This window comes from Anarhichas minor, unplaced genomic scaffold (assembly GCF_050575085.1).
Source record: "Anarhichas minor isolate MPS153535 unplaced genomic scaffold, ASM5057508v1 ptg000014l, whole genome shotgun sequence".
NCBI lineage: Eukaryota > Metazoa > Chordata > Actinopteri > Perciformes > Anarhichadidae > Anarhichas > Anarhichas minor.
Window position 1 is genome coordinate 7,270,167 of NW_027466460.1, and position 128,510 is coordinate 7,398,676.

The 128,510-nt window shown below is 39.6% G+C and overlaps 13 protein-coding genes and 1 non-coding gene across 17 annotated transcripts; 9 read left to right on the plus strand and 5 right to left on the minus strand.

Annotated features, from left to right (window-relative positions):
• The first annotated feature begins 6,504 nt into the window (after positions 1-6,504).
• Positions 6,505-10,122, plus strand: LOC142949991 (keratin, type I cytoskeletal 42-like). Its single transcript, XM_076091896.1, has 7 exons — positions 6,505-6,900; positions 7,221-7,303; positions 7,572-7,728; positions 8,386-8,568; positions 8,684-8,809; positions 9,109-9,314; positions 9,996-10,122. Exons 1-7 carry the CDS (start codon positions 6,505-6,507, stop codon positions 10,120-10,122), a joined length of 1,278 nt encoding a protein of 425 aa, XP_075948011.1.
• A 9,250-nt stretch (positions 10,123-19,372) lies between these two features.
• Positions 19,373-19,454, plus strand: trnas-cga (transfer RNA serine (anticodon CGA)). The gene has a single exon. It is a non-coding gene; the product is annotated as a tRNA-Ser (tRNA).
• A 1,513-nt stretch (positions 19,455-20,967) lies between these two features.
• On the plus strand, positions 20,968-24,119 carry LOC142950088 (perilipin-2-like). The gene is made up of 6 exons (XM_076091988.1): positions 20,968-21,038; positions 21,459-21,685; positions 22,354-22,436; positions 22,556-22,805; positions 22,902-23,038; positions 23,769-24,119. The coding sequence occupies exons 1-6, from the start codon at positions 20,968-20,970 to the stop codon at positions 24,099-24,101; spliced, it is 1,101 nt and encodes a 366-aa protein (XP_075948103.1). The 3' UTR covers positions 24,102-24,119.
• A 1,473-nt stretch (positions 24,120-25,592) lies between these two features.
• On the minus strand, positions 25,593-29,190 carry rps6 (ribosomal protein S6). The gene is made up of 6 exons (XM_076091264.1): positions 29,044-29,190; positions 28,291-28,422; positions 27,638-27,848; positions 27,024-27,170; positions 26,022-26,179; positions 25,593-25,729 (listed from the first exon to the last, which is right to left on the minus strand). The coding sequence occupies exons 1-6, from the start codon at positions 29,047-29,049 to the stop codon at positions 25,634-25,636; spliced, it is 750 nt and encodes a 249-aa protein (XP_075947379.1). The 5' UTR covers positions 29,050-29,190; the 3' UTR covers positions 25,593-25,633.
• Positions 29,191-29,984: 794 nt separating this feature from the next.
• acer2 (alkaline ceramidase 2) lies at positions 29,985-41,774 on the plus strand. 2 transcript variants are annotated; one of them, XM_076091259.1, is made up of 7 exons: positions 29,985-30,381; positions 30,759-30,873; positions 33,570-33,711; positions 34,203-34,340; positions 37,819-37,902; positions 38,839-38,976; positions 39,360-41,774. In XM_076091259.1, the coding sequence occupies exons 1-7, from the start codon at positions 30,268-30,270 to the stop codon at positions 39,544-39,546; spliced, it is 918 nt and encodes a 305-aa protein (XP_075947374.1). In that variant the 5' UTR covers positions 29,985-30,267; the 3' UTR covers positions 39,547-41,774. The 2 variants fall into 2 exon arrangements, with proteins under 2 accessions (XP_075947374.1, XP_075947375.1); XM_076091260.1 differs by lacking the exon at positions 37,819-37,902 and having other exon boundaries at positions 29,988-30,381.
• A 1,061-nt stretch (positions 41,775-42,835) lies between these two features.
• On the plus strand, positions 42,836-57,302 carry LOC142949552 (tetraspanin-5). Of its 3 annotated transcripts, none has more exons than XM_076091263.1 (10): positions 42,836-43,313; positions 45,523-45,573; positions 46,503-46,649; positions 46,756-46,926; positions 47,046-47,171; positions 48,565-48,612; positions 49,268-49,384; positions 49,477-49,538; positions 49,884-49,936; positions 57,216-57,302. In XM_076091263.1, exons 1-9 carry the CDS (start codon positions 43,230-43,232, stop codon positions 49,894-49,896), a joined length of 819 nt encoding a protein of 272 aa, XP_075947378.1. In that variant the 5' UTR covers positions 42,836-43,229; the 3' UTR covers positions 49,897-49,936; positions 57,216-57,302. The 3 variants fall into 3 exon arrangements, with proteins under 3 accessions (XP_075947378.1, XP_075947377.1, XP_075947376.1); XM_076091262.1 differs by lacking the exon at positions 57,216-57,302 and adding an exon at positions 50,043-53,848; XM_076091261.1 differs by lacking the exon at positions 57,216-57,302 and adding an exon at positions 50,056-53,848.
• mttp (microsomal triglyceride transfer protein) lies at positions 54,003-68,820 on the plus strand. Its single transcript, XM_076091265.1, has 18 exons — positions 54,003-55,589; positions 57,216-57,400; positions 57,598-57,741; positions 59,880-59,987; positions 60,083-60,199; positions 60,289-60,428; positions 60,511-60,661; positions 61,893-62,050; positions 62,176-62,344; positions 62,563-62,670; positions 62,789-63,001; positions 63,104-63,315; positions 63,475-63,572; positions 63,830-63,951; positions 64,474-64,701; positions 65,531-65,655; positions 67,634-67,804; positions 67,915-68,820. Exons 1-18 carry the CDS (start codon positions 55,532-55,534, stop codon positions 68,060-68,062), a joined length of 2,655 nt encoding a protein of 884 aa, XP_075947380.1. The 5' UTR covers positions 54,003-55,531; the 3' UTR covers positions 68,063-68,820.
• Positions 68,821-78,878: 10,058 nt separating this feature from the next.
• Positions 78,879-83,162, minus strand: LOC142949368 (uncharacterized protein C4orf54 homolog). The gene has a single exon (XM_076090967.1). The coding sequence runs from the start codon at positions 83,160-83,162 to the stop codon at positions 78,879-78,881; it is 4,284 nt and encodes a 1,427-aa protein (XP_075947082.1).
• Positions 83,163-90,377: 7,215 nt separating this feature from the next.
• On the plus strand, positions 90,378-94,748 carry LOC142949557 (leucine-rich repeat LGI family member 2-like). Its single transcript, XM_076091268.1, has 8 exons — positions 90,378-90,603; positions 90,780-90,851; positions 91,028-91,099; positions 91,409-91,480; positions 91,610-91,681; positions 92,336-92,505; positions 93,302-93,466; positions 93,913-94,748. Exons 1-8 carry the CDS (start codon positions 90,428-90,430, stop codon positions 94,746-94,748), a joined length of 1,635 nt encoding a protein of 544 aa, XP_075947383.1. The 5' UTR covers positions 90,378-90,427.
• A 2,679-nt stretch (positions 94,749-97,427) lies between these two features.
• LOC142949556 (coiled-coil domain-containing protein 149-like) lies at positions 97,428-103,181 on the plus strand. Its single transcript, XM_076091267.1, has 12 exons — positions 97,428-97,604; positions 98,431-98,592; positions 98,740-98,778; positions 99,264-99,371; positions 99,583-99,699; positions 100,228-100,400; positions 100,592-100,664; positions 100,824-100,908; positions 101,064-101,211; positions 101,329-101,405; positions 101,745-101,810; positions 101,903-103,181. The coding sequence occupies exons 1-12, from the start codon at positions 97,554-97,556 to the stop codon at positions 102,436-102,438; spliced, it is 1,635 nt and encodes a 544-aa protein (XP_075947382.1). The 5' UTR covers positions 97,428-97,553; the 3' UTR covers positions 102,439-103,181.
• Positions 103,182-103,452: 271 nt separating this feature from the next.
• LOC142949558 (extracellular superoxide dismutase [Cu-Zn]-like) lies at positions 103,453-105,760 on the minus strand. Its single transcript, XM_076091269.1, has 2 exons — positions 105,625-105,760; positions 103,453-104,983 (listed from the first exon to the last, which is right to left on the minus strand). Exons 1-2 carry the CDS (start codon positions 105,636-105,638, stop codon positions 104,347-104,349), a joined length of 651 nt encoding a protein of 216 aa, XP_075947384.1. The 5' UTR covers positions 105,639-105,760; the 3' UTR covers positions 103,453-104,346.
• Positions 105,761-108,941: 3,181 nt separating this feature from the next.
• On the plus strand, positions 108,942-117,144 carry LOC142949559 (ATP-dependent RNA helicase DHX15-like). Its single transcript, XM_076091270.1, has 14 exons — positions 108,942-109,123; positions 110,043-110,373; positions 110,529-110,722; positions 110,821-110,980; positions 111,770-111,988; positions 112,070-112,237; positions 112,380-112,466; positions 112,670-112,819; positions 112,900-113,008; positions 113,104-113,295; positions 114,319-114,441; positions 115,674-115,864; positions 116,033-116,202; positions 116,687-117,144. The coding sequence occupies exons 1-14, from the start codon at positions 109,059-109,061 to the stop codon at positions 116,802-116,804; spliced, it is 2,277 nt and encodes a 758-aa protein (XP_075947385.1). The 5' UTR covers positions 108,942-109,058; the 3' UTR covers positions 116,805-117,144.
• A 1,064-nt stretch (positions 117,145-118,208) lies between these two features.
• LOC142949992 (solute carrier family 22 member 7-like) lies at positions 118,209-121,507 on the minus strand. The gene is made up of 9 exons (XM_076091897.1): positions 121,127-121,507; positions 120,898-121,001; positions 120,640-120,794; positions 120,314-120,482; positions 119,446-119,569; positions 119,171-119,280; positions 118,820-119,034; positions 118,532-118,640; positions 118,209-118,416 (listed from the first exon to the last, which is right to left on the minus strand). Exons 1-9 carry the CDS (start codon positions 121,505-121,507, stop codon positions 118,209-118,211), a joined length of 1,575 nt encoding a protein of 524 aa, XP_075948012.1.
• A 2,518-nt stretch (positions 121,508-124,025) lies between these two features.
• Positions 124,026-128,020, minus strand: LOC142950090 (solute carrier family 22 member 7-like). Its single transcript, XM_076091990.1, has 10 exons — positions 127,640-128,020; positions 127,236-127,339; positions 126,544-126,698; positions 126,246-126,414; positions 126,035-126,158; positions 125,828-125,937; positions 124,815-125,029; positions 124,618-124,726; positions 124,317-124,523; positions 124,026-124,059 (listed from the first exon to the last, which is right to left on the minus strand). Exons 1-10 carry the CDS (start codon positions 128,018-128,020, stop codon positions 124,026-124,028), a joined length of 1,608 nt encoding a protein of 535 aa, XP_075948105.1.
• Between the last annotated feature and the right edge of the window lie 490 nt (positions 128,021-128,510).

Sequence of the window (128,510 nt, forward strand, 5' to 3'; positions counted from 1 at the left end):
ATATACTGTGACTTTTTACACCATGCTATACTATTACTTTTTTCGACATACTATACTATCTAACCCTAACAAAAGGCAGAGGAGGCATTACCCAAGATTACCTCGAAAGACTGTTTGATGAATATGATTTTAAACATCGTAGGGCAGTGGCCCTGATGCAAAACCACTTTCCAAGGCAATCGTGTAGGATCGAGTGATCCAACGAGTCAAAGGCTGATCTCAAATCCAGAAGAATTGAAAATGAGCTTTCACCGGCATCGGCTGTAAGAGTTGTTTGTTACTTTGATACGAGCAGATTCAGTACTCTGACAGTTGTTTTTTTTTAATTTTATTTTTTAAATCAACTGAATTTGGCCAATATGTCCTTTATAGTGCACAGTGCAAGAGGCTGAAACTTATTGAGCCGAGTAGAGAAGAAGGGTCACAGGTGGCACGACGAATCTGGAGTTTTAATTAATAGATTTTGTATGTGAAGACATGCAGAGAGATCATTGGAGTGGATTCAGTTTGCTGGCTAGGATGAGGGCTGATTACGGATTTGTATTTAGGAAAATCTGGAGTGAATTTCTTCAAATTTCGCATAAATGTCCACTTTGACTCGAATTATTGAACTGATTCGAATTTGGGGGGGGAGCAAGTTAAGTTCACTTTTTGGCTTTCTCAAGAATTCCTATGCTAATTATGACAATTTCACACAAATGTCTAACTGCATAAAATGATGAATGGATGACATTTTGGACAGGCGTGGATGGAAACTGCATGTCGACTGGTTGGCAGAGGCAGTACATCTAGTTAACTTTGTAAAAATGAAAGAAGGTACAACATATTGTGGAAATGGCACTTACTCCGAGGGCTCCATCCCCGTAGCCATGCTGATGTTGTCTCCTGCTGTTGTCACGCTGCACTGACGGCTGGGCTCGCTATAGACACGTGAAAGCGGTGTGCTGAGGACCACCCACTGCACGTGCTTCTCGTGTGTCTCGAGAAACAGCCTGTTCACCTGCTCCAGGAAGCCCTTCAAGCGGGCGTTCAGTCCCCACATAGTGTGACTGGAGTCCTGCAGCAAGTCCATGGAGTCCTTAGAGAGCGCACATCCAAATGTTTACAGACACACACTACCAGGCGCTGACGATTCCATCACATGACACAGCCAATAGTGCCTATGATGGCCTAAACATTTAGACTGACAGACTTCGTTTCTTGCAGAATACATGCACAGTCCTACAAAGTTATAACAGCAAACAGTTCGCCACCCATTTCAGATCACACGCTGCAGAGGCGTTAACCAGGTAAATGTTTACCCAGTGATACTCACTTGTGGCAACGTGGCCTTATATGAATAAGGCACAGTAAGTGTAACGAGGCAGCAAAAGTCCCTCAGTCTGTTCTCCTGGTCACACTGCACCGATCCACCACTCCCTACAGATTAGCCACATTCCTCTAGAGCAGGGGTCTTCAACAGGGGATCCGCAAAATTTTTGGTTGATTAGAAAAAAAAAAAAAAAAAAGAATTCTCTAAACATGAATCTGTCCATTATTTTAATAGTTTAGTATTGTATGAAAGATAACAGGTATCTTTATGCATGGCAGTGGTACTAATAGGCCATCACTAATTTTTCGTTTCCACGTTTAAAATGAAAACATCAATTTGAATAGCTTGTGTGCATGATTATCATGCAATTGACAGACAATGTTGATGTTGGCATTGGTATCAGCTGACAAGGTATGTTTATAAATGGCAGTGGCACGACCACCCTACTCACTGTACCTGTTTAAAATGAAAACATGAATATATGAACCTGTGTATTATTTGAATAGCTTAGTAGTGAATGCACAATAAAGAGGTATGTTTATACATAGCACTAGGCCCATTTAATATAAAACACAATTTTATACAATATATATAGTCGGGGGTCCCTTCTCCATCTCTCTATCAGTTTGGGGGTCCTTGGCCTGAAAAACGTTGAAGACCCCTGCTTTAGAGTGATCTGGTCAACACTTTAACAAGGGGTTACCAATACATGTACTTAATGTGTCCCTGTACACTGCTCTGAAGTCAAGTAATACACACTTTGTGCAGTTACCTCTTGCTCAATAACAGTCTTGGCTGGTTTTAAAATAGCTGAGTTTGTGTCTGTCTGGGTCAAAGGTTTAATCTTCTAAATACTATAATGTGCCCTTCAATATTTCCTTGGATACAATGTTGAAAGACATGCCACAACTACAGCCCTGTGTTTCAGCCATAGACTCTAAGGTTGGGCAAATATTTTCACAGCCCAACAAGTCAAGACCGTGTTCTTGGCTTTTCCCCGATGATAAGCGGCGTCAGCAGAGAGGCTGGTGTTTGTATGTTTAGTAAGATGATTAGGTAAAGTGAGAAGAGACCTTTCTCCATTTGATCTAACCTGACATGACAGGCGTGACAACCAGATTACCTTGTCAGACGATCTGTCACTAACAAGGCATTCTAGGACTGCAGAGGTGGTGTAGGGTGCTACAGAGACCTGATATGCTTTAGCACTGGCTTTCCTTATGACATGATATCTTACCTTACAGCTATAGTTCAATTAGTAAAGGAGTGATTTATTTCATTACAGATTCTTTTTTGAGTGATTTTTTCCGGGGGTCCATTAAACTCATTGAATTCAAATCTTCCCACTTTGTCTGTTTTACTTTCATGTTTCACCTCTAAATCTAACTATAAAACAGTATGAATTAGTATGAATGTGTGTCCAGCGCATATCTCGTTCATCCAACCTACTTCATACTTGGCGGGTGTATTATGGGTACCAAAGGACGTGCAGTGTCGAAATTGGTGCAATTTGAACACATGACATATCCAATATTATTAAACTTTAGCTAAACAAGCCATAAATTCTTCGGGGCTTCAGGGCTCTGCGGAATGAGCCGAGCATGATGTCCACAGTGGGTCTTTACAGGCCGCGGTGCATTGACTGCAGCTCACTTTAAAAACTAAGGTGAAAGACCTCCATCTCACAGATAAACATGGACAAACAAAAAGCTTGGCCTGACACTGTATGTTGAAAAAACTATATATTGGTCTAACCCAGGAGTTGGCAACCTTTTTGATATGAAGTGTCATTTTTAAATGTTTTTGCCATATTTAGTTTAGGTGACATTTCATCTTGAAAAATTACGGTTTGTTTTCAGAGCTTCAAAACGTTGGAAAACACGGATGTTTTATTATGACGACCGATTAGTTGACTAAGAGGGAGCAGCCCTAGTACACAAGGCCAGAGTGTATGAGAAAGGGTAGCTGCTCTTCAAGACATTCAACATAAGTAGTTTGAGCACACAAAAGTGCAACAGCAACAGCAGCCTGAAGCAGCAATAAAGGAACACGTCGTTATTCTGAGCAATTAACTGTGTGATCCCTGATAATTGTGCCAACACCAACAAAGTGATCCAAAGTCATCTTAAAAAGCCCCTTGGCAGCACAGAATCATGTTGTGTAAACAGTGTGGGAGAATATTGTATGATGTATAGCTCACAGGGCTCAATACTTTGTTGAGTAGTCTACTGTTTCAACTATTGATTATATTGCCAATGCATGGCCATGGTCCCCAAACAGGCTGCAAATAAAGCTGATGAGCCTTAAACCTAAGTGCCTAAACATGCATTCTTTCCAATGGCCAGCATGGGGGCAACTTCTCTGGCTGCAAAAAGAAGTACAGTTGTATCGAAGTCTATGAGAAACTACTTCAAACTACTACTTCAAACATTGTAAACATGAGTTTATAGTCTCCATTGCTAGTTTCAAGTCTTCATCAATACAGCATGATGGTTATTTAGTAACGTATGTTGCCATTTGGAGTAAAATAGAGGATAAAGCATGGGATGCTTTAGGGCAGAGGTCTTCAACAGGGGGTCCGCGGCCCCCAGGGGGTCTGCGGAGGTACTGCAGGGGGTCCGCGAAATTTTTGGTTGATTAGAAAGTTTAAAAAAAAAAAAATTCTCTAAACATGAATCTGTCCATTATTTTAATAGTTCAGTATTGTATGAAAGATAACAGGTATCTTTATGCATGGCAGTGGTACTAATAGGCCATCACTCATTTTTCGTTTCCATGTTTAAAATGAAAACATCAATATGAATAGCTTGTGTGCATGATTATCATGCAATTGACAGACAATGTTGATGTTGGCATTGGTATCAGTTGACAATATGTTTATAAATGTCAGTGGCACGGCCACCCTACTCACTGTACCTGTTTAAAATGAAAACATGAATATATGAACCTGTGTATTATTTGAATAGCTTAGTAGTGAATGCACAATAAAGAGGTATGTTTATACATGGCACTAGGCCCATTTAATATAAAACACAATTTTATACAATATATATAGTCGGGGGTCCCTGCTCCATCTCTCTATCAGTTTGGGGGTCCTTGGCCTGAAAAACGTTGAAGACCCCTGCTTTAGGGTGTGGCTACCTTGTGATGGACAGGGTGTTTTCCGTTTATTAGCATCACTCTCATAGGGACACTGCCAGCAATAAAATAAATCTATTCTGCAGCACTTGATAGGCTATAAATAAAGTGCTTTCCTCCTTTATGCAATTATTAGCTACTTTTATTTTATTTTATTTTGATGTCTTATTTAAAGACACCAAAAAGGTACCTCCGTCTATCATTCACAGAGATGAACTGTTGGCCTACATCTTTAAGCTCAATCTTGTCCAGAGCAGCTTGATGCACATGGCAGACAGAGACATTGTTCAGCCGCTGCTGGGACATGGTTGACCTCAGCCAGGTTTTTAACCTTTTTAACGCACTGAAACTCCGCTCAGCTTCAGCTGAGGAAACAGGCACAACCATCAAGATTCGGATCAGCTTCTCCACTTCGTCAAAGAGGCCCCTTACCTCTCTTGGCATTGCCCTCAGAATGTCTACAGCTTCCCCAGTGGTGCTGACTGGACACTTTGATCGGAACATTGGGAGCTGAGTTTTCCTTATTTATTTCCGTTCTTGCAATGTTGTATCATTTAATTTCAATATGCTTGTGCGCGCATGTGCGTTTAACAGCGCTTATTTGTTTGAGCGAGTGCATTTATCTGTTGATGCCTGAGTTTAATAAAGGCAGGCTATTCATAAAAAAACGTACGTAAATGTGTCATTAGTATGAACAATTGAGACATTGACTTCGTCGGGCTCGGACAGAAAAATTTGGCGCGATCCATACTCTACTCCAGGGGTATTCAATTAAAATTCCAAAAGGTCCAGATTGAGACTTGCGCTATTTAGTGCCATATATATATATATATATATATATATATTCAAGAAGTCTAGTAGTAATAACGTCTCTGTGTAGTCAACAACTGTCAAATCAAATAAAGAAAGTACACATCAATTATATTTTAACAATTATTATTCTCACTTTTCAAATTTAACTGGATGGATTATAAATAATACATAGAAATACATAAATAAATGTTCTTCTTATTTCAAGTAAAATAAGAGCTGGATTAGGGAATAACTGATGTAACAGAAAGCTTATAGAAAGATATTATATTTTTCTCATCTTCTAATAAGATACATGTGTGAGCATGATCTTTATCTGTGGTTATTAAACCACTTGTTTCAGCTCTATTCCTCTCTGTTAACATCATTGTTGGGCAGTGAATTAATGCGTTAGGATTGTGATCATATTGGACTCTTAGGTTTATTTTCTGTGTCTTCATTCAGATGTGCGAGGGTACGTTTGTTCAAAAGAGTTGTGCTTTGTCTCGTAGTGTCGCTTCGTTTACCGCTTTTAATAATCGTCACGGTCTCTAAACATATGAGACACACTGGTTATAAACTGTCCGTGTGAATAATTAAGTTATGACAGCGTCTTGTCTCGCAGGCTCGAGGGCGCATTGGAAAACTTGGAAATGTATTTTTCACTCTTCTGGGCGACGAACATAGTATAGATAATAATACGAATGAGTTTGCAAAGATATTGTGCTAAATAATTTTTTCTAACAGGCAATTAAAATTAACAAAATATTGGTGGGGACAATTGTGTCTTTCCCACACTTTGGTCGTGACTAGTCCCTATGGAACCGTGACGATTATGCAAACCTACGCCCTTGCTGCTTACTGCCATCACAGGTGTGACCACACAGGGCGTGGTGGGTTGTCATTCAGAATGCATAACGGCTGTCAGGGCACATAGGTGTGAGGAATTAAACTGTCACCTGTAATTAAACTAGATAAATCAGGCTTTTATGGGCAGTCTATGGCTAATTTACCTCAGCCAAAAAACAAAAACTGACCCCAAACTTAACTTACTAATTGTACTTTTAGCATTTATAGCCTACCCATGCTGAGACCAAACCTACGCCCTTGGTAAGCAGCATCTTTCCTCCTACCTGTTCGGCCGCTCCTACCTCCGGGGAGAAGGCTATAAAAAGCCTCCTCCGGGCCGCCTAAGCTCCATCTCCTCCGCACCACTCTTTGGGTTTGACAGGGTTAACTGAACGGTCAGAAGAACAGAAGTCACCATGTCCACCATGTACAGCTCTGGGTATTCCGGCTTTCCCCTGTCCTCTGCGCCCAGGATGACAGGCTCCCGGCGGGGAACGAGCGTCTACGGTGGTGCAGGTGGCCGCAACGTCCAGGTGTCGTACGCCTCCAACGGCCTTGGCTCTGGCTTTAACATGGCAGGGGCGCTCGGAGGCGGAGATGGTGGCGGGAACAATTTCTCCGTTTCGGGCAGCAACAAAGGGACCATGCAGAATCTCAACGACCGCCTGGCCACCTACCTGGAAAAGGTGCGCTCCCTGGAGTCGGCCAATTCGAAGCTGGAGATTCAAATCCGGGAGTGGACCAATAAGCATAGGCCCACCGCCAGGGACTATAGCAAGTATGTGCCAGTCATCGAAGACCTGCGCAGAAAGGTAAACTTTCCCCTGTAAGCGTTTCCCTACTGCTGTAAAACAGTTAAACAATAACCTAAACATAATTATAATAAGTGATTTTCCCCGTTTCTAAACTTACCTCCAGCCATTGTTGTAAAAGAGATCATTATAAGATGCCATAGATTCAAAGCAATTACAGTGTAATGCAAGTCAGGTGTACAGAAAACCATTTTGCTGATCAAAAAAGAAACCCGCCAGCCGAAATTCTAGATAATAACATGCCCTTTGGTTGTTTTACATAACATGCCCTTTTGGTTGTTTTACATGTGGTTAAGAGACTACTGCTATTTGTTTTTCAGATCAGTGTTGCCATACAGGACACTGCCAGGCTGATGCTGCAGATCGACAATGCCAGACTGGCAACAGAGGATTTCCGAATCAAGTGAGTGAAAAGAAGTAATCGGCACCTAATTAGCCTTATTATGGTTTATAATGGCAGACACCTGGGACTTTACAGTTACAATAGCCTGCAGCATTTTAACTCGACATTGCATTTGTTCAGTAGTTCCAGGCTTTGTTGACGTTTTGTCACGGGGGTTTAACGGTGAGCAGAGTGATTAAACCGGTGTAACTGGTTTTGGTGGAGATCCACCTTGTCTTTTTTGTTGTTAGTAACACCAACACGAATCTCCGTGCCTTTTTCTTGACAGGCTTGAGAATGAGATGGCACTGCGCATGTCGCTGGAGGCGGACATCGCCGGGCTGCGCAAGGTTCTGGATGAACGGACCGCGGCCCGGTCTGACCTGGAGATGCAGGTGGAGGGCCTGAAGGAGGAGCTGGTCTACCTGAAGAAGAATCATGAAGAGGTGAGACTAGTACTGTTAGGAATAGCATCACACCATGTCAGTGAGCCCAAGTGACTTATCGTCTGCAATAGATAACAAAACATGAATCTTTTTCAGAGTAGTTTATATATCAGAAGGAAATATGAGTGATCTCTCAAGGTTTTTGGAAAGTCTTACAGGTACAGTTCCAGCAAATGCAATATTAAAATAGTTTTTCACATTTAGTCAACTATTTGCCAAACGCCTCCCAATGTTATCTTTCACTTGTATAAACAACCGGTAGTGTAAAACTTGTTTGGATTGGCTGCTGTGCCTTCAGGTTGTGTACTGTACTGCAAAGTAAAAAAACAATGACTGATAACAAGACATGTCAGATGTTAGTCTGATTTATAGATGCCAAAAAAAGCTCTTCTAAATGATCATCAACGTGAGAGATACATAAAAACATCAAACAAGGCTTCATATAGAGACATTTTGTATCAGTACGTTAATTAAAGTGAACAAGTTCAGAACGGTGAATTCTAAAATGAAGTGAAAGAGCAGTGCAAGTAAAAATGAGAAACAAAGTCAGTGAACTGACTTAGGAATGTAAATGACAAAATATTTATCCATTTTAAGTTTGCTAACGCTTCATGTGGGTTTTATCTTTGACCTTTGACTCTGTTGTGCCGCCTGTAGGAGATGGCAGACATGCGTGGCCAAGTTAATTCCAGCTCTGTCAACGAGGAGGTGGAGGCCAAGCCTCAGGCGGACGCCAAGCCTCAGAAGGACTTGGCCACCACCATGGAACGGATGAGAGCTAAGTGTGAGGGCTTCTCTGAAAAGAACCGCAGCGAAATGAAGACGTGGTACGAGGTCAAGGTGAGGGGAACGAGACAAATCATGTTCACATCATCTTATCTCGTGCACGAATATACTGTATAGTAGCCTGAATAGCGTTTTTGACAATTTTCATGTCCAATTTCACGTCTTCCAGTTTGACGAAGTGAACAAGCAGGTGGCATCCAGCACAGAGACCCTCCGGACCTCCCAAAGTGAGATCAACGAGCTCAAGAGGACCCTGCAGTCCCTGCAGATTGAGCTGCAGTCCCAGCTCAGCCTGGTAATTCAGATCTCACATGCACACATCATTTTTCACCCCAACACAACATACATCTTTCTAATCTGTTGCGTTGCTCAAGTCTTTCATTTCTGATCTGCGCAACATATCATAGTAACATATCTTACAACATGTTTGACACAACACACTATACATAATCAGTAAGTCTGTAAACTTGTCACTCACCGTTTAAAATGGCTTTCTCACTCTGCTTTTTTTGTTTTGTTTTACATCTGAGTGGAAAGAGTTAAAAAAAACAAGTAATTAGGGCTCAATAAACTGATATCTTTTCTACCGTGCAGAAATCTGCCTTGGAGAGAGATACAGAGTCCCGCTATGGTCTGGAGTTGGGCCAGCTGCAGACCAGGATCAACACCCTAGAGGAAGAGCTGAAAAATATGAGGATGGACATCGAGAGGCAGGCCGCTGACTACAAGGTGCTGTTTGGTATCAAGACCAGGCTGGAGCTGGAGATCGCCGAGTACAGAAGACTGCTGGATGGAGAGGAGTAATGGAATTCTTTATTGAGATGTTTGTCACAAAAAGTCAATCTACTTGAAGTATGATTTCTCTGTAGCTGGACTTGAATAAGACAGGCAGGTACAATGTGTGGGGAAAGTAACTTACATGGATCTGTAGTTCTCATATAGAATGAAATGTTAAATACTTTTATTCGCTTTTGCATTGACTAAGATTGATACCACTCTTTTATGTTTGTATGGTAAATGTGAAGCTACAACCAGGAGCCAACTAGCCTAGCTTAGCATTGACACTGGCTAGCCTGGCTCTGTACAAAGGTGACAATATTCGTCTAACAACACATTTAAAGCTCACTAATGACCTTACTATAAACAAACAAGATTTAATGTTCTAAGTGTATAACATTTCTTTATTCGTATGTTTTAAAAATGACGAGACCTATGTTGTATTTTCGAAAAATATATACCAAGCTAACTGGCTGCCGGCTGTAGCTTCATATTTAGCATATGGATGTGAGGAGGTGTCTGTCTTCTCATCTAACTTACGATTAAAAAGGGAATATGATTAATTCCCAGAATTTTTTTAACAATCATATTATCACATTGTATTAATTGTAAATTATTTTATGTCTTCTAGGAGATCTGTAGTAGTGGAAGTCAAACATAAGTTTACATCAACACTTTATTTTTCGGTCTTTGTTTGTAAAAAGTAAAATATGCTACAGATTTAACTTTGTTTTGATTTGCTCTGCAGCTAAATCAGTCTTTACCCAGAGGACGAAGATTGTGACTGAGGAGATTGTTGATGGAAAAGTGGTGTCCCGCACGGAAGAATAAGTTAGAATAAAAGCTGTTTTCCTGTCTCTGACACCCAGCAAATGTTCCACCCACGTCTACTGAAAAAAATAAATATATAATATTTTTCTCTTTCCAAATATCTGTGCAGAGTTAAGATTTAGATTTATTATCAGAAATATTTATTCTGATGTATTACCATGAAAAAAGATGGCAAAACCAATAAATTGTTTTAAAATATATAAGAAGATTGTATATGTGTTGATTATTAACCTGATTATTAACTGTGCTTTCTTAGTATTATTTCATAACATTTATTAAAATCCCACTGACAACAACTTTACTGACTGTCATCTAACCTGCCTTCTGAAATACCAAATGTAGCTACACATTAGGTGACATTAGGTGACCCCTGAAAGGAAATGCACTTCTGCAAAATGGAAACCATTGCTTCTCTGGCCATTGGATTGAATGGCTACATGGAGAGATAAAAGAAACATAATGTCCTAATTTATATTTTTAATTTTTTTCCTGGAGGACATCTGTGTCAGTGTGAAAGCTTATGGGAAATATTTGTGCATTTTATGTTATGGGGAATATTGTTATCAAATTAAATGTTATCCAAGTACAATTATCATAAAGAAATAAGACCATTTTTCAAGATGATTACCAGTCTCAAGTGATGTGAAGTGTTTCTATAAATAAGGACCACACTTACCATCCAACTTGTATATAACTTGTTGTGAAATACATTTTTTTTCTGCAGAGAATAAACTTCTGCCTTCATGCTCTGTGTAAATATTTATAAAAGCCCGAAGTGAGAGTTACTTCAACCATTAAGATCTGTTTTACTAATTCTTCACCCTTCCAGCCTAAATAATTTGCCCACAGTCCATTACTTGGTCTGGTATGACCAAAAGCTTTTGGTTGCTAAATGTTAGCTAATGTTAGCAAACTTAAGCTAGATGCTAGATGCATGCTAAAGGCCCCACCAACTCTTCTAAATAGGACAAGACACAGCATTTATAGTTGTTAAGCCTCTTTTTGTAGTTGTTTTGTGTATCTTTAGTCATATTGAGTCTCCGTAGTTGCTTTGTGTCTTTTTGTGGTTATGTGTGGCGTTGAGGTTGTGTTGCCCCACTTCAAAGTTGTTGTGAGTCTCTTTCTGATTGTTTTTTGTTTCTTTGCAGCTGGTTTGCGCATCTTTGTAGTTGTTTTGGTCTCTTTGTAGTCTTTTTTTGTCTCTTTGTCAGGGATGTTGGAAGTTGGTTAGAGTTGTGGGTGCTCAGAGAAAGTCTATATAATGACGTCATATTAAATCCTGCGCAACATTCATGTTTTTTGTATTAATTTGAATGGCCAACAACATCTCACCCCAGTTTTAGAATGATTGAGACGAGAGCTATTCAAAGATCTATAGAGCGCTCTATTTCTACTTGAATTCACAAACAAATACATTTTGAAATTTACCACAAACATTATATAAATAGTATCAGTCGATGATTTGTCAAATCTCAACAGGAGGGATGGCTCAATAGAAGCATATTCATAGGAATATTATAGAAAAACTACAGTAAGAAGTGCATCTCTATGATCCTCTCACTCTTCCCTTGACTATGTTGCTACTTGTCACTTTGGTAATGAAAGGTGACACTACTCTATAGATTAAATAAACTGCAAGTATAGAATTTAGAATAAATAGTACATAGTTTTAGAGGCTATTATAGATTCAAGATTAAACTGACAGAAGGGAAGAAATGAGAGAAAAAGGTTATTTCAGATTTAGATTTGTTTAGTAATCGTTTTGCCTTGCAGATACAGCCTTCTGTCAGTAGGAGGTACTGCAGCCCCCTCAGCACTGTTACTTCCAGCTTCCATGCTCTTTGTAATCGTTCCATGTTTCATGTGTGGTAATGTTGAGTATCTACCTGGTTGGTCCATGACTCTCTGAGTGTCATTTTGTAGGTTAAGGCCCCTGGGCCTGAGCCTGATTGGCCCGTTCAGTAACACATCCATGGTAACAGACATCACTGAACCAGTGTGCAGACTTTATGACCTCTCCTGTTTTGCTGATATTGCACTATTTTTAAGCATTTAGCATGATTCCGTAATTTTCACTTGAGACCACAATGGCTACTGTTGAATAAACGTAAAAGTTACACAGTCTGGCTTTCACTGACCATATAGTAGCAAGGGGGAGGTTTGTGTGAGCTCCCTGTACATGCAGTGTTTTAAACTGTCCACTAGGTGTCAGTAAATTATCTTCGATTAAGTCTTGGATACGGAGACGTGCACCTTTTTCTGTGGGAATGTCTTCTTTATACAGTAGCAGTACTTCCCGATCAGAATGCAACGTAACCAATGAAAATATTTCTATCATTACTGAATATTATAGTAGGGATTCGTTCCAATAGTCACTGACAGCAGAGAACCATTTCACATTAGCTTAACTAGGTGACAAATCCAAGACAACCATGCCTTAAAGTGGCAAATGTTGTATTGAATGTTATCACCAACAGCACATTTGAGAAAGTCTCTGGTTGAACCACTGGGTAAATCATTTAAACATTACTTTGACTTGCATTTTTCCAAATTGAAGAATTATGACATAAATGCTCAGAATTAATTTTTTGTACTTCTTCAAAACATAAACATGTATTAAATCCACATAACCTCTCTCTGCAGAGAATGTTGTTAACCTGCAATTTGATCCATTTCCCCAAAAAACTAACTTTGCTCAATACTCCTCGATCAAAAGTTTTAGTCAAAAATGCTTTCCAGATTGGGGTGATCATAATAAATGTAGAGTCTGATAGAAGGCTTCGTGATATCCAGCAGGGAGCTCTCTTGCCAAAAACTAGTCTGCACCAACATCAACAATCCTTACTTCTCTTTTATTTTCTACATTCTTGTTTTGCACAGCGTAAAATAAATTTGTATTTTCTCAGAATCCCCTGAGAGAATGAGACAGCACACAGAAAAAAGGCTGAATGTGGGGAATTTGTGCTGATAGATAAATCTGTCTTTCTTTTTTTTTACTCACGGAGTCATACGGTCACTATTTATTTGCAGCCTTTCAATGTGTTTCGCTGAATGATTTGCCTTTTAAAATGGCTATCATGGGCTTGTCTGACTCAAGTCCATACATTTGTCCTTCCCTGTCTGTCCCTGAGGAGACACATGGATGTGGGGAAAGTTGTTAAACATTTGGTGTAGTTTCATGTAGTTCTACCTCTTCAGGTGCATTAAAATGAGACACCTCTCATGCATTTACCTATGCCATTAATATTTCCTTACATTCATGTTATCTGTTTATTAATAGTAGGTATCATTCAAGCTGAACATATCCTAAGTCCAAAGAAAAGAGACATTAAAGCAGGGACTTTCAGTGCTCCTACAGGCTCCACTCTGGGTTTATTTATAGTCTGATGTCTGCAGCAACGATCTGCTCTGCTGTGGCACGACTGTGTCACGACACGAAATGATGACAAAATTCTGCACCACGGGAAGTTGACATCACCGCGGTACAGTCACCTCCTCGGTGACGTCACGTGACGGAGGCAGTGTGGCAGCAGGCGGGGATGATGCCATCTGCTGGATGGACTCTGCCACTCACCCAGCATTACGTCATCGGGGAGAAGCCGGTGCCAGCTCTGCCATTGGTATAGCCTGAGAGTCTGGATGTGAATGCACAACGAGCCGAGAGGTTGTCTGGCCTATAGTAACTCTGACTGAAGCTGTTGGACAGGAGCCGTTTGATTCAACCTTTTGGAGATTAGCTGACAACAGTATAAACACTTCTCCCCCATACATTTTGTTTGGCTTATCCAATGTGGCAAATAGGAATATAGGCCACAATTGTGGAATTGTAATAAAAAGTAATGAGTTACAAACACTGGTTCCTAACCTTGGCTCCAGAGCCCCTAACCCTAACCACTGTTTGTTTATTAACTGTTTGCCAAGTGAGTTTCCAAACTGAAAATCACTGACAAGTAATTAGTGGACGAAAAATTATTCAGATCCTTCACTGCAGTAAAAGTACTAATACCATACTGATGAAACAATCCACGACGAGTAAAAGTCCTGCATTCAAAACCTTAGTTTAGTATGTTATAATCACTAAGATGTACTTGAAGAAAAAAAAGATTTTGATTTGCCTTCATATCCGTGTGTGTTTTTCACCTGGAATCAAATAAATAATCTAAATTAAGTTGACTGTATTGGCTTTTCTGAATGAATATATACAGTATAAATACATATCTTTGGTGTTTTGGTGAATGTAATGTAGAAGTGCTGGTATCTTTTTAAATTGTGATTTAAACAACACTGAAGCTGATCAATAAAGCAAACAAAGTTACAAATATGTTACAAATTGTATTTTAGGAGCTGGTTAATAAGGTGCTGATTGGCTAATAAACAATAATAACAAACAGGTGACAATCACCCCTAACAGGCATATGAATATTTGTAATAGTAAACATTTTTCCCTGGTAATTAAATAATAAACAGACAGTTGTAAACTACTTTAATATCTTATCTTTCTAAATGTGAATCACTGATATAGCTTGAAGTGGGCCGGTACTTTCCAGAACGCAGTACCACTTGTACATTTTACTCTTTGGCGTAAAGTGACTTTTTACTTGGTCACCGACACTTGTCACTATATGTAGGTGCTCCTTTCTCCCCTCTACATATCAGGTTCTCTGGGTGATTCAAGATCAAACGTTGCAGCAACAGTGTTTTATTGTGAACCTCAACATTATTTTATTATTTAGTTTTCTGAATATTTTAAATTAAAGAATTATGGTACAAACTTCATCAGAATAATTAAATGCTTAGATAAAGGATGTTAATTTTCTTGTTAAGCTTTTAGGGTTTAACTATAGTCGTTTTTTGTCAAAAGCCTACAAATTCACTTGAGTGGACCCCAAAACTCAATATCTCGTACTGTAGGTATCCTATACTATATTATAATACTATGGGCTAGAAATAACACAGGGAGTACTATAGTACTTACTTAGTATACTAAGTATTAACACTATGGGTAAATATTAATAATATCAACACCACCTTTACCCGTAATGTTTGGGAAAAGACTGCCGTTCGTGACAACACGCATAAACAATCTTCAACGGGTTGAGACTTTCTTCCTCCACACATGTTCACGATATCCCATTCAATAAGGAAATGCACGCAATGAAGCGTCCTTATCGGACGATGCTTGTCTCACCTGAGCACCATGAGGTTCTGCACCATTTCCTTGCCCAGATAGTGATCTAGCTAGGTAGATTTGGTCCTCAGTGAAGAACGAGGAGAGGTGAGTGGACAGCTCCTCGGAGCTCTGAAGTCTAAACGATCTCTGGTGATCTCTACGATCACCCTGATCCACCCTCTACACACACACACCCACACACCCACACACGTTACCCTCCCGACAGTGTATGATGACGGGCGCACCAAAGAACAGCAGCAGACACATTGAATACAGTTTAAACAAATGTTTGATTGAGGGTGCATGTTCTCTACGTCAGTGATGGGGCCGCGAACGCCACCTAGAGGGCCGCAAAAAACTTTCAGTTTTGCACCTGTGGGCCGCGAGGGCCGCGGGACCGCATAGGTTATCAATTGAAGACACCAGAGATATTACTGTTCTCCATGAGACGCTCAGTTACAATATAGCTTCCCACCACCTGGTGGCGGTAATGCGTCAGTCAGTTGTTTAACAAGCTACAATAAGCAGAAGAAGACACTCAGCTTGCTGCTAGCCCAGGCATGGGCAAACTACGGCCGTTGGGCTTTTTAATCCGGACCATCAAATATTAGTACAAAATTGTCCAAACTATAATAAAGACTAGAGCTGGGCAGTATACCGATTTTAATTTCCCGTATGATATGAATTCTTCACACACCATTATATCGGTGCATAGCCAAAACAACTGCTGTCTGCTTTCAACAGGCAGCTAAATGTATTCTTTGCTGCTAATGCACAGCGGTCAGCGCTAGTTGTCTTATATATATTGAGAGGGAACCCTAGTCATGGTCATATCTTTATAACACAACAATTAACAACCCACAACTACAATTACTTGTTACTACTACAGTAACAATTACATCAGTGTTACATCATTTAATGAATCATAAACATTACACGATTTAACCACTAGAGGGCAGCAGTGTTAAATCATTTAATGAATCATGAACATTACACGATTTAACCACTAGAGGGCAGCAGTGTTAAATCATTTAATGAATCATGAACATTACACGATTTAACCACTAGAGGGCAGCAGTGTTAAATCATTTAATGAATCATGAACATTACACGATTTAACCACTAGAGGGCAGCAGTGTTAAATCATTTAATGAGTAATAAACATTACACGATTTAACCACTAGAGGGCAGCAGTGTTAAATCATTTAATGAATCATCAACATTACACGATTTAACCACTAGAGGGCAGCAGTGTTAAATCATTTAATGAATCATGAACATTACACGATTTAACCACTAGAGGGCAGCAGTGTTAAATCATTTAATGAGTAATAAACATTACACGATTTAACCACTAGAGGGCAGCAGTGTTAAATAATTTAATGAGTAATAAACATTACACGATTTAACCACTAGAGGGCAGCAGTGTTAAATAATTTAATGAATTATAAACATTACACGATTTAACCACTACACTGTAGTGGTAGAAAAAATGAAGACGACAGTGGGGCCATACCCCCCCCCCCAAAAAAAGTCTAAATGTGTGCGCAAGTACAATCCTGACTTTCTTAACACTTTCAGTGTGTGGAATGTGGGCTAATGCTATCAAACGAAGCACTGAAGCCTTCAAAAATAAAGCGACACCTAGCGACGAAACATCCAACGGTCGTGGGAAAGCCTGTTGGGCTTCTTGTTGTGTATGCAGGTTTACATACACATGATAAATAAATGTATTTGTGATCATCACATTGTATCATCTCATTTATTTGACAAGGGTTTTGCCTGTTCAACTCCGCGAGGACACCGGCGTCCTCGATCCCCTCCCCTTCCGTTCCGTTTCTACGGCTTGCTTGCGCAAACTACGTCACAAAACATGGCCGTGTTTGGTATCCCAGCATGCCCAAAACCCTCATCTTTGCAAAGAAATCATCGATTGCCTTTCATTTCTCATGGATTTTTCACAAAAGGAGCCCAAACACACACTGTCCAAAGTCGCCATAACAGCTGCAAGTCGGATCTTGCAGCATTTCGACGGAAAAAGACACATTACAGACCCAACAATGTGCTAGCAGATGTTACCATGGAGCTAGTAGCTTCAGAAAACGCTAGTACTTAAAGTACAAACCTTATCTTTGTCTTTTGTAAGCCGTCAACCAACGTATAACAAACCTTATCTTTGTCTTTTGTAAGCCGTCAACCAACGTATAACCTTGCGTAACTGAGCTACCCTCATACTCGATCGTGCGCTCAGACCCAGCCATTACGCACATTAAGTCCGCTACTTACATACCACGTCTTTGACCATATAAATATAGTTTTTGCAATTTGCAAAGGCTAACGTCTTTGACCATATAAATATAGTTTTTGCAATTTGCAAAGGCTAAAAATAAAAGGAAAATAATATAATATCAAAATATAAAGGGAGAAACACCTTTAGTGTGTCAGAATATCATTTGGTTACCATGTGTCCATTTGGGTCTCCAAATATCCTTTTAGAGCTCCGCCTGGATCTCTTCATGGGAGAAACACTGTAGAATCGTCATACTTTGTCCAATCGTCTTCAAATTTGAGGCAGTTGTTCACTGATAGTGTAGTTACAGCCCTATACTGTCATTTACCTGTACAGATACAGCCACAGACAGTTATTTATACTGAAAGATACTTTTTTTTTAAACACAAATCTTCAATTTTTACTGACTCCAAAGGCCCACTGCTCTGTTTCTATATGACCTACAGGTCTTCTGACACTTTTGATGCATATAGTCACAGTGGTTCAGAAGCTACAGCCATTTTAATTTGGGTATGTCATTTTAGGCGGTTTTGCTCCAAAATAGGGGTGGAGTTGAACAGGTAACAATGTAGTTATTGAATACAAATCAAACCAAGAGTGAGATCAATTAGTTAAACTAATAGTGTTAATATTTGAATGGGCCCCGGGACACTTTGTACTTGAAAAGTTGGGCCCCGAGGTCAAAAAGGTTAAGAACCCCTGCTCTACGTTACACTCTTCTCTTGCTGTTCTTCTTCTGAGAAACTTTAGTAATGTCCAAACTAAGCAACAATACCACAATAACCATGCGGTCACATTTACCAACGGGTTAGCTTGTTAGGCTAATGCTAATAACGGCCCTATCAACAGTTTTCTACCAAACAACGACTTAAAACATCTTACTAGCCTTAGCTAACAAGCGTAACAGTTTACCTAAACCATGTGTGCCTTTAAAATCGAAATATCACCTTGAATACAGTTTAAACAAATGTTTTATTGAGGGTGCCTGTTCTCTAGTTACACTCTTCTCTTGCTGTTCTTCTGAGAAAATTTACAAGGAAGTGTGAATACCATGCACAGACAACCCCCCTAGTGGTGAGATGGCGACACCTGCTGGCCGTTTTAACTATAACACACATTACAATATAAAATTAGTTAGTCAAAAATCCATTTATCTCACACTCTCCCCCACTTGAACAAATGCCATCTCGACATTTAACTACACTGGTAACCTTTTGTGTTTGTTTTTACCCCTACATACATAGAGTGGTATTACAATGATTGGGCAACATGTTCTTTAACATAAAGGGTATGACATTTTTTCCTTTGGCACCATAACCACCGTGCACTGTGATCATGACTGCCCCTGACTTTGTCACTTCACATACCCATTACCCCCTATTTCACATTACTACCATTCTATTAGTCCTTGTACCTGGGTGGGTTTCTCTCTCTGACAGTCCTCATAGTAGTGTCAGATATCAATCGTGGACACACTGTCTGCATCTAAGCCTCTGTTCCCAGACAGGCAGCAGCAGGAGCAATGCGTAAAGGAGGATTTTATTTGACCCCTTGTGTTCCACTGAGGCCTCCAGATTATTTTATGTTCTCTGCATCAGAATCAGCATCCGTTGTGGATCACTTCTCAAAGGTCTGGAACAAAACGGCCGGCTCACCTCGGTGGTGTGCTCCAGGTATCAGGTGGTGTTTGATTTGTTCATAGCATTCAGGATTAAGAAAACTGCCAGATTGACCTCAGTTTTTTCGGTATTCGCTCAAAGATTTAAATTAATATTGTCAAGCATCAATCAGCTGTGATAGCAGAGTGTTTAAGGCGTTGGATTCGAAATCCAATGGGGTATCCCCGTTGAGGTTCAAATCCTACTCACAGCGTTGGCCTTCGATTAATGAGGCCAATAGTGCCCACTTTAAGTAGATCTCCATACCTGTGGTGGAAACACACGTTGCCATCACCGATAATATAAATAACCAGCTCTCGTGGTGTGATTTATCAAATAAAGGGCGATGACACTTCCAATTAATTAAGTAATCTTAGTCAGTGCAACACCTGTGCAGCTAAATGTGCATTATTTTAAATTCGTCCAAAGATAATTATAATAATATGCTAAAAACTGGATATCGAGTCAAAGCTCCTGAACATCCCTGAAACTGTGCAATGTAACTGTTGTCAACTGTTGTAAACTACATGTCAACAGAGGCAGCTAAGACATACATGCTTTCTATGGTTGTTTCCCATATCACTTACTGTTTAACAACCTGGTCACAGGCTAGCGCCACTACTCTGAAACCACTACAGTCATTGTATAAACGAACATTCAAAATCCTTGATAAAAAATCTGTTCTTTCTCATCATTGCCCTGTACTAAAAAAATATAACTTGTATAGTTGGGAGAACATGATTAAATATGTGAATGTCTGTCTCGTGTACAAGATTATACATGGCTTGACCTCTCCTCCGCTAAAACAATTTGTTATCATAAGAACAACTGGATATTGGCTCACAAGAGGAGCAGCAAGAGGGGGTTGCATTATCCCGCTCAGGAAAAGTGCTTTCAGTCAGTCTGCATTTTCAGTACAAGGTGCACTACAATGGAACTCCATCCCAGTGACCATTAGAGAGCTACAAACATACAGTTCATTTAAATCTCAATTAAAGAAATGGTTAGTTAGTACCCAGCTCTGTCAGCACTAGAATGTAACTGCACCTCTGTCTGTGTTGAACTTCCCTCGATCTGTCTGTCGTCACCTGTCTGTCTTTCTTGAAATTGCCGGTCGACCCTCATCTACCTGCATGCATGTCTTTTATTGTTGTTTAGCTGTGTCTGACTGATTTATGTATTTCACATACTCTGCATGCTTTTATGTTTTGTGCCTCTGACATGGATGTTTTTTAGTGTCTAAACAACTACAGCATAATATTGTCTTTAGTCCATGTTTCTATTTTAACATTGTCATCCCTCATTTTATTTGCGTTGTGTGTGTTGACTTTGAGAGCCTCTGTGTTGCATGTCTTGTTTGTACTTGACAATGCATAAGAGTTTTATTCTCACTTTTTTCATTGTTTGTGCATGCATTGTAAAGTGTCAATATTGTATAACCTTTTAACTTTAATCTTATCTTCTGTTTTTAAGTTTATTTTGTAACATCTGCCTCTTGGGACTACACATGAAAAATAGCCTTTTGGCTAATTAACTCTGGCACATTTGCAGAAATGTTTTTATTAATGTGCACTGTCCCGTATCAAATAAACCAATAAATACAACTGTTCATGATGATGAAGATTAGATTAGAATAAAAACAATAAATAACGTATTTTATTAGCTGAGTAGCCTCTGATGCAAACTGAAATATTTGCGTTGTATCATCTCGTCACAGCTGCGTTGACATGTCGCGAGAACTGACAAAGTACTTCAGCATTAAGCAGGTGAGCGCTAGTTCAGTACGCGACCAGGCGATGTGAGCAACAGTTTTCTCAAATGAAGCCGCACTTTCTTGGGTGAGTGTTGTAATTTCTTGAACACCCCTTTTAACCAATAAAGTCTACAAAGAAGGTTACATTTCAGACATTAACTCATTTCTCCTCCTATCAAGAAACATGCCGACGAACAACAACCAGGTGAGTACAATTGAGGTAGATTAACCCTCGTTACCTGTATCCACTCGGCATCAACACCTGCCAACAAGTCGTTCTCGTTTTAGTACAGAGGGAGTTCTTAAAAATGTATTCTGTTTAAATGTGGTGTTGAATAGTTTCTTACAGGACAGCTAGAGGTTCTTATGTTTCAATTAGATGTCCCCATCTTAATGGGAACGAGGGCTTCCATTTTGATGCCCAATTTGTCAATTAAATCATTTACGTCACTGTAAACCCCCGAGGACTGCATGTGGACTGTGTGTGTGCTGTTTTCTTTTCTTGCAGAAGGTGCAGAGTGCAGCTGCCAGACTGGCCAAGCTGCCCGTGGTTCGCTCGGCTTGCATCACGCTTTCAGTCTTGTACATTGACACTAAATGCAGCCACCCGAGTCTGAGGTCTGTGTGTGAAGTGCTGGAGAGCAGCGTGACAGCCGTAGTTTCTCCTGTGGTTGTTAAGCTGGAGCCTCAGAGTAAGTGGGCTACTGTTGGGGCCAGCAATACTTGTTTAGACTGCCTGCTTGTGACTGTGGTTGAGATTGAAGGAAACTGTCAGGGAATTTACAATAAGGTTGCAACTAACACTTTTTTTTTTTTTTTTTTACCGTTGATCAATCAGTTAATTAAATAATTATAAAATGTAAGAAATTTGCGAAAGACACCAACAGAAGTTCCCAGAGACTAAGCTGATGTCCAAGTTTCTTGTTTTGTTCAGCTCAGAATCCAAAGATATTTAATTTAGACATTCTATGTTGAATAACTTTGGATTGGATTATAAATTGGAATCATACAAAAGCACATCAAATTCTCCCATTTGAGAAGTTTGAACCAGAAAATATTTGGAAACTTTCCTTTAAACGAGTACTTCATCGTCAAAATTGTTGATTACTTTCTGTCGATTGACTGTTTCAATTGAGTCCGTGTTTCAGGTTTACGTAAAAGGTTTATTGGGGATCTATCACAGGACAAGCTTTCCAAAAACTATTAATAAAATCTAAACTAATAATAAATTAACATCATATGTGTATGTAATGGAATAATGTATATAGTAGGAAATACATTTTTTCGGTTGCTGTGTGGAGAAAAAAGATGATGCAGATGTTGTTTGATTTATTGACTTCACTGTCTTGAATATTTCTAGTTTCCATTGCAAATGACGTTGCATGTAGAAGTCTTGACTGGCTGGAGAGTGCATTCCCAGTAATTCACACACCAACGGAGCAGGTCATTTTCTTTCCCTTCTTCCAAATCTCAATGATACACACACACACACACACACACACTCCTCAAAAAGGCACAAGAAACTACAACAGTCTTTTCCTGGTTTTGCCCGTTTCACCCAGATCGTGGCCACTGCCAAGAACAAGATGCATGAGATCCAGGATGTGGTGAGCATCGCAGCTTACGGTACTATGGACCGTGTGGAGCACACGGTCGCATGGGTGATGGGCGGCATACAGCTGGCTGATGACCAGGCTGGCCAGTCACTTGTGGAGAGAGCCATCGCTGTGGCCAGTGTGGGGCTGGACTCCGCTCTGATCGCCTCCGAGGCTCTGATGGACCGAGGGCTTCCTGCCACCGAGGAAGATAAAGGTATACTGATGGCGTCACGTATGAGTTACTGATGTGAAACAGCTGGAAGTCACATTTAGAATTTACCCTTACTTTATCTTCTTGCTGACTTTCTAGAGGAAGAAGCACATTTGGTCCAGGGTTTTGAGGCTGCCACACTCGGGAGACGATACCCTGTGCGACTGGTTTCACTCGCCGCCAAGCTGTGTAGGAGGATGTACCACATGGCCGGCTCCAAGATGCAGTCTGTTCAGGTGTGCTGTGAGTACAGTGTAAAAGGAATGGTTTCACAATCTGGAAAATATGCTTATTTGCTTTCTTGTCAAGAGTTGGATGAGGATTAATCCTTTTTTAATATCTATTAAATATGAAGCTACCCACGGTTAGAGTAAAGGTTGGAAACTATCATAATTTATGACCAAAACCAAAGAGTTGGAACCAATAAATTGTGAATTTATGGTGAATTCTGTGCAGTACTTGACTTTTGGGTGAGTTTATTGAACTCTGCAAATGAGCGCATTTTCCAAAATGTCACACTATTCTTTTAACAGGAGGCTGCGCATGCATTCCAAAAGATACTAACTTATTAATGCATAAATATTTATGACATGGCTGTTAAGGTTTTTTCTTAAGGCAATTTAACTTTTACAGAAGTTCAAGGTGACAGTAATTAAATAAAGGAAGTTGACTTTTTTTTTTTTCAATACTTCAACTCAATTCGGCTGCTTTTGTTTTGAATCAGTTGGCCATACGTCTCTTTCACAGCAGGAGCAGCACAGGTGTTATTAATAACCTTATTGGCTCTGTTTCAGTGAGCCAACGCGCACGATACAGGACCCTGAAATCAAAGCAGCTAAATGAAATTTAGGTGTCATTACTTTAATTTACACCTGTGCTTTTCCTACGTCTTTATTGAAAAAGGCCTGTTGCACCCACTGTCATTTTAGCTTGCATGGTTAAATAAGTACCTTTTCTTCCCAACAGGTCAGGGTGAAATTGTCCAGGTCTATAGGTCGGGTTCAGGACCTTCAGACCAGCTGGCTGACCTTATCCTGGAGTGCCCAGGTGCTGCCTCAGTTCTTGCAGCATCAGCTCGTGTCTGTGTGCTTCTTCATTTCCCAGATGTACAACCTCAGCTGCCCTAAACCCCACCGCCACAGGTTTTATCAGGATCGAAGATTCCTCAATGCTGCAGAGAGCTGCTCGACTCAGAAGGCCGTGGTCCAGGTTCACCCACAAGCCAAGTGTTCCTACATGAGGCGGCTAACCAAGACGCCTGTGTTTGAAAATGGGTGTGATGTGATCTGTGATTTATAATGTAACTATTTGGGTATGTGTGCTAAAGTCGGTTGCTCCCAGACAGGTGCAACCACTTATTAAAGTTGAACATTGAAGAAACGTGTTCCTTCTTGTTCTTTTAAGACTAGCAGCTGTTCTGGCAGACAAGGTGTCCTGTAACCGGTACATATGGACATATCACATGCAGAACTTGTAGCATGGGCAGTTCATCATGTAGTTACTTTAAAACACCTCCCATGTTAAGTAAATATGGGAGGTATTATTTTGCTGCTTGAAACATGTTTTTGATGGCTACAGAGCTCTTTAAATCATTTAAACTGAACTATTAAAATGGCACTTGTTTCTGAAAAGACAAATATTGAAATGGCAACCAAAGGCTAAATATTTTAGTTACCCAACAGTATAGTATATTCAGTGATTTCTCAATTTCGGTTTTAATTGCCTTCCATAATTCAACTGGCAAACCTGCAATTAGACATTTTTAATACTCTATTAGATTGAGAATCTCCTCGGGCAAAGGTCTGGAACATTACAATAATATTTAACTTGTGCTATTTTTGTGCCATATTCAAATATATATATATATTCAAGAAGCCTAGTATTAACATCTGTGTAGTCAACTGTCAAATCAAAGAAAGTACACAATTATATTCTCAGTTTTCAAATTTAACTGGATGGATTATAAATACATGTTCTCATTTCAAGTAAAATAAAGGCTGGATTAAAGAACTGACAAACTTTTGAAAAATGTGCATCTTAAAATAAGTTCTTAATTTTAGAAAAAGGAATTTCACTGAATTGTCCTGCAGCTTTAAATTCAGGTGTGAAGTGATAATCAAAGCCACGATATATTTTTCTCATCTAGAGAAATGTGTGCATGGACTTTATCTGTAGTTAATCCATTTATTTCAGCTCTATTCTCATTGTGAAGTGAATTCATACGTTAGGATTCTGATCATATTGGGCTCTTAGGTTTATTTTCTGTGTCTTTATTTCAGATGTGAGATGGTAAGTTTGCTCAAAACAGTTATGCTTTGTCTCGTAGTGGTGCTTCATATTACTGCTTTTAATAATCGCCACGGTCTCTGAACATATGAGACACTGGTTTTAAACTGTCCGTGGGAAGAATTAACCTATAAGTGTTCATTATTGGTTAAAGACTCTGATCTCTGACCACTTTTCTCTCTTCAGAAAACTTCATGTGAAATAACTGACTCACGTCATTATTCTACTCTTCGGTCTCTCCCCCGTGTCACGGTGTGTGTACATCTCACTCGAATCAGGAAACTTGTCAGAATACCCATATTTGATTGGCTGAGCTGCATCACGTGATGTGATTTGCACCGCTGAACAGGTGCCGTAAAGGCTGAAAAAGCTGTGCCAGTTAAATTAGAAGCGCTCCGTCACAATTTAATAATTCTCAATTATCTATCGGTTTTAGGTCCTGGGTCCGGTCCGCCTATTAGGGACCCCTGCTCTATATCAAGGTACTGAAGACATCACACAGGCTTATTTTTCAGCAAAACATGACTTTATTTGACTTTGTGATTTCACTTTTGGCTGGACTCTGACTTGGATGTGGATGCTCTCAGAGAAGAAAGGCGACGCCTCTTAGCGATCTGTTCCTGGCGCTTCTCCTTGGCCTCCTGTTAGCAGGAACATGTGTGAGTACAATGTTTCAACACATCCAAAAAGCAGCAAATTGCAAACAAGATAATTCCCCCAAAACACAGTAAAGTCAAATGGGCTTGTTAGAAATTATCCAGCTGGCAAACACAGGTACACTAACAAATGTTGTGCATTGTCCTTATAAGTGTTTTAGGTTTAAACCATAACCACAAAATGTCCCAACTTTAAGACCTGATCCCGCCATAATAGTAATACAAGTAAAATTGAAGATGTCAAGACATAGGGAGAAGGAAAAAGACTAAACATTACCTTCATCCTCTTGGCCAGCAGCTTGGCGTACTCGGACGCCTCCTCCTTGTTCTTCAGGGTGCGCTGTCTCTTGAGGGAGATGCGGCGGCGCTTGTGCTGCAGCACACGGGGCGTCACCAGTCTCTGGATCCTGGGAGCCTTAGTTCTGGGCTTCTTGCCTACCAAAAGAGAAGGGATAATTTAATGTTGACCACGGTGGTAAAGAGGGTTGGGCGATGGTGAACTGGCCACCCTCACTCCAACAGCTGAAGTGATTTTATAGATGCAGGTGAGGTGCGAAGATCTAACTGACAAGAATTGCGCTCATTAGACTTTGTTCATTTCTGCCAGCTGTTGTGGGTGAAACAATTCTGAAACTGGGACCGAAACTAATTTCCACCATCCTGTGTCGCTGCAATTTTGTAGAGAAAGCTTAGCAAGACACTTACATGTACAAAAGTCGCAAGAATGATTAAGTTACTTTGTTTTTAAAGTCTTATCTGGCAAAGAAACGCATCATCGGCCTTGATAACTTTCTTGCTGTTCAGCCATAGAAGATTCAAAAGACTGAATACTGACAAGTGGAAGAATGAAGTTTGTATAGATCTCACACTGTAAAAAGGATTAGGCTGAAAATGTACAGTGGTCCTTAAAATCTGTAGTATTGAGTTTTACAATATATTTAACACTTAGGCTTGATACACGACAAATAAATTATAATCTTACAATATATAATTGTCAAAAATGTAAGTGACAGCATACCCACCACTGATCAACTGTATTTCAAATTTCCAGACAAAGCTTCAATACAAACACCTGCAATGTTACCCTTAAAACCAAGTTGTTTAACATTCCCACTGTGCTTTCATAGTGGAAGTATTTCAAATTCACATTTCAGTCATCCTTACATATTACAACAAGCTCAATTGATTTCAAGCTTCAAGTGAAGCCAAATCCATAAAAAGCTACATTCAGTGATCCCAACAGCACTTGTCGACTAAAGTGAAAACTCTCCCGTCTTACCTTCTTTGGAGAGAGGTCTCCTCACAACATACTGCCTCACATCATCCTCCTTAGCCAGGTTGAAGAGCTTGCGGATCTTGCTAGCCCTCTTGGGACCCAGACGGCGAGGGACGGTGCTGTCGGTCAGGCCGGGAATGTCCTTCTCACCTGAGGTTAACAAAGGATCAACTTGATTAAAGTCAAGTTCACTTACAAATTGCACTTCCTACAGCTTAAGTACTTGCAGGAGTTTCAACAATCAATGGAAACAAATTAAGACAATCGAGACTTTGTGGACAGTTCTCATCAGTGTGACAGTGAAACTACCCCAATATCAAAGACAAACACACTGCTGCATTTAGTAGAGCATCAGCTTTAGTGTCATTCTGACTATAGTGTACATGAGACGCAATGAGAGAGCATTACAGTTCAACCGTCCATGGATCCTGGACCTGGTCGTATCTGGTAAGCGGCTCCACAGTCACTCTAGCAACACGCTGTCCCCCCTTAATGACTATAGACCAATCAAAAAGGGTCTACTGGTGTGCCATAAACATAATTTACAAGCGATATTAACATACATTTCAAAACAAGCCTGTGCTTATTTTGCTGTATCATTTCCACGCTCGTATTACCTTTCTTGACGATGACCAAGTTGAGAACGCTGAGGTTGGCGTCAACGATGCAACCACGGACAGACTTGCGCTTGCGTTCGCCAGTCCTGCGGGGACGGTAGCAGGAGTGGCCCTTGCTGAGCAGCAGGCGCACACGACCATGGGTCAGCACACCCTGCTTCATGGGGAAGCCCTGCCTGTCGTTGCCTCCGCTGATGCGCACCACATAGCCCTGCAGAAGTAGAGAAAACAAGCCGTTACGGCTCCGCTCTTCCATTTAGGGTTACTGAGTTAACTCGTAGTTGCTTCGAGAATGCGAGGGAATTGAACTAGTGACGCCGTTTCAATCAGCCATGGATATACGGCTATAATAAGAGCAGCAGCATTAGAATCTTTCTGATGATGGTGTACGCAAGACACAATGAGAGAGCAATACCAGTCAACCATCTACTGATCCTGGACCTGGTCGTATCTGGTAAGCGGCTCCACAGTTACTCTTGCAACACGCTGTCCCCCCTTAATAACTATAGATCAGTCAGAAAGGGTCTACTGGTGTGCCACATCAGGTTTAATAGATCTATACATCTTTCCACCAAGTTAAACCAACACATACACTCAGCAACATGTTATACAGAGTACTTACAACAACATTATGAGGTCAAACAACACTTTACCTTCCACTCATCTCCCAGAGGGTCAGCGGGCACCTCGGTGGCCATACGCTTCTCATAGAAAGTTCTCAGCTTGCGCTCATCATCAACTTCAATCAGCTTCTGGCAGCCAGTAGCGGGGAACGAGATGTTCAGCTGAAAGAGAAGGAGAGAGTTGCAATGTAGTTGTTACCACATGCACTTTGGTTCCTCATGGGTCACGACAGATTACTAAGAGTCCTAATGCAGATAGGTTTAGCAGGTAAATGAGACAACTGGAGTTACTGGTGGGAACCTGACACCGGGGGAAAACACCCTGCAGTCACATTAACGATAGCGCATCTGAGCTAAAGTTCAGAAGGAGACGCCGCGGCTCGGAGGCCTGTTAGCTTCTATGTCAACTAGCTAATGTTAGCATTCTCGACAATGCTAACTAACACAAACAGTTTAACGGATAACGTTGTAAACTGACAACTCGGGTAACACTGCTGATTTAGATAACGTAGGCAGCAAAAGTCGGAGAACTTTTTATTGCAGGGAACTTGAACAGGCTGCACATTTCGCTCAGTGTGCCGACATGTTTCTACAGCTCCCCTTGCCGACAGGATCGTCAGCGCTGACTCTCATCGTAATCAAACATCATCCGAAGAGTCAGAGCCGCGATAACTACATTAAACTGCTCTGCTTTAAAGTTCAGAAACATGGCATCAACCACAGTGAAGTATTTACAGGAAAATAGCTTTTACGCAGAAATTTAGAGTTAGGAAAGCAATGTACCTTCATTTTGCTAAACCGGCCCTACAACGGTCCGCCACGGAAAAGAGGCAGGATATCCGCTTCGTGGTCTCACATAGGCCTGAAATGTTCTCGCGATAACTGAACCGCTGTAGTTTTCCAATTGGCCTCAAGCTGAAGGTTATTAAAATAATTTCACACACAAAAATACATAATAAAACGGTAATGCCGACCTACACAACTGCATTAAACTGATTATATGAATAGAGCATATAGGTAATTATCTGTTAATTTATTTATCTTGATTATTTAAAATGTATGTTTCATGTAAAAGCAACCACATACCAAGAGTGGTGTACACATAATTGGTAGCCTAGCTCAAAATTCGTAGGGCCTATCTAATTTTTTATAAACTGTAAATATATGAGACAAAATATGTGAAGGTTAAGAAACGTAAAAATGTTTTCCCACAACTCACAGCAAGATGAACAAATAACATCAACTAATCAATCGTATCAATTAATGGTTATGACCATGTAAGTATATTATTTAAATATTATATTAAAATTATGTTATAGAGTCACTGAGCATGCCTCGGCCAGAGGGAGCCAGAGAGTAGATAAGGAGTTGTAAATGTCCTAACTAAGACTTTATAAGTAATGCAGTTTGGTTAATTTAGCACCTGGATGAAATAACTGTCTCCAAGTTCGTCGATATTCAGCAGTTAATAATACAGACTTGTTTTGCACTTCAACAATATTATCGATCATGGACTATAGTGGCTCTGATTCATACCAGTAAGACATGCCAGTGAGTCAGCATGCCCACAATACCAGACAACAAATGTGACATATCAAAGTAAAAAAAGCACATCTGAAAATGTAAAGTTGCTTGAAATCTATTTAGACCGGCTGCTTCCGGACTCAATGCTGCTGTGTTGTCACGTGTCACTGAACAAGGAAGCAGATAGGGGTGAACTCTCTTGCACCGCTTGAACACTCTTTGGCCACAGACCGAGCAGCTGTCAATGCACAGTGCGGAGTGTCACGACAAGCTTTGTGGAAGGACAGCGGCTTAAAAATGCAGCTCAGCGACGATTTCTGTAGTTTCCCACATCGTCGAGTCAGGTCTCAAAACGTTGAAATCTATCGGTGAACAACGGAGCTGAGAAATTGAGACAGTTTCCTCAAGTGTGCTGTTTTTTTTTTTTGGTCCATTCCTGTCGACTGTTGTCTGCTCTGTCCATCCGACAGGACTAGTTCAGACATGAGTAACGTCAATCTCATTTTTTGGGACCAGTTGCAGGCTGGCAGCTCCGATGTGGACTGGTGTGAAGGCAATTACCTAATTTACCCCAGCATTGCTGAATTTTACAACACGGTCGGTTCTAACGTTAGCTTAACGATGTGTGATGTTTGTTTTCTTGCATAATACAGTTTTATATAAGTTACAGCTAACTAACTCTAGTGCACAGCTTGTCTGTCTTTTTGTTTTTCCTTGTATTGCACTGCTGTCTTTTAATATGATCCTCTAATATTATGCTTTTTTAGCTTCAGCATCACGTTGTTTACTGTTAGCATCAGGTTTTAAATGTTCCTTTTCTCATTCCCACTGGCTGTCAAGTTTGTTAAAGGCCAGCGAGGCTCGCGCACTGATCAACTTTTGACACGCATGTTGTCATTGACACGATCAGTAGTCGACTGTGATTTTATTTTTGCTCATAGCTTTTTTTTTTTCCCTTTTGTTTATCATTTCAGATCAGCAACATTTTGTTTTTTGTTTTGCCGCCCATATTAATGTGCTTGTTCCGCCAATATGCAACACATTTCAACAGTGGGATTTACCTCATATGGAGTCTACTAGTTGTGGTCGGTAAGTTGTCTGAGCTGACATTAATGTCTACACTCTGTGTGATGATGATGACCTAACCTTTCATGTCTGTTCTGCTTTGTGGGAGACCTTCATCGCCTTAATCACGCTTAAACTTCCCTCAGCTAACAAACCATACAACTATTCCTTTATTTATACATTTTGTAAAGGGCCAGGCAAGTATTTCATTTACTTTTTAAATTAAATCTTCTGTAGGTAATGCTTAAAGTAACAGTTAACCCCTAAATACAGAAATACCTCTTGCCTGTAGTTCTTATTTATCAATTTGGATTGTTCTGGGTTACACTCAGACTTGTGGTGCTCAAAGTGCCCCCAAAAAAAAACAAAAAAAAATACATTTGAAATGTCTCTTAAAACCTGTGGATTATGTTGAGTACATAATCCACAGACCTGGTTGTGAGCAGTTTCATTCAGGAACTCTGGTGGAAAGAACATAGTTCCTCTCAACAAGGTCTAACATGTCTCCAAAACTAAGTTACTCACACCAAAGCAATCTAGATTGCTAAATATTTTTTTGATTTTTGAGTGTGAAATTACACTGCTTCTTAAACAATTAGCCAATTAATTAATTTAACAGAAAATTAACAGTTTTGACAATTAATAAATAAGTTGTTTTATAAGCAAAAAGTCAGTGGTTCCGGCTCTTTTATTATGAATATTTGCTGTTTTTTCTCGTCTTCTATTAGTAAGCTGAATATTTTTGGTGTTTTAGAGTGTTAGTTGGACTGAACAAGACATTTGAAGATGTTTCAATGGACTGTATTTGGAAATTACCACCGGCATTTTTACTATTTTCTGACATTTTATAGACAAAATGATTGATCAAGAAAGAAAATCAACAAATAAACCAAAAATGAAAATGATCCGAATAATAAACTGCTTGATAAACAGAATATTTGGGTGTTTGGACTGTTAGTCAGACAAAATACACAAACATTATGAGTACATATACAAAGTACATTAAACATTGTGCAACATGTATGAGTTGTATGTAGGCGCCCACATTATTAAACAGCACTGTTTGTATGCAGGTTTCCTCAGCCGTGGCCTCTGTCTCTGTACACGTTTCTAGCTTCAGGCCGTCCTGAATCATTTTACCCTCTAAGACAAACACTTTATGACTAGGCTTATTCATTGGTGGGATGAATAAGCCTACTGCCTCAATTTCCTTTGACACAGTATTCGAGTCCTAAATGGTGCCACTGTATGTACATAACAGCACAGTTAAGAGATTACACTGCCCAGTTCCCTTACAGCTGCTATGAAAACACTCTGGTTGCACTGTCAGCAAAAAACAACAACCTGACAGACCTCCCAATGTTCCTGAGATGTGACTTCACTGGCTGATAACTGAGGAGCTGTTGAATACGATTTGCATAACTGAATGTTAACTATCGGCCATGTATGCTCAGATTGTGTAACTTTTGTGTGAATCTTTTCTTTTGCTATCAGAGTAGTCCCGTGTCTCCTATCAAACCCTGTCCAACACCTGCCTTCCAAACCAGTGATCAAATTATATCCAGTTTGGTTTTTTTCAGTGGGCTAGTAGCTCTGACTGTATCCATTGTTCGGAATCTGGAGGCTGTTAAAAGTTACACAGCAGAGAAGGCAGTTACATGGTTTCATCTCTACAGCTGTCTCTGTAGTAAAAAAACAACCCTATAGGTTCTAGTATGAAAACAACTTTCAGCTGATTTTCTCTGGTTTTGGCCTCAGCCGTGTTTGGTAGGAGTCGTACATGTAGTTTAGGGTTGACTGCATTGCCTGCTACTAGGACATATACAGTATTGGATTGTTTTAATTATTGGTTAAGTTTCTGATTTTATTTCTTGATTGATCGTTTTGTTAATAGAAAGTGAAGGAAGAAAAAAGTGAAGGAAGAAAAAAGTGAAAATGTGGGTGATAATTTCCAAATCCAGTCCAATGTGACGACTTCAAATGTCTCGTTTTGTCCAACTAACTCAAAACTCCAAAAAAAATATTCAGTTTACTACGATAGAAGACAGAAGAAACCTAAACCGTTCCATTTGATCATTGAAATAATTTTCTCGCGAGACCAACTAATGAATTAATCACATAAATGTTTCAGCTCTCTGTACGAGTACGCCGACGGGTTGTCATGATTAGTAACTTCTGACTGACAGCAGTGCTCCCTTTCTGGATAAGAAGTTCGTGGAACTGTAGGAATCTCCTGTTATGAAAACAGATTATTCTGATAAGGTCTGTTGGGCCGTGATAACAAAGGGGCACTGACTGATCCATCCTTCCACAGAGTTTCAAAACTCCCAGTAATATTAACGCTGGTTTACAAGTTGCTTCTTCGAGTTAACTTGTTTATTCCAGTGTTCCGTCACTTGTCTGCCTAAAGCATTTAATGTCACTATAATTATTTTCTGTTTAAAGTAATCTCATTTAGAGGTGACATTTTGCAACTTTGTATCAGTTTTTTTTAATACTTTTTTGATAGATTGAAATGGGAACATGTCAGCTGTACAAAACACAAAAGAAAGTTTTATATCTCCTGAAATGAACTGTTTTAGTCTTAACTCGTGCATCTCTTTGACTTTCCTTTCTTTTCGACATGATGTCAAATGTTTTTTGTTTTTTTTAAGAGACACAATCTCATCAATCTTCAGACGACGTCTCATTTGTGTGTTTGCCTGTCCATCTTCTTTCAGGTATTGGATCGACATATTTTCACGCCACGCTCAGCTTTCTCGGCCAGATGCTGGACGAGCTGGCCATCTTGTGGGTGCTCATGTGTGCCATTGCCATGTGGTTTCCCAAGAGATACCTACCCAGGATGTTCAGGAGGGATCGGTAGGTTGGCTAGTGTAACTGTGTGTACACACACATGACAGTGTCTGATAGGGTATTCGTTGTGTTACATACACAACAACAACAAAAAAGAGATCACAGTTTCCAATTAGACTTTGTGTTCACATTAAATCAGTTTCACAACGAGGCAAAGGTCACGTTCAGCTCACATTTCGGGTAGACCTACAGCAGTTAGAGCAGTGGCATGGTGTGTCTTCTCTGCTATGACTCCCAGTTTAATAATAGGCCTGTCCGAGATAGCTGACGCCAGTAAAAGCTGCATCACATGTCTTTACTTCTCTTTCCATTGTCACAGAGCCATCATGGCTGCTCATTCCCTTCAGATCCCTCTTGGAGCTGAGTGATTCTTGTTTACCGAGTGTTAGTGTGTCACGGTGCTTTCTGGGAAGAGCTCCCTCTCTGAATTGCACAATGCTGTTCATAGAGTAAAGTTGCTGCAATTTTTTGTTGTTTGTTTTGCTTTTTCAATATAGCTCAAGGTTCAAAGTGGTCATCGGCATCTTGTCGGGGATCACCACTGGGCTGGCCTTCGTGAAACCTGTCGTCAACTCATTGTCACTCATGACTCTGGGCATCCCCTGCACCGTACTCCTCATTACTGAGCTTAAAAGGTTAGTAAAAGCATCATACAATAAATCAGATAACTCTTATGTTGAGCTCTTTGTGGTTCATGGACACGTGATTGGTTGTGGTTCAGCCATGATTATACTTTAGAGAGAGTGGAGCATTGTCCGATAGTTCCAGAAGTCTGTAGCGCTAATGGAGAAAGCTGACCGGTTCTTGTATACCGTCTATGGCTGTACGAGAAACTTGCCTCTGGTACAGCAGATGCTCTTGTTTGCCTGATGTCGACTGAACACAGTGAAACAAACTCTGTCAGTGGGGAAGGAGCAAGAATGTGGGTCATTTTGTACACGAAGCAGGAAGTTGTAGGAGGCGGAGGAGGCAGACAAAATTATACGAGGTCAAAATGTTGTACTTTGTAATTATATGACCGAACAGAGACGGAGCGCAATTGAGTCCAGCCCGGAAGGGAAAACAATGTCTCACTCTTCATTGACTTTTATATCACGTGAAGGGGCCTCCTTTTCACTTTTGTGTGTTAGCAAACAACCAAAAAATACCTTCGCTGTGTGGTGAACAAGAGTGTAAAGAACCCAGAACTACGTTGCCGAACGGAAAAACTGAGGAAACATCAGCAGGAAGAATGGGGAAACGGTGGGATCTTGACTCTCAGTACGTCTAATGTTATGTTTGCACCAATTTCTTTTTCCTAAATGTCAGTTTTAGGCTGAATATATTTCTGTAAGTTACACTGACAGTAAACAACTTGTGTTATGGTTGAATGTGGATACATCAGAAAGATATGCAGTATTATGTTTTCAAGTGCTTGAGCTTACTGCAGTAAGTTGGCTTGCTAACATTAGCTTCCCAACTTGTCCCGTCATTATATTACTAAACGTATATAATATGGAGAGTATTCGTTAACTGCACCCCTGGTAGACAGGGTGCTTAAATCATATCTCACATGCTGAAATCGTATGTTTTTATCTAGTTACAGGCATCTTTTGCCTTTCAGCCCTCGGTTGCAAATTGTTCAGCTGACTGCTCGAAGTGGGGTTGGTTTTAAGAGTATGAAGTGTTGTGCTCTGTCTATGTTTTGAGCGTTCTTATGTATATAATGTTTGTTTTTTTCCTAGCTTGGACCAAGTGGTAATACAATATGACAGGTGTGGGAAAATCATAGCATGCATGTATAACTTAGCACCATCCACAGGATATCACTCACTCACGACTCAACTTAATTAGGTTGAATAAATAAATGACCACTTGCTCTAACTAAGCTAAGTTTGAACTTTAGAGTACCACAGCAGCAGATATCAGTGACCATGTCGGTGTTTTTAAGTTGTCTAGTGAAATCAGCTGCATTAATGTAAAGTAGTTCAGTGGATGAAAGGGAAACGGTCTCAAGATGTAGTTTCTTTAGTCTGCTAACATGTCACCTTTGGCTTTTTATACTGACATTGTCTAATGGCATGTTGTTGGGACATTATGATGTGAAAGAATGTCCCTGAAAATGCAAAACAAGCCACTCATGCCCTTTTGTGTGTGTTTGTATTGCTTTTCTCCGTCACAGCAATGTGCAGTTGCTCTATTGTTTCCGTTTCCTACATCCCTTTCTCGCCACCGTCACTCTTGTAACCCTAAGTCATCCATTGTTCAACCTGTTGGTTGTTCCTGACATTACTGCAAGTGCCAGTCATCTGTTGAGGTCGCTTGCCTTTGTTCTGCTAAGTGGGAGATAATTCCTGTGGCCGTGGCTGATGCACTTCTGCCCTCGGAAACGACCGATAGTTTTGTAGTTGTTTGCTTGTTTTACAATACGACTGCTGGCCTCTATTCAAGTCACTTCCAGTTGGACAAGAACAACGTGTCCAGTGTATAGGACATCCTCTTCAAATATTGTATTAGTGCTGAAGCAATAATACCAGCTGTGCAATAATAGCTGAGTTATTCATAAAGGATAGTACAAAAGGGACTTTGTATGAAAGGATAGTTTTGGCTTGTGAGAGCTAAGTTCATTCGCACATTGCCAAGATAACGGGTGTGTGGTATGATACCAGGTATTTAGTATTTTTGATTGAAACAACAGATGTAGTTTGTAAATTAAATGTTAAAGAAGCACGTGTTGAAAAAGGCATAGCCCCGAAGTTCAAACAAATAAGAATTAAAAAAGACTAATATTATTAAATATACATATGTGCAGATAAAAACGATGCACCATCTCTTTAAATACCGTCAATTTAATCTGCCCAGGTTTTAAAAAGTAGATTTTTCTCATATTTTTTCACCACGTAAAGGATGATTCTGGTTTATACATCTGGCGTCTTATTTTTGTAGTTTTGTCATCGCTTCCTTTCTGTAAAAACATCACTCTTACCCATCAAGTTGTTGCTGATGTCTTAAAAAATAAGTCAAGAAAACAGAAGTGTCTAATCACTTCTGTTTTCTTGACTTATATTTTTTATCATCATTTTGAACATATTTGGAAATAAGACTAAATTTGTACAAAAAACATGTTTGACTTATTTTGAAAGTCAAAATACATATTGTCACACAGTGGAGTTTGACATCTAATATTAAAGTGAAGCCTTTACACCATTAAAAGCAAAGCAGGAAGACCTCCAGCGTCTTTGATAAATATCAGGCCTTGTTGCACTCATCCTATGCGGCCTCTTCCTTTCTGTTACCCCGAGTGAGAGAAGCCTCTCAACAGTGCTCCACCCCAGATAGACAGACTGGCCTTTCCTTCACTTATCTTTGCCTCCAACACTCAAACTCTCCATCACGCTGACGCTCACGTCTCCAAGCAGAAGTCCTGGTATCATGTCATGTTTCTTATCTTACAAGCGTCTGTTTGAGCTGATAGGCACAGTGTTCCTGATACCCAGCTGTGTGGTGATGGTTGTGTCAGTGTTTGTTATCAGGAAGGGGTGTTTTGCCTACTTATGGCAGTTGTACTGCATGTATGTAAAGGCAGTGAGCTGGCTTAGTGCCGTCTCTGATGCACAGCTCAGCTGAGCATATAATCGATCGAACAGTAGAATAGAATATTGATGGCAATTTAATGGCCTATTTCCCTTTGGGAAGTCGTATCATTGGCCATCTATTTTTGTACATCCTGTTGCTGATGAGTAGCCGTGACACCAACGCACCCTTCCTCAGTTCAACTTATTCCTGAAGTTTTGCTGCTTACACTGCTGTGACCAGGAGCTCATGACGGTTAATGTTTCTGAAGCGGAAATACCTTTCTAACATTTGCTAAAATGTACGAGACTTTATGACTCTTGTACTACGTTAACTTAAGACAAGCACTTACATTTTTCAGTTACTTGTCTTTGTGTCACCCCAACATTCCTCTCTCCTTGCAACAATGGTAACTCAAATTTAAAGGCTCGTGAAATGATATGACCTCATCAAACGCTCTGTCTTAGGGGAAGGGGATGAACTGTGTCACAGTGACTAAACAGTTGCATCATCAACACCGTTTAATCGCGCTTCCTTGCCTTTGTCTTTGTTTTGCCCCAGCCAGCGGCAGCGGGGGTGTAACTGGTGTTATCTAAAGGAGGACAAGACTAAGAATAGTTTGAGCAGTGGCATGCGTCTCTGTAGGTCAGTGCTCTGTCCACTAGCAGATATTTGTGCAGAGACCAGAATACTTGCTACTTCTGTCAGCACCCCCCCCCCCCCCCCCCCCAAAAAAAAAAAAAAGATAATCGCCGCATCTAAAAATAAATGTGCTAACCTACAACTCTACATCTTGGTATGGACATCTCAGTTGTAAATATAACAGCACCCAAGCTACACAGACAGTAAAATGAGTCCTGTATGAATGACTTAATCCTCTTGGAGGATTAAGAAGCCTCAGGTAAAAGAAAAAGTATTTACATCCCCTCAGCCCTTCAAAGTGTTTGAACATCTTTCAGCTCACTGTTTCGGTTTTCTGTCCCATAACTAATAATAATAGTTTTGGTCCAGTCTCAGTTTTAGCCGTAGCTGGCAGCAGTTTGTACCAACAAAGCTTTAACAAAAAATGTACCGTATCTGCCCAAAATGCGTAAACCAACTCGCTGGTGAATACAGTGGAGTATTTAGCAGCTAAAGAATCACATGTTTGTTGAATGGAGTCATAGGAGACATCAAACAGAGCTTAAAGGAGACTTACTTACAATCATCAAGTAAAAACATACACGGCTCTGAGTGGATGCTAATGTTGAGGCAACTGTTTGCGAACAAGTTCACCATATCAAATGAAAAGGTGACACTTTGTCAATATTGTGCCACTGCCACATAGTGGCCAAAAAAAGCCAAATTGGCAAAAGCAAGTCGGAATAGGAAAATTTTATGTATTTTTTCTTTTAATTTAAATTATTTCTTTTTGCTTTTGTCTTGCTCATCAAAGATGCCAAAAAAGATGTTTTTGTATTTTGTGTACCTGAATAGACGGATCGTATGCACTAAGTGTTGCATACACCAAACTAAGTACATATTGTTTTCACCGTTTTCACCGTTATACACATTTCTCAGTGCTCTCTTTGGTCATTGCAGGTGTGAAAACCCACGTGTGTTCAAGTTGGGTCTGGTCTCAGGGATCTGGTGGGCACTGGCTCTGCTTTGCTGGATCAGCGATAGGATATTCTGTGAGATGTGGTCGTCTGTCAACTTCCCCTACTTGCACTGTGCTTGGTGAGCTCAAAGTTGTTATTAACTATTATTAAGGTCATAAAATCTATCTACTCATTATACACAAATTATTATAATTAAAACGCATATTTCTACACAAGATCTCCATCTTATCAAGTTTTTTTTCTGTCTATAATTAAGTTACGGTCCTTTGAAGAAAAGTGAAAAAGCCATACATTAGGGTCTGGATTTTGAATCAAGAATAAGTGCAGAGTCCTGTATTAGAATCAGGAAAAATGAAATTTAAGCAAAACACCATAAACAAGGTGATTTTGAATTGAAAACAAGTAGAAATAATCTTACTCCACATGAGTTTGTGACAACACCGTGATATATTTCGAGTCTTTTCTCCAGCAGTTTGGTTCATTCAAACTTTGCTTTCACAGGCACATCCTCATTTGTCTGGCTTCCTACTTGGGTTGCGTTTGCTTTGCCTACTTTGACGTTGCGACTGAGGCCCCAGAGCGAGGACCCGTCATCATGTTCTGGCCCAACGAGAAATGGGCCTTCATTGGCGTGCCCTACATTTACTTCCTCTGTGTCCACAAGAAGTCTGCTGTCAAGGTGACTTAAGGTGATGCGAGTGTGCAGCTCTGCTTTAACACTTTCTCGCCAAGATGCATTCAAACGACACCGCTGCTCTGCTGTGACTGGGTGATGTAGGTGATGCACATTAAGGCCCAACGGTCCATCCCTGTCTGGTTTCATTACACAGCAGTGTTTATGCAACTCTGTCAAAGAACAAAAGGTGTTACAAATTAGTCTAACATGATGCCAAAAGAGGAACTTTTCAAACAAAAACAGTATCAAAGCCAAGAAACCTTTACAGTGTTCCAAACCTAATCTCAGGCTTTATGGTATCATGTAAGTATTAGTATTATGCATTTCTGGTTTCTTTAAAAAGAAGATTTTGTACATTTTATAGTAACTCAAAAAACCTCATTGTAAAGCATTGTATTGCCTTTATAAAGACACGTATAGCATCTCATAGGTGCAGTCTGGCCATCATGAAAGCATATTTAGAAACAATAAAGCACTGGATCCTTTAACTGTGATTGATGCATAATGCATTAAAGCTTCATATTATATTGCTCAGCCGATCCTATTACGCTCAATGAATCAACAAGTTGGTTCATAAGATGTTACAGAAGTGTTTCAGACAAAGCCTTATGTGTTTTAAATACATAATGGATTCAGGCTGTTAGACCTGCCCTCTTTGTGGACGGCCATTTTTACTTAAAACGCCAGAAACGCAAGCTTCGTTCCGTTATGGGTGTACGATGTTTTGCTGCCAGCATGCCATTGTGATTGTTCAAGATAGTACATGAGAAATGTGTTTATTGTACTCCTGTATATATTTTCTTAACTAACAATGTGATATGCAGTTATTTTCCTCGGAAAAGCATATCATTTGTATATTATTGAATGAATAGGTACCCTTTGATATTGGCCAAAACCCAAAGTAGAACAAATAAAACTGAATGTGAAATCAAAATGTATTGAAATAAGATTGACTATTCAAGGAAATAATTATATATTTTGCACAAAATGAAGAATGGTTCTCAAAGCCTTTGGCTTAATGCACACTGCAATGATAATTATGTACTCAAAACTTTGCTTGCACGCGACAGCTTTTAATGCTGAAGTTTTCATCCAAGCATCTCAACTCTTAAACTTCTCTTCAGGGTTATTTATTTCAGGCTCAGTATTTTAGACTGTGTGCTAAATATAATCAAAACTATGGAAACTGTGCAAAAAGCCTTAATCAAACAGGATAACAGACTACAGAAGCAAATGAAGGTACACTGTGTCCTTGTGTGATGTATCTGAAGCTGTTTGCTCTAAAAGAGGAAATGCAGTGTGATGAATGTGTTGGATAACAAAAGGAAATGAGGTTTAGGTTATAGCAGGAGAATTTGTGGGACAGATAACATAGTCTTACTTGTTTTAACGTGTTCATTTGACAGAAATTAATAGAAATTCTGTGTGTAGAATATAAAAGGGAAGAATGTTGGGTTCTACAGCTAAACGCTAACCCTACAAAACAAGTTTCACCAAAGCTTTTCACCACAAACAAATGGTTTTAAATGTTCTTGGAAACTGCCTCAAGCTGTTTTAACTGATGTTATTTTACTCCCGTCCTCCTGCAGAGGCTTCTGGGAACTCGACCTACTAAAATATCTTGTGCACACATGAAGGGTCAAATAAAGAATCATGATTTAAAGAGTAAAAAATAACTTTTCATGAGGTTAAATCCCCCCAAAAATATATTTTTCAAAGTGATGTGTAGCCGAATTTTATGGATGAATGATTTTTGATATTGCATAATTACAACCTTTGTATTGCCATTGTAATTTTTTGTATTTTTTTCTTAAGGAGAATCTTTGGGGACAGTATTAACAATGTGAACAAAGCTGTTGTGGGCCCAAGCACACTTTCACTGCGCTGCAAATGATATTGAGTCCTACATGTGATCCACGATGGTGGGTCGTTTGTATGAATCACCCTCGGATTAAGGAGTTTGTGTGAACAGGATAGCCTGGGAAATGCTGCCCTCTGCATCCTAATGTTTGTCTTGGCATGAGGTGTGATTATGATCTCATAACAATGAGTTGTGTTATTTTTATGGTCTAACATGTGTATGCAAATCTCAGTTTTTCTCTGCCTACATTGACAATACAGACGAACTACACAGAAGTATTTATTTTCATAATTTATCCTGTTTTGTAAACAAATATTTGTAATAGACTAGAACATTAGTATATTTTATTATATTCAATAAACCAAGCCAATACTCAAAATGATTGCTGGTGTTTATTTTACAGACAGTATCATGTTGATTTAATGCATGAATCAAAAGTATTGCTCGCATCTAATTATTCATTTTGCAGCTTTATGTCTCTTACGTGAACAGATCTGTTCTTTGGACCGAGACTCGAGATGACCCAGACGACACGTTTTGCCACCAGGGGGCAACGTTTCTCCACATCCAATTTATTTTATTACTTTCAGGTGATAATTCCAGAACAACCTTTAGTTGTTAGTATAAGAAAAATAGAATATTCAAAATATTTGATTAAATTAATATACAGAGCCACTGCAGACTGATTATTGTATTTACTGTACATTCAAATATACAGATTAACATACTGTATGTTTGGATGTACAGTAGACGTACAGTATGTGTCTAGAAAACCAAAACACACACCTTCCAAAATAAACTCGCAAACTGCACATCCACCTCAGACACAAACCACATACACAGATTAATAACAGTTTACGCCTGAAAATATCCTTTTATTGAGTTAACATGAACACAGATTTGATGATTTTCAGGTCATCAGGCAGTTTGTGGAACCAAATAACAAAAAGCTCCAACTTTAATATAGCAAAATCTGAACTCGTTATTTGCAGATGTGTAAATATGAACTAAAACATGAATACACTTCTGCTTTAAATCTATTCTGGGGTTCATTCTGAATATCATGGTGAAGCATATTTTTAGAAATACATTACAAGAGATGACAGATGTAATGTTACTCATTAATTATGAAGAAAAGGCTATTATTCATTATTACACCACTTTTTTGTTCTATTTGTTGCTTGTATTTATTTATATGATTATTCATTACATAATGCACTCTGTCCCAATAGCTCAATAGGTTTAATACATAATACAACTTTAATTTTACAGTCGTAATTTCTATTATGAGCCAAATTAATTAGTTGAGGGATGGATAGATGAATAAATGATACTCTAAAGTGATTAATATCATAATATATTTCATGGTCACGCGACGGCAATGGCGACCTCTTCTGAAGGACGTCCCGCCTCCCGTGACCACCAAAGGCTCTCATTGGCTCCCACAGATGCCAATCAAATAACGGCCATGTCTACATTATGGGTCAGATAGAAGACCATCGGCTTTAATCTGGTTGACTTCAGTGGATTTATTTGTACCGTTATACCTCTTTAGATCCATATCGGGAATAAACGCACATCTTTACTGACACCGACACACTTGACGCTCCTCTGCGGCTTCACCTGCGCCTTTAGTCAGCGGAAACAGTTAACGGTACAGGAGGATGTTTATCATTAGACGCGGAAATAATTGACGACGCGTTTTGTCGAAGCCTTTTAAAAAAAAAAAAAAAAGAAGAAAGAAAGGTGTTTCCACAGCCGGGCTGTCAAACACAAGAGGATAGATGTGAGTCCTTTTCCCACTGTGGGCGGCGTTTAAAACAAAAACATCCAAATGATGTCCGGAAAGCATTTCAAGGCTCACGAAGTGAGCTGCTGCATCAAGTACTTCATCTTCGGATTCAACATCATATTCTGGGTAAGTCCCCTTGTTTGTTGTGTTAGGACTTCAGGCCTGGTTTATCCTCTGCTTAATACACACTGCCGGTACGTGTTTTTGACCCCCCCCCCCCCCGGAGCCGTTTTCTGTCTCCCCGTTGTTTTTTTGTACAGGAGGACATTTGGCTCATTTCGTCCCCGGCTATCAGCTCACTGCTCCCCGTGCACTTGCTCGGTACTAGTGTCACCTCTCAGCCTTTGTTGTTGTGCAGACAGCGTCCGTGTGAGGGCTCTGCTGCCACCATCACTTTGCTTTGGCTGCATCATCTGAGGACACTTTGTTTATCGGTGGTGTCAGAGATGTACACACACATTATTGTTTTGTTTTAGAAGGAGAAATGCATTTTATACTTTGTTGAGACCACAGTCCACCCAGGCATCCAGCCCCTTCACGAGACTGAGAAACCTGCTGTTGTGCTTTGAAACCCACCACCAGTAACCCCATCAGAGACTTCTGGATGTCCCACTTTGGGCCTCCACTTAGCAGAAGCTGGTTAGAATAGGTTAAGGTATATATTCTTTATTGTTGTAGGGATAACAAATGGCTTTAGTGATGTCAGACATTAGTAATAAAAATCAGATCAGGATACTTTATTGATACCTGGGGGGCAATGTGTTTGTTACAGTTGCCGTTATATAAGAAACGGATATAAATAAAGGGCCATGTAAGATAAAATGTAAATTATGTACATAATGCTACAATATATAACAAGTATAAATAAAATAATATATGTAAATGCCGTATTAATGGAAGTACTATGCCTTACCTGAAAGGAGGAGTTATGGATTAGAGCTGCATTGATTATGTGACTAGTTGTTTCATCGATTGACAGAAATCTTAACATGATTAATTGTTTAAAGATGGCCAACATTAAATTATAGTAAATATAATTATTTGGAGCATTTTCATAAACTTTACAACATGAATATGAATATCTTAAACTGATTAGGTGGCAGCTAAACATTATCTTTGTCGTTATTGATGCATCTATAAATCGTTTTCTTGATTAATTGCTATGTTTAAAACGTCGTAAATTCCAAGCTGACGTTTTCTAGTTCTGACCAATAGTGTTCAACCCAAAGGTGTTCAACTTACAATGACAGAACAGAAATAGAAGCAGTAAAGTCCTCACGTTTGAGAAGCCAGACCCAGGAAATGTTTTGCATTTTGGCTTTATACTTGACTGCAGTGATGAATTAATTATCAGAATTGTTGCTAGTTAATTTGAATAATTGAATCGGCTGTTGCAGGCTGCTCTATTCATGATATCAGTATGTATTGTTTGTGATACAATAAATATTAATGGATGAACTAACCGGATGGGACTGTCAATTGTAGGCTAATCCAGTAGATTAAATACCTTTTAAATCATGTGCATCAAAATCTAACATAGTCAAACTGCAGTCCTGCTCGTAAAAAACGTTATATTGCCCCCACAACATATATCTCTTCATGTCTCCTTGGGCCATAAATGTAGCCTTCATGGACCTCAGAGTGATGAAGAGGAAGGCCGCCTGTCAGGCCCTGCTGAGGGTTTATGCCTGCTGTCGGTGACCTCTGTGATCCCTTCACATTCATATATCATCAGAGGAAGTTGGCTGCGTCAAAAGTATCGTTCCTGCCTTCTTCCTCTAAAACGGTTTCACAAAGAATCCCTTCACAAGCTCATTTACAAAGTGCTTTATATCTTATAAAGGGAAAAAAACATAACTATAGGGTCCAGTCTGTAAGTGAGTCTAATTGTGCCGCAGCCCAAAGTTCTTTCTTTGGTCCGACCAGTAGCCAGAAGCTAAGATGAAAATCTAAATATTCATTTAATGATATGAAAACAAGCACTTGTGAAAATGTAACTGTTCTCAAATGAATTCAAATTTTTAATGGCTGCTTTAATATCAACTGTTTCTAATGCCGGCGATGCCTTCGTTCATAACTCTCCAAATCCTGAAATGTGGTTTAGAACTTTTACACTGTAGCCCGAAACTTAAATCATGAAGCTTCCAGGCTGTCAGGAGATGCTTTCTAATGTGGGAATCTCCCGATACTGCAGAGCAGACTGACACCAGAGATATTTTAAGTTAATGGATCACTGCCAGGAAAATCTCTCTGTGGTTTCTCTTCTGTGTGACGGCTACGTGTTGCAGTCGCAGCAAAAAGTAACCCTTCTCTCTTGTCTCTTTCTGTCTGTTAGTTCCTTGGATTGGCGTTCCTCGGCATCGGGCTGTGGGCATGGAGCGAAAAGGTGATTTCACCACTTATCTCTCTGTGTAAACAATAAGCTAAATCAATGTGTTGTGTGCAAATAATCCATAAACTAAGCAGATCATTTCAATTCGTCTCCTGTTGCTCACGCCCATCTAAGGGCAGTGGCTAGACTGAGTCAGAAAGGAATGTCATGCTTTCCGGTGGGACTCCCCTCTTGAACAATGCACACAAGAAATGATCTGATGCACTTCATAGATTCATTCACTGTCCAGCTCTGGGGGTCTATAAAGGGGGACGGACAGTCTAACAGTTTAACATTATATGAAAAGAGGCCAATATTATGTCTCGCAAAGAGTTAGAAGAGAAGATTGATACTTTTCTCTTGTCTGTTTGTTAAGTATAAAGCTGGAACCAGCAGTTGGTTAACTTAGTTTAGCACTAATTAACACAATATACCTCTTTTTTTTACATCCGTACACAAACTGAAGTGTAAAAAAAGACAATTTGCTGTTTTTCGTGTAAGTAAGAAAGTCACTATTCTGGCCAAGAAATAGTTTAGCTCATAACTCCCATAAAACCACAACTTGTCGTTTTTACGTAGTTTTATTTATATGGATCAAACACACAGGATATACGGTGTTGATCAGTGAACTTTAGAGGTGCTGGTAGGCAGATTTTGTTGTCCTTTGGACAGGCTAACTGTTTCCCCCTGATTTCAGTCTTTATGCTAAGCTAAGCTAACCAGCCGCTCCTCCAGCTTCGTGTTTACCGTATTTGACTGGTATCAATCTTCTCATCTGACTCTCGGCACTATTCCTTTAAAGTGATTATCAAACTAGTTGACAACGGACTAGCTATTTCAGCTCATCGCATAATTTAAAGGTTTTTTGATTGTGGACACTATCAACTCATGGAGACGGTGGACTCGATGATTTAAGCCTCTAACCCCTCACTCTGCTTTTCCAGGGTGTTCTCTCCAACATCTCATCCATCACAGACTTGGGGGGCTTCGACCCGGTCTGGCTCTTCTTGGTGGTGGGTGGCGTGATGTTCATCCTGGGATTCGCTGGCTGCATCGGAGCGCTGCGAGAAAACTCTTTCTTGCTCAAATTTGTACGTTCGCTTGTCAAACAACTTGTGAAGAAATGAGAAAACCTTTCCCCCCCCCCCCCCCCCAATCTCCTTGGTCTTATAATAATATTGGTCCAATGTATTTCAGTTCTCCGTGTTCCTGGGTATCATCTTCTTCCTGGAGCTGACTGCAGGAGTCCTGGCCTTCGTCTTCAAAGACTGGATCAAGGACCAGCTCAATTTTTTCATTAACAACAACATTCGGGCCTATAGAGACGACATTGATCTGCAGAACCTGATAGACTTCACCCAGGAATATGTGAGCACTATGTTTCTTTATCCACTGTACTTATTACACTCCCGTGTTGTTTTTACCATTTCTCTGGGACATTGTTGACATATATGTGAGTTTTTCTTTGTGTCTGTTTAACCTCGTAGTGGGAGTGCTGTGGAGCGTTCGGAGCTGACGACTGGAACTTGAACATCTACTTCAACTGCACTGATTCAAACCCGAGTCGTGAGAAGTGTGGAGTGCCCTTCTCCTGCTGCACCAAAGATCCAGCGGTATGTCAACACATAAACTCACCACACATCAGTCTTTCTAATCCACAGCCAATTCATTCCCATTTACGGTAAAACACAACAAGCCTTTGGGTGGAATGTGGTGTTTTTGTGTCTGGAAGTTGGAGTACAAATTGAGGAGGTCACTTTCTAACATGTTGAACCTTTTAGTTTGAGGGAACATTTAGAAGGTCCTCCCTGTGACTCATAGCTCGGTTATCTGCGTCCTCCAGAAGGCTGGCTGTCAAATTATCATGGCGTGCTTCCAACAGGACGTCAAGGCCTCTCAGCGTTTAGTCCTCTCAGACCCTGCCAGCACAGCAAAGTCTGAAAGCGACTGGGAGGAGTTATCTCGACCGAGACTTTTTTTTGGGGCAGGAAAAATGCTCGAACTGCTGGTCTCTGTGGAGAGCAGTGACAGTGCTTCACTGTAAGATTGCAGTGAGTCTTTTTTATTTGCTGACTGAAAGACATTCCACTATTCCACCAAGGCCATCCTCTTTGAGAGCAGCACTTCATAACAACTAGCATGAATATAACGTCTTCAACACACGATTCGACATGAAAGCGCTCTAAAGCTCTAAGCAGTCGTATGTTTAAGTCTTTTGAGGCAAGTCACAATTTTTTTAAATAAATGAAATGCAAGTCAATTCCAAGTCTTTAAGATCTCCGATTGCGGACCATTAAAATGACACGGCATTTAAAGAATTACATTTTTCTTAATTTTTCTTCAAAGACCATAAAAAGACTAAATATAACTTGCTCTTCTCTCAATATTTACTTAGTTCCTCTGGCCGGGGTCATAAATGTAGTGTCATTTTCAAAACAAGACGTTGTAATTTCCCCCAAAAAGCTGTGTTATGTAGTTCTTTGCAAACTCAATCTGGAATAATGAGTGCATTACCTCAATAGTGGAAACAACGGAGCTCTGTGGCACAGAATAATAAGATATATCCGGCTTTGGCTACACACACAATACTTGTTAAAGTGTGAAATTGCTGGTTTTAAATCTTTGCATGGATTTTGTTGACAAAAAGAAAAAATATAGCATCGCCAGATTTTTGTCTATGCAAGTCTGCCCTGTGGCTGTTTGATTTTTAATGTTTCAGGGCTTTTACCAGGTAAACTCTCAAACCACTCAGATCTAAAGTCCCAATATTTGTGACTTAAATCTGACTCAAATCCAAGTCTAGATCTGTGCAGGTTTAGTTCACAGCAACCTTCCTGATAATATATTAGAACGATATGTGAATCTCGGCAGTGGCAAATATGAAAATTAAGTCCAGGTAGAAAACCAGCAGCATTACCGTCCTTACATCTTCCCAGTATATGTCTCTAAATATCTTGACTTTACCTTTTGAAAATTTTTTAAGCATGAACCATCTTCTCTTCATAGGAGGATGTCATCAACACGCAGTGTGGCTACGACATTCGAGCAAAAGCGGTGAGTGGCTTAACAGAAACTCATCTCAAAGTAAGCCAGTGCCTTAAAACAGTACAGGTTTATTTGGCTGCATGAGGTCATGCTTCAGGTACTCCACCCTGTGCACAATATTCCCCTTTCAGTATGTTTCCCAACTGCACAGTCTTCGGAATACAGCAGCTGGCTCCCCATCAGCACTTTGGGCCGGGTGGTATTACTCATGCTGCAGCAATGCACTGGGAATTGAATCCCCTCCCCCATCATTAGCTTTGGCCTTACTCCACAGTAGCATTGTGTAAGGAAAAGGCTGTGTTTGTTTTATTGACTTGAAATGTGAGGAAAAAAGCAAAGTGGGCTAGTTTTTTTTTTTACAAGAGTCAGAGTAGAAAAAAAAAGTGGGCTGAGTGTGTGTTAACAACCGGGCAACATTAGTTCAGAAGGACTTTATTGTGAAGGGCTTTTGAGAAGACCACAAGATGACCAGTAGAATCATGTGGCACCATTAAAAGGATTTACCATTTACCATGTTTTCAAGTGCTGCAAAGTAAATCCCAACATAATTGCCTCTGGTTACTCATAAGATTTCAAACTTTTAAAAGGATAAACAATGTAAAAACCAAATCCTGTGTATGCACTTGCCTGTTCGGCTTTATTACTGGTTTCTATGTTCTGTCAGGACTCTGAGCAGCGGACCTTCATCTATATCAAAGGATGCGTTCCTCAGTTTGAGAAGTGGCTTCAAGACAACTTGACAGTGGTGGCAGGCATCTTTATTGGGATTGCATTACTACAGGTGAGGACCAATGTGAACGGTTTACTTTATTAGCTCATCTCTGTTGACTTTCAATTTACCTCATGAAAAATATTTCTTGTTTTCGTTTTTAGATTTTTGGCATCTGTTTAGCGCAGAATCTCGTGAGCGACATTGATGCCGTGAGAGAGAGTTGGTAGGTGGCAGCTTTGTGTTCATTCAAGCACAATTTCACTCAGGCTGGGAACAGTGATGTATTAATTATACAGTTTGTGAAATTGATAAAGAATAACTTTTACTTTAGCTGTAGAAGTTCAGGAGCCATGAAATATCCCCTCAACTATTTGATGGTACAGAAATATGATACCAACATTCATAAAACTAAATAGATACTATATATATTCATATATATATATATATAAATATATATATATAAACTTATGCCAGATTCTGTTGTCTACCAAGCACAGCCTCATAGAGCTGCTTGTGAGTCTTGTTATGCGTTTTATCTGTACTTAAATCTTCCTTTGTCTTTGTGCAGTTTGTTTACCTAAGACCTCCACAGAATCTCCAAAGGCAAGAAGGATGTACCAGGTAAGCACTATTGGATTCACCACTAACGTTGGAGCATATAAATATTTATATTCATATTGATTGAGTCCATTGATTGCCCCGTGTCTCTTTGCACTGAAATATTTAGTTTGTTTCCACAGGACTCTGCAGTTTGGACGCCAGCAATGAAGGGAAATAAATTAATCAGCTAACGTGTCCACAGCGTAGAGTCTCATTGACGTGTAAATAGTAAATGTAGAGTTATTTTTAAAGTTATTTGTGGCCCTATTTCTGAATGAAGCACAACCTCTAAAGTGTATTGTAGCTTTCATACAGTACAAATTAAACAAATGCAATGTCAGTGTTTTACACTACAAGCAGATATGATGCTGAAGTGGCTCAAAGGATAACTCCCAGTTCAGATGAATTTAGTTCGTAAGCCTGCAAATGAAGACCGGAGGGTGTCATAACTACGAGTTACCTCTTAGATTTGGTGTTTTTAATCAGAGGTGGCGCTTCATTCAGTGAAGGGGCTTGGTTTTATATGTCTCACAGCTGCAGTTTTTAACACTGCGTGTAAGGGTTGTGTACAAAGATTAAAGTGATTCTGGAAATGCACTGCATGCCTATTGTCTACTGGTAGGACATCGGCTTTCCTAAATGTATTTCATCAATGTTAAGTATTTTAAAAATATTTGTAAAATAGTCTCTATAGTTAAGAGTGAAGCGGCTGGTTAGCACTTTGTTGAATGTTTAATGGACTCTTCTTAAAGCAACAGAGAATATACATATTTTTTTTCCATCTGTGACATTATGCTCGTATTCTTCAGATACAGTTTGTAAGCAGAGTTTTGTGGAGCTGAGGTGGATGTAAAGTATCACGAAGGGATGCGATTGATATTGTAGGCTTTGTGAAGTTGCAGTTCGCTGAGAGTTTTTGGCAGTGACATTAAATAATGTCTAAATATACGGAAAGGAACCATAATAGGTGACATCCCAACTACTCAGCCTTAAGCACTTTAATCTTCATACAAGTGATTTCTGTCGCAACGGACTGTTATTTTAGCAGCAGCCACTGGAGGGGGCCCTTTTCCTTAAACACTTGCAAACTGCATCTGTTACTTCATGGTGCTCCATAATGTCATATATATATATATATATATATATGCCGTTCCTTGCACATTACCTTACTGTCCGTGTTCATTCAGTCATTTTCCTAAACATTTTTTTTTATTGTTGCTGATATGTTTCTTTCATGGAATCTGCCTAATTGATTAGATACCTTTTTGTTTGTTGTGTTTAGATATTTTGATCTGTAAGTTTTCACTGGAAAATTAGGATACAAGCTATTTCCAATGCGCATCATGAATGGCATGCTGCTTGGTGGAACTGAACTGAACGTAGTAATGATTTATAGTCTACATACATGCGTTACTTGAAAGTGGAGCACACAGGCTCTCTCACCAGCATTATTTTAAATGCAAACTGAGATACAACGTATATATGTTTTTCTTTCTAGACATCACTTCATGTCGACCTTTTAATAGAACTGCACAGCATGAAAAGTAAAAGCAGCCATTTTATATTGAGGTGCTGTGAGCCTGCAGTATGTTACACAGAGCTTCTTTTGTTTTGCAGTCACATCTTCTGCAGCCTTGATGAACTGAACATCCTTACACAAAATATATGGAATAAATGCATTTCTGCATTTTGAAATCTTCTAAATGTAATGCAGCTGCAATGGGGTTAAATATCCTTTTTCCACTAAAAGCTTCATATGATTGTTTTAACTGATCACACTTTTTCCTACCACTCAGTGCCATATTTGAGATTTCTACATACCCCTGATTATAACCTTTGTTTCATGTGTACTCCTGATTCTTTGTAAATAGCTGGTTGTAAATATATATCTGAATAAATGTGGGTCTTTGTAAACGTTTGTCTGTGCATAAACACTGTAGATAGATCCTGCATGGGTTGAGGTTTGAGTTTGGCCACAGTTATTAATACATTTTAAACATAGAAAAAAATAATGATAACTGCAACTTACTCAGAGCAAGTGATTCAGTTATTGGACTTTACAAGAAAATGTCTGTTATTGGTAAAAAGATATACACTATAAAACCAAATAAGTTCAAAGTACTCAAAATGTTTGAGTACTTTAAAATGCTAAATGTAAATGTAATATTTTGAAAAAGTTAATATTAAATAAAAAATATATATTCAGTTAACTTAATGTTTGTTTGAAATGTAAAATCTCTTTTACTCAAATTAACTGAGATTCTCTGCAACATGATAATTATTTTAAATGTATCCATCTTCTGTAACCTTTCTTTCTGGTGTTTCACTTGATGATAAATCACATTGCTTTAAGAAGAAGTTTAACTTGTCAACAGTTAAGGAAAAGCATGGTTACTATGTTACTAATAACAATAATGATGACTGTGACAATGAGCCAGCATGCGCAATGACTCTGAAGCAGCTCAACCATTGTTAATATTACTATTCACACCTGTGCTTTTCCTAGCAAAAGATATATTGCTCATCTTTGGAAGCATGAAAGAATCCAGAAGCCATGACCAGAGGATGCTGTTGTGCGTAGCTAATTCATTCTAAACCATTTTTTTTTTTACTGTCTTTTAAAATTATTTTAGTTGGGACATAAAGGTCCTTACAAGGAAAGCACACACACACACATTTACACATGTTTTACAACCTCTAGGTAGTGATGGATACCAGCTTTGGTATTTAATTGGGAAAAAAAGTAAGGCACTGCCACTCAATTTTTATATTATTACGATGATTATCCTATTATGAGAAGAGATGCTCACTTGAAGAATACCACTAGGCATCCATTCAAGAGTGCTGTCCCTATTAAATCTCTACAGAAAGTTTGATTTAAAAAATAAAACTCTCAGGTGCAACAGAGTTTCTGAAAAGTTGTTGAAAAAACAAACATGGTAAATACATGCAACAGCTATTACTTTTGAAAGTCAGAGCCTGGCTTCGTCTCTCATGCTACTCATGTGTTGTCTCAGATTGTTTTCAGTTCCTTAATTGTCATCGGTTGATTAGATTGAGGTGAAGTCGTCTGCATGGCCATATTGCTGTTTTTTGCTTAAAATAAACCTTATTCTTAAACCTTATATTATCTACAGAGATTACACACACACACACACACTATTCTTTCAACACAACCCTGATAATTTGCAATTTAGATACCCAGCTTTGATAAGTTACGTGTTTGTGGTGTTATCAGGCAATTGATTGAACCTATGATCTGACCTTTGGCCAGATGCCTGTGTTACTTCCGGCCATTTTCTAGACTCATTAGAGAACAACAACAGACTTGATGTAATCAACCTTCCTCTTAAACACGTCCACAACTCACTAAATATAAATTTAATCAACAGTCAACTAAGTACCCTCCTTCTGATCTTTTTATTCTCCATATATTTGAGGGACAGCGGAACTTTTTTTGTGTGTTTTCTGTCAAAGAATTGTCAAAATCACATCCCTTCTGTAATTTTAGATGATTTCTACTGATTAGCATACAACCAGGGTCACTGCTAGTCCCTTTGTGTACTTTACTCATTCATTTTTTCACTATAAATTTGGACATTACATTTATAGAGCTGACTCTTTTACGCAAAGCGACTTACAATAAGTGCATTCATTCAACCATGTAGATTACAACCCAAAAACTAAAAGAATTATGCAAGTTCATCAACTTAATCAAGTTTGCTGATTACTTCAGGTGATTCAGAAACAGTAAGAGATAAAGGGTTTCTTTGTTACTCTTATTTTAGCTCCCTTTCATTCGAAAGTGGGGACGAAAAACATACTTTAATTCTTAAGAAGTTACCTATTATGTTTTAAATGTATTGTACAGCAATGTATCTACAGTAATTGTTTTGTTCTGTTTGTACCTTTCGAATATATATCAAACTTTCATCCAGTTGTGTGATTATGTGATGATATACAGTAGTTTTTTTTACTATGACCAGTCGTGTTTGTAGTTTTAAGATAATATAAAAAAGGAAGGATAACCTATCCATCCCTTCAATAACAAAAAGCAACAATACTCCTGCAGTGTGCTACAGGGCATGAGTCATCATATACAGTACATCCTGGTACTTAATCTGTAAGGTGATCTGTGAGAGGTACTGAGCTCCTAAAGCGGGACATTAACACTATTATCTACTGACAAAAACAGCTTCCTAACTTTGGGAATCGTCTAGTTTCAGGACAGTGAAGGCATCATCAGATAAGGAGAGCTGAGATGATGTCTGTGTTCTAGAGGTGGGATAACATAATCTCAACCTGAAGGCAATTTGTGCAAAGACTTAAGTGATCATATTTCTGTGTTCTGTTCTGGATTTAGATTCACATTCAGAAACTTTAAACTGGTAACCATCAACACCAGCAGACAAACACTGACACCCACTGGCTGCTCAGTTAAACTCACATTCACTGTTGTCAGTGCTTCTGTGCTTCAATCTCAATTATCTTTATTTTCAAGAGTTCAGTGATGGAAAAAACATTTACTCAAGCGCTTAATACGAACTTGAGATAACTTTCATTTTTACTTGAGCTAACATTTGCTTTATCATGCTTCTTACTCCATCTGACAGCTTCATTTTACATATAAAACGTATGATGAGTTTACAAACATGCAATCATTTGTTAACTATATAACAGTATACAAAGTATTCCACATTTCACTTTACATTTTTACTATAGTACAATAGTACAATTCCTCTCTTTTACTTCAGTAAGATGATGAATGCAGGACATTTGTGTGAATTTCTGAATGAGAGGAGACAGAAAGTTTGACCTGTAGCTAAGGAGAGGCTTTGAAATTACACAACACACACACACTGCAGATTTACCGAATACACCCATTTTTCATTTCAAAAACTGACGTTGCAACTTTTATAATTACCCGTAACACTAATTTTTAGATTAATTACGTCTACAATCGGATAAATCAACAGTGTCCTTAATTTACTCAAAGCGTAAGCCAAACTTTGGGGTCCACTGATACGCTGTAATTTGAGCTAGAGGGCTGGTTTCACCGACAGACTGCCCATTTCCTCCAACGAAGGACACGCTGACAAAGTACCAACTGTTCTTCCCAAAAAGAAAAAAATAGGTGAATGGTGTCTAACATGACGACGTCTCTCTGCGACCTCCTGGTAAATATGCTCTTAGATATGTTTTGACAAATTGTATGACTTGTATTTATAACTTAATTGTTTGTCGATTAAGCAGGGCTTGCAGTAGAAACTTAACCGCCGAGTCTCACTTCAAGCAATCAGATGATCACATTTGTATTCATTAATTAATCACATGGTCGCGCGCAGACGCAGTCACATTCACGGCCTCGCTCAATTAAAACGGGACTCATGGCTGCGTCTGTCAATTGCAGAAGTTCCTGTCAAATCTGTGCACGTCCGGTTAATGATTTGCTGGTTATCTCGTACTTAGTACTTGAGCGTGGAGTTTGGAGTCTGCCCTCCCCTCCGATAAAACATAATAGGAGAAGCTCGGACTCGCTTTGCCTTTCTTTTTGGCCCTTTAGTGCCACACAGACTCTCGGTTTTGGTTATTCTGGCTACAGCGAGACGACACACAATGTTAACTCTAGTGTTATTGCTTTGTGCAGCCTGCTCTGTCTCAGCGTCTGCCAAAGGTGAGTTTTTTTTTTTTCTGTGAGAAGAAGTAGTGTGTTGTTTGGGGCCAACAGTAAAGTTTAGTAGATTATATAAAAGGTTGAATGTATGTATTTGGGAAAAGAGGATATACTTCATGCTCAATCAGTAGAAATGTGGCAAGAGGATTTATTTGGTCCTCAAAATGACACTTTGTTGTGCTTTGGAGGCTTCTTCATAGAGAGAAAGTCATGGATGATCCAAGGTGTCGAGCCTAATTTTATTCTACCATAGAGAATGAAAAATACCCCAAATGAATGAATCCTGGCAGGAAATCACACTGGGTGATCTTACAGAGACCACAATGTCAGTCTCCTATTTATTGTCAATGGACTCGCTTCATTCACATAGTGCTGCTTTGTGACATCACTAATCGATAAGAGGTGAAGGAGTCAAGAAAGATAAAACGCAACATTACGAAACAAAAAACACTTTATTTCTGTTTGTGTTTTGCTTCTGATGTCTAAGAATCTCAGTCGGTTGATAAAAGACAGAACAGACATTTTTATTTGTTGAATTTCAGCTCCACGTTCGTCAAAGACCAGTGATGAAATCAAGTACTGACACGTCAGTCTGCCTTCCCTCGTGGCCTAATGTCATATCTAATGGAAAGCTTGTCATTGGGAGAGCAGTGGAGATATTTTTATCTCCTCTCAGGTTGAACACACCTTGTTAAATGGCCTCTGATGAATCATCTGAACGCTATTCACAGATAGTATTTCTTTAAAACAAAAAATGAAAGAAAAGGAGCTGTTTTTTCAGTGGCAGTTTTTTTATTGAGAAATACCTGAAGTGTATTTTGGAAGCTAAAAACATTACATTTCAGAGGTTGTGTGGCCACAAGTAAAAGATACCTGGAATAAGTTTTAAGATAAGCAACAGCATGTTTGATGTTGGAAAACAACTAGCTAAAAAGGCCTTTTCAACAGAGAGTTTCAGAATGCTTTATTATTAACAATTGCCAGAATTAAAGACAAAGACTACAGCATTTTAGTCGTCTGGTTTGAGTTAATTCATCAGAGCGAACAGTTGGTCATCGTTGTTTATCAAATTTACATTTTTATTGATGGTAAGCCAGTTAAAAGTTCGGCTTGTTTTAAAAAGTATCCTTAGTAGTGCACTTATTTGAGCTAATAAGTCTGAGATTTGAAAGTTTGCTCCCAAACAGCAATTTTTTTAAATTGTAAGAAAATACGAAAATACCTTTTTATCTTTCACACAATATTCATGTTTGCTTATTGTTTGTTTCCCAGGTTTATTTTTCTGACAACACAGCCATTGCTCAACAGATTTTAGAGCTTGAACACACCACCAAAACAGTTTTTAAAATAGTCACAACTACAGCGACAAACAATGGCTGAATGTTGTTGATGTTGGATTACTATGTCAGGTTTCAGGTTTCTACTAGCTGATACACTTACGGTACAGACACAAAATGAAACCATTGGATGGATATGAAACATGTCTAAAAAACACCTTTTAAGTCGGCAGTATATTAACAGACCTACAATATCTTAACACACCACAATATGAGAGTGGTCTTTTAGCAGATCAAACTCACTCTCTTCACTCTTTGCTCACCAGCTGTGTTTCCTGTGTTTCTTCAGGTGCTGCTGGACCCCGGCTGAACAACAACCAGCTGTACAAATTCAGCTACACCACTGAGGTGCTGGTGGACAGGACCCGGGGGTCAAAAGAGGGCAGTGCTGGCTACAAGATCTCAAGCGATGTGGACGTCAACCTAGTGTGGAGAGACCCCAGCAGCAAAGACGATCAACTGATCCAACTGGCGGTATGTCGGTCCAATATATGTTGAGACGGGACATGATGTCATTTTGAGAGTTAGAATCATCCACTTATTTCTCACGACAAATACACGTTTGATTCAACTGGTAAAAGTCTGCATGTTTCCTTTCCTTCGGAGAAGAAATGCATCGCAGCAAATGAAGTGCAGGCTTTTGCTCAGATTAATTCATCTCTCATTCTTAGATCTCTAATGTGAGAATCGGTCCTGCGTCCCAACGATCAGAGAAGAAGAATGTCCTCCATGGATCCACTGCAGAAAGCGTTTTGGGGAAGACCAAACTGGCAGCTCTGACTAAACCTTTCTTATTGCATCTGAAGAATGGAAAGGTAAGAGAGCCTTTAATCCTTCTTTTGTCAGGGATTTTGTTTTAGCAGTTCACATTGCGAGAGTTTAGATCCTTGGTATAAAATAATATGTGTATAAAGAAAATAGTCCTTGCTACATCAGTTATTGCTGCTATTATCTGTACAACCTCATAGTATTTTAAGTGGTTTTCCTTTTTTTAGCATTGAAATAAAACATCTTTTAACATAAAGAGTGAATGTTTTTGACAAATATCAACATAGTTTATTATCATTCGAGGTGAAGAACAGCAGCAATTCGTGGAGATTATATAAATTGTTGTTTTTGGCAGATTTATAATCGTATGCTTCATTAAATCATGATACACTCCACTGTAGTTGTCTTCAGAGAATCAGTGAGCTATGTGTCTGCTTTCACAACTTGAGCTATGTGTCTGCTTTCACAACTTGAAACGGCAAACGCTGTGAATTTAAGAACTTTTTATTATTTCATTGTGCTGGAGTGATGATGCTGGCAGGGGAAAGACCAGGCAGATGTGTGTGTGTGTGTGTGTGTGCAAAGGTCGGCAGGTTCAGAGGGTCAAAGAATGAATGAGCAAGCTTGACTTGAAGAGTCAAGCCTCTGGGTTGGTGGATAAGCTTCATGCCTTGCATGTCTTACTGGCTGCGAGATGTTTCAGTTCAAGCCAAACTGTTATCAAGTCATTATCACTGTATGCTGTATCCAATAATGCATAATTGCCACCGAAAGAATTATAGCAAGCTGACTGGTAGATATCTCATTTAAAGGCTCAGGGGAAAAATGATATGGTAAATATAGTTTACAGTTAAACACTCTAGCAAGAGTAATAATCCCATTACACAATGATCAATGTCTTTTTTTCTGGAGTACATGTTGGTTCATACAGTAAAGGCTTGGATACCACTTTATAAAGGGTTTGTAAATTGTAATTATGAGCTCTATTAATGCTTAATTAATAATTTTCAATTTTTTTGTAGATCACTAATAAGAAATCCATTTGAGTAATTGGACTGTATGACCAATTAACAACAGAAAAGGGCTGCTGAGGATCTGGAGCCCTCAAAATCAGTGTGTTAACAACATTTTAAGCATGTTTTAATTTATTTGAACATTTATTATAATTGCGTTATATATTACCAAACAGAAATGTGTTAAAAAATGGGTCTAAAATGTTTTTTTGTTATTAATGGCTTGTAACTGATCTATAAGTCATTATTAAATGCTTTACTATCCGTGAATAAAACAATTGTTTTCAATTTATGAACCATTTAATAAGTACTAATATTTCTAGTATGAAGCAGAGTAAATATAGAAGAGATACTTCAACAGCATACTGTATGTATTGTTTCTTATTCTGTAAATTGCATAGTCACAGATGTGCAACTGAAAAGTTTTAGGATTAAAACTGGTTCAGTGTGGGGTAAAGGTTGTGATAGATCAGTGTCTGTCTTGTTGTTTTGTTTATACTGATGGTAGACTTGGACAGGAAAGTTCCACAGAGTAGCAGTGGACAGTCTATTTATGTTGGTCCTAGCTGATATTGTGGTCGAGCGCCACAAATAAATAACATGCTGTATAGGAGACACTGTAGGATGATGTAATAGACTGCTTTCTCCACTCATGAGCGGGACACGGAGTCCATTATTGAGCCGAGCTGAACCCTCACTGGAAAACTGAACTGTGTGATGTGATATGATATTTCCCAAGATTAACGAAGCCCATTTAACTGAGCTTTGGTTCCATTATTTTAATATGATATCAGCAACATAGGCAAACATAAGAATGACTCGCCTTTCATGCTGGTCAGTGTTGAGTACCGATGTGCATTCAGAGTATAATTAGAGGTTGAGACAGAACTTCTTTTTTAAAGTGCTAACAACAAAGTATCCTGGCCTTGTTTTTGATCTGCACTTAAAAGAATATCTTATTTCTGCATGTAATGTAAATAGTCGCTGATGTCACGAGCAGGCATTTCTATACACACGTGTGCAATGGAAAACTGACACCCTGAAAGCCTTTGTGAGGTGTAGCATATACAGCGCTGTGGGTCACTTCCCTCTTTATCTGCTTGACAAAATGCCTTTGTATCTATTGTTCAAAAGCATAACACTCTGTTTGTAATGTATTGCTTTCTTTCCAGGCAAAAGCATTTTATTCCTACCGGGCCGAACCTGCAACCATCAAGAACCTAAAAAGAGGGCTGGCCAGCTTACTGCAAGTACAGCTCAACACTGGGAAGGTTATAGAGGTAAACAACACGATAATGCTCCCATCCCATCTATTCATGTGTTTCTTATTTCATTGCATGCTGCTAATGTGAACAAACTTATTGTCTGGGAATAGAATGACGTGTCTGGAAGGTGCACGATCGAGTACAGGGCAGTAAAAGGTCAAGTGACGAGAACCAAGAACCTGGAGGCGTGTAAGACCGTGGAGACCGGATTCACCACACACAGTCAGGTATGTCAGCATCCAGACCGGATCACCGTGTTGAAATACAAACGATATAGAATCACGAATAAATTCTGCCTTGATATGTCCCCCTTCAGGTGTTGGGTGTGAGCAGGAAGTCCAGTTCCGTTACAACGTTTACACTTGAAGATGGTTTCATACGCTCGGCTGTGGCTGAAGAAACGCACTCGCTAGCTGTTAATACCCGCAGATCTGCTGGAGCTAAAGTCCTGTCCAGGTAAATGCCTCTACAAAGAATTGGCGTCAACAGCCATTTTAAATGCAGGAACATTTAAAAAATGTAATTTGTTGCTTCCCAGGCAAATTTTCACATTGGTTGGGACAGAGGCTGGACCGCTGGAGGCAGCTGGGAAAGATGTGGCTGGGGTTGTCAAGTCAATCGATGCCAAACTGGCAGCTGTTGGTATCATTGCAGAAAAGGTCAAATCCAAGTGCAAGGGCTGTCCATCAGTGAGTACCTGTACACTTTCACACAACAAATATTTACTTACACAAACACAGCTCCATGGATGGCAATGTCGGCCCGACGCTTTGATTCAGACTCAAATATCAGTGTTGAATAGATTGCCATTTTGGATAGACATTCCTGGCCTCTAGAGGCTGCATTTGAACGCATTATCCTCTAGAGCCACCATGAGGTTGAAATTTGTGGTTTTGTGTGAAACGTCATGACAAATATTGGATTCATTGCCATGACATTGGTGCAGAATTTCATGCCACGCTGAGGATAAATCCTTATTAACTTTTGTGATTCTTTGACTTTTTCACTAGTGCCATCAGCAGGTCAATTTTTAATTTGTCCTTTTTTTTTTGGTGTTTGATGAAAAATGTCATAATTTTTCAGGTGTTTAGTCAGCTTTACTTTTAGTGCTAATTAGCTAATGTTAGCATTCTAACATGCTAAACTAGGATGGTGAACATGTTAATTATTATAACTGCTACACATGACCATGTTTGCACTCTCATTGTTGCTATTGTTAGCATTTGCTACAGCATTACAGAGCTTCCTACTAAGTTTTACAAGACTGGGGTTTGTTTGAAACCCATATGATCATCTGACTGCTTTTGTTTCTCACCCTATGCGATGTCATTGCATTGTCCAGATAACATTCATTAGCAATGTTGAGACTTATGACGGGAACAATGACCCAAACTAAGAAAATACAACTGAAGTTGTAACAAACTGGAATTATTGTTTATTCTATTTTCAAGTTCCTATTATTGTGGCCCATTTGTTATTGTAAAAATGACCAGCTGGTGCTATTAATATATTTATGAGGCCACAGCTCCAGGGCCTCCTCTTCATTTTGAGTTTGAGTATACTATAATGTCTTGGTAACCAGTTCAATTATCAAATGATGTTATTTACTTGTATTCATGAACTTGAGCAAGTCATTATTGCAAGGAGGCAGGACAGGAAAAACACTTGAACATCCAGTATTTCTTATACAGTTGCAATAAGATCCTCACACAATGTTTTCATTTAGTTAGAACAACGAACACATTGGTGCCTACAGACCTTCCTCAGAGTATGAAGTTCTGGGTTGTTCGAGTCATTATTACAGAACAACTCCTGAATAACACTGTATTAGTAAATAGTTACTGTAGTTTTTTGTAAGGTAATTACTGACTGAAGGTGATCTCTCTTCTAATCCCCTCTCCCCTGTGTTCTCCCTCTTAGCTTTTTGAACATTGGCAGACTCAACAGAAGCTGCTGGAGCCAGCGAGCCTGTCCAAAGCCACGGCTCCTCGCAGCTTCCTGGCCCTCATCCAGAGCATTAGGAAGGCGTCCAAGGACGAGATCCTCAAAGTGCTGAAGAGTGCCAGCAAGACATCTCTGTAAACAGGCTCCTCCTTCTCTCTTACGTCTTAATTTGCTTACTGACTCCATCACTCGGCTGTTTCTTTGATTTAGTCTGACTTTATCAACTTACCATCGATGTGTTTACTTTCTTCCTGCTCAGACCTCAGGCGGTGGATGCTGTGACCTCCTCCCAGACCGTTGCATCTCTGGATGCCATGTTGGAATTCCTTAACTTCACCGATGCCAAAGGTTTGGTTCTGCAGGAGAGGTTTCTCTACGCATGTGGCTTTGCTTCACATCCCAACGAGAGAATGCTCCAGGTTCTGCTGGTGAGCATCATGTTTCCAATAACAGAATTGGCACCTTTTCTTGCTTATCAAAGGAAACAATAAGACCTGCCATCATCTAGTAGATATCAGTGAAGAGAAACATGAAAAATGTAATATTTAAAATGATAAGTCTTAAAAATGTAGTCCTGAGAAAGAGTTTTGAAAACCAAGTCATATTATACTTTTGTGAAGTTTTATGAGAATTGTTTCCTTTTCAGGATATTTCAAAGGGAAAGATTGGCAGCTCAGACATTAAAGAGTCAGTGGTGATCATTATGGGAGCCCTGGTCCATCGACTGTGTCAGAAAGGAGGGTGCAACTTACCGGTGAGCTTCCAAGAAGATACTAAATGACAACGTAAAACACGTCAAACTAACCAACGAACCAAATTTGAATAAATCCCAGAGCTGACTGATGATCTTCTGCGGTGTATTTACCTCTCAGACAGTGGTGCAGGTGAAGAAGCTGATTTTAGACGGTGCTGGCAGCGCGCAGGTAGAGTCCGAGGTCCAGATGTATCTTCTGGCTCTAAAGAACTCTCTGCTGCCCGAAGCCATCCCCATCTTTACCAAATATGCAGAGTCAGAGGTGGGAGCTTACAGCACCATCGCCCTCACTGCCCTGCAGAGATACGATGTCCATCTCATGACTGATGAGGTGAGACATAATGTACATACCACTTCTGTTGTTTATGAGTGTTATGTGGAATTGATTAGCATACAACAGAAACTGAAACCCAGCATTTAATCTCATTTGTAGGTGAAGCGGACAGTCGGCAGAGTTTACCACCAGAATCGACAGATCTATGAGAAAAACGTGAGAGCTGCCGCTGCCGATGTCATCCTCAGTAGCAACCCTTCATACATGGAGGTCAAGAATCTGCTTCTGTCTGTTGGAAACCTACCTCATGAAATGAACAAGTACATGCTGTCCAAGATCCAGGACATCATCCGCTTCCAGATGCCAGCCAGGTGTGTAATGGGTGATCCAATGGACCAACAATGAAAATTAAAACTTTTTTAAAAAGGCTTCTGAGCTGAATCCAAACAAAAAAAAAGCATTTTGTGTGTTTTATCAATGCATATTGCAGCCATTTATGAAATAATATTTATTTTTTCTTCATTTTTTAGCAAAATTTTACAACAAGCTATGAAGGACATGGTTTCTCATAACTACGACCGTTTTGCAAAAGTTGGGTCGTCATCTGCATTCTCAGGATTCATGGCAAGTAAGTAATCAACCCTCATCTCTAAGCCTAAAAAAAAATACTCAATACAACGTTCTAACATTTAAAAATATTCTAATAAAATTAAACTGCAAAGTAGTGCAGTATAAAATTGTACAAGTCAACCAAGTTACATATTGACCTTATGGGTGGTTGCACATTTAAGCTGGATATTGCTCCTTAAAACTCATCATTTTGAGGCTAACATTACAACAGGTTCGTTCATGATGACTTAGCACTTTCAAATCCTCTTCCTTCAGGATCTGCTGATGTGACCTCCACATACAGTTTGGACATCCTGTATTCAGGCTCTGGGATCCTGAGGAGAAGCAACATGAATATTTATGGTGCTAATAAAGGAGCGATGCTACATGGTCTACAGGTAAGGAAACCTTGTAAAGGAAATTAAATAATTACCTGAATGCAGGAACACTGTTGCAGGAACAGGAATTTTGAATATACTGTATGCATGCAATGTTTTTAGTATGTAAAATAATTATATATATATATATATATACACACACGTACTCTTGTCTTTCCTTTTCTGATGAAATATAAATGTTCATGTAGAGTATGTGAAATATCGGAGAAGAAAAGAAAAATCGAATTGCTGATTTCGATAACAGATAAACAAGAAAGCGATCCAGGAACTCCGAAATCAAAGACCAACAGAGAAGGAATTATTTGATAGCCATTATTACAATGACCAAATGATTAAAAGAGCAAATATTTTGACCCCTGTAGGTCTTCTTCAGGGAATTTAACGCTGGATTGCCTTCATGTTCGTCCTGATTTCTTACCCCGTTTTCCAAGAGCACTTAAAGCATTTTGATCTACATTTGAGTACACAGAGCAACCAGTTATCTCCTTCTGCTAATTTAGACTGATTTGGATATTCTTCCAGGTGGCAATTGAGGCCCAAGGTTTGGAGTCACTGATTGCTGCCACACCCGATGAGGGAGAGAAGGACCTGGAGTCGTTCGCTGGGATGTCGGCTCTGTTGTTCGACGTGCAGCTGCGGCCCGTCACCTTCTTCAAGGGTTACAGTGACCTCATGTCCAAAATGTTCTCCATGTCCGGGGAGCCGATGAATGTCGTGAAGGGTCTCATCCTGCTGACTGATCATTCTGAGGTAAGCAGCTACAACTGTGTACCACATCAATGCCCCATTTGCACCAGACCTGAATGTAGTAGTTGAACTCGATCTCAGTGTTTCAAGTTTACTGAATTTCACTCTTGTTCATAACCATACTGAATGTAGTCATCCATGCAACCGGTAGTGACAGGTAGCTAGTTGACTCTACGCCCTTGGTAAATGACCATAACGGCTGGTATTTGATGCCCATTGTTGAGCTGTGCAATGCTCCCCCAAATCTTAATTCCGCTTCAAAACAAAGTCAGATTTGCTGGTTGTTTTTCAGCTTGGTTGAGGTCATCTCGAGGAAATTGGTCATATTTTAAATGAGCTTGAAAAGACTTATGTTCAGTTTCTTAACAGAAGTGATGTTGCCACGTTATTTTGCCACAAAAAGAGAACATGTGGATGATCGGGCATACAATGCATAGACTTTGTGGTGAGGTTTGCATCCCAGCAGTCAACACTGATTTCATTCTTTCTTACTCTAACCTTTTTAGTTTTATAAACATGTACAGTAAATTAACCAGCAAGACAGGTTCATTTCGGTAGGCACTGACCGTTACAGGCACAGATGGTGAACGACTCCAGGTCATTACTTCAGTTATTGAGCTTAGTGATGATGAATGAACAGGGTCTAAATGTGTACAGCTGATACAAGGGTGTGGCATTTCTTATCCCTTATGCTGTGCTACTTTGAACTTGCTTTTACAGTCCTTTTAACACATGATCAATGATAAAAGGAATCTTAATTATCAGTGGAGTCAGACATAATGGAGTCTTCCATTTTTGTTTTGTTTTCCCCCACTCATCTTCGGCCCTCCAGGTGATCCAGCTGCAGTCCGGTCTGAAGGCGAGTGCAGAGTTCCAAGGAGGGTTAGCCATTGACATCTCTGGAGGCATGGAGATCAGCCTGTGGTACAGGGAGTCCAAGACCAGCGTCAACAACCGGTACAGTCCAGAGACGAAACGATAAAACTACTGTTGAAGGTGTTTTTGTCCTGTAGCCGTATCGGGGCATCAGCAAAGCTTTTAAATACAGTTGTGTACCCTGTTTATAGGGTCACAGCCTTGAGTACAGCCTTGGAGTGATAAATGATCTCACTGAGTGTTTGTGAAGTACTGTACGTACAGTATGATGTCGCACACTTGCAGGGCAAAGGCCTTTGTGATAGACGGACAACTCGTAGAAACAACCTTCCTGACTGAAAGGAAAGTTGTTTTAGAGGTTAAGGTTGAGCCGTGTCACCACACTGCAAATAGGTTTCTATTGATGTTGGATTCATGTGAACTTTAGATGGTCTATAAGTGTTGTCTGATTCATTTGTTCCACCGGCCTGTTGGACATGCTCCAGCATTGTGCTTCATGTCTGTCTCATTTCTAGGTCTGTGTGGATATGACGTCAGCTCTGTCTGGTTCTCTATTTTAAAACATTACTGTCAACGCACATCTTCGTGCCGGTATTGTATAGCTCGCGGCATCTGGTGATGAAATGGGGTTTAAAGGGCAACGCCACTGATTTTTAACATTCAAATAGGGTGTGATTTTCCTCAGTAGACAGACAGTTCTGCATTTACACTTAAGTGTTTTTTAAGAACCCAAACCAAACTGTGTTTGATCAGATTCTTCATCCTGTTCACTTGTTTTTTGGGCCGATATTCTCTGATTTTTTTTAATGCATTTTAAGAGTATTTAGCTAAATGGAAAAAGTTCTTTGCACAAAAATATATTTTTACTTAATATAGCAAATTAAATTATCAAAAAGACGCCGGACTTAAACTTGGGTTTTGTACTGCATCAAAATGTAAACGATACCGTGCCCTAGTGCCTCATAATCTCACTTGCTTTAGTGATTGTGATTATATGTAAATTTCCACTAAGAATAACTTAGAAAGGATGGAAAAGAAGGTAATTGTAATGTGGATCTATATCAACGGACAGAAAACACACGATGCTGTGGAATTGATAACTTTTTTTTTTGGAACAGCATCCTGTGGAACAAACATTTATTTTTGTTTTGGGATTTCCGTCCCACTTTTTGACCACTGTTTGGGGCCACATCTTGCATTTGAACTTCAGGATGATTTGACCAGTGTGTGCAGGGGAAGGGCAGAGGCAGGTGAATGGATCAGCATAGTTGTACCTCTTCCACTCTGATAATAGACTGGTAGGCTATCTATAGATGCAGAACAAACCACATTGGCATCTTTGCCAAGGCATGTCTCCACTGGCCTCGTTACAGAGGTTGGATCTTCAACTGGTACACTGCACACACTTTGATTTGAAACATGAAAGAAAGTTGTTATATGGTAGTCAAACTCTACTTGTTAGTGTCTGAGCTCTACTGTGCTTTTAAGCTGCTGATACAAACTGTATGATACAACTAAATGGTCACAAACAAGGACCATTCCAATGTAGTTGGGACAAGGCTAAATATAATAATCGTTTCTGATTGTTTTGTTTCACATTATGCTTTCTGGTTAAGTGGTAACTGCTGGTTGAAAAAAGATTAAAAACAGAATTAATTGTATTCATTTTGTGTGTGACTGTGGTGTGACAAACAACACTACACTCTAAATTCTCCCAATATAGAAAATAATGGACTCTTACAATAAAAAAATAAGTAACAGTCTTTACCCCTCCTGGGCCTTACAAGGCAAACATATTTCACAAACAAGTTGTATGTTTATTTTATATGTGAAATATTCACAAATGTTCCCATGTAATAAATCTATATGACCTCTCTCACACATGTGATTTTTAAATATTTCACGTTTAATATCACATGTTTAACTCTATTAAATTACTGTTTTTTTTTTTTGACATTTACCATGTAAATGATATGAACTTTAAGGAAACAAAGGGAATGCATTAGTTTCACATACTGTTCTTTGTCAGATTCACACGTTTTTTCCTTTTTGGTTTCAGCGGAGCGTTAGTGGTCACTGGCAACGTTACAGTGGACATGGACTTCATGAGAGCGGGTGTGGAGGTCAGCTTTGAAACAGAAGCATCTTTGGACTTTATCACTACTGTCCAGTTTTCCGAATATCCCTTCCTGGTGTGCATGCAGATGGACAAGAGTACCTTCCCCGTCAGGTATTGTGAGACCCCTCTTTGCACAGAAAATGTCAATACTCTTTCTGATTTTATTGTTGAATCATCTCATGCAAAAACGTCATGGTCTATTCTTGATGTTCTGCTTTCAGTGAATACCTGACCAAATATGAGAGTGTGTCATCAGGGAAGAGCGTTATGTCGCATAAGGGCAAGAAGCAGCTCGTCCCCGGTTCTGAATTCCCTCTTCACCAGGAGAACTCAAACATGTGCAAGAAGGTTTTTGACTCCAGTTGGTAGAGATACCATGAACTATCCAGGGGCAAATATTGTCACTTATTGCATTCAGGGACAGCTATCGCACCTCAGCCTCATGCAGCGAAAGCATGCAAGAGAGAAGAGGGGTGAATGTTTTTATCTTTTTAACAACACATGCAATGTTTACATTCCTGTGAGTATTTAAGATGTTTTGTTTGAAATCAGGAATTCTTGCATTGTCTTTTTATGGATTTCCTCAAAAATGTATTTATGATGGGCACACACGGGATGCATGTGTTATTTGATGGGTATAATACCACTGTAATTATCCCAACCCAGATACAGTATAAATGTACATGTAAATATCACACTGTAGACAGTGTATTGACTCTCCCCCATGAATAGAAATGCTCCTCTCTGTCAACATTCCTTTTGTTTTTTAATTAAATATGTTTACTGAGGAGTAATTTATTGTTTTATGTCAATCACCTGAAATAACTTATTTAGCAGAGTAATATGAATTAATTCCATGTTTATAATCATGATGGTACTATTTAATTTCTTCAGAGACAATGTGTGTGCTTCATCTTTACTTTGTACTTGCAAGATTTGAGGGGGAAATTGAATCTCCAATAGTGAATCTATTAACACTTGAAAATATTTTTTGTAATTGCTCTTGTTTGTCTGAAAACATTCTGGTAGTTTTAAGATGTTTGAGCTACTTTCAAGTTGTGTTTTCATACTTAAGGATCAATTTGTTAGATTTGTAATTGGCTGACAATAAATGTGCAGTGGAAACACTTTGCCTTTTGACTTGGCTTATGGATTTAGATGCAGCAAAAACAAAGTGTATGTGTAATTGTGCAATATGCATGACTGGAACAACCCTCTGGGGGCCCCAGGGGTAAAATTACGCTGTGGGACTTTGTTCATTTTGCCTTTAAAGGGGCAGTCCACCAATTGCACTAGTCACAGTCAGTTTATTTGTCATTAGCCTGTGAAAACAGTTGTATAAAGTCTGAGTAAGATGCTCAATTGACTAAAAATTTACAATAGACAGCCTGGGTTACAAAATCAGAGCATTGCATTTAAAAGACACCATTAAGTCAGGATAACTCTGTCTGCTGACTTTTTTTTGTAAGTCCCCCAAATTTATGTAAGTACTAACAGTTACAGAGGTCATGGCAACTAATCTTGGCATATTCATAAAATTCTGCTCATAGCCCAACACGGAGACCAAATGGTAGGCCTACTCCTGTTCTGGGATACTATCCTATTTTCCCCTTGGTTATTGTGTGTCAGTTAGATTGTGGACAATTGATTAAACTGAAAAAGATTTTATGCAATTAAGCATAACACCATAACACATGGCCTCAATGTTTAGTGTGAGTTTGTGTACTTTAATAGCACACATCCCCTTATGTATTAAGGATTAAGTAAATCACCACAAAGTAGCCTACAGTTCCCCAATACTTTGAGCTAATTAGCAAATGCTAGCAAGCTAATACGCTAAGCTAAGATGATGAACATTGTAAAGATTACATCTGCTGAACGTCAGCATGATTGGACTGCCATTGTGTTAGCATGCTGACATTACATTTAGCTAAAATCATTGCTGCGCTAAGTACAGCCTCTCAGAGTCCCTGGTGTAGCTGTAGCCTCTTAGAAACCAGTGATCCTAGTGAAGATCTTGCATCTTGGTCGTTTCTGGCAATCAGATCATTTCAAGATGGCAAACTCCAAATTTGAACCTGTATCGGTTATGGCAAATTTGTAGATAACGTTTTCCCCTAGCATGTATTTTTGTTAGCTGCACTAAACCAATAGCCCTCATTTGTATTAATAGTTGTGTCCAAGGAGACAAATGTACCTTCGTGGCCTAAAACACACACTTGTTGATCCAGGTGAGGCAATAAATCTTGACTTTTCTTGTGTCACAGCTGTGACATCAGAGCCCCTCCTGGCATCCAAACACAACAACTGGGCCTTAAGTAGATTCTTTAGAAACCACCGAGAGCAGCTGGGGGTAAACCAGTGTCTGCCAGTCTCACTGCATCCACGGCAACCAAGTAAACACAGCAGCAAACTGTCAGGTTAAACTTAAGCCTCGGCCCGGGTGATGTTTCAGTGTCACCAGAAAGCTAACCTTACACGCTGACAGATGCTAAAAGTGCTCTTCTGTTGGCATAAATCTGATTGATTCTCTTTGACCCTTGTCATTTATTTTTTCTCTAGGTTTTTAATAGAGGGAATTTATCAGGCAAGTATGAAACTACAGAAAGTCATGATAATCAGGTCAGGTACATGGAGGGAAATAAAGTGTAATAGTCAACACAGAATATCTCAGAATAAAAGTTGCTACTAATGTTCAGAAACAATCTATCAAAAAGTCTAAATACACAAACATATTTGAGGAAGTTTGTTATTTTAACCCGTTATTGCAGCCAGATTTTTAGTTCTACTGAAGAACAAGATCATTTGTTTTCAATTAAATGTATTTTTCTTCTGGTAAATTCAATCTATTTACTTTTTAGGTACTGCTTTCTTATAGATTTACAATTCACAAGTTTATCATTTGCAAGTTGCAAGTATTAATGATTAATTAAGCATTTATTAATATGTCAAAGACCTATTATAGCCCATTAATAAGAACAACTTTTGGGTTGCCAGGTTGTAAAAAACAACAACTTTAGTTCTTCAGTTCATCAAGCACTCAATGTTTGACCAGCAAAAGGTAATGTTCACAACATGGCATCCCTAAAGTGTTCTCACCAGTGATCTGAGGAATAAATAAATGTTTAATAAAGCCATTAGTTACAATGTATAAACCGTTAAAAAGAGTCATTAGACAGTATACCCCTTTCTTAAAATATTCTTTACTATTCTCACATCCCTGTATCTGAGGAATTACACATTCCAAAAGAGTGATTTGAATATGTTTACTTATTAATTTCTCACTCGAACAAAGAGTTCACCTGGGTTTTTCAGGAGTCACTTAAGATACAGACAACATAAAAATGTATTTCATACAAACACAACTAGACCTTAACGTGATTTAAATGCATGGACACATACATGTTCAGTAGCTTGATTTTGAATTTATTGCGAACATATGAAGGCTTTACAGTCTACATTACACTCATTCATCATTTTATTACATTCAAGCTCATAAGTGCAAACGTAGAACTCACTTCTCCTTTCAAGGCATCTCTCCGCTGTCATCCTGACCTCTGTCTTTTTCTAGGGCAGTCACAGTTGACATCAGGCATGAAATATGTATGACAGTACAGCCATTAAGGCATTTCATTCAAACATGTCCCCTTTTTCTTTGAACATTCATAAATACACTTATCTCAGACCATCTCACTTTCCGTTTACCCTCTTTCCTCATACAAAAGCAAGCTTTGATACGATCAGTTTCAAACATTTAACCTCAAAGTCAGCAGGTTTGATGAGGGACATATGGAAGAATGTTTTAAATAAAACATATCATTCAATGTTACAGTGCAAATTTGGGAAAAATTCATCAGAAACAATTTACAATGTTTCATTTTACAATTAACAAGTCCATATAGTACTCCTGCTATTACCGATGTTTACAGTCATTTGTTGCTATCAGTGTGGTGACAAAAGAGTGACAATCCAAGTGCATTAAGTACATTATTATTCACAGATAAAGGTCTTACAAGAAACTAATGAAATTCATGTGGGAGAAACGTTTTTTTGTTTTTAGAGTTTTATGTTTATGACATTAGAAAAGTTGGTTTACTGGAGCTTACAAATGATCTTATTTATCTATAGGTCTTTATTTATTATGCTGATCAAAACCATACTTTTAAAACTCTCTGGTAGGAAGTAAAAAAACATATCTCTCAATTCTTGTTCATAGTACCTGTTTATTTTTCTTTTGGATACTTGGCAAAACTTAAAATAAATAACAGTTTGCATTGCACTCAACTGCCTCAGGGACACATGTGTTTAAACATTATAATTATAAAAAGAATATTATAGTTTATCATTAATAAGTGTTTTGAATTAAATGTACAAATTTAAGTTAAATTTCACCTCAAATGCATTAAATGTTCTAACATCAACTTGCTCTAAAGAGCAAATTATGTCCAATCTACTGCACAATCAGCAACAAGTCTTTCAAATTACTACATGAATTTATATCACTTGAAATTAAGTCAACTCATAGAGCAATGTATATAAAGTCTGTTGTCACAGAGGCTTAATAACATTTATTTTACAGAATTAAGGTACATAGACTGACCAGCAGCTCCAAATACCTTTAATGTGTGTTTGGATTTGAAACATGCTAAAAAATAGCAATCTACAGTTAGTTCTGCATGGGATGCTGGTATAACTGAGTCAAGTATAGCATAATGACCTATGATGACCCCACTGTATTTATTCAAAAGGAAACAAAACAGATCAAAACATGACCTCAGAACTTCTCTCCACAGAAAGCAATCGTATGGATGTCATTAGTTGATATGTCCCTTTAATGAAAACTCAAATTCATACACATATAAACTAAGAGGTCAAGGGGGTTAAAAAAGAGAAACATTGCTGTGTGTAAAGTGTGGCGACACACCCAACACATGGAGTCTGTACGCTGCCGTCTACAGTCTGAAGTAACACGACTCCTTGTTGTACGCTCACAGAATACTGAAATGCCGTACATAACTCACTGCCATGAACACGGACACATTCAGATGCACACGCACTAACTCCCATCTCATTACACACAAAAGTGTCAAATAAACCAACACAGAGGAAGTTATCCCGTAAATTTCTCAGCTGGCTCTGACTCATTTAGGCCCAACACTACTTAGGAAATACTGATTTCAGTACACAGTTAAACCATAGTCCCAGCTCCACTTCATGTGAGCCGCACACTTAGTGTGTTTTTCTTTTTTTTCTCACTCTAACACACAAGGAGCGTGCTATTAAAATATAAACATACACTACTTTATACAGCATATCAGTTGTGCAGGTATTAGCAGCATGTTGTGAGTCATAGCACAGAGGTTACACATACGTCAAGTAGAACATCCTAAAAAAGATGGAAATGTTATTGTGAATGTGGAACATTAGTGTTGGAGAATAGTGATATGATACATAGCAATATCATATATTTACCATTTACTTGGGACATCTTTAAAAACATGTTATTTTGAAATACAATAATTTAAATTTATTTTAATCATCTGGCTGAATTTGGTATGATTCAACACTACCCCTTAATCTGCATTTTAATAATTCAGTGCAGACAAATGGTCCCTGTCCTCAGAAAACAGTGTAACATATTGAAGGTTGTATTCACCGTAAGTAATTGTCTCATTGTGTAAATTAAAACAAGACTGTGTAACTTTTGAACAACAGTGGCCACAAGCAGATTAGATGGGCAAACTCCCTTGACCCCCCCCCCCCCCCCCCCCCCGTATTTTTGCAAGGGTAAAGAGCAGGTCCAATGTTTCACAATAGGATGGATTCAGCGTTGTTCCTCCTGGAGGTTTGACAATAAGTTGGAGCCATCTTTCCAGTGCCCTGGTATAAGTTTTCCCAGGATGTTTGAGCATTGTGATAGCCTAATCGTTGGAACACATCCTGCAGTCTCCTTTTAAAAAAAATGGGAACCACCATCCTGGTCTGCCAGTCCACAGGCCCTGATCCTCACATGATATTGAGGAGGCATGTCGATCAAGTCAGCCTCACAATGACCAGAACCTTCTGTGTCTCAGTGCCAATATCATCCACCCCCGGCGCCTTGCTACTGGGGAGCTTTTTGACTATCTCAGTGACCTTCGCTAGTGAAATGGACAAGGCTTTCGCCGAGCTTTCCAGCTACACGTCCTCTATGGAGGATGTTAGGGAGTTAGGGAGTTCCTCAAAGGGTTCCTTCAACTGTCCAACAATATTGTTAGTCTGGGTCATCATTTCTAACCCCATGCTGAAAACAGCCTGAGCTAAGCCCTGCCTCGCCCTCTAGAGTCATCTGACAATTTGGCACAATCTCTTTGAGGCTTATCAAAAGTCATTCTCATGGCCTCCTCAAACTCCTCCCACACAGTTTATGCATTTGTGACCACAGAAGCTCCAGTCCTCCTGAGGCCACAAACTTTTTCAGTTTGTGGCCTCCTTCCCCACAGGCGGGTTCTTTGGTTGACTCCACAGCAAGCACAGTCAACCTTTTTGCCACAACTCCGTGCAGTCCTGTGCATTTCACAAGCTTTGCAGCTTTGTATGCAGGAAATACAATCTATGGGAAATTAGATTTTTACCGATGCCTCTTGACAATGCAGATTATGCGGAAAATACTTCTGGGGATTAAAGGGATGTTTTGGTTGCAGTACCTCATTGGGATAAACTGGCAGCAATTTTATTTTGTTTGCGGTAAACCTATTGAAACTTTTATCTGTGACATTCTAAAATGTTTCAGCAGCACAACTGGAGAGATAATGTCAGCAAACTGACTCGGTGATGTCAGTTACACAATACTATCAAGTTTGCTGACATTACGGATTGTGTATTGGATTCACCAAGGTTGTGATTTATTGCTTAAGAGGTCAACTTTTCATTTATAAAAGAAAGATGTGTTTTTTGCCAATCAAAAATTACAAAGTTAAAGATATGGTAACATTAGATTCTTGATAATAAAATTGTGGCTTGGCCAATAACACTGAACTGTAATAGAAGACCTGCCTTGTTTCCTTTTGAATAGACATGTTGCAGGGCCCAAACAGCATTTTAAAAGTTCTAGACAGCAGCTGAATGGAAAGTATTACAAAGCAGATTCATATAGCAACATGGCAGAACATCAGCCAGAGGATGTGGCTTAATGCGTTTACCCTACAAAGTGCTGCAATGCATACATATTACAGTAAGGTCTGCTGCAAGGATAAACAACACAACAGAGTGGGGATACAAATGGTTGGTTGTTGGTGGAAGTTTGTCTTGGGGAGTAGATCAGTTGGGAGGGTAGAAAACTGCACTTGGGATGAATGAAGGCACATTCTTCAGTGGAGATGTCTAGAGTGACGGAAAAGAAGACATAGAATGGGAGTTAAACTCTGATGGAGGCTATGAAAATAAGGTGAGATAATTGAGGAGAAAGAATTATTTTGTATTAGTCAAGTTTATGATAGAAGTCGTTGTCTTAAGCCATTAAGCCTTAAGACTTCTCTGCCTGTAGTTCCTGGTTCTGAACCAGCTGACCAGATTCAGCCGAATCACTGCAGAGGGCACATTACTCAATTTGTTTATGTAGGAGTGCTGGAGGTCAGCAGCGCTCTCCACCTCCTTCTCCCCGTTTAGGAAAAAGTAGAGGGGGAGGGGGCTATAAAAAGTTGACCCCATCTCAGCCCTGCAGACTCGCTTCCAAGCTGGAGCTGCAGCAGCATCTGATCTCTCCAAGCAGCTGTCCTCTGCATCAGCACAACAAATACTTTACATTGCCTGACCTTTTCCTCCTGCATCACTATCTGAGCCATGCCCCCGCGTCTCTCTGCAGCACACACCCCCTCCACCACCACCCGTTACACACACACACACACACACACACACACACACACACACACACACACACACACACACACACAGACACACACCCTGTGTTCCTCTTCACACCCCTACTCAACCCCATGCAAGGCCCCTGCCTGCCACGCACCCAGCTGACATGTATCCCTCATGCTCATGCAGTTGTATTATTGCTCTGACACATTCGCTGAGAATGGACTGTGACTAGTTGTAAGTGTCTATATGAGTGTATGAGAAACTAGAATTAATTGTAAGTTTTTTTTGGGCTACAGCATTCAACAGTGTGACTAAAAAGGGAATTACATGTGTTTTTAAATGTATTTCTATATTTTTGCATTTCTTTCTTTCTTTCTGTAATTCGGGCCTAATTTATGACTTTATCTCCAACTGGATGGATTATTGAAGTTGTCTCCTGTCAGACCTTCCCAAAAATGTCTACTGGATAGCAAATTCAGAGCCAGGAGAACTGAGCACATTATTCTTATTTTCAAATCTAATTTGTTTGTTTAAATAAACACAGAAGGCTTTGTTGCTGCCTTAAGCAGTCAACTAGTACTGCCTAGAGTGAGACAATAGCAAAACAACATTATCAACACTTCACACTGCAGACATGGAGCTAACCTCTAAATAAAATACTTTTTATGATTTGGGGACTTTGGTCCATTTGATTGATTCATTGTCTCCACTGCACTTATATTTCAATCTATTTTCCTTCTCATTGTCTCTAAAATAATGTCATGTGTTTTCATTTTGTATGTAAAGTACATGTATTTGATAATGGTGCACATTTTAATATTAACTCATGTCATACAGAGAAAGCCACAGGTGTAATTTATAAGATTCATAATGGTTTTTACTTCACATTGGTTTTTCAGTTGCACTATGCATGCAGGACACCTAATTACTGTCACTCGATACACGTGTGCTTTTCCTCCTATGACAAGTCGAAATGTTGGCTGTGACAAAGGCCTTTTGAGTTTGACCTGGATCTGGAGATTACACACAGACACTGTGGTGGAATACTAAATGTTAAATAAGTGTGAATGGATATTTAAACATAATGTTAGCATTTCATTTATTTAGTCTACTTTTGACAGCTAAACAAGTTGAAAAAGAGATTTTGAGTTTTCAGTTGTACATTTATATACATCAAATGTGCATTATATGGTGTAGTAGTAGTATATTATAAACAAGTGAAAACTACATTAGACTGAAATACTGAAGCAAGCTTTGAAAATGTGATATATGTAAATGTGCTACGCATTACCTGCTAACCCCTGTCTGGTTGACACAGTGCAGCTAAAGGTCAAGCTGAAGCTGATGGATGTTAAACTAACCCTGAAAGAGTACAGCTTAGACTGACAACATGAGCTTGACACGTCTGTGATGTGACCACGGTGCACGCATCGTTTTTGGTTGTATTTACCGAGGTTTTGAGATCTCTGACACTAATACTTATGCTAATATCTACATTTTAAGTATAGTTGAATTGCAGTTGAATTGGATTAAAAAAACTCCAGCTTGTCTTTTGAGAAACAATTTCCTGGCCACTCAATAATCAACAGAGATCGCTGTGCTTCTCGTGAATTATGCAAAAGAAATCTATTGACAGCAATAACTTGTAAACTGTCAACTACTACTGTTGTGTTTTGAAAAACCTTCAAAAAAACTGAAACCGTCTGCTAGATGAGGGTCAGTGGAAACATTTGTTTGTCATTATTTGTGTGAACTGAACTTTTAAGCTACATATTTAGCTTATTCTTTTGTACCTTGTTAGTATAATAATGCAAGATGGATTGTTCCAACTCATTCAGCCAGGGGGAAGCTTTCATGAATTGTCACGAACAACAAACACACACATTAATGAACTGTAATGTAATCTGAGTAATTTAAGCATTTCTGACAGTGAGTGAATAAGAATAACTGGTTGTACGGTTTCACTGACTGGAATGCTTTCCTGTGACACTTTCCAACCCTGAGAATAAACCATGTAAACAAACTCGTCTCACACACTATCAAAATAGCCCGACGATGTGTAATGCAGAGAAAAGGGAACTCAACCGACTTGCTCCGGGCCGAGGCTGAAAAACCCAGCATGGCCAGTGGAGTCAGGTTACCTGTCATGAAGCTACTGCATGTCTATTAACACTGACATGCCACTGCTGAAGCAGCCAACATGGACTGCGGCTTTACCAACATTTACAACCCAAGAGTGAGAAAAAAACTCATGTAGTAAATCAGGAACTTTACTCAATGACAATGTGAGTGTTGCACTGCTGTACAATGAGAGCACATGGTTCAGCATCAGCAACCTCAAAATACTAAACTCCAGAGGAGGAGAGGAAGGGGCGTGTTAAAATACCTTACATTTTGTGTAATTTCCCTTCAGTCTCTCTGACTGGACCAGCAAATAAATGGAGCAAAAGTGGTATTACTGGAGAAATACTGCCATCTATGTCCCCCTAACATTGTAAAGTGGGGTTGTTCTCTGCTACCACTACTACTACTGCTGCTGCTACTATGCTATTCCCTAACAAATCTAATGTAATTAAGTACATGGGATCCTTTATTTGCAATTTGAGCTGCACAGATCATTGCGAATTTAGCAGATTTGTTCGCTAAACATTTATTCTGTGAACTTTACTCCAGCATAGTGTAACAAAAAAAAGATTAGTTTTAAGATTAGTCATGCTGTTTACGCCAAATTCCTCCCCTACCTATGTAAGTTACGTAACATAAAAATAGCAATAGTTTTTGCCTCTTTTTAAGTGGCAGGAGTGAAAATTTGTCATCCAGGATGATGACGACAGTTACTGAAAAATTAGATACAAAATAGGATGAAGGCTCTCAAGGACGATTATTACTATCATGTGTTTCCCAAATGATAAACACAGATTTTTTTGGGCATTATTTTATCTCAGTGGGGAAAAAAATCTACCCGGGGGGAGCATGCCCTCAGACCCCCCCTTGTTTTTGGCTGAGCTCCCAATGTTTACAACGTCAGGCTCCGCCCCTGCCAAACTCTATATAGAACATAAAGAAATATTTAAACAGAGTAACATTTCAACTTTGATGTACTCAGTACTTTCTCCGGGCCCTCTGTACTTTACAGAACTAGGCAATTTAACTTTACGGTTTTAATGGATTCAGTAAAGTTGACACTGAACTTTATGCAACATTTCAAAAACTATTGTCTTTAGATATTTTTCGATCAAATGTATTCCAATAGTAAATAAATGAAAACACATTTACATTCAGAGTAGAGGGGACATGTGAATAGGTGCTGACTTACATGTATGATGAGATGTTTCTATGGTCACCGATGCTCCACTACAAAGCTCATTGTTGTGCCGTCGAAGGAAGGTGGTGCGATGATTCTTGGACCTTGTTGCGTTGTGATGCTGATTACTGGCTTCCTGTCAGAGCTCGCTGCACCTCCTCTGGAGGTCACATGTCCCAAACTAACAGGAAGCTGCAGTGGCCCTTGTATTGCCTCACCTGTTGCACTGTAATACGCACTCTCTGCGCCTGTTGCATTCGTGTCAGGCTTAGGACTTCTGGCGTATTTTACCTTTTCTCCACCTGCCTCCGCAGAGTGACACGGCGACTGACACAACACCGCCTGGGCTGGCAGAGTGGGCGAGGGGATGAAGCCTGGGTAGATCATGTAGGTGGGGGCGTACGCTCCTGGGCTCAGGGCCATGGGGGACAACGAGAGTGGCACAGGGGTGACAGGGGTGACAGGTGCCACAGGAGAACGGGACATGGGCACGTCCACATACTGGCCTGTCTCAGGGTCAAATAGTCTCTTTGTGGTGGCCTGTATAGGAGTGTCCACCAGGTAATAATGTCCAGTAGTGGGGTCCAAAAGCATCTTGCGCTGTGTTACGGCCTCTCTGATAGACGGTATAGGGGACACAGTCGGGACAGATGGAGAGAAACATAACACCTGCTGCTGTGTTTGATGATAGATGCTTGAAGCTGGGTACTCCATCATTAACGGAGAGCTTTTCTGCTCAGGTGTCTTCCTGTCACCTGTTTTGATTTGGCTAACATTTGAACTCACCTCCCTGGAAACGGGATCTGGATTCAGCAGTTTGATTTCATTCGTATACCCCGGTATGGTTAAATAGTTCTCAGAGTCTGAGCAGGCCTGTGCGACAGTAGGATTAGTGGGAATGATTTTGACCTTTCCCTGCTCCACCTGGCCGTCTTTCGGGGGCTCTATTTTCACCGACAGTGGAGCCACCGGTGTCCTGGAGCTTTTCATAGTCGATGATGTTTGCAGCGCGGAGCTTTGTGAAATAGGATCACTAACTGAGCTAATGCTGACACGTGCCTTGTTGCCAAAATGAAGCACGCTTTTGTTACTAAACGTTTTCTGCTGTGATTGTGTTTTAAACGTGTCATCGTTATATGGAACATGTATGATATTCAGAGCTGCTTTAGCGTCCTGTGACTGAGGAACCCTGTTAGTGTTTGTTGTCTCCAGTTCCTCCGCTCCCTGCTCCTCACTGGCAATAAGCGATAACACATGGCTGTCTGTGATTGGTTGTGGAGCTTGACTTTTGCGCTTCCATTCGTTTCTATCAAACACATAAAGCTGCTCCATTGTTTTGACTGCAGCTTTAAGCTTCTCTAATGCTGCCTGTTTTGGTACTTTGGGCTCATTTCTCCACTCAGACGTCTCACATGCAAATTTTTCCTGCCTCTGTTTTGTCAGTTTGGTTTCAATATTTGGCTGAATATCTGACTGGTCAGGGTATAGCTGCTTTGATGCAACAAGTGGCACCCTACTGGCTGTGCAATGTGATGGTGTATTTTCACTTTGAGATGTTTCAGATGAGATGCCTGCCTCAGCTGTCTGTTGTTTAACATTTGTTTTTACAGAGTGACACTTAATCACAATAGGAGATGGTAGTACATGCTTAACCGGTGCCTTAGTGACCTCAAGTTTTCCAGCTGCTGTGGAACATTTCCCCTCACTATTATCCAATGAAACAAAGCGATATGAACTTTTTACCAATTTGCGGACATCTCTGACTTGATATATTGGTGTTTGAAACTTGCATTTGGTGTCTCTTATGTCTCTAACAGTAAAGTTTGGGATTTTATCTGAAGCAGACAACACATGGCATTTGGCATCACCTGCTGCCCTGAATGTGTTCACAGTGTTCAAACGTATTTTAGGGGTTAACAGGTTGGCGATATTCAGTGTACAGCCTTTATTTTCCTTCACACTCCTCAGGCATATTTTTATCCCAGGGGTTTTCCCCCCTTTCTCGTTTTCTTCTTTGCCTATGTTTCCATTGTTGCCTGTTTTTAACTCTTTTTCACATTTCTGTGGGCCAGCAGGTGCACCTGCGACAGGTGCACTGATTGCCAAGCCATCTGTACAATCCTTCTCTTTTGAAAGAAGCTGGCAGCTTGGGACAAACAGCAATTTTGTCAGCATGCTGCTGGTGTCTAATCCCTTTGTTGTGGTCTGTGTGTTGGTTAAAGATGTGGGTTCGGCCTCCTTTATGGGTTCTGGCTCATCTTCTTTCAGTGAATTAAATGCACTGCTTTGACTGTGGCTGAGCGAAGCTTTTGGAGGCTTGTGTTTCCCCTTTTCTGAATCATCTGTTGCTTTGTTGCTTTTCTGCTCCTCTGCAGGCTCACAGGAGCTGGGTCTGCTGCCTTCCAGGCATAGATCCTCAGCAGAACTAACAGTAAAACCTGAGCCCGATTCTGATGTCTGTCTTTGTAAGCCTCTTCCTTGACCCCTGTCTTTCATTCCGTCGTGCTCTTTAAATTGAAAACTCGGGGAGAGTGCTGGGAATGCGTCACAAATTTCACCCCTCTCCATTTTGCGCTCCTGTTCAAACTGCATCTTTTTGGAAATCACATTTTTCAATAGACTTGATGCAAAAACTGCTCTTTTGTGTGTACCCTCCGTGCCATCTTGAAGATATTGCATCTCACACCCTGACCGGGCCAACACAGTCCCAGTATGCTCATTGGATCGTGCTTTCTTGGAGCATTTTGGACGTCTGGCGCCTTCAGGCGCTTCAACATTACACCGGAAATTCAGCGTGACTCCACGCTGTTCTGGCTGATCGGGATCGTTAAGTTCGATCTTTTTGTTAGATGAGGATGATTGTTGAGAAGTTGTTCTCTTGTTCAGTGCGTACATTTTGGTTTGTGGAGCTTTCATACCGGTAATAGACTTACCATGCCTCTTACTGTCCACAGTCTTATTCATTTCCAAAGTTGTGCTCGAAGTCTCAATTACGCTTCGCTGCCTTCCCCGCGATATGTTTCCATATTTCAAGTCCACATAAGCCGACCAGTTATTCATCCCATATTCCGACATCGAGGACTCACTAGAGGTGCTAAGATTAATGGCATCGAAGTATGGACATGCCAAGCTCCGGAAAGACTTTGCGGTTAAATTACGCACCTCTTTGTCGGCATCGTCCAGCTCACTGATGGAGCTGGACGCTCCGCTGGAATACTCATTAATATCTTTACGTCTCAGTTTGGATGCAAGGTGCTGACGGCCTGGAGCGGGGATGAAATATTGGGCTCTGTCGGTAAAGGGCCCCACTCTGGCGCCAGAGCTCACAAAAGAGAAGTGGCTCCCGTCTCCAAAGTGTTTTGTGTTCCCACGCGTGCTGTTGTCAGAGGTACTGACTGGCTTGTTCACCGCCCTGGAGGATGTTTTTATTGATACATGAATTTTCCCTTTATTAGCGTCTCCGCTGTGGTTTTTGCACAGGCTTTCATCTGAGCTGGCGCATTTGTCCGAGTCGCAAAGATCACTATCCTCCTGCTCGGTGCTGACAACTTCTCCACCAAGATTAGACTGCACTTTCGCCTGGCCCCTGCGTTTCAGTATCAAAGCCCCCTCCTGCGTTTCGTCGCTCTCGAAAGACGCGTAATCCACAAAGGAAAAAACCAAGTTGTCGTCTTCAAAATCCCAACAGGTCCCTCGCCCCAGGTCGTAATCTACATCGTGGTCGAGCTCGGTCAGCTGGATTTCGTGAGTCGTGATATAGTGGGACTCGTCCTCCACGGTGTCGGAGCCGCAGTGGTCGGACATCACCGCGCTGGCACCATCATCCGACTCCGTCTTGCTGTTTAGATACATATCCGTGTACTGGAGCTCATCACTCTCACTGCACACATGTTCACTGCAGTCGTGCTCGGCCTGGCGCTGTTTCTCATTTTCCGACTCCCGATCGGTGTTGGGAAGTTTGGTCAGAGTTTCCAAAAGAGGCTCACCCGAAACGGGCCCGGGGAAGGTGGCCCGCTCGTCCTCGAACTGCTCCTCCACGAAATCCTCAGAAATGATTATACCCTCCTCGTCGTGCTCCCACTGCTTTGAACTGTCGCATTTGATAACAGGCAGCTGGTTCTCCTCGCCAGTGAAAGTCACTTTCACTGTTTTTGCGCCGTCGGGTTTCATGTCTAGGTCCACATAGTTGGACTCCTCGCGTTCTGTCTCGATGGCATGGCCCTTACTGTCCATCTTGTCCTTATGCTTGTCCTTTGGGAGCAGCTTCCTGTGAAGTAAGGTGTCATCTCGGTAAGTGAGAGTTTCCTCCGCTGCTTCCATTTAGTCCTACCGTCAGGTGGTCCTCGTTTACGATGTTATCCCGACACAGGACGGAAAACTCTACAGGCTGGGGGACGAGGAGGACTGAGAGCGAGAAGGGTGAGTGAGTGAGAGAGAGAGAGAGAGAGAGAGAGAGAGAGAGAGAGAGAGAGAGAGAGAGAGATGAGGGGGGGGGGAGAGAGAGAGAGAGAGAGAGAGAGAGAGAGAGAGAGATGGGGGGGGGGGTCCCAAGGAAAATCCCACGATGATTTCTCTCTCTGAAGTGAATCTCAGTGTTGGGAGGCTGTGTACCATTTAAAAACGTTTACAATTAGACATTTTCGAACTTTGTACATGAAGCACGAGGCCTCATGAAACTAGCCTCCAAAAAGTGCCAAGATTCAGCACCTTTCCAGGAAGAACAGCTCCTCTCTACCAGTTTCTCAAAAATGCTCAAGCTATTTTTCTGAGACATTGTTGCATTTGTCAAAACTTTACAGAAAAGTTTATAGCACAAAACAGCTGTCCCTCATATGACGGGGAGACAGCAGGTGAATAGGTTAAAACATTTAATTAATAGATATCGTCATGGAACTTTCCCAGTTGATCACTTACATTAAGTCAAAAAAATGTTTTGCTTTTTCTGATGAATTATGATTATTATGTTATCAAATATGTGCAAATGTACATACATTCCCAGAACATAAATCTTGGATAAAGTCAAGGTTCAAAATATTTGTTTCATTTTGTTGACGTATTAGAGTCAAAGGTTTTTACAGAGGGAATTTTGAATGTCTTTTTATTGTAACATAAATCAGAAAATACTGTAAACAGCCATAAAAAAGTCCATTGTCGTCATGTTTTTAAGATGTTCTATAAATCAGGCTATGAATGATATATGAACCAACTCCTCATGTAGAAATCTTCTGACTATAGATAAAGCTTGGTGTATGTAAATCCTGGTGAAGTTGAGAAAAAACTAATCTTGAGAAAACAGTCTTTAAAGGTAAAATTATCTACATTTTGCAAGACACCACAGGTGAATGAAGATGTCAACCGTGAAGCTTCCCCCAGTTGATTACTTTTATCAAGTGTGCATTCTACCGATCTTCTCTTGAAGATCATGTTGACTTAACACATTCCACTCCTGTTCTCAGCATATATTTACATGGTGCCAAGTTTGTATGTGCAGGAATATATACACAGAGGTCAAATTGTTACTGTATTGTGATCCAGTGATGTCTGGGTGTGTAAAGAACGCTGGAATAAATATTGTATGAAAAATGCACTAAGCTACTTAATATTGGCACTAATAATATTTGTGAAGCGGAGAACTCCATCAGTGCTCTGCCCTCTCACTGAACAGCTGCCTTGTCTTGATGGAGCAAAATATTCCCCGCCAGCTGGTGCCAGTCAGCTAAAAGAATTTACTACAAGTTCATCCAGCCATGTGTAAATGTATGAGATTCATGTCTAATCTGTTGAGAACTTTTTCCCACTCCCACCATTGGGTCACGCAGGACTTACAGACAAAAAGTGGATGAAAGGTGTTTGATAATAATTTCAGTTTATGTCGCTGTCGGGGACAAAGCTGAATAATGTAATCTGTCACAGTAATGATCTAGTCATTATGGCTCTGTCTAAGTGTTGAAGACACAAGTGTTGTTTCTGGACAGGGCCCCAGATTGGTGGTATGCAGCAAGGAGGGGTTGGGCCAACAGTTGCTCCATGGAGGGTACATTGACAGCAATATCAAGGGCAGAGGCCACTAGTGTAAAGCCTTTGTCACCGTCAAATCACACTTTTACCCAGAGTGTCATTAATGTGGTGCAATAATAGTAATAATAGTAATAACTTTCCGTACATTTACTCAACTTAAAGTACAATTGAGGCACTTTTGCTTTACTTGAGTATTTTGATCTTATAATATACTTAGGGTTACTCCACTTTTCAGAGAGAAATATTGTACTTTTTACTTCTTACTTGAGATTTTACATGATACTCTTATAAAATAATACACATAATTTCGCAAAAAGGCAGTGTCTTCTCTGGGCCCCTTTAAACAATGTATAAAGAAAAGTTCTTTTTTTTTAAAAGATGAATTTGTGTAGTAGAGCTTTTTTTCCTTCTTTCCTCTCCCATTAATCATCACTTGACTTCTCAGAGGCATCTTGTGACCCGTTGGAGGGGCTCAACTCATAGATTGGGAACTGCTGGACTAAAATACTCAACTGTATATGATGTTAAAACTAGTTACAACAGTAAAATGCTGCTTAAATATTGATGCATCAGTAATAACAATACATCACTCACTGGGAAAAAGACCTTTACGTTGATATTTTTAGTACATTTAGCTAAGAATACTTTACTTATTAAATGCAAGTTCAATCCAGGACTTTTACTTGTGATAGAGTATTTTTACATGAGTGTATTGGTAATTTATTTGTCATGACTTTATGTGTGCCTCTGCTGCTTTGCAAAGACAAACAGCAAAGGTCATGACTCAAGCTTACGTGTCACATCAACAAATTACACCTATAAATGCTATTAAATCACACAGTGCTTGATTACTGATATATCTTTTATTCAGTTTACAGTTAATCTTCTTAGTCGAATGTTGGAATTTTAATATTGACAAAACAAATTAAAATAAACTAATTTCACAAATACCATGTCATTATTGTACTACCTTTTATACATAATAAAAGTGGATATACTTTCATAATGAATCTCATGTGGTAAAACAGTGCTTGTGTAGTCTGTATGTCCTCAAATTCAGAGCTATTAAAGATTTGATTTTCAAATCCTGTGCCAAAACATGAACACATGCATGCAGCTTGAACTGACCTCCACAAAGCTGATAAATTTAGGCAGCTATTTAAAATGGGGACACCACTCAGTCACGCAAGCATGTTGAGATCAGTTTCTTACAGTGGCTACATTAAAACAGCAGGTGTTAAATCATGAGCGCCATTTATCAACGCCACAAACCGTCCGTGTGAAGACCATTTCAAGCCTCGCTTCCACCCTGAAACACATCTGGTGTTGGTACAGAATACACAATACGTACCTGCTCTAAAAGTAACCGTTTGAGTGTGAAGGATAGGTTGAACACAGCAAATCTTCCAACGTTAACAAGTGTTGATTTTAGAGTGACAGATTTTCAGAGTTTGACAAGTGTTGGTCAGACAGTTGTTTATCCACTCGCAGAGCAGACGTGGGCCTATGTGGGCTGCTTGAAAGTGTTTGATAAACTGCATGTGTGGAGGCTGGACTTGTACGGTGTTTAATTCTAAAAAAGTTAGCTGACCAGACCTCTTTAAATTAAATGAATCACAAAATGGAAACTGTAAATGTTAAAGTAGGAGATGGAATACACAACCCTGTCTCCTAGAAAGTAAAAGCCATCTAAATATCTTTTTAAATAAGGAAAACAAAATCTGTAAATGAATCACCGGTCTGTTCAAACCCACAAAACTTTATTTTTAATTCTAACATGACACACGAACATGGATAATATTTCCATTTGATGAAATGGTATAGCCATACAAATCATGAGTTTATCTTCAGTTTGAAGATTTCACTCGATGTAAACATCATAGCTTCAAAGAGGATTTGGAACAAGCTAAAATATATCTGAATATATGTATATATATGCAATACTGTCTTAAATCTTAAAGCTTCTTGCCAAAACTGTATGTGAATGAGTTGATTAATTATTGTTGCTTCCTTACAACAAGTAGAAAAACATTTTCATTATGATGGCTTTCTCTTGATTTTGTAATATATTGTGAACACAGACTTGTTGAATATGCATAATCCTAGTATGATATGTTTGTGTTTCCTGCTGATCGCGCTAGCAGCGCTGGTGACTCTCTATCGACTCCTGAGCCTTCTGCAGCTTCTGAGTGGGAACTGGAGAAGTTTGAGAGCTTGAACACCTGCTGTGAAGCAGTCACCAGCAGCCAGACAGCGCACTTCTCCAGGCTTCCCCTCCCAACCCTAAAAGGTTTCATGGTTCAAAGGGTGAAAGGTCATCTTTGGATTTGAAAGTGTCATATGTGAGCTAGTTTACTGGATGTCAGGGATTAGAGCGTTACCCTAAACCTCGGATGATGACAATTCACTTAAGGAGGATAAATGATCACTGTGATCAGGGTTTACCAATTTGTAAATATCACAAATTGGAAGAAGCAACCCATTCATACCACTATGTTAGAGCAATATTGTTTCACGTTAAGTAAAGTCAATTTTATTCAGATAAACCAAAATAAATCACAAAACGACCATCGGATGGCATCAAAGTCAATATAAATCCTACATGTGTGCTGTAGCTAAATTTAAAGTAACTGCAAATGCAACTGCTAATAATACCATTAAATCTGAGTATTGTACCAACAGACCAAATGGTAATATATCAATATTTACTTTTTTTTACTATTTTATATTCTTATTTATTTATTTTGTGAACACTGTAAAAAGCTGCCAAAAATGTAGTATAATTGAATCTGTGATATTAGCAATACAAAAAAATGTATTTGTATCTAAAGGAAAGTATCTAGTTTGAAGTTAATCTGCATTTGTTCAAAACCCAAGAAATTGTGCAGTCTTTCCTAAATAAGATATGTTTACAAAACCCAGTCAATATTCTTAGGTATCACCCAAACAACGAACAATGATTTAGTTTTTATTTACTCTTTTCCAATACTATTGTGAAGTAGTAGGAGCATGTAGGAAGTAAGTACTGGATGAGATCATTTTGTTCAGCCAAAATCAAGGTTAAGGTGAAGAGAGCCTACACCACCGAAATGATCAACAATGTTTTGTTTAGTTTAGTTTTAGTTTTTTAGTTTAGTTTATTTTGCACAATTTAAAAAATACTCAAACTTAACAGAGATAAATAATATTACAGGAAGAGAACTTGGCTTATTTTAAGCCTCCACCTATATATTATTATAATTTGACAAAATTATAGAGAACACAAAATTAATATACAAAAATATGACAACATAATATTGTTAATTAACAAAGTATTTTTTACAAGATATGATATGTAATAATAACAATACTTTAGAAAAGAAATGAAAGAAAATGTGTGTGTGTGTGAGAGTAAGCGTGGGCTTGTGTCTGTTAAAGGGATATTGGTTCATACACCTGCATTAACACCTAAACAACAGTAATGCTACAAGTCCCTATGAGTGAAACAACTAGATTGACCTGCAAATTAATTTTTCACCTGCAAAAAATGAATTAGTTTACACAAAGACTAGTCTTACTTGATCTACATGATGCTATGATGCAAAATCAAGCAGGTTATATTTGTGTCAGTGAAGACAGGACATGTGAGACAAGACAAAACTTAATAACTTAATTTATTTAAACTTAATTGGGTGACATGACAGGTTAAACACGACAAAAAAAAGCAATGGTTCGATCCTCGAGTGTGGATGAGTGTGTAGTCTTTTCTGTCGGATTCCTTTGTTTGTTTTACAACTTTAGGAAAAGATGCCAGAGATATTACAGTAGGAGCACTTGTTACATTTATTAAAAATGTTTCATTACAAGGAGTCCTGTTTCATCTGACACAAAACCGAGTTCATTAAGTATCACAGACATCCAGAACATGAGCAAAATGCAATATTACAGTGATGGTTGTTTAGAAAGAAATAGCAAAGAGCTTTAGCGTCCTCTGGTTTCAGCTTGCACGTGTCCTGGGTGTTTCAGGGATACTCTCGCCTAAAAACGGCAATGCTAGATGCAGAGCTGTCATGAGCAATGCCAGCAATGGCAGACATGTACGGTTGCCCCCTTCTGGCGATGGGTATGGTTTCACTCATGCTAATAAACTACTGGTCCTCCAGCAAAGGTCAGCACCTTGTTAGGGCCTGCTGCAACAACTAACAACCCTATTGTGTAGTAAATACTTCTTTCTATGAATAATGGTACTATGTGGCTTTCAAAGATAATGTAGTTAATTGTATCACATAAGGGTCATAATTGTGGATTGCAAAACCACAAAGTATCAAGTGAAACAAAGTGTATCCCACTGTGTCTTCATAATTTTCTTTTGCAAGATTCAATATGAAACCTTTATTATTTATTGTTTTGTAATTTCCATACTTTATTGACATCAATCTGAAACGTTTTGTATGAGTTGAAATCCTTTTTTTTTTTTTTTGAATGATTGATCATTGATCATTTACTCTCCTATCTATTAGGACAATAAGGATATAAGGGTTGCATTTTTTTGTAAAATTACCACTATTCATGTCTTCTTTTTACTGGATGACTATTGAACTTGAGTTGTGCTTCGGGAGGGAACCTTGTTTTGCAGCAAATTTTATTTGCCAAGGTTGGGAGAGAAGGCAGAACATTTAAGACCGTAATGAAATGTTATGAAATGTTCGACCACTGCAACTGTATTTTTGGTCTCTTGGTGAGGGTTGAGCATGAAGAAAATCAATCAAATATAATTCAAAATAATTCCAACTGATACAATAGAATAAAATGTAAAAACTATCAAAGACAGCTGATTACTTTTCCCCTTTGTTAACACATCTGTAACTTTTTCAGACTTGGAGTTTGGTGATCGACAGCTACCCTCTAGTGGTACGATGACGTAACAGCATGTGTGTGAATTTGCAGCAGTTGCTACAGTGTAGAGCTCTTGGTTATGTCTATCCCAATCAAAATGAGCTGGAAAACTAATAACTGTACAGTTTAGAGGACATTATTTGATACGTTTTTGGGCACATACATTAGAGAACATGATTTGTATGTAATCTATTGTCTATTGTAATGCATTTTCCTCTTTATGGGACTTTCTGTACTAATGAAGTCAAAATAATCTGGTATGCATAATGTCTCACGTGATAAAGTCTGCGTGTAAAATGTGTTATTGCTCTCCATGGTGCTGAAATAATCAGTATATTGCATTTGTGTGCTTTAGTATCGCTTCTGGTGGTGTATTGATGTCCTCGTCTTTATTATCAAAAATATGTTTCATGACATGTATTCATTTAACAACGAAATATATAGAAACTCAAAATGTTAAAGTAATTATTCTCCACTAATTAGGCAACCATTGTGATGACTTACGACTCCCCCCTCCCCCCGCAAACACACTGTCCGAAACCGAAGCAGCCTTCCGGGACGCAGCAGCAGCCGTATCAGTCTGTGTCAGGACTTTCCACTACTGCAGCATTTTGATGTCGCCCAGGCGGGTTAAAGCTGCTGCTAGCACCAACCACAGCCTCATTTACTATTATTAACATTCAAGAAGCAACATGACATCTACTCAGCGGTGGCTACTGGCCAGTTTTGCGCTTCTGTGTGTTTATGGAGCAGTTGAATGTAAAAGGAATTTCAAATGTCCTTCAGGATGCTCCTGCACCAAGGAGACCATCATTTGCGTCAATACTTTACAGATCCCACGGACTATACCCAATGAGATCAACTCACTGTGAGTAACACGTCGTATTTGTGGATTATTTCTACAGTAAAGCACGAGGCAATCAATGTTGCGTTCAAGGAGACAATTTGCTTGCTACTCGGTGCTTCCCTGCGGAGTTGGCTGCTGGTGTGTCTGGCACTGATTGTTCACTACGACTTTGTTGTGTATGCGTTTTCTTTCAACAGGAGCATGGTAAATGGATCTATTTCTGAAATCACAGAAGGGATGTTTTCACTGATGCCTTCTCTCCAGCTGTTGTAAGTGCTATTTTTTCACCTGGAACTAAAATGTATTCATTGATCAGCAATTTACATTTTAGGCTAATTGTACAAACAGTGCAACACACACAAACAAAAAAGTAGACAGATTAATAATTAATAATTGTTCATTATTAATTATTTTTGTTTGGGTGTTTTTTATTTTTCCTCTGCAGACTCCTAAATGCAAATTCTTTGACAACAATCAAAGATGATGCGTTCTCTGGCCTTCCACATCTCGAATATTTGTGAGTACTAATTGATAAACTTCCTGTTCCATGTCAAATGACTTTGTGATTTTATAGATGCATAACAGTTAACTTGAATATACCACATAATAATTGATGATTATGGTGAAGGACTGTATTACATCATGGTGTAAATACATCTGCAGATTATTTCTCCTCCTTCGGCCCCACCCCTCAATCTCCAAAACCCTATAAATTACCCCTCTGTAATATTCTGACATGTGTATTGACATTTGCAGATTTATCAATATGGCATGATATAATACATGACTTTGCTTTGATAAACGTCTGTTTTGATGAGTTGAACAGATTCATTGAAGGGAACAAGATTGAAATGATCACCAAAAATGCCTTTCGTGGTCTGCGAGATTTGACTCATCTGTAAGTCTCTTGTTATTCTCTTAACCACCCATGCAGCATCTACAGCAATAACACTTTCCTATAACAGAGAACGACTGACACAATTACAACAATGAACATTTTTCTGGTCTCGCTGTGTTTCTGGTTTAGATCGCTTGCCAATAACAAGATGAGGTTTCTGCCAAGGGATCTGTTTTTTGACTTGGATTCGTTGCTGGAACTGTGAGTAAGCAGTTGTGGTGTCAGCAGTGTGTGTGTGTGTGTGTGTGCGTGTGTGTGTTGTCTTTTTCCATACTGCGCTCCTAAGTGAAGCTGACTCAGGCTGTGTTGTGTGTTTAGCAGCATTAAACTCTACAATAATTATATGGAATGCTCAAATTTGGATTTTCTGTCTCTGTTCTCCTGTATAGTGCATTACAGTTTCAGGTTGGCTTTCATTTGTAGCTTCTTTTTAATCATCTTTTAAAATACATTTGAGTAAAAAATTGTTCTTACACAGATGCAAAAATGCTTGTCGGTGAACAAACCTATTTGTTTTAAACTGTAGCTAAAATGGTTCACGTATGTATCAAACAGTTACCCAGTGTCATATAAGACTTCATCAAGCTAAACCAATTACTCTGAATTCTTGTTCCTGAAAAGTTGAGTTTGGAAGGATGCAATGTTTTTATCCTGCAGCATTATTATTTGGACTATCATGAATTAGATTATACGTTAGCATTTTACTTAGTTTTGTCACATACAAGACCATTTTAAATGACTCACTACAATGTCTTGAGCCTTTGAGGCATCTCAATCTTTTCCTCTTGTGAATATAAAACATATTGTATTGTTCAGTAAATGTACCCAGACTGATTTTGTCATGTCATACATTAGGGATCTGAGAGGCAACTCTTTCCAGTGTATTTGTGAGAACAAGTGGCTGATGATGTGGCTGAAAAACACAAATGCCACAGTATCAGATGTCTTCTGCGCAGGCCCCGGTGACATGAAGGGCAAGCGGCTCAATGACCTTCCTATTCCACCGGGCGAGTGTATCTCCACAGGTAAAATGACAAGTACACTATCAATGGCTCTTATGAGCAGGCACAGGCCCAGCTAAAGATGCAATGGTAACAAAAAGAAAGAACAATAATCAATAAAACTGTTAAATAATTCAACAGGACTGCATTAAAAAACAAACATGATTACTCCATGACTATTAATATGTGTGCCTCTGAAAACACTCATGTACACACATAAGCACACACACACCCACAGCTACGCACACCAGTGCTTTGAGCTAAATGCTTACGTCAGCATTCTAATTAAAATGGTTAGTTTAGTGTGCTAGCATGATAACATTAGCTAATTAGCACTAAACAGAAGGCACGGCTGAGGCTGATGAATCTCATTAGGTTTCTAGCTATATTTTGACTAGATGTTCAAGGACAAATCTAGGGAATCACCAAAGTTATTACAATTCATCCTGTGAGGAACATGAACGTATGTGTTCAGTTTCAATTAAATCTGTGCAACAGTTGTTGAGACATTTCACTTAAAACCCCAAATGTCAACCTTGTGCAGGCATTATAGGTAAAGTCAGGGGATTACTAAAGTCAGTAGGGTTTGTTGTCTGGGTACTGTGGGTATCTTTAACAAATTTCATGAGAATCCATTTAAGTTGGCAAGATATTTCAGTCTGGACCAAAATAACCAACGTTGCCATAGAGCCACTAGCATGGCTAAAAATAAATTCCTTTTAATATAAAACATGCTATATTAAAATAAAATATTGAACAATAAAATAAATAAAGATATAATGAGATTTTGATGAGTTTCGTTTTTGTCTGCATCTCACAGACTTTGTGCGTCATCAGTCCATTCCCATTCAGTCCATGTCAGCGGACATCTTCGCCTTTAAAGAGGACATCTATGTGGCGATGGCTGCCCCCAACTACAACAGCTGTGTGGTCATGGAGTGGGATCACATTGAAATGAATTTCAGGAAATTTGACAATATAACAGGTTTGACTGTATTTTTCTTATAGTCAGAAAATCTCATAAGACCAAAAGCAATAATTAATTGATTGAATGAACAGGTTTAGCCTGATACAGGTTGTTCCTTTTTATTGTGTTAAAAACACGTGTTTTTAACACAATAGGAACTAATGGGCCTCGGGGCTGAGAGCCAAGGACAGACGGGGAAGTCGAAAAGTATTGAGCGGCCTAGTCATTTCTGTTTTTTGGTCTCAGGATGTGTTGGCAATAACAAATAAATATATATGTGTGTATATATATGTGTGTATGTATGTATGTGTATATATGTATGTGTGTGTGTATATGTGTATATATATTAAGGTTAATTTAAGAGAACAACTTTATGAGGAAATTATCATTTTATTGTCAGTTTATGATCAACTTAAACAACATTTTTTGTGTTGTATTTCCACTCATCTTTTTTATCCTCACAGGGAAGTCTGTTGTTGGCTGCAAGTCGGTTCTGATCGACGACCACGTCTTGATAATTGTTACCCAGCTCTTTGGTGGCTCCCATATTTACAAGTTTGACAATCGGCAAAACAAGTACACAAAGTTTCAAACAATTGAGGTCTTCAACATCTCGAAGCCAAATGATATCGAGGTCTTCCAAATGGACGGCGAGTGGTACTTTGTGATTGTGGACAGCTCCAAGGCAGGTTTGTCTACTCTGTACAAGTGGACGGACCAACCAGACCGCAATGAAACTGGTTTCTACTCCTACCAGTTTCTACACGAGTGGTTTCGTGATATAGATGCTGAGTTTGTCGAGTTGGATAGGAAGTCCTATCTTATCTTGACCAGTCGCTCTCAGTCACCTGTCATCTACCTGTGGAACAAGAGCACCCTGAAGTTCATATTTCATCGTGAAATCACAAATGTCGATGACGTGGTGGCAGTAAAATCTTTCCGGGTGGAGGATGAGTTGTATCTGGCCATGACTTGCTACATCGGTGACTCCAAAGTCCTCAAGTGGACCAATAAGCAGTTCACTGAGGTGCAGGCTCTACCTTCTCGAGGAGCGATGATCCTCCAACCTTTCACCTTCACAGACAAGCACTACCTTGCTCTTGGCAGCGATTATTCTTTCACACAAATCTACCTCTGGGATGTTGAGACCAAAACGTTCCACAAGTTTAAGGACATTTATGTGCAGTCGCCCCGATCCTTTACAGCAATGACCACTGACCGGAGGAATTTCATCTTCTCCTCCAGCTTCAAGGGCAAATCTATGGTTTTTGAGAATATTATTGTAGATTTGAGCTTATAATGTCTAGCAAAATAATGGCTTATCACAGTATGAGTTGGTCACTCAGATCAATATTTGCGTGTATGCTACAAAGGAGTCTCAAATGCTGTATATCTTTCTTCTGCAATTAGATATATCTTTCTTGATTTGAGACAAACATCTTTGGCAAGTTCATATGTATTTCTAACAATTATGGAGATATGACAGGTCCAAAGTAGTAAACTGAATTCTGACAGGAATACAAAAAAATTGTAACCATTTGAAATGTAAACAGCATGAAGATATTGTTATGGCATACAAGATATTATCTTAAGAGGTGTTGGCTTTAATCGTAATTCTTTTAAGCAAACAATCGCCAATGTCCCCCCCCACACAGCTTGTAAGAAACTTATCCATTAATGGTTGCATAAAATGTAAAGACCATGTGAAGTTAGTGCTCATTCAAAAGTGACTATAAATCTCTGCACTACTCTACAATGAAAACAACACAGAGTGCCTCAAAGTGAACACTCAAGGTGTCAGTATGTAAGGTGTCGAAAAGCTGTTTAAAGCTTTTCTGATTGGCCACACTTGATGGTAGGGGGAAAAGGGTTCTGTCATAGAGACGGGCGAGATGCAATAATCATTTAATAATTGAGATGATGGCACACTCTTTCCTGTAAGGTATTAATTAATGGTATTGCACTCAGTTGTACACAAAACAGTAACGTAATTGTTACTGTTAAAAAGGAAAAAGAGAGCTCAAACCCTCCTTACATTCTCACTTCCTCTCACCTGCCCAAATTGCTTGTGAAGTGGGTGTGCTTGTTGGAATGTCTGTTTTAGAAAATAACAGAAATGGTTGGATGTAGCTAAAACAACAAAATAATTGGGAGTGGGCTAAAATACTCTAAGTGATTTGTTTGAAACAATTGGAGCAGTCAGTCAAAATGTTGAAGCCACTCATCCCAGTAACTGTCATGATTTAAATGTGCATGAAATAAAGGTTTTCTTCAAAATCTTTTACCCAAAAATCCAGATGAATGTATTAGCTACATATTATGAGCTTAAGCCTATACTGCACACCAGTTATAACAAGCTACTGTATTTACAGAGTGCCTGATTAGTGTCAGAACTAATTATAATTTAATCCTGATTCCTATGCAAAATGTATAATGCTGAGTGTTGCTCTCAATTACAATCACAAGGATAATTGTGTGTTGCAATGTGACTTGAAATGATATTTACATGGTCCTAAGACACACACGTGTGTCTTTACAGATCTTTTGATATTTTTCATGTATTGTACAGAAATTAAAGTGTGTTTGGCTGACGTTTTCACACACATAACACTGGCATGATGTGCAAATTAGGCCATGGTCTCTATAGACTGTCAAACATCTTAAAGTCACAAAATGTTAACATGATCTAGCATAAGCAATGTGTTTTTGTTAGCATTTCAGATTTCTTGGGGAAAAAAACATTATTGCCCCTCATGTCCTTACTAGCAATGATGTATATTTTCCACTCTACTAAGCTCAAGCTACAGCTGTGTAAATGCTGTGTGAATGCAATAAAAAAACATTTAACCATAAGCATTGTATTTGTGTTCTTCGTTCTTTGCAGATGGACAGACTGTGAAATGTGTCCATAAAGCAGAGACAAAGTGCCCGAGACAGCATGTTTGAAATTGATAGTGCTGTCAGCATCTGGCGTCTGAGATGGCATTTTTCTTTCAACTGCAACAGCGGACAAATGTCAAAACCATACGGTTTACTGATCTGAACAAGAATAGACAGAGTGTGTAATCATCATCATCTGGTATTTTTGTCATTCTTTGTTGAGTTGTTCTGTACGAGGCACTGCTGCCAAGTAGCCTATACGTTTTCTGTTCAGAACTATCAACAGCTGAACAACCTGGAGGTGCGTGCTTTCACCACATTAGGAACATATGCTATGCACAAATAGAGTTTCTGTTAAAAATTCATTTAATGAAAGAGCCAAATGTCACAGCATGTGGTTCCCTCTTGTGCACACTATGAGACAGGATAATTGCAATATTAAAATGTGACTGGATACAGTAGGACATCCTGGTATTTTAGGCCTATTGTATTTGACATGAATTGACTATTTATTGAGACATACGAAAACATTTCTGGCATACTAAATTATATGGTAGTATGGATAGTAAACGCTCAGATTTATTTACAGGTACAGTTGCAGTTTTATTGATGTTTTTATTTATTTAAAACGTCTGGTTTGCATATAAAAGTCACCAAACCTTAAACTACAATAATAAATCAAGTACCTAAACCTTTGCACGTAACACATTTATTGCTTGTCACTCTGTTGATTTAGAAAAAATTAAAGGATTGAATATGGAATATTTGTATTGCCTTTCAAACTTTGAAAAAAAGTAATCATCAGGTTACAATAATTGTCTTGCCTTTGTTGTGCATTGAGAGTACGTTGTATTCAAGTAACTTATGCTACAAAATACACACGATGGGAAGCCAACGTGTGTGGTATTACATTGATGGATAAGGCATTATGATATAAATGATCAAAATTTCATATGAGCTTAATTATTTTTGAAAATGTATAGTCGCCATACCGTTATCAGTCAGTGCCAAGGGTTAGTTCCCAAACTTACGAGGGTTACCAAATGCGTCGTGACGCTCCTCTGACGTCGGGGACGGACGGAAGTGATGCAGCTCATGTTCCTCGATCAGCTAATCCGTCTTGATGATGCAAACTGTCTCTAGATCTGATCACAACATGGTGATGCTTGTATGAAACTCACCTTGCGTCACTATACATATATTTTTTCCTGCAGCGCAGAGAGAGATGGATCCGTCCAGGAGGAGCGAGAGCGACTGGCAGGGGCTGGTCAACGAGGTGAGACAGGAAAGACGCAGAGAGGAGCGTGGACGTAAATACTCAATAACCTCCACTCTGTGTTTGTTTGTGCACCACCAAACTATCACATTAGCGGGAAATGTGTGTATTTAAATGTGTGTTGCCTCCTGTTATCACCCGCAGACAGTAAAGGAGTTTTAGATTAAACAGTAAAGAGGATTAAATGTCAGCTGCTTTGGTTTCTCTCAGCCTGGAGATAAGGAAGTAAATGTTTTTTCCTTTTACCTGCAGAGCCCAGTGAGTACAGAGATACATAATGCAGTAAAAGCAAATAGTACTGTGTGTTATGACTAACATCACTGTTCTATTTTGTTACATATTGTAAAGCATGATACAAAACTCTGTTCAATAAATTATAATCCATCTGAAACACCACTTTACCAAGTATGGGCCTCAAACGATGAATCAATTAGTCAATCAACAGAAATGAATTGACAACAGCCCTGATAATTGATTAATCATTTAATGAATGTATCAAGCAAAAATGCCAAACATGATCCATGTGTTTTAGCTTCTCAAATGTGAGGATCTGCTGCTTCTGTTTCTTTTATATATTGCAAGTTGAATGTCTTTGGGTATATTGAGTTGGGCAGTTAATCAAAAATATAACTGACAGATTAATTGATAATGAAAATAAACAGACCTAAAAAGGGGATTTTAAATGGTTATTGTGATATAAATTGTTCCATATTGGCCGCGCTGCTTCATTAAAAAAACAGTTCAAATATTAATGTTTCTCCCTAGCAAGTATTATTCAAAATTCTGGTATATAATGCCTTCAACTTTTTTCTCTGTCTCTCTGTAGTTCCTCATTTGTAAGCGTAAGTTGGAGAGTAAAAAAGAAGCTCTTCTGATTCTGTCTAAAGAGCTGGACACCTGCCAGCAGGAGAGGGATCAGTTCAAACTGATGGCCAACCAGCTACGTGAGCGACACCAAGGACTCAAGAAGAAGTACAGGGAACTCATTGTAAGCTGAACTAGTAACAGTCGTAAAGATGCATCATGAGTGTTTTAATACGCATAAAAATGGAGATTAGAAATTGTTATTATCCCCTATTGAATTTTGGCGATGTTGCATTTAATAACAGATCTTTTTGTTTTTAATAACTAATAGGATGGAGATCCCTCTCTGCCTCCTGAGAAAAGGAATCAAGTAAGCAATTCTATCCTGCAGACATTCTTTGTGCATCTCTGTCGAACAAAAATGAATAATGTGATTTAAAAACAAGCCGTTAGATATGGCTCATCAAGATGGCATTTTGCAGCTTTACACATAAGCTCCAGATTGTTAGAAGTAAGTGGAATTCAGTTATTTGCACACATTGTGCTTTTTTTCATGGATGAGGCTGGTCTCTGAGGTTGTATGCTAAAATATTTAAAGGGGAAAATAATCGCTGCATTCAACCCAGCTGTCTCTACGTGGAGCAACCCTGCTTTGTACATAGTTAGATAAGAGCACGTTTACCAGGGCGACTGGGATGCTCTTCACCACTGCTGCCCCGTGGTTAAAAAATGGGGAAATATTTACGTTAAATTCCTGTTCTGTACAGAGTTGAATGTCAGTTGTGAAACATTCCTGTAACTGCTGAACTAACCCTGTATGATCTAGCTCATGTGACCTCACGTTCATGTCTTCAGGTAAATTTAGCCCAGCTACTGAGAGACTCCAGAGAAAAGAGCAGTCAACTTTCTGAGGAGGTGAAGGAGCTGAAACAACGACTGGTGGAAGCTCAAGGTGACAACAAGGTACCATGACATACTGTGCACTATACCGAAAGTTTCAGTAAAATCAAATTGGGGTATCACGTCTTTATTTCTTTTTGCGTGTTGTGAATATATCTCCAGTTATGAATTATTTTATCCGATTTAAGTTAGTAGCGATTAAGCTGATTTGAATGCAAAGAAATAAAGCAGAAGAATCACATATAGTAAGACTGTGGTCTCTCTGTCCCAACAGCTTCTACGAATGACCATCACCAAACAACGGCTGGGAGACGAAGAGGTCGGTGCTCGACACTTTCCCGCTCATGAACGAGAGGATCTGGTCAAACAGTTGGAAAGAGCTGGAGAGCAGGTGAGAACAGATTCGACTATACCGGTGACTTTCTGTTGTTGGCTTGTAGTTGACAGCATTGTGATATTTAACAACATCCTGTCAAACGAATGGCGAGACTTGGAAGTAATTATACCATGCACACACCTACAGTCAGTGGTGGAGGAAGTGCTCACAGTAAAAATACTCCATTACAAGTAAATGTTCTGCGGACAGACCTGGTAAACCCAAGCATGTGGTGAGGGTGAACTGTGAACGTCTGGCTGAGGCCCCTGTCCGCGAGGTCTTCAACTCATCCATATGCCTGGTAGAGGTTGTTGAGGTGGCAAGGTGCCAGAGGTGGATGAGATTCGCCCTGAAATGTTGAAGGCTCTGGGCGTTGTCGGGCTGTCTTGGCTGAAGTGACCCATATCGTGGTAGAAGATTTTGGCCATATCACCCAGCCCTAATTCCAGGCACTTTTTTTTCCCACAACTTTGTGGAGTGGATGAACTATTCTGCCCGAATCATTAGTAGATTAAATCCTAGTTGTGTTTTGTGTCGCTGTAGAACGAGGTTTTGGAGCACAGCATGAAGTCGCTCACAGATGAGCTTCAGGACGTACGAGCGGAGCGTGACGTCTTTCAGCAGAAGGCCCATCGACTCAATGTGGAAATTAACCACATCTTGGGCAACGATGAGATACGCATGTTGGACATAGATGCGCTCTGCATGGAGAACAGGTTTGTTAGAGATATTTTCTTGGTGCTTCACTAAAATATTAGAGCATCTGCAGCAATTAGTCCACAGTTAAAGAGACATCCTCTAAGTTTTGCACGAGTTTAGCATGCTGTTGAAACCTGTTGATGTTGATGATAGAACTGGTGAGGTTTAATGATTTAATGATGAACATGTGATCTCTATAATATTTTAGGTATTTGCATGAACGGTTCTGTCAACTTCAAGAAGAAATCAACTTGCTCAAAACAAACCTGGTGAAGTACAAGGTAACTACATGTTGTTTTATCATTCTTATTTCTTCAATGTTTTACTCCTAGAGTTATCTTTTAAATATTTTTAATTGTTTCTTAATTCTTTGTAAATGTTTTTTCTTCTGTTAAAAGCACAAACCGCTCATGCTAAGTATTGCTTTTCACTGATTTCAGAGTGCCCTGGACTGTAGGAAAACCTCTAGGATCTGTGGGAAACCCAACAGTAGTGCACTGACTGGGGTGCTCTCTGCCAAACAAGGTCAGAAGGATCAAATATTTAGTTTTAAAACATACATACTGAAGTGAGTATGTTCAATGTCACAAAAAAACAGGTTAAAGAAAAAGACATTTTTACAAACTAATAATTTTAAGACAGCACTTTGTGTTAAACTTTGACCATCGATCTGTGTGCAGTGAAGGAACTGTTGCTGTCTGAAGAAAACAGCTGCAGTTTGCCGGTGACTCCTCAGTCCATTTCAGACCTCAAGTCACTCGCCACAGCTCTGCTGGAAACCATCCATGAGAAGAACATGGTGATTCAGCACCAACGCCAAATCAACAAGTAGTCCATCTCATCCTTCCCTCTCTCTCTGTGTACACTCTGAGTTGTATATATCAATAACTTGGATGTCAGACAAAACGTTCAAATATAATTGCTTTTGTGCCTTTTTATTGTCAGGATTCTTGGAAATCGAGTAGCAGAGCTGGAGAAGAAACTAAAAGCGTTAGAAATGTCTGGATTATGGAGCCTGCCAGGTGAACATAATTATCCTAATATACTGTGTTTCATTCAAGCTTGTAGTCTACTTACTCTTTACAATAATGTACTTTTATTATCCTCTCTTCTGTCCTTTTGCTTCTTGCTCCCTGGAGGTCTGACTTATAATGTGTCTCTGGGAATATATGGAAGTATGTTCCTCTCACTTCCTCTAACTACTTTTTAACCTTTAAACTTCTTCTATTTCTTCTCATATCTGCCCAAATGGCATTCACTTATCTCTATCCAATCCAACAGTTTTAAGTAGTGGCACACAGATGCTTGAATTGCTACCACTTGTATGGAAGCTTACTCTGAATAATGTCCCATCATAATAGGAGGAAAAGACACCATCATCCTGAATACTCAGCAGGCTGAGTCGACGGAGTCTCCTGGACAGGAAGGTGAATATTCAATGTCACTCATACTTCTCAGACACAATCTATCATTGTGTGTGTTGGTGAGATTTTATTTCTTGAATCTTCTATTCTTACAGGTGATGAACTGTCGGAACAAATAGTCGTCGATCAGCAGAGCTCCACAGGAGTCCCAGTCCAAGAGAGTGGACCGCCAGCTGGGTCAGGTGGTCAACAGAAGCTTCTTGTGGAGACACTATCCCCATCCAGCGGGGAGACGTGCCAGCCAGCTGAGGAAGAGCCAGTCTGCCCTCAGACAGAAACACCAGACAGTGAAGAGTGTCCTGACAGCAGTCAGTCACAGGTCACAACTGATTTAACGAGTCACCGGTCAAAAGAAGAGTGTGCGAATGATTCCTCCTCCGCACAACATCCGTCAGACCTGTGCCACATAGAGCAAACTTTAGAGGACTCTGACCCCACAGGGGGAAGAGAGGAACAGTCGGATGAATGCACTGATGGGGTGGAAACTGTTGAGATGGAGTTTATTCTAACAGAGGCAAACATAAATAGCACAATATGCACTGCTGCCGCCGCAAGTTCCGATGAAGAGCAGGAGAATGTCCAGTCAAACCTGGAGACGGAGCTTCCAGATGGGACAGATGTTTTGTGTTAGTCAGGAAATGTGAAGTCTTCCATGAGCCGCTCACATGTTGCAGAGCATCGGGAAAAATCAATGCCGTATCGCATTATGATGCTACTTTATTTATTTTTATGAATAATGAAAACAAAATGAAGAAAGTGTCGCTATTGAGTTGATAATGGATGCTGACATCTGATATTTACTGCAAATCCAAGTAATATCAAAACCAATTATTGTTTTTTTTACTCGTCAAAGTAGTAAGAATGACTCATGACAAACCTAAAACAAAAATTTAGCATCAACTGTCAGGAACTGATGATGTAATATGTGCCCAAAGAATGTCCAAACGTAACTCTCATATGTGATTGTTGAACAGAAATGTGCTGCTATAACTCTAATGGAATAGTTTTTCCACAAAGATGTTCTGCAGAGATTTGCTCCCACTCAGCCAGAAGAGCATTAGTGAGGTTGGGCAACAAAGCCTGGATCACAGTCCAGTTAATCCAAAAGGGGTTGGACGGGTTTGAGGTCAGAACTTTGTGCACATCAGTCAAGTTTTTCCACACCATTGTGGTGTTGAAACAGGAAAGGGTTTTTCCCAAACTGTTCCCACAAAGTTTGAAGCGTTATTGTTTATGTATCAGAGATGGAGGTGGGTGAAACTGATTTATGGCGATAAAAGTAGCAAAAAATGTCTGTAGGATACGGCTGTAATGCCACAGGGGTGTCATGATTTAGATTTTTCTGCTTTGACTGATAAATTGAATTTGACCTCAGCAGTGAAGGTGAAGGCAATTTGTTTAACATTTCTACTGTTAACTCTGGAGTAAGACACTGATTCAGGTTTCTCACAGAAAGGAACTTAAAATGAAGAGGGACAACGTGTGATTGCTTTTGACTATGAAGACGTGGTGTTGCTTAGAAATCAATTCTCCTTTATCTTTCTACCTCTGCCGACACTTCCCACGCCTCGACGTTCAAGAAACCTACCGAATCTCATTGGCCAGTACGTCAACAAATAGACATCCAGCTGTTGTGAACAATGTTTAATTCAAGCAGCAGCTTTATTTTGTTTTCTTCAAACACATTTACAACAGTTTAATTTCTTATTGTGTTGAATTTGACAATGTGAGACATTTAGCTTATTTGCTAATCACCCTTACACTTTATTTGTAATCAACACAATAGTATCAAAGCTATAAAATGCTGCATGACAATGTACTAGATATCGATTAAAGATAATTGCATTTTCTTTTTTAACACATGCTCTTATTTATTTCCTTGACAGGCTTCTTCAAAGCAACTATTTGACATACAAGGATTTGTCAGATGACATCTTAATTAAGAACACTGACAGAATTTAGTCTACAACACAATTAAGCCACAACTAGATTACCAGCACTGATGTCTTTGTCCCGTTTTTGTGGTGAAACAAGATAGAAATTACATAGAGCCATATGTGTTAAATGTTTGCAGAAAGTGTACAAAATGGATTTATTTCTGAAAAATAAATAGTTTTCAACTACTGGTTTGCTTGCATATGAAGTCTTAAGGCAGGTTCTTTAATCTAAAGGCTAACAACATGCTTACATGTTTGCAATGACAATGCTAACATACAAATGCATGCAAGTGTTATGTTTATTATGTTCAACATCTTAGTTTTGCATGTTAGCATGCTAACATTGGCTAATAAGCAGTAAACAAAGTACAGCGGAGTTTGATGGTAATTCAATTTTTGGTCATAAAATAAGTAAGGCGCTAGAGGAAAAGTCAGAGGACCACCGAAGTCGGTACGATTCGTCCTTACTAATGTGTATACCAAATTCTGTACCAAACTTCATTTGAGATTAACAATAACGTTTTATTGACGTCAGACAATGAATGAATGAATACAGGCCAAATCTGTAAAATTGACCTACAGTATATTCCATTCCTGTAAAACTAATTTCTCCTCAGCCGCCTATCATACAGCTTATATTGTGTATTCCAGGAGTCGGGAGGGGAAATCCCAATAATGCAGCAACCAAGCCTTCGGCCTGCGTTTCCATGCAGCAGGCTCCCAGCATCTCCACCTTGCCCTAAGTCGTCCATCTTTTCATGGACCACCACTGCTCTTCCAATCACAGACAGCTCTCTAAACAGCGTTGCCTCAGATTCCATCATTGTATTTATTTTTCCTTCCTGGGGCTCAAAGTTACCAAAGTCTCCAGGGTGGTTGGGGTGATGTACAGCATGTGGATTGTAGTGGCCGCCAGTGGAGTCACACCCCCGGCTCAGGTCTCCGTACTGATGGATGTGCACCGCTCTGGGCTCTGGATCACCCTCTGTGGGGAAGCCATTGAACCGAAGAAGGACATTGAGTTTCCCCAGAGGATAATCTTGCTTTAACAGCACCTGACCGTACACTTTGGGCAGGCCGTCGGGTAGTGAAGTGCTGGGTCTCATTTTGCAGGTTGCATACAGAGTACCATTGTACTGAGAGACCTCTGGTGGAGCCAAAGTGTCGCTGTCAGCTGAGACACACTGTTGACAGCCTGCCAGTAGAACCAACAGTGCTAATCCCAATATAAACCTGGACCTGAAAGATATCAAAATCATTAGGAGTGCCTCATATTTATACATTCTGCAAGAAAACAGCCATCAAATCTATCTATCTATAGATAGATATACTTGATGGCTGTTTTCTTGCAGATCGATCGATCGATCGATCGATCGATCGATCGATCGATCGATCGATCGATCGATCGATCGATCGATCGATCGATCGATCGATAGATAGATATATATATATATACACACATATTTATAATTTAAATATAAGTATTTCATGAAGATGTAATAAGTATTTTAACATTACTGATGGATGGTGTAACTCATTTGAGCTACTTTCTAGCAGAGTGGTTTAAGCTATAGAGATTCTGAAGATCTTGATATTAACTGCAGCGCCCCCTTTTAGTCGACTAGTCAATTTATCGGTCCTTTTGGTCTTGGTTGATTTCTTTTGTCAATCTAACTTTTTAAATGCTTTTCATAATCAAGGACTTTTGCCGGACAATATTTCCCTCAAATGAGCCTAAAAGCATTAGCACAAATGATAAGCTCCAGTTCCTAAAAAAACAAACATTTATAGGCTATGTCGCAGTATTTTACTCTGCAGATGAAGTTAATTAAACGATCCAAACGCAGATACCTCGGGCTATATGAGGAAAGTACACTTACCCGATTAGATGCATGGTGAGCGTAAACAAACCGCTGCAGTAATTACAACTTTAGATAAGTTGATAACTGTTGATAAGCCGTCTACTGTTGGTCGTCTGACGAGAAAAGATGCAAAATTTCAGAAAAGTCGCCGTGTCAATAGGCGTTGTTTGCTGAGGGTGGAGCGAAGGGGACTTCAGATGTTTTTCGTTATTTAAAACGCATGTATGTGTTGACACATTGTTTTCTCCAGACGTGCAGCTGCGCATGTTTTCTTCAGGCCCGTTTATGTAGACATGCAGTAATCACGCAGTAAAGGACAGCTGCTCATGGGACAGAAACTCCTCCTCCTTAAGCAACACAACACATCTAAGATCCTAAAAGTATGGTGAATTGGTAATGCTGTAATAACCAAATTGTTGTATGGATTCGCAGTAAGAAGGGGGGGAAATACGTCAAAGAACCTTTAGGGAACGTGAGAACATTTTAGTTAAAAAAAACAATTCATGTCAATGGATTTTGCGCGTTTTTAATTAACTCATCACAAACCATTTGAGGAACATAAAGCCAGCAGGCAGTGGTAATGTCATCTGCACAGTTGCTGTAAAATATATTTGAAAAGAATAAAACAGGAACCCAAAACCAAGTTAGCTCCTGGCTATAAATCCCACTTTATTCTCTGTGATGATAAATTATATATTTGAAAATATGCCAATGGATATGGGGAAAAGAGAGAGAAATGTGGAACATTAAATGAAAAGAGGTGCGTAAAGTTGAAATGGGGGGGGGGGGGGGGATTTACATTTTCAGTGGAGAAGACAAAAATTATGCTCTTTACCAGAAGGAAACTCAGGGAAGGCAATAATCTGAAATTACATGGAAGTGACCGGGAGAGAGTTGAAAGTTTTTTGGGAATGTATTTGACCCGAGATTAACATGGAGAGAGCCTATAATGTGGAGGGTGAATGTAAAAAAGTGCTAAATGTTTTGAGATGTCTTACAGGAGAGGGATGGGAGCCCATACTGCATCACTGAAATACATATTGTTGTGGAATATTTCTAGGTTAATCGGGAGAAGAGGGTTTTTGTTCACAAATCAATAATAAAGTCTTAACAAGATTCAAGTTTGTCTTTGTCCGTTTATTCTCTTGCAAGAGGGAAGAGAATACCAAAGCTACGTATTGAGTAGACTGTGGCAAAGCTTCGACGAAGTATCAGACACCACATCATTTTATGCATACAGAGGCCCCCTCCTCTAGATAAATCATACATAGGGGAGTACAGGTCTTTTGACACAGGCTGTCTTGATCTGCTCATTATCTAGTTTCTGCTAGATGCGTTCAACTGGGAACCAGTTACGGTTTCAAGGTAAAATGAGACTTTCACCTGCAAGTTCCTCATTACTGCATAGTTTTAACCACATGTAAGTTTCGGGTTCACAACACGGACACACAGAGTTCAATATATTTTGCCATTACAATATATGTAATGTGAGGAATTTAAGTTTTAAAGCTCCTAATTATGGATATAATGTGATACAGTATATTTACTTGTAGGAGTCTGGTCATTTCATGCATTAAGTGTCTGTGAGAGGGGGTTTGAGGAATGTGCTGGAATGGGGGTTGTGTGAAAGTGGCTGGCTGAGGTGTTGAAGAAGAACAATAGCCCAAGAGCCAAGGGGGGTTAGAAAGTAGCTCCGTGAGGTGTTAGAGGTGTCAACAGGTCAAGAGCCAAGGAGGGGCTTGTTGGACTTCAGCCAATCAATGAGCTGATCAATATGTAATGTGAGACTTTTCAGAGACTTTGGGGGAAAAAGGAGATGTGAATCCAGGAGAGATTCAGACCTTCTCCTGAGCATGGGGCAGACTACTGTCTGTCGTGTGGCCCGGACGGGGCCTCACTTTCATTTTATATGTTTGTTTTGTTATTAGTGGTGTGATTCGGTTTGTAACTGTTTGTATCTGTTTTTATGCTTCTTGGATAATAAATCCATTTGATTTTGACTTAAACCTGCTGTTGTGTTTTGGAGGCGATTGGGAGCACGTGGCTGCAAGGGGGGGGGGGGGGGGGGGGGGGGATTTCTCCCTGTGTCCAGAAGTTATGGCCATAACAGTAACTCTAATCAGATCAAGGCTAGACTATGGGATTGTGGTATGTGGATCAGCAGCTAAATCTGTGCTTGCAGGGCTGGATGTAATTCAGGCTTGGGCTTTGAGAGTGTGTTTAGGAGCAGTGAGAACATCACCAGTGTGTGCACTTCAAGTTGAAGCAGGAGAAATACCACTATGGAAAGGGAGAGAGCACAACAATTACGTTTTGGCTGGTCAGGATGCAGCAACAAGAGACCTGGGAGTGCATGAAAAGGAGTTTTGCTCAACTGTAATATGGCCTTTTAATTCCTGTGTGCATGTTAGAAACTCTGGTGGTAGATTTAAAAACTGCTTCAAATTAATGAAAAAAATAAAGGTGCAGATCTGGTGGGTGAGTTATTATGGATATGAGGAATATAAACACAAAGACTATCTGCAGGTTTTTACAGATAGATCGAAGGATCCAACAACAGGCCACACAGGTTCTGCAGTAGCAGTTCCTATAGAGGTGAGGTATACAGACGGACCTCAAATTGCCTTAGTGTATTTACTCTTGAGCTGTACGCCATCCCAATGGCTTTAGAATGGGTAAAACAAAACAAACCAAACAAAGTCTTAATCTGTAGTGATTTAGTTTCTGCTCTGTACAGTCTCATGTCAGGTACAGTTTGTAATCGTCAGGATTCAACCTATGAAATAATGTTAATTCACGCAAGAATAAGGAGTCAAGGTGGTGAGGTTGTATTAATGGGTTCCTGCTCATACAGGCATTCTGGGAAATTAAAGAGTGAACAAATTAGCCAAACAAGCTGTTGAAAAAGGAAATATAGATACACACATTAATCTTTCAAAATCAGAAGGAAAGCAATAAAGAGTGGCAGCAGCAGAGTGGGATCTGGGACAAGAGGAAGACATTTACATTAAATTCAAAATAGAGATGGTTTTGTGAGAAGTAGGGGAGGAAATTAGAAAACAGGAGACATTACTAGGTGAAGAATAGGGCACAGTTATCCGAACAGTACACTTCACATTATAGGGAAGCATCCAACCGGTTTTTGTGATCAAAATTAAAAGATTGGGGAAAACAGGAGCAGATCAGATCATATTGGAGTGTTGCGGAAGTGGGTAGAAGATGCTTGGTCAGCTTCTTGAGGAGAACAGGACTGATGAGAAAAATAGAACATCCCGGACACTGTAGGAGCTCCAGAAGATGGCGGTAGTGCTACGCTGAGGATGCAACTGCCATTAAAGCCCAAAGAAGAAGAAGAAGAAGAAGAAGTTAGCTCCTGGGTAGCTACCTACCATTTGCCCGGTAGAATTGTATCAACGTTAATAGATATAAAATAAACAAATTATTTCCCGAAGATGTCCAAAAGACATCGCCTGGATTTGGGTGATGACCACTCCTCCACTAAGAAGAGGTCTGAAGGGTACGTGAAGCTCCGCAGTTAACATGTCCGCTTTAACCAGTTAGGTACTAGCTAACTATTAGCCGATGCTAGTTGACTTGGCTAATAGCCACCATTGATTTATAATGAGAACCGTTACCATATAATCACAGCTGTTCATTTTTTTTAGCTCTGTTTTTTGTGCCACTGCTCAATCGTGCCTGAATGTTCTTCAGAGACAGGGTTATGAATTAATTGCGTCTTGCTGCAATGCTTAATACCTTCATGTAGGTTAGCTAATGAGGACGGCGCTAGCCATCAAACGTTACCATCACCATTGAGGCACGTGTGTGTGTGTGTGTGTGGCTAAAGTGCTCACTTAGCGAGTTGCCCACAACCTTAGCTAGCTATCTTAATTTGGCTTAACGTTAGCTGCCTAACCTTAAGCTACAAATGAAAATAATGTCATTTGGTTGTTGTAATAGCAATCTACTGTAAGAAATGATCACCTTGAGACCTCCCAACAAACCGTATTCTTACGCGCTAGCGTGCTTGCTAACCAAAACTTTGTGGTCTCTTCTTACGGAGAACTATATTATTAACGGTAGCTAGGCCAAGTCACTCATTTACTAATTTCACTCACGTAGTGTAACGTTACACCTACGTTTATGTGCAGGTTATACTCTTCAACTTTATTGGAAACTGCTTCAAAGATACTTTCTTTCAGTTTTCTCTTTATTGTGAAGGGGCTATGATACTATTGGCGTTGTGTTGCAACAAACAACTTTAAACAACATCAGAGTTAAACGTTTCCCATCTCTGCTGTTCAGCTCATGTCATGTGAACTGGGCTAAATTAATACTTGTCCCTTTGACAGCAGTATAGGCAGGAATTCACAAGGTAGCTTCATATTGATTTACATTGGAGTATTTATTGTTATGCCCTGGCCCGATGTTTTCAGGAGAGACCGGGACCGTGACAGAGACCGTGAGGACCGCTCCAGGGACAGGGATCGAGATAGGGACAGAGACCGGGACAGAGACCCGAAGCCCTCTAGTGTCCCGTCTAACAGCACGGCCCCCGTGCCATGCTTAGCACCCATCAAGCAGCTGGCTATGCAACAGCAGGTCAACCCATTCACCAACCTGCCGCACACACCGCGCTTCTACGAGATCCTGAAGAAAAGGTTACAGCTTCCAGTGTGGGAGTACAAGGAAAGATTCAGCGATATCATCACACGTCATCAGAGCTTTGTCCTTGTTGGAGAAACTGGTTCCGGGAAGACAACACAGGTCTGACATGCAACAAATCAGCCAGTACCTGTTGTGCATGTTGAATGACTTTTAAAGCCCCAGCATAACCAGTATGATGGCACTGTGTTGTTTAAACATGTGATTTCCTCTCAAATTATTTCCTTTTGAATTTATTGCAACTTTTCAATCTTTAGATCCCACAGTGGTGTGTGGACATGGTGAGGGGCTTGCCTGGGCCTAAGCGGGCGGTAGCCTGTACTCAGCCCAGGAGAGTGGCTGCTATGAGCGTGGCTCAAAGGGTGGCGGACGAAATGGACATCATGCTTGGACAGGAAGTCGGCTACTCCATTCGATTTGAGGACTGCAGTTCTGCTAAGACTATACTCAAGTAAGGGATTGAGGTCTTTTGTAGGCACAGAGCTACCAGTCTTATTGTTTTGATCCAGAACGTCTTAATCTAACAAAGCACGTGTGTAATTTCTTAAGATACATGACAGATGGTATGTTACTAAGAGAGGCTATGAATGACCCGTTGCTGGAGAGATATGGTGTCATCATTCTGGACGAGGCCCACGAGCGAACTCTGGCCACAGATATCCTAATGGGAGTACTTAAGGAGGTGGTGCGTCAAAGACCCGATCTAAAGGTACTAGCTCACTTTTTAATAACAGCAATTAATCATTTGCCTGCCTTAATCATGGTATATGTCATGTTTTGCTACACCAGTGTGCTTTACTAAATTGGTAAGCCGAAGAATATGATTCCTTGTGTAAAACATACACAGTCTAAAAAACTGTCGACAGCCTCCCAAGGGTTTACGCCACTGTTATACACTCGCTGTTATACACTCGCTGTTATACACTCTTTCCTAAAATGAATCAAATTTCTGAACCTGACGAAGAGCCAGCTTGGGCGTTTTCTAATGTAATGAAATAGAAATATCGAAAGGAAACCTTTAACAGTAATGCGAGTCCTTGGAAGGCAACAATAAATGAATCAGCAAGTGTGCCAATTCAATTCTATTACCATTTGTTAGAATTAGACACTTGCTCACTATTCAAGAGAAGGTGTATAATAAATAGATGCTGAGCAGCTCGGGCTGGGCGTGTCCTTTTTGATTCTAATAACGTTTTTATTATGGCCATGCACAAACTCTTACAAAAGATGAAGAGCAGTGTGGTACTTTACACAGGATTGCATAAAGGCAAGACTTCGTCAGAGCAACGTCTTCTGGAACTAAGAACTTGAGAAATTGCATAATCTTAATCGCCAAATCTCATTAAAATATCTACTAAGTCAGTTTTATTTTCTGATGTGGTTAAAAGCGGTATGGAGCTGCTGGCACTAATCTAACCTTTCCGCCTCTGACGCATTGGTCTCTAAATAGAAGTTGGAAAAAACAACATTTACAGCAACGTTTTCCCATCATGCACAGGTGATCGTCATGAGTGCCACGCTAGATGCCGGGAAGTTCCAGATTTACTTCGACAACTGTCCTCTCCTGACCATCCCTGGGCGTACACACCCTGTAGAGATTTTCTACACTCCAGAACCGGAGCGAGATTACCTTGAGGCAGCGATCCGGACCGTCATCCAGATTCATATGTGTGAGGAAGAAGAAGGTGACTGCCTTCTCTTTCTAACTGGTCAAGAGGTAAGACTTGTGACACTTGCATTACTCCAGTCCATTGTAGTTGTCTTTATACACGCAAGTTGAATAACATTTTTCTTTCAGGAAATTGATGAGGCCTGCAAACGGATTAAGCGTGAGGTGGATGACCTCGGACCTGATGTCGGAGACATCAAAATCATTCCACTGTATTCCACATTGCCACCACAGCAGCAGCAAAGGATCTTTGAGCCGCCTCCTCCAAGAAAGCCCAATGGTGCTATAGGAAGAAAGGTACATTTCAACTAATAGAAGATGCATTTTAATTTATCGCACCAGGTTAAATTATGCATCTTACTTTACATTATGTGTCTATTTGTTCCTACTTATCAGAATGTGATAAATGATATCTGAGAGCCTTTTGCTTCATCCACAGGTTGTGGTTTCGACAAACATTGCAGAGACCTCTCTGACCATTGATGGTGTGGTGTTTGTCATCGATCCTGGATTTGCCAAGCAAAAGGTGGGCCAAGTGTAGCTCAGCTCACTGGAGTTTTAGTGCATTTAGTCCTGTTTGCAATGTGGTGCTGCATCAAAATTTGGATGAGTCTGAAAAAGTCATTACTATAAAGGCAAATACAGAATGCTTTATTTGAGGCTCGTGGCTTGACATCCCTCGACAGGTCAACTATTTCATTTAAACATGCTTTTAAAATGTGTGTCCAGGTTTACAATCCCCGTATCAGAGTTGAGTCTTTACTCGTCACGGCCATCAGTAAAGCTTCTGCCCAGCAGAGGGCAGGACGAGCCGGCAGAACCCGTCCGGGGAAGTGTTTCCGCCTCTACACAGAGAAGGCCTACAAAACAGAGATGCAGGCAAGTGACAGTAACGGACTTCTTTGCACATTTCTGACTGTTTTAGTTGTTTGTTGACATTGTATACACCTGCACTCCAGGATAACACATACCCTGAGATTCTTCGATCCAACTTGGGATCTGTCGTGCTGCAGCTGAAGAAGCTGGGTATTGATGACCTTGTGCACTTTGACTTCATGGATCCACCAGGTGAGTTGGTCTGCATTAGTTGCTAAAACATTTTATTAATCTCCACTTACGCATTAACTCTCTGACCTTTCTGTCGGTCTCTTCCCTTTCTGCAGCTCCTGAGACACTGATGAGGGCCCTTGAGCTGCTGAATTACCTCGCAGCTCTCAACGATGACGGTGACCTGACGGAGCTGGGCTCCATGATGGCAGAGTTCCCTTTGGACCCCCAGCTGGCTAAGATGGTCATTGCCAGCTGCGAGTTTAACTGCTCTAACGAGATCCTTTCCATTACTGCCATGCTGTCAGGTAATGCCCAGGACTGGGCTGACATCTTCCTTGCCTTCTTTAGGCCAAGCCTCTTGGGGTTAATCACAATACTACTCGCTGGTAGTTTTGAAAAAAGTGATGGCAGGACTATTATTCATAACTGTATGTTTAATGTAGTATTACTGAAGTTTTTTTCACATATTAGATTGATGTACCCGGAGAGGTGCAGATCAAAGTATTAAACAAATGATTTTAATTATTCCTAAGCAATGCTGTGTAGGGATTACATTGTGTACAATAGTCACTATTATTTGAATAATAAAATCTGCTTGCCATTTTGTCATAGCCGTGCAGCCCCAACATGAACTCTTATGTCATCATCAGAAAGCCTCTTTAATCCACTAATTCCCCTTTGTTGGGAATGCCTTTCACTCTGGACAGCGTCACTTACATTTTAAAGCTGCTCTTTAATTTTGTATTGACTTTTAATTTTGGGTTGTAATTTTTTCAGGCTATGATAGTTTAGTATGTTCATTGACGAGCAAAAGAGTGTTTCCTCATCAAAGCCCGTGGATAGGGCAGGCACCACTTAATGTTTTTCATATACATCGCGTTAATCAGAATTTTCTTTTCATTTAAATAATGCATTGTGAATTGTTATTATTATTATTATTATTATTATAAGTTATCGTATGTAGCTTGGAAGTATTTCAATTATCTGCTCTCTTACAAGCTTAAGCCTTATCTCTCAATACGAAATAGTAAAGTTTCTGAATCTTGAAAAGTAAAAACATTGCTGGTGTCCCTAACACTTTGTAGTTGTGTGAAAACTCTTGTTTTACAGATGTGGTTAAATGACCCCCTCTCTACGAGCTAATAGCCATAACAGTTGGGACTGACCATGAGAAAAGACTGCAGCCCCCTTTGATAGAGCTTGTGGTCCTGCCCTGTCCCAACGCAGTGTCGAGTGCCCTAGCATCATAGGCTTTGCTCCATTTTTCTCTGAATATATGACTCATCCCTATGGGCGGCTTTGTTGGGGCCCATACCAACCTTGTTTAGTCCCACAGTGTTTTGTCCGACCCACGGAGGCTAAGAAGGCAGCAGACGAGTCCAAGATGAGGTTTGCTCACATCGACGGAGACCACTTGACGCTGCTCAACGTCTACCACGCCTTCAAACAAAGTAAGCACGTTAAAAGTTTCACACTTAAATATTGAATATGCAGCGACGAATCTCTGCTGTCGATTGAAGCGGATGGTTTTCAGCTGATCGGCTATGACCAGTGGCATATTTTCGATTCATTATTTTTTTGTGCACATTTTCACACTTGCGCCACTGCTGCATGATAGTTGTACATCTGCACACTGCAGCACAGACGATAATGTCTACGCCACACACACACACACAATGTTGGTGTGGAAGTTCTTCATCGTGAGAAGGGAAGACATAAAGCTCACAATTTCTCACAAATACAAGTCTAAAGTAAGCCATGGAGAAACAACCGTAAGAATATTTAGGACAACTGGCTAACTTAATCAGCCACTTATCTTGTTATTCATTCCCATGCATGAAACATTCAACTTCAATGCCAAGATCATTTTTTTAATCAAATTTAATTAAAAATACAATCTTTTATTTTTATGCAAAATAACCACTCTAGATGACTGTAGCAAAAAATGTTTTGACTGATACGGTTGAAATCATTTTTTGGTATAGTTGGTAAAACACTTAGTTTGGAGCCTTGCTGTGATTGGGCAGGTCACACTTTTAACAAAATCAGGGGGAAGACATTGGCCAAGAAAATGGCATGTCATCTCTTATAAGTTTAACTGCTGGACTTGAGATGTCTCTTTCCAAACCAGTTGTGATGTCACAAAATCATGCTCATACAAACGCGTCTTCAGGCCCCAACATACCAAACCCACATAGATAGATAGATATGTACTTTATTCATCCACAGGGGGAAATTTGTATGTTACAGCAGCAAGACATACCAAGTAAGCAAAGTAACAGAGTAACCAAAATGATTAAGTATTAAAAAATGCACAATATATACAATGAAATAACAGAGTAGGAAAAATTAAATATCAGAATATAGAATATACATCAACAAACTAGCGGCGACAAAAGCCGACTGTTGAGTTGCCTCACATCGTTTTGTCTTTAAGTGTTATCTGCTGTCATTTATGCTTTGTGTGGACCCCAAGAAGGAAAGATGTTCTGCACCAGCTAATGTGGATCGAGGCCTGTGGATATATAAGCTGTTGTTATGACACATGCATGAAACAAAGCAGCGTTTGCCTACCAGCTTATATCCAAATGGCCATGACCCATTGACATGATGAGATGAAGATGAAAAACAAGGAGAGCCTTCTTTCAGCAAATGTCAGAATTTTTGTCATACTTTTTTGCAGACCACGAGGCTAACCAGTGGTGCTATGACAACTTTGTCAACTACCGTTCACTGATGTCTGCCGACAACGTGCGGCAGCAGCTGTCCAGGATCATGGACCGCTTCAACCTGCCCCGTCGTAGCACAGAGTTCACCAGCAGAGATTACTACACCAACATCCGCAGAGCGCTCTGCACCGGCTTCTTCATGCAGGTAAACGCAGATTAGCAAATGTTTAAGTCGGTAAGCTGATCTAAAGATGTCATTCATGATGTTTTTTTACAGGATATGACTTAAGTTTGCAACACAGATGTTTGTGGACTTACGTCTCTCTGTGCCTGTGGAAGTCTACATTAATTAATATATCCTTTAATCCTCCAGGTGGCTCATTTGGAGCGCACAGGTCATTACCTCACAGTCAAAGACAACCAAGTGGTCCAACTGCACCCATCTACAGTCCTGGACCACAAGCCCGAGTGGGTGCTCTACAATGAATTTGTCCTCACCACCAAAAACTACATCCGCACGTGCACAGACATCAAACCAGAGTGGTATGTGTGCAAAGATGTTTAACTTTTTGTAATACAGGTTCATCTTACTAGAAAAGCAAGGATTGTATGCATGTTTGTATGGTATGTCCTACGCTTATCTCGAGAACCGTTCATCTGTACATTGCAGGGGACCAGAGGACGTTCATTGTTGAATTTTGTGCAATTTACTCACGCGACGCATTCAATATTGATACACTTTGAATATACTAGCCAACAGCACTCTGTGCAGCAGCGGGGTGGGGGGTAGGGTGAGTCCAGCATGATGTGTCAGCGACTTGGGCCTTCATGGCAGGTGTATTGCTGTGGAAGCACGATGTCGTGTGTGAAGTTGTTTGTACGAGTGGTTCTCGAGAAAGCTGCAACACCACTGGCCGAGCATTCGGTCCGTTCCGAACAAGCAGATTTTGCACGGGCACGGCACTGAGCTTTGATTGTACATGATCTCCTGACGGATTCATTCATGGTCTTCTCTCTTCTGTTACAGGCTGGTGAAGATCGCACCCCAGTACTATGAAATGAGTAACTTCCCACAATGTGAGGCAAAAAGACAGCTGGAGCGAATCGTTGCCAAACTAGAGAGCAAGGAGTATTCCCAGTACTGAACAATAGCCAAGAAGTGTCCTGGAAACAACTTGGTACTTGTTTTTAGATCTTTCTGTATCATTGTATCTTAATGTTTAAAATTTGACATTTTGATTTTTATATTTTGTTTGCTTTTTTTGTTTTGTTTTGTTTCTTTTTCCCATCAATGTTAATTATGTAACTAAGTGTAATGTCAGATGAAATATCAGTGGCAAATATTAGACCTGGCTATAAAGATTTTCAAAAGGAGTATCAGAAACATGTCATTTAGATGTGGTTGACTTTCCTTTAGTGGATTGCTGAGTCATATAAAAAAAGATGTGCTTGCTTTGTTTCTTTAATAAAGGAGCTTTGACTTAATTTCTGTGCACATCTTAATTACTAAAGTCTGTTATTCCAAAGGTAGTGTGGTCCCTAGTGGAGTGTTGTTGTTGGGATACTGATTTGGTGAACAATTCTTCAGACTGGTTTATGATCAATCATAACACGGGGTAGTACCACAACTGTTGCACAATACTACACTTTCAGTATTTTAATATCTTAAAGGTCCCATATTGTGAAAACTCACATTTCACAGTATTACTCGTAAACCTTCTAAATGTGTTCCAGTTTATTTCCTGTTGCAGTGTATCTGAATGTTTACATTTAAGCATGTAAACATGTTCTAGTAGAAACACAAAATACAAGCATGAACCTGGAAATGAGCATTATTTCTCCTTTACTACATATTTATTTGTTTGTGCTTTTTAAAAGTTCTGAGCAGCCACTTTATTACTGTTCAGCTTAATTGTTTTATGTATTACCTAATGTGGATCTCAGCTTATGATGCACTCTACATATAAAATAAGGAAAATGTATTCTGGTTTAAGTATTTAGGAAACAGAATTAGATCCAAAGCGCTTTTCATTAACATACTTTATTTTGTCAGAAATGTAGATATTCAATTATAATTCACCTTATAACTGGTAACGACCCTGGGAATCAGAGGGATCACAGTGATAAAAACTTAAGGCATAAGAGATTAAAAACAAGACAGAAAATAAACATTACTTCCTGACAAAATTGTTTACATTTCTTAACATCTTGCATTTTTAAAACACTGGACAACATCTGACAAGGGAACATCACTCTTAACTACTCAGGAAGTAACTTGTGGGTCATAACATGGTTATAAAGGGACATGAGCCAAAAAAGGTTGGAAATCACTGCCTTATACCACTAAGTATTTTTCTATTTACTGTAAATAGTGCTGCTGCTAATTTAAGTGTTAAAAGAGCCCAGACCTCCCCAAAATATACTTTCAACCAACCAATATCCAAGGAAAACTGAAGGTAATTGACATATAAACAGAAAATGAAGTCGTACGTATACTGTCATCTCTAATTATTTTTTAACTAAAAATAACAGCTTGACAGTGTTCGCTATCACTGCTGTTCAATATCCTCTATGGTCTCTGGCAGGCACCTATTGCGTGTCTCTGATAGCGTTCTTGCCACTAGTCCCCCCAGTACAGCTGCAGAGCACAGGATGACCTGGGGCAGGTCCTTCCACACCTCATCGAGTAAGAGAATCAAAGGAGCCACAGCTACACCAAGTCGAGCCATGAAGGAGTTGTAACCCATGCCATTCTGCCTAAAAAAAAAAAAAACACAGGAGACTAACTTTAGGGCTCTAAATGATGCTTTTATTACTTTAATGTTGAAAAAAAGCTTATTTATTCAATGTCCTGCAGTGTTGATATAGTTACCTTATGACAGTGGGATAGAGCTCAGAACTGTAGAGCACAATAGTTGCAAAGGAAGCTGAAGAAAACCCTTTTCCAATGACTGCCACCACCGTTCTGACAGTAGACATATCTGAAAACAAGATGTCAGTAATTGAGGGATGGCTTTTTGTTGTTGCAGTTAGTAATGAGAACACTACTATTCAATATATATTGTGTATACTGACTGTAATCTCTGTTATTAAAACAGTTACATTTTAAAATATCATAAACCTGTAGGCCCTAAGTCTGTGGACGTCAATGAATGCTTACCTTTAGGTATTACAATGTTGATTCCAAGACAGGCGCCAGCCATTAGCAGAGTTCCCACCTCAGTGTTTCGCCTGCCTATCTTATCCAGTAGGTAGTAAACTGATACTTTGGCTGGCAGCTCAATGACAGCATAGGTAAACTGAGTGAGGTAGATGTTGAGCCCAAAGCCTGTGATGTTGAAGCTGATGCCGTAAAATGCAGTTGCCACGCAAAACCTAACGGAAGAGAGAGTGGAGACTCATTAAGCAAAATTGATAGTTTATTTAGATACAGTCAGAACTATTCACCTGGATCGTTTAAAATGTAATACAACCTAAAATCATTGAGCACAATGGCATTGGGAATACAGACCACACTGTACCAGTACATAGTGCCAGTTTCCTCATGTTGGGTGTTCGTATCAGATCGAAGTATGAATAAGGCCGATCTCTCTTCTCGGTTACAACAATAGTCGACAGTGTCTGAAAGAATGCAAAGCAGCATTATTCTTTAAAGCCTGTGATCAAAATGTAAAGGATTAACATCTATAATAGTGTATTAGAAAACTCAAACTAATTGTAATCTGTAAGATTGCAGGCCCACTTCGTTAATTATCTTGATGTAACCGTCATCTGGAATATGCCAACCTCTATTTTAAGTGTGTCAATTAGCTCTGCTGTTCCGTTCATCTTGGCACATTTTTTCAAATACATCTGAGCTTGCTCCAGCTTTCCATTAGCAATGAGCCACCTCGCCGACTCTGGCATCCACCTAATGTTAAAAGCAGACATTTTGTTTTTACATCTAATGTATTGCATTATTTCATTGCATGTTTACATTAAAAACAAACCTGATGTAAATGATGTACCTAATCTATGTATCTAACCCCCGTCGGGTACAAGCGCAGCACAAAAGTAGCATACAAAGGCAAAAGAGAAATAGTCTGCAGACTGAATACTGCAAGTTAACGTTGCAGTCCTCTAACATAGGGCTCACGATGGTCAGTTAAAAGAAATGGATAACAGATATAATTTTTTCTATTCCATGCGTTGTTCTTCAGTCAAAAGCGGTATTTTACCCACGATGCAACTGGACAGCAACAGTTCAGTTGGAGATTCAAGTGCGTTATGCTAGTAGCAGCTAAGGGAGCAGACGAGGAGCAGGCTACAGAGGTCAGGCTACCTCCCTTTTTTTCTAACTCCACATCCCCAAATTAGTTTTTACTTTTAAAATTTGCAGTCTTAAGCTATAACTAAAGTTGACTTTGTATTCGCTCTCACACATTTGATCTTAAACCGGCGTTACACTTTTGGAAGATGAGCCTTTGATAGTTTAAACATTGTCTTATAACATTTTTCAGAGTTTGCAATATTCGTGTGCGAACTACATAGTTTTTTTCCCCCCAACGTTTATCCTCAACCAATGCAAATGTTGGGCACCCCAAAACACAATGTCTCCAGGGCTCATGGTAGAGGACTTCTGTTTGACGAAAAGATCTGAGCTATTCAGTCCTACCTCCAGGTGATAATGGCCAAGGTTAGAGGTGAGGTGACACTAACAATTAGCCACCGCCAATCAGTCACAAAATAAGCAATAGCTGCAAAAACTGTGTTCCCAAATGTCCAGGATAAGCTGTCGATGACTCCAACCAGCTTCCTGTGCTCGATGTCCACCCATTCCACACCTACAAAAAACAAACACCTCATCACATTGCAGGGATCAAAATTCAGAGAAACAAATGTATTTTTTGCACACCTACATTTGCTAGCCTAGGCCTCTGAACTTGCTATGATATAGAAAACATGTAACAGCTTACAACAGAAATTTAAATATATTCTTACTGAGGACTGTTGTGACAATGACGATGCCGGTGATGCAAAACCCAGTGAAGAACCTCAGCACTGCAAACATCACGTAGGATGTAGAAAAAGCACTTGCAATAGCAATGAGCATTCCAGACACATACGACACCAGCAGCATGATCCTTCTGCCAAACCTATGGAGAGTCAGAGAGTTTCCAAATTTTGATTTTACTGATTGGTTGAAACACTCGATAATCAAAGTAATACGCTGAATGTCAAGGAGCCAAGCTGCAATACCTGTCACTCAGACTTCCAAAAGTTATTGCACCAAACATCACTCCAACAAAGAAGATGGTAGCAGTTGCTTTGTTTTCCCCTCTTCTATCACACACCAGGTCCCACTTAAACAGACAATTAAAGAAAGAGGGTTGATGAGTGACTTCTCCCTAAAAGGAGGTCATGATGGTGAACAAGTACATTTGATTTCATCTGATTTTTTTTACTAATGACAAGAAATTAGGGTCACCTGTGAGGTCAGAGTAGACTTGAAGGTGGTGTTATCGTACACCCACCCATTCTGGCACGGCACTGTGGGTAGATCAGTCATGTTGGAAGAGTTGATCAACAGATGATACTGAGGCTCTGCAAACATCTGACAGGAGTTCAGACTCCCATCCTCCTCGACTGGAATACTTACAGCAAGCCTTTCTGCATGGGATAAATTCCTAAAAAAACCTTCGTCATCCAGAGAGCTGATGTCGCAGTGGTGAGAAGGAATAGCCGCTATGAAGTTGTTTAGCATGAAGTGGCAGGGCATTGTGAAGCGGGCAATGAAACTGATCACAATGATCATTTTTTGAAATCTTCCAAATCCATTAATGTCGGCTAAAATGTTCTCGAACTTCATTGTGGCTTCCCACTGTGTGCAAAATCCTTTGAAACTGAGAGAAGAAGAAAATCCTCAGATGCACACGCCTTCAGACTACAAAGAATTAAGCCAACTTGACTCTAAGACCTGGTCAAGGCAACCTTTGGCATTTCTCTAATCCAGAGAAAATCAATGTTTTACCTCACGTAACCACTGATTTGAATCTGTCTGAGTGTGAAGCAGAGTTTGCATTTGTGTTAATAGTTAAAGCAGGAACCTCAGTCAGCATGTGGTGAAATGAGTCATCACTTTATTACATTTTATTTAAGAAATATCACATCGTTATTGCATTGTGTGATGGGTAAATATATTATTGTATCATGCTTAGTTTTAAAGAATGTACTACTCGTAGTCAGTTGTCATGTTTTTTAATTAGTTTTGTATCCAGGTGTCTTGTTATCTCTTCCAATGAAGGATGAGAAGTGAAGAGACACTGTGTCTTTGTCTTAGGAGAAAGACACAGAGAGACCTTGACTCCAGAAACTGAATCATGCAGAAACAGATATCCTGTCTGAAATACTTGTACTCCCCTTTTGCCACATTATCTGAATTTGTAAGGCGTGAACCTTTTGTATACATAAATGATGTTGAATGTTGCACCTTTTAGAAGCCTTCTCACAGTACACTGAGATACGTGTCTTTGGGACTGCTCTCTCTTTATTGCAATAAAGACCAACAACTTTGATTCTTTCGAGACTCTGTTTATTGATCCAGATTGAAAACTTCCACCCTTCTCCCGATTAATCATAGAAATCTTCCATCACAATTGCAACACATAAAGTAGACATGAATCCGTACGTGAGGCTACACAAAAAAGTTTAAATCAAACTCAATCAAAATGAAGGCTCATTACCTTGTGTGCTCTACATGCTCAATAGTCTATGGTAGGCACATATTGTGTGTCTCAGGAAGAAAAGAAGCTGACAGCCCTGCAGCAACAGCCACCAGGGAGAAAATAGTATAGTTTTTAACTCATTTTAACATATATCTTGTTTGTTATTACAATTAAAGCCACTATGTGAAGCAAATTTGACTATTCATGACTTTGGCATCTCCCAGTGACCTTATTTACTTTTAACTCAGGAAATCTAAATTGCAAATTTCTTATTCTTGATCCAAGTATAGGTTTGTCTACAGCAAATTCTCTTTTTTTTCCCAAAAATAATACTTTCTGATTGACTGGCAGGTATCTGCAACAGGTCAAAAGTTAAACCACTGCTCTACATCAGTGAGCAAGGTAGCTGCAGTAGCAACAGTACTGTTACATTACAAGCACAAGTCACATACACTGCAATTATGGACATAACTGCCTTGTATTGAGTCTGTTTTTTCAGAAAACGTTGAAGTGTATCATCACACAGTTTCAACGGACAACTGACCACTGCCACACAGAACAGCTGTGTCCAAGCTGTCATCCATTTTTAAAGTTTGTTCTCAGTTTGAGTGATCATGTATGAACAGTGGACTGAACAGATTAAACATTTTTTCATGATTTTAAAGATGAACATCTCAGGAGACAGTTGTTTGGAGTCCCATCCGCCTGGAGTGGAATTCTAACAAGCCTTTCATACATCTGCCATTCACTCTCACACATGCTCATTTCTTTTCTCTCATTGTTTGCTGCTGTCAATCAGGATATCAGCTGGTCTGATCAGCTGGTCCCTTCTATCCAATAGTACATTCATGTCACTGTTACTCCACCTCCCTATCACCGCCCAGTCATCGCATAATCATCAACTTCATCATTTCATCAGCCTCGTCAGCCATCATTCATTGTCTGGCCTCCGAGTGGGGATTTATCTTGCTGCTGCTCAGAGCAGACGTCCCTCAATTACAAATCTCCCTGTCGAGTCCAAGCTCCAAATACTCTGTCAGGACTTTATCATCACACAACATCTGCTCATAATAAACTATTGTCTTAATAATCATTTTTTCTTACTCATCTCTCCTGATTGAAATGATATAATACTACGAACGGGCATTGTTGCCTTATAATAATAATAAGCTACTATCTGCATTTAACATGTGAATGAAGCAGGGACAAAGAAAAAATGACAGTGTCTCTTGTTCCTCCTGTCAGGCACTTTAAAGCAACAACCTGAAGGCCTGGAGTCATTAAATGTCGCAGGGGTTTCAGTCTTAGCAACTGGGGCAATTGTTGAATGTTTCCATAACTTTGGGACTCTCTGTTGCTCAAAAGACAGCATAAAAATAAAATGAAGGACGCTACAAGGCTGCTCAGATTGTTGTTGCTGTCACAGATATTGTCGTGGTGTTCTCATTGACAGCTACAAGTACATTTACAGTCATGCTTCATTTTTCTTCTTCTATATTGTTCGACTTCCGTCAGTGCAGAACATCATTTAGACAGTACACCTTTGGATATGGTTTAAGTATTTATTGGGATTTTCACAATATTATTCAGACTTCATACATTGCATAACAAATATCCTGTGGACAGGCTGAGTATCACTGTCAATGTCAATGAATGTGATTTTCATTGAATCTCCTTGTTCCTCATGGATTGTCCCCTGCAATATAGATACACCTTAATTTAGTCATAACATGAATTAATTTGAGTTCAGGAAAGGACATAGACAACAATCTTTGAGACCTGCAAATCATTAAATCCTGTCAATTTTTTAGGAAGATGTGTAAACTGTAAAAGTACAAGAATTACCCATAACCCACTTGCCTTCTTGGGGTTGGTTGGATTATTCTTTAGTAAGTTCAGTGAGCTGGCTAATCATTTACAGTAGCTTTAATGTAATCTTCCTTTCCTTATTACCTTGGTTTCTCAATATCCTCGATGCTCTCTGGCAGTCGGACGTTTAATGTTTCAGGCAGGAGCCAAGACACTAAACCGGATCCGACTGCCACTATACAATAAATGATTGCAGGGAGGAGATGCCATACGTCCTCCAATAGCATGATGAGTGGAGAGATGGACACGCCCAGCCGCGCCAGAAAAGAAGTGTAGCCTAAACCATTCTGTCTGAAAAATGAAAGCATTGAGGTTAATGTAAACCTGCAGTAGAAGATCCTTGTCTGTGGTGAAAAAAGGCTCCATAAGTTTGTTGTTAACTAACCGTATGACTGTAGGAAAGAGTTCAGTTGTGTAGAGGAAGATGATCGTGAATGAGGCTTCTGACATGGCTTTTCCAAGGACTGCCACAACAGTACGAATGGCCAACTTATCTGAGGGAAGATGTTTAGATATTTAATCAGGAACTTTCTCAGATATGTTGACAATTTTTTGTTGAATTCAGATTTAAATAAAAAGAACCTTTTGCAACAAAAATGTTGATGAAGAGAGAGAGGCCAGTTAACAGCAGAGTTCCCATCTCACCAGACCTTCTACCAGCTTTCTCCAGGTAGAAATACAAAACGATCTTCATTGGCACTTCGATAAATGCAAATATGATTTGTGTGAGGTATGGGTCTAGTCCAAACCCGGTGATATTCAGACTTATCCCATAATATGTTAATGCAACGCCAAACCTAGAAAATGGAACAAAGTATCGAAACTTACTGAAGTGATCATTTTAATCTTGACTGTAATTAAAAATATGGCTGATTTCAGTGTCATTGCAAACAGACAGCAGTCATTTTAGCCTCTCAGTTACAATGCATTATAATATGTTGGTATCCTCAATCATCCTAATTATATACCACATTGCATAATATATGAAATATATCATATTAACATGTACATATTGATATCATTATTAGAGGGATAATTGTCAATATTTAATATTTACTAGCGTTTGATCAATGTCCTCAGTATGTTCAAATAATAGTTCAACATTTTGGAAAATATGCTTATTTGCTTTCTCTCTCAGGGTTAGATGAGATGATTGATGCCATTCAACTACAGGGCTATAGCCTGGTTATAATTAGCATAACTTATCATAAACGCTGGAAAGAAGCGGAAACATCAAGCGCGGCTCTGCCTCATGTTTAAAATCCATGTACCAGCACGTCTAAAGCTTGCTAAAATGTTTTAACTGGTTTGTCTATTCCATACACAAACAGAAATGAAACAGCAACACGCTGTGGTTTTAGACGGAGGTGAGAGAGGGTGCTGGTAGACATATTTAGCCAGGCTAGCTGATTCTTCTTCTTCCAGTCTTTATACTACGCTAAGCTAATCGCCTCGTGGCTCCAGCTCTGTACTTAATGCACAAACAGGAAATTGGTAATGAGCTTCCCAACTGACCCTCAGAAAGAAAGCAAACAAACATATTTCCCAAAATACTAAACTATTCCTTTTACCCATCTCATGAAACTGACACTTACCATACTATTCCTGAGCATATAGAAAGTTTCCTCATATTTGGGGTCTTGAAAAGATCCACAATGGTGTACTTCTTATCTAAGGTGTCACCTTGTGCAGATTCCAGTAATTCCTATTAGAAAGCAAACTGTTTTTTCACAACATTTTCTGCACATGACCGTAGTCTTCTATCACTGTGAGATTGTCAGTTAAGCAACGTTAAAATGTACCGTTTGTGTGATGGTGGTCATATACTTAATTCTGTTGTTCATCTTGGCACATTGCATTAAGTAATGATGGGCAGCGTCTGTCTTCCCGTTTGCCAGGAGCCACCTCGCTGACTCTGGAATCCACCTGAAGAAATAAGTGTGGTGAGTTCAGTGTCTTCAGATAGGATTCAGCTTTTTATGCTGCAAAGTGAAAAATATTAAACTTTAATACCTCCAAGTAAGGATGGACAGTATTAAGGGGGAGGTCACTGCCACAATGAGCATCCTCCAATGATTTACATAGTAAGCAATTCCAACCAGAAGCATGGTTCCAAGTGTCCAATCCAGGCTTATGATTATACCAGAAAAGGTTCTGTGTGCAATGCCAAACCATTCAACATCTGGAGGAATGTCAGCACAGATGAAAAGTCAGATCGAAATGTTTTCACGTTTAATTTCTTGAAACTAAAACCATTATTATTCTATTATATTCTATTTTCCTCATCTCATTGTTTTAGAAGGCTACTTACTTAGAGCAATAGAGATGATACTTATTCCTGCGAGTGACATTCCTGTAAAAAACCTCATGATGACAAACGTCACATACGATGGGGAGAATGCACTCAGGACTGCAAATGTCAAGGACGACGAATAAGACGCCAATAGCAGCGGCCGTCGGCCAAACCTGGTCATGAAAAGAAAAAGTTAAAAGCAATGATTATGTTCAAAATAATGAGATAGAGATGAACCAAATCTCATTCTCAACTCATGAGATAGGACATCATTTGCAACTGGTTCTTTACTTTGATTAAATTGCATTACTTTAGTTTATTTGACTTGTTTATGTTTCTCTTATCGCATTGTGTATTTGTTTCATTGTTATGTAAGCTATATTGCTCTCTCTTTGTTCAGATGAACATGCTGAACGACACTTTTGAGCAAGTCAAGCCTGTAAAATACGTTACATTATTGACATTTTCTTCTTCTTCGTCTTCTTCTTATCATTATTATCTTTTACACACACAGCTTATGCAAGCTGAAATACCCCTGATGACATCACCAGGGTTCATTTTTCAGATTTTGGAAAGCCACAAAATGAATCAGACCTATAAAACTCCAAGTGTAAAATTGGTGCAGTTAATCTTATCTGAAATGTTTTAGAGTGTCAGTGTCTTTTTAGGAATATAGAGGACATACTGAGTCTTTTCTTTAACAATCTTACCTATCGCTGAGATACCCAAATAACGGGGCTCCGCACATAACACCAATGAAGAAAATGGTGACTGTTGCCTTGTTCATCCCTTTTCTGCTGCACACGAGATCCCACTGCAAATAATTCATTAAAAGCATTTTAAAAGCTCAACCTTTATTTTGGTGTCAATTACACATCTTTAAAATGCTGTGACTGTGTCGCTGCAGCTGCTGGTAATTAGTAATTTTGGAGTTCTCCATCATGGAAGATGAACTTGGTCAAAACCAAAATTTGTCAGACTTTTTGCATTTTATTAAAAAAAATTCAACCACATTGAATGCTGACAAAGATTTGATTACAATAAATATAGGCAACATAATATTGATTAAAACATACACAACATGAAAGAATACTGTTAAATTGAAGACACTTACTTCTGTTGCCAAAGTAGATTTAAATGTGCTGTTGTCATACACCCATCCGTTCTGACACTGAACAGTAGCTGCATCTTCACTACTGTTCAAGCTTGACAGATGTTGATATTGGGGCTTTGAAAACATCTGACAGGAGCTCAGAGTCCCATCCTGATCTGCTGGTACACCAACAGACAGTTTCTGTTCCAGAGTTAAATTCCCGAAGATGCCTCCATCATCCAGAGCAACGACGTTGCAGTGGTGAGAAGGAACAGCTGCCATGAAGTTATTCAGCAGGAAGTGACATGGCAGAGTAATACGAGATAGGATCTGAATCAACACTAGCTTGATTTGGAATTTTCCAAATCCGTCAATTTCTGAAAGTATGCTGTCAAATTTCATTGTCCTACTGTGCTTTCAGTCGCCAAGAAGCTAAATGTTCAGACAAGTGAGGTGCGGTAAGGTGGCAGACGCTTAACAAGATACATTTACCAGCAACACGTTAATCATTATGTTTGCTCTGCTGTGTTGGAGCATTAATCACTCTAGGTTTAAAAAATGTTTGCAATATGAGATAGCTTTCAGTCTGTGTTGTAATTGTTGGTCAGGAGAGGACACTAACACTGAATGGCGGTGATGAAAATCATAAAATGTGAGAAGGAAGCGAAGCCAAATGACTTCCAGTACACTCCAAGAAGTGGCAGAAGAAGAACTGATGACATTGGGTGAAGGCAGGGTACACCCTGGACAGGTCACCAGACTATTGCAAGGCACTTAAACACAGACCATTGACATTTCACCTTATACGGTCAATTTAGAGTCATCAAATAACCTGCTGCATATCTTTGGACTGTGGGAGGAAGCCGGAGAACCCGGAGAAAACCCACACCGA

Bases quoted from the DNA above. Each gene is read 5' to 3' on its own strand.
- LOC142949991 (XM_076091896.1), top strand. From the start codon at position 6,505: ATGTCCACCATGTACAGCTCTGGGTATTCCGGCTTTCCCCTGTCCTCT. The intron at 7,304-7,571 runs GTGAGTGAAAAG...TTTTCTTGACAG, and splicing joins ACAGAGGATTTCCGAATCAA to GCTTGAGAATGAGATGGCAC. The intron at 8,810-9,108 runs GTAATTCAGATC...TCTACCGTGCAG, and splicing joins TGCAGTCCCAGCTCAGCCTG to AAATCTGCCTTGGAGAGAGA.
- LOC142950088 (XM_076091988.1), top strand. From the start codon at position 20,968: ATGTCGCGAGAACTGACAAAGTACTTCAGCATTAAGCAGGTGAGCGCT. The intron at 21,686-22,353 runs GTAAGTGGGCTA...GAATATTTCTAG, and splicing joins TGTTAAGCTGGAGCCTCAGA to TTTCCATTGCAAATGACGTT. The intron at 22,806-22,901 runs GTATACTGATGG...CTGACTTTCTAG, and splicing joins TGCCACCGAGGAAGATAAAG to AGGAAGAAGCACATTTGGTC.
- rps6 (XM_076091264.1), bottom strand. The intron at 27,849-28,290 runs GTAAAGTGTTGT...CTACTTCTGCAG, and splicing joins CTCTGGGAGATGAGTGGAAG to GGCTATGTGGTGCGCATCAG. The intron at 26,180-27,023 runs GTAAGACGGGAG...CTCTTTTGGTAG, and splicing joins GAGACCTCTCTCCAAAGAAG to GCAAGAAGCCCAGAACTAAG.
- acer2 (XM_076091259.1), top strand. From the start codon at position 30,268: ATGAGTAACGTCAATCTCATTTTTTGGGACCAGTTGCAGGCTGGCAGC. The intron at 33,712-34,202 runs GTAGGTTGGCTA...TTTTCAATATAG, and splicing joins AGGATGTTCAGGAGGGATCG to CTCAAGGTTCAAAGTGGTCA. The intron at 38,977-39,359 runs GTGAGCTCAAAG...TTGCTTTCACAG, and splicing joins CCCTACTTGCACTGTGCTTG to GCACATCCTCATTTGTCTGG.
- LOC142949552 (XM_076091263.1), top strand. From the start codon at position 43,230: ATGATGTCCGGAAAGCATTTCAAGGCTCACGAAGTGAGCTGCTGCATC. The intron at 46,650-46,755 runs GTACGTTCGCTT...AATGTATTTCAG, and splicing joins ACTCTTTCTTGCTCAAATTT to TTCTCCGTGTTCCTGGGTAT. The intron at 48,613-49,267 runs GTGAGTGGCTTA...ATGTTCTGTCAG, and splicing joins ACGACATTCGAGCAAAAGCG to GACTCTGAGCAGCGGACCTT.
- mttp (XM_076091265.1), top strand. From the start codon at position 55,532: ATGTTAACTCTAGTGTTATTGCTTTGTGCAGCCTGCTCTGTCTCAGCG. The intron at 57,401-57,597 runs GTATGTCGGTCC...TCTCATTCTTAG, and splicing joins ATCAACTGATCCAACTGGCG to ATCTCTAATGTGAGAATCGG. The intron at 62,671-62,788 runs GTGAGCTTCCAA...TTTACCTCTCAG, and splicing joins AAGGAGGGTGCAACTTACCG to ACAGTGGTGCAGGTGAAGAA.
- LOC142949368 (XM_076090967.1), bottom strand. From the start codon at position 83,162: ATGGAAGCAGCGGAGGAAACTCTCACTTACCGAGATGACACCTTACTT.
- LOC142949557 (XM_076091268.1), top strand. From the start codon at position 90,428: ATGACATCTACTCAGCGGTGGCTACTGGCCAGTTTTGCGCTTCTGTGT. The intron at 91,100-91,408 runs GTGAGTACTAAT...TGAGTTGAACAG, and splicing joins CTTCCACATCTCGAATATTT to ATTCATTGAAGGGAACAAGA. The intron at 92,506-93,301 runs GTAAAATGACAA...TGCATCTCACAG, and splicing joins GGGCGAGTGTATCTCCACAG to ACTTTGTGCGTCATCAGTCC.
- LOC142949556 (XM_076091267.1), top strand. From the start codon at position 97,554: ATGGATCCGTCCAGGAGGAGCGAGAGCGACTGGCAGGGGCTGGTCAAC. The intron at 98,779-99,263 runs GTAAGCAATTCT...TCATGTCTTCAG, and splicing joins CTCCTGAGAAAAGGAATCAA to GTAAATTTAGCCCAGCTACT. The intron at 100,401-100,591 runs GTTTGTTAGAGA...ATAATATTTTAG, and splicing joins GCGCTCTGCATGGAGAACAG to GTATTTGCATGAACGGTTCT.
- LOC142949559 (XM_076091270.1), top strand. From the start codon at position 109,059: ATGTCCAAAAGACATCGCCTGGATTTGGGTGATGACCACTCCTCCACT. The intron at 109,124-110,042 runs GTACGTGAAGCT...CGATGTTTTCAG, and splicing joins ACTAAGAAGAGGTCTGAAGG to GAGAGACCGGGACCGTGACA. The intron at 113,009-113,103 runs GTGAGTTGGTCT...CCCTTTCTGCAG, and splicing joins TGACTTCATGGATCCACCAG to CTCCTGAGACACTGATGAGG.
- LOC142949992 (XM_076091897.1), bottom strand. From the start codon at position 121,507: ATGAAGTTCGAGAACATTTTAGCCGACATTAATGGATTTGGAAGATTT. The intron at 120,795-120,897 runs GTATTGCAGCTT...GACTCTCCATAG, and splicing joins TTTGGAAGTCTGAGTGACAG to GTTTGGCAGAAGGATCATGC. The intron at 119,281-119,445 runs GTTGGCATATTC...GCATTCTTTCAG, and splicing joins TTGACACACTTAAAATAGAG to ACACTGTCGACTATTGTTGT.
- LOC142950090 (XM_076091990.1), bottom strand. From the start codon at position 128,020: ATGAAATTTGACAGCATACTTTCAGAAATTGACGGATTTGGAAAATTC. The intron at 126,415-126,543 runs GTAAGTAGCCTT...ACATTCCTCCAG, and splicing joins TATCATCTCTATTGCTCTAA to ATGTTGAATGGTTTGGCATT. The intron at 124,524-124,617 runs GTTAGTTAACAA...TTCATTTTTCAG, and splicing joins CTCTTTCCTACAGTCATACG to ACAGAATGGTTTAGGCTACA.